This window comes from Myxine glutinosa, chromosome 6 (genome assembly GCF_964187855.1).
Source record: "Myxine glutinosa chromosome 6, kmMyxGlut1.1, whole genome shotgun sequence".
NCBI lineage: Eukaryota > Metazoa > Chordata > Myxini > Myxiniformes > Myxinidae > Myxine > Myxine glutinosa.
The window spans coordinates 130,499,651-130,643,829 of record NC_136266.1 but is presented as its reverse complement, the minus strand read 5'-3'; the positions used below and the strand labels follow the sequence as shown (position 1 = coordinate 130,643,829).

General features: G+C 45.4%; 4 protein-coding genes across 7 annotated transcripts in view; 3 read left to right on the top strand and 1 right to left on the bottom strand.

The window, feature by feature from the left end:
• Window positions 1-1,295, top strand: part of LOC137430301 (sonic hedgehog protein-like) — a 5,194-nt gene extending 3,899 nt beyond the window's left edge. For both annotated transcript variants that reach the window (XM_068121075.2, XM_068121076.2), the window contains one exon: window positions 1-1,295. This exon is cut by the window's left edge and continues 171 nt beyond it. In XM_068121075.2, coding sequence (XP_067977176.1) covers window positions 1-500 — 500 coding nt within the window. In that variant the 3' untranslated portion in view covers window positions 501-1,295.
• A 30,485-nt stretch (window positions 1,296-31,780) lies between these two features.
• SRI (sorcin) lies at window positions 31,781-61,394 on the bottom strand. The gene is made up of 8 exons (XM_068121074.2): window positions 61,134-61,394; window positions 44,715-44,822; window positions 40,915-40,984; window positions 37,039-37,082; window positions 36,039-36,186; window positions 35,708-35,821; window positions 35,323-35,381; window positions 31,781-32,052 (listed from the first exon to the last, which is right to left on the bottom strand). The coding sequence occupies exons 1-8, from the start codon at window positions 61,155-61,157 to the stop codon at window positions 32,026-32,028; spliced, it is 594 nt and encodes a 197-aa protein (XP_067977175.2). The 5' UTR covers window positions 61,158-61,394; the 3' UTR covers window positions 31,781-32,025.
• A 330-nt stretch (window positions 61,395-61,724) lies between these two features.
• Window positions 61,725-87,307, top strand: LOC137430298 (uncharacterized). 2 transcript variants are annotated; one of them, XM_068121072.2, is made up of 11 exons: window positions 61,725-61,922; window positions 75,876-75,979; window positions 76,931-77,077; window positions 77,345-77,500; window positions 78,921-79,009; window positions 82,270-82,393; window positions 82,556-82,702; window positions 83,697-83,762; window positions 85,804-85,857; window positions 85,986-86,096; window positions 86,606-87,307. In XM_068121072.2, exons 1-11 carry the CDS (start codon window positions 61,907-61,909, stop codon window positions 86,774-86,776), a joined length of 1,185 nt encoding a protein of 394 aa, XP_067977173.1. In that variant the 5' UTR covers window positions 61,725-61,906; the 3' UTR covers window positions 86,777-87,307. The 2 variants fall into 2 exon arrangements, with proteins under 2 accessions (XP_067977173.1, XP_067977174.1); XM_068121073.2 differs by having other exon boundaries at window positions 61,738-61,922; window positions 75,876-75,992.
• A 2,423-nt stretch (window positions 87,308-89,730) lies between these two features.
• Window positions 89,731-116,015, top strand: GARS1 (glycyl-tRNA synthetase 1). Of its 2 annotated transcripts, XM_078780533.1 has the most exons (17): window positions 89,731-90,006; window positions 92,813-92,914; window positions 93,004-93,106; window positions 93,390-93,531; window positions 97,289-97,377; window positions 97,455-97,531; window positions 97,778-97,923; window positions 98,010-98,159; window positions 98,302-98,464; window positions 98,640-98,804; window positions 100,168-100,275; window positions 100,641-100,786; window positions 111,272-111,357; window positions 111,613-111,722; window positions 111,874-111,967; window positions 112,151-112,341; window positions 115,614-116,015. In XM_078780533.1, the coding sequence occupies exons 1-17, from the start codon at window positions 89,779-89,781 to the stop codon at window positions 115,734-115,736; spliced, it is 2,223 nt and encodes a 740-aa protein (XP_078636659.1). In that variant the 5' UTR covers window positions 89,731-89,778; the 3' UTR covers window positions 115,737-116,015. The 2 variants fall into 2 exon arrangements, with proteins under 2 accessions (XP_078636659.1, XP_078636660.1); XM_078780534.1 differs by lacking the exons at window positions 112,151-112,341; window positions 115,614-116,015 and having other exon boundaries at window positions 89,748-90,006; window positions 100,168-100,276; window positions 100,642-100,786; window positions 111,613-111,885.
• Window positions 116,016-144,179: the final 28,164 nt, after the last annotated feature.

Below are 144,179 nucleotides of genomic sequence, written 5' to 3'. Positions count from 1 at the left end.
AAAGAAAGACGAAACTGTGGTACTACTCCATCCTTGCAGGAGAACCACGACGAGAACTCGAGGCGACGGGTGCGCACCTCGTCCACGTGTCTCTGGACCCTACGCACCGTCTCAAGCCCACCTTCGCCAGCCGTGTGCGGGAGGGACACTATGTGAGGGTGTTGAATGGCAACAACGAAACGTCGTCCCTTGCAAGGGTTCATGGTGTGCGCCAGGTGGAAGGAAGCGGAGCGTTCGCACCGCTCCTCTCCGAAGGCACCATCGTGGTGAACGACATCTTGGCGTCGTGCTATGCCGTTCTTGCGGATGAGACCATTGCGCATTGGGCTTTCGCACCTTTTCGTCTGATCCGTCACCTTTCAAGTCCCGTGCCGATCGGACAACATGGCAACGCAACCGAACAGCCTCTGGGAGTGCACTGGTACCCGCGTCTCCTCCACAGACTTGCCACGGTTGTCCTCGATGAGCAATGGATGCATCCCTTAGGGATGCGAGACTGAAGTCGGGGTTACGAAAGTGACTCCTGCGGGTTTCGATTTTTTTTCTGAAATGCTCTGCACGGAGCTTGTAGAATCCATATTTATTTTCTATATGATGCACAGTTTGACTTGAGTGGGCCTTTAACGGCTGTTTGTCCACGTTTGCTTTGTGGACACTATAATAGGGCGTATTTAATATTACAATCTGAAATGTAATTGTCTATTTTTTATCTGCCGAATGTCTCAAACTAATTCGGCCAAAGTATTTTGTTTACCAATCTGTGGGGGAAGACCAACAATAAGGATCACGTGAGTGTATTATCTTATAGATACACCTTTATTGGTTAAGGTTGCATGCAAAAGTCTTTTTTTCTCAATGCATTGCTATATCTTCTGTTTATAGATCACACTATTGAAGTTGTGCAGGAAATGTTTGTTTTTGTTTTTTTCCACTCCTTTGCCTCCTCACCCCCTCCAGTGAATGTGGTTGAAGGGGAAAAAAGTTCAAGTACAGTTTAAATAAATAAATGGGTTTGCTCATCCTTTGACTTGCTAAAAGTCCCCTCTTACTGCAACGAAGCATGGCTTTGAGCCTCTTTCTATTTCCAGGATTAAAATGTCCAAACCCAGACTTATCTTTTTTTTTTTTCTTTTTTTTTTGGTGGGAGGCTCCACTTGTAGCTGCTCTGAAGCTTGAAAGTGTTTTGTCTACTTTATGAACAAACTATACGCTTGACTTTGTCTTTTTATTTTTCCTTTTTAAACGCACTAATTCGTGCTCTTTTTGTCCTTTGAAGTAAAGTGCGTACTTTCCTATATGAATAGTATGATCTGAATGTAGCTGTCAAAGCATTCTTGCATTCCATCAAACTATTTGTGTTTTTTTTTTTTTGGTGAAAGTGGGGGTTGGAATTTTAAAGCATAAGCTGCTTCTGGTTTAAGATAGGGAAGCATTCGATTTTTCAGTACCAAGGACAGTACTTGCACTGAACAATGGAGGAGCTAGTACATAGTGCCCAAAAAAAAAAAAAGACATACATAACACCCACGACTTTAACAGACTGTGGTGTTTGCCCAAGTCTTTTATGACCGGGCTGACCTGACGTTTGAAGATGATTTTGGCAAGCATTTGTATAACTTTGAAAACACCCAATCTTCGTGAAAAACAATCTGAGGTCCATCTGCTAATGCTGCAGCAGATTGGAAACCCAGCTGGACGCCAATCTGACGAACGGTGGACTTGGTGCAGGTGCACCATTCCTCAGATGGGTGTGAAAGAACAACCTCGGAGCTCACTGGTACCCGTGAAAGCGTAGAGCATTAAAATAAATCAACACGTGCTTCCGATGTGCCAATTCCACAGTTTATATTGTTGGGTTCAAACCAAAACCAAAAGTAGACCACCATCCATCCACATATATTCAAACCAACACCAGACCACTCAACGGTAAGTGTGTTACATCTGCAGCATCCTGTCGGAGTGAATATTACACACCGACATCACACTCCATTACTGCTGTGGCTACCAGAAAGAAAGTGCCACATCAGGTATGTCCAGCAGGAAATGCCTGCCACACATTAACATGTTTGTGGTGTACAGAACAGTTGTGGGGATAGCCAGGAACAATTTAAATTTAAATAGTTTCTTCTGGTAAAAAAGTTACATGCACTCCACCTATTAGCTATGGGCCAAGCAGAGCTATAGCCCCTTGTGGGTGTTCCCTCTCTGGAGCAGACTGGTCGATAAAATTAATAATTAAATTATCGTCCCCAGTCTTGGCTGCAAGTGCAGTACAAACCTAAGGAGATGTTGGGGCCTGTAGCTTTTCTAAGCTCATGCCTAATAGGTGGAGCCAATGCAACTGATTAGCCAGAAGAGCCTTAAAAAAAAATTGTACGCCGCCGCCGACGAAGTCGCCAAAGGCATGTTTTCGGGTTGTCCGTCCAGCTGTTCGTCCTTCCGTCCATGATATGTTTCCGTTACCACTATAACTTGAGAACGACTGAAGGGATCAAACTTGATCAAAGTTAAAACTTGATACAGGTATCTATAATGATTTAAAGATGAACCGATTAGAGTTTGGGGTCATGAGGTCAGAGGTCATATTAGGTAAAATTCCTGTTACTACGATAACCTGTGAACCATTGATGATTTTGACCAAACTTGGTATAAGTATATATTATGATGCAAAGATAAACTGATTATATTATGTGGTCAAAGGTCAGAGGTTCCGTTCGGTAAAATTTTTGTTACCGAGCTAACTTGTGAACCAGTAATGGGATTTTGACCAAACTTGGTATAAGTATATATTATGATGCAAAGATGAACTGATTACATTTCTGCATGAAGATGTCAAAGGTCATGTCGGGTGAAAATGTGATACTTCAGAACGTTTGAAGGGATTTAAAACAAACTTGGTACAAGTATGTATATTGATGTAATAATGAGGGTGGAGGCATATCAGGAGACGTCAAAGAGTGGTATTCTAGGCTATCTATATAAATAAAACAGTGTGTGTGTGTGTGTGTGTGTGTGTGTGTGTTACCTATAGACTCCTAAACGGAGAGGCTCACGTGCTTGATATTTGGCATAGACATGGCCATTGAGCCTGGGAAGGACATGGCCTACCTAAAAATATTTGATGAGATCCATATTTTTTATTCATATTTACCTCAGTGCATTTCAGCGAGGAACATTATACACGGAATCTCAGCCGGTGCCAGAGCAGCTCGCTGATTCGCTCAGAGCGATCACGTGATGTTCCATCCTCGCTGCCAGACCACTGAACGGAAAATATATAGAATGACCATTGCCATTCACACCACATAGGTGGAGATGCAGCTACCGGGCGCCATCTTGGTTGGCACTCGAAGCTGGGCGATGGTGATTTCCGTCACGTGTTTGCACGTAATTCAGAGCGAAAAGCGATTGGTTTTTTCACCTTTTGTGCGATCGTGTTTTGTATCGATTTTGTGCGATATGAATTAAACGTCTTTGAAAGAGTTGTGAAACGTCTTTCCACAACCCTTCCTTAACCGATTGAAGCAGTTTATTGCCACACAAAATTGCATTTTAACAGTTGTCTCGCTTTTAAAATCTGGGACACGTTCAAAACAAACGAGATCCGCGAAGCGAGTTGGTCGAGTCGTGCTAACCAAGATGGCGACACGGTGGCTACACTTTTCACGGAGTATGAGCGTTCTATATATTTTCAATTCGCTCTTTCACAAGCCTCGATCTTGTATACAAAAAAAAAAAAAAAAAAAAAAAAAAAAAATTCAGTGTGCCAGACTCGCTCACGTACTTGACTTGTGGCATAGACATGGCCATTGGGCCTTCACGGTGCAATTTGTGCGAGGCTTTTGTCCGAGTGAGCTTGAGTCGAGGGCGAAATGTACGGGTTGGGAATGTACGGGTCTCCCTTCCCTCGCCCGGCAACGCCGGTACTAGAGGGCGTCACAGGATCGGTGAGTCTCCAAATCCGCTTCGTGCTGTTGCGAAGATGCAGGACGATGTCGCGATTGTTGTGCTGCTCTCCTCCCATGAGAACTGCAACGTCATTGTTGACTGGCCCTCCCCTTCCCCCTCCCCATACCCTTCCCCCCCTCCCCTCCCCCTCACTTTCCCCCCTCCCCCTACACATGCAGTTAGTCCTCCCGATGTCGTATGTACTCCCGATACGTGTTTCCTTCATTGTAAAAACTTCCAAATCAACAGTTAAAAGGATTTTGAGCCGATCGGTGTTACGGCCTTGGCAAGATCGATGGAGACAGCGATCTGTTAGCATATACACCGCCCAAATAGCTATGTGGAATTCCCTCATGTCGAGATTAAACTCACGTCATTTGAACTTTGTCCGAATTCATTATTTACTTTTAGTGATGTTTATATACGAATGATGTTTAATGATGTTTACATTGGTTTTGGGTCCTCCTTTCCACATATCTCGTGGGATTGTAAGTTGGAGAGACGGCCGTGAGGGCGGGGAGGGGGTTGGAATTCTCTCAAGTGGGGATTCAACCCGTGTCCTTATAAAAGGTCTTTGTCCGAGGTCACCGAGTCCGATCGGTGCAGCCGTGCAGCGATCGGTGCAGCCATTTGTGCGGCACCTGGGAAAATAACATCGTCACAATGAAAACATCGTCACAATGAACGTTATGCGAACGCAAATGTTATGCGGAAGTCCAAACCTGAGAATACTGGAGACCAAAGTTGAAATTGGGAAAACTAAATAGCCTATTTTACTCCTGGAGATCCCAGGATTACCCACCCAAAATATCGTTGCGATCGGTTCAGCAGTTTTTACGGTACCTTCGAACGGACAGACAGACAGACAGACAGACAGACAGACAGATGGACGGACATTTGGTGAATTATAGTAAGATTGTTGTGCTGCATTTGTCAATGTGATGACACGAGTTAATAACAGGGTGGACCACACGAAAAAGCATTTCCTGCACATCCATCTTGTGTTGGAGTAGTGCATCCATGATGTACCGAATCCGGATTCAAACACAAGAATTTTTATTGTTTAAGTGATTCTTCACCATTGAGACGAGGCTAAAATCTATATACTGTGCAGCACGATACTTCAAAAAGTCATGGACGAGTTATGACAAAACTTGGTGGATGAGTTGGTGAAGTGACAAGAAACAAGCTGATTCGATTTTGGTTCAGGTCAGGATCCAGATTCGATACAAAACAAACTGTTCAGCCTGGCACAGGTATGCTCTCTACCGAGTGCTGTTGTAGTCCTTTTTATGTTTGATCGCAGAGATTAATTCAAAATGAGGTGCATGGCGAACGAACAACATTGCTGCTTTGAAGTTCTACACCCACGAGTGCCGTCAAAATTGACACCTGTTCAGATGTGCGATGAAATATTGACCATTTTTCACATATCAAGGTGTGCGATGGAATAAACCCCCAAAATCAGTACAAACCCATCACATAACTTTGAATTCCTAGTGCGACACTTTTTCCATGAACGGAGTTTCTGTGAGATTGGAGCGATTTGTTTTTCTTACCAAGCCCTCAACAATGCCAGTCGTAGATTTCAATTGTTTTAAACCTCATCGTAGATAAATCATGAGAAATCAAAGGGAGGCGAAAAGCCTCCCTCTCTTTATATAAGGGATCGTTTCCCTGCATGCAGCTTTAACATGGGAACTGAAAATACGTTTCTCGGCGTCAACTGGACGAAATCGGCTGCAAATTTCGGAAGTAAATGTTTTGTACATTAGTGTAGCAGCATAGCAAACCTGTTGTGCATTTTGTGATACAAGCACCAAATTTGGTACACTAGTAGACTATCATATTATTAAAAGATCTGGATATTGGGCCATCTCAGATTCAGAGATTTGATTTTTGCAAGATTTCGATTCGATTGGGATCGAAGAGAACACCTTCTTCGTCTTCTGTACAGTGAAGTTGCCAGCCCTGAATTCTCTGGCTACATCTGGGTGCTTCATTGGGAGTGCAACCGTGTCCCTCAGGTGAACAGGGACCCACCTGGCATAGTGTGTGTGGTCTAAGGCATGGAACCATGGGACCAGTTCCGTCAGGGCATCAAGGTACGTCGTGAATGAAGCCTGCCGCAGAGAACGCACGTAGACCAGTACCAACATCTCTAGTTCCAGCACAGTTGCCCAGTACTGAAAGTTGGGAATGTCTTCTCCTCTCTGGTGACACCAGTCTTCGAACTCAGGCAGGTCTTCTGCATCATCAGCATATGTCATACAGTGGCGTTCATACGCACGGTGTTGCAGGATGTGCAGTGCCGCTGCAGTGATTTGATGAGCTCTTCTTGTGCGGGTGACGTGGGCAGCTCGTAGGAAGGAGTCGGCCGTCCCTGGCGTTACAATCTCAGCTTGCAAAATCTGCAAATCTTGCAAAAATCAAATCTCTGAATCTGAGATGGCCCAATATCCAGATCTTTTCATAATATGATAGTCTACTAGTGTGCCAAATTTGGTGCTTGTATCACAAAATGCACAATTCTTTTGAATATTTGGGCTAAGCCGCCCCACTACATGGAGGTAATATGTTCCAAATTTCAGCAACGTCTGTTTCCACATTGAGTTTTATTGAGAAAACCCTTGAAATCACATTGGTGTCTGGCCGTCCGTCGAAAATGTGTTGGCGCTCATATCTCAAGGGCTATACATTGAAACTAGCTGAAACTTGGAATATACATCGGCCAATAAGTCGAGTTAATGGCTTTCGAAACAAATTCCACCTAAGTGCTATAGTTTTTGGTTTAAAATTAAATTATATATAAATATATATACATAAATAAAGATATAAAAATAGATACATACTTTACACAACTCTTCAAAATGTTATTATGCAAATCGAATGTGCTGGTTTAATGGCCCAATGGATAAAGCATCAGACTCCCAAGCTGGGGAGTGTAGGTTTGAGTCCCATGGGTGATACATATAAATGAGGAACCAAGTACTGCCCGAGAAAAGTTCATACAGTCACGTGAAAAAGTAAGTGCACCCCATGTAAAGTTGACTTTTTCAAAATATTTCAACATAGCTTTTTTTTTTTTTTTTTGGATACATAATCGAGGCTCGTGAAAGCTAACATTTATCACACAAACAAATCAAACAGACAACCAAAGTATATAAAAAGGGGAGCGGTAGACAAGATGGGGAGAGAAGGGGAAGCACATAAACACAACATTTGTGAGGGACATCGGGTATGTGTGGGAGGGAGAGGGCTTGGGGGGACACGGCATTGGAAGGGGGGGGGGGGGGAGAAGTATAAACACAAGGAGACCAAGGACTTCCAGGAAAGAAGTTGGTATTTCAAAAAAGAGGTTTGGGGTGAAATTAGCAGGGGTAGAACAGATCAAGGTTTTGGATGGGGGAAGATAAGAGATGGTGGTGAACAGTTGTTTTAAAGACCTGGAGGGAGGAGTGGGATTGAAGGGAGTGGGGGAGTTTGTTCCAGAGGCGGGAGAAAAGAGGAATGAAAGAGTGAAGGTGAGCAGAGAGTCTTGATTTTGGCAATTTAACCATAAGAGGGTTGCAGGCAGATCTTGTGCGACCTTTAGGAATATTTGGGGGACAGAGCCCAGAGAGAGCTGGAGGAGCAAGGCCGGAGAGGAGTCGGTAGAAGACAGAAAGACCACCAACCTGCCTGCGGTGAGTAAGTGAAAGGCCCTCAGAGGTAGCTTCATCACGGGAGATTCCAATGATTCTGAACGCTTTGGTTTCAAGCGTGAAGACGAGCTAGGTGTGAGGCAGGAGCACCAGCCCCGAGGGGAGAGCAGTATTCCATTGAGCTGTGGATGAAAGCCTTGTATGTGGTGAGGAGCTCAGGTGTGCCAAGGAAGGACTTCGCACGACGGAGGATGCCCAGTCGACGACTGGCTTTGGAGGCCAGATTTGAAATGTCGTTTTCCCAGGAAAGATCATGGCAGATAGTGAGACCCAAAAGCTTGAGTGACAGAACTTCTTGGAGAGGATTATTCAGAAAGTGGATGGAAGGGTTGTCCAGTCGGTCTTTTCGGAGAGACATCGTAAGAGTGTGAGATTTGTCAGGATTGAAAGACATGTTCCACTTGTTTACCCAGTCAGTGATTTTGTCCAGGTCTGCAGAGTGAGGAGGCTGCAGACTGCCGATCTGAGGGATGAGGAATGGAGCGGCAGAGAGTGGAGTCATCAGCAAAGAGATAGAGAGGATTTTCAAGAGAGTCGGAGAGATCATTGATGAAGACCAGAAAAAGCAAAGGGCCCAGAACACTGCCTTGGGGAACTCTAGCCTGAACAGGAAGAGGGGATGAGAGAAACTCATTCAGGGCCACACGTTGACTACGACTAGAGAGGAAGTCCGCCAGCCATGCGTGGAGATTTCCATGGATACCAAAGGAGGAGAGTTTGGTGAGCAGAGCGGGGTGCCAGACCGTATCGAAGGCACGTGATATATCGAGGGAGACAGCTCTAATTTCCTGTTTGGCATTGAGGACCTCCATCCATTGTTGAGACAGCAGAAGCAGCATGTCCAGAGTAGAGTGACCTGGTCTGAAACCAAATTGATGATCAGAGATCAAGCCATTGGAGAAGAGGAAAGATTTCATATCCGAAGCAATGATGGATTCCATGACTTTGCTGATAATTGGGAGAAGGCTGATTGGTCTGTAGTTGCTAGGGTCTGTTTTTGCACCTTTTTGTGTAAAGCGGTGATGTTGGCTGATTTCCAAGCAGATGGCAGTTGACCTTGAGCAAAAGAGAGGGTGAAGAGAACAGAGAGAGGGAGTGAAAGAGCGGAAGAACAGGATTTTAGGACCCGTGGGCTGATGCCGTCAGGTCCAGTTGCAGAATCAGAGTCGAGGGTTGACAGAAACTTTTCCACCTTGTCAGGAGGAGAGGACACAGAGCCCAGGAGCAGCTGGGTACGACTGGGTACGGTGGGTACAGAGGGATGGGTTTGGGACACAAGATTTAGAGGCAAACACAGAGTTGAGGCATTCAGCTTTTTCACGTGCGGAGTCAGCTGTGTAGCCGTTTGAGGTAAGGGAGGAGATGAAGGGGGAACAAACACCAGAAAGAGATTTGACCAGACGCCACCAGGATTTGGAAGAGGGAGACAGATAAGAGAGTTCGGTCTTGAGAACGGAGAGATATTGTTTCCTGGCTCTCCTGAGGGTGGACACACACTTGTTTCGGGCTTTGTGAAAGGAAATGAGATTTCCTTCCGTTGGATTTGCTTTCCAGGAGACGAAGGCAAGTTGTTTCTGGGCAACAGTCTCACCACAAGATTCCGTGTACCATGCACGGGAGGAAGGGTATGACAACTGAAGACGAGATGGGATAAATCTGTGCATGAGAGAGAGCAATTTACTTTGGAAGAATTCCCAGGATGAGTTGATGTCAGAGGTGGTAGAGATGGGAGACCAGTCCAGATGATTGATGGCTGCTTGAAGACCGAGCCAGTTGGCCTGAGTGAAATGCCAGACTCGTCGACGCTGAGCAGGCTCCCTGAGAATGGTCAGAGAGATGTCCACTTTTTCCTGCACATCCATCTAGTGTTGGTGTAGTGCATTTTGATCTTCATTTCAACAATATTGACAGATAAAGGTGATATTATATAACAAATATCATGAAACATTTACATTTTGTAGTCCATTGTATAATTTAAATAAACATAAATGCAAATTTCGCATGTGTAAAAAGTAAGTACACCCCTACATTTATCACTACTTCAAATACCTAAAATTAGAATCAGGTGCAACAGCTCAGGTGCAAATGATTAGAACATTGTTAACGAGGATCTTGGAGGAGCCTGTCTTATTTAAACCTCAGACATTTAGTTTGGTTTGCTCTTTGTTGTTGAAGTGTGCGGCGTCACCATGCCAAGATCAAAAGAGCTCTCTGAGGCCTTCAGAAAGAAGGTTATAGATGCCTACGAGTCTGGGAAGGGATTTAAAAAGATCTCCAAACAATTTGAAATCAATCATTCGACTGTCCGGAAGATCATCTACAAGTGGAGAAGATTCCAAACAACTGCCAACTTGTTCAGGCCAGGCCACCCCAGCAAGTTCAGCCTGAGAGCAGACCGCAAGATGCTGAAATAAGTCTCGAAGAACCCCAGAATGTCATCACGGGACCGACAGGTAGCTCTTGCCACTGTTGATGTCAAAGTGCACGAGTCTACCATTAGAAAGAGGCTGCACAAATTTGATCTACATGGGAGGTGTGCCAGGAGCAAAACTTTGCTGTCCAGAAAGAACATCAGGGCAAGACTAAAGTTTGCCAATGAACACCTAGGCAAAAAACCAGCACTTCTGGAACAATGCGCTCTGGACAGATGAGTCAAAGGTAGAGCTATTTGGCCACAGTACCAGAAGAACTGCTTGGCGAAAACCAAAGACAGCATTTGACCACAAGAACCTGATATCAACTGTAAAGCATGGTGGTGGAAACATTATGGTTTGGGGCAGCTTTGCTGCATCAGGGCCTGGGCAGCTCACCATCATAGAATCCACTATGAATTATTCATTGTACCAGAGGGTGCTTCAGCATAATGTGAGGCCATCTGTCGGAGTGTTGAAGCTCAACCGAAGGTGGACCTTGCAACATGACAATGACCCTAAACATACCAGTAAATCCACCAAGGAATGGCTGAAAAGAAAGAAATGGAGGGTTCTGGAATGACCAAGTCAAAGCCCGGATCTAAATCCCATCGAGATGTTGTGGGGGGATTTGAAACGAGCTGTGGATGCAAGAAACCCCTCAAACATCGCACAGCTGAAATAATTCTGCATGGAGGAGTGGGCAAAAATTTCTCCCAGTCGATGTCAGAGACTGGTAGACAGTTATAAGCAACACCTCCTTGAGGTTGTTTCTGCCAAAGGGGGCAATACCACCTCTTAGAGCCAAGGGTGTACTTACTTTTTCCACTTGCGAAATTTGCATTTATGTTTATTTAAATTATACAATTGACGACAAAATGTAAATGTTTCATGATATTTGTTATATTATATCACCTTTATCTATCGATATTGTTGAAATGAAGATCAAATAGCTGTATGTTGAAATATGTTGAAAAAGTCAAAACTTTACATGGGGTGTACTTACTTTTTCACGTGACTGTATAAAGGGGCGCCCTACATCTGGCAAATAAAATACATTTACTTCTTCATGCACGTGTTTGAATCAAATTTGCGCCCCTTTATATGAAATTTTCTGGAGCATTACTTGGTTCCTCCTAAGAACACAAGGGGGGTAGTACAGCATGCACAATAGATTTTTTGAATGACCCTTCTTTTCTATAAGCTATGGAATGTCCTTTTTTTTCTACTTTGCCACATGGCACATACCCTTATATAAAGGGGCCTTTTATATGTCCCTGGCATTTTACCCAAAAATGTCCCTTCTTTTCTATAGTTTGCCACATGGCACATACCCTTATATAAAGGGGCCTTTTCTATGCCCTGGTATTTTACCCAAGAATAAAATCTAAAGTTCAGCAATGGCTTTGAGCTCGAGGCATAGAGCCCATGACCATTTTGGGAACCTCCTTAAAATCTGCTTATTAACTGGTGGACTTGGGTATTCTAATACGAGGAAAGACCTATACAATTCCCATATATTAAAAAACTTTAAGATGGCAAGTTGAATTCAAGAAGAACGCAGGAGCTCAAACTCTATTGGTTCATAAATTATACGAGGAAGTTGGGTTGATACTTTACGGTAGTTCAGGGAAAGCAAACCAAAATATGTACCGAGCATTTGATCTACTATTCGAAAATAGTTCGTAACACCACTTGTATTGTAGATTTGACTTTCTGTGTTAAAAGTACCGTAATGCAGACAAGACAGCCGACTTACAGACCCTCCCGAATGACGAGTTATTGGCGAGGGCGGCACCTGCTGCAAACTGTTTAGGTGACATTTTATCTGCCAAACACTGTTATAGTCCAGGATTTTGTGTGAACGCTGGTTAAATCAGGATTGTTTACTTCCATTGGAAACTATCACGTGGGAGGTTTTATCGAAATGTCAAAACTTTGAGGAAAGTCGCTTTGAACACAACTGTCAATATAATGGAATGGATTTGAATCAATCAGAGGTTGATTGAGGTTTGCTAACTGCCATGAGAAGCAAGGAGAAGCGACGTTTCGGGTGTTAATCCTTCGTCGGACCAAAAGAGGGTAAATTCTTAACACTTCGACGAAGGATTTACAACTGAAACGTCAACTTCTTGCTTCACACAGTGGTTAGCATGCCTCGATAAGCATTGGTTTACCTGTCCACCTATGCAGGTAGACATTAGCATTCACCAACTAGACTAGTTCTTCATTCGCTTTCAAACACAGGTGGCGTTGATGTAGCACAGCCTTGATGGGCCAAATGAGCTCCTCCTTGTGTAATGCGGGACAGGACCACGGGGTTCAGATTGATCAAAGGTAGTGTCGGATATTAGCAAATGCCATTGCGGGAATGACAGCCGGCTTAACAAGCTTCCTGAGTGACATGCGAGTACCAGAAACCTGAATGACTGTTTGTAACTCGATGTTAATCCTTTAAGGATTATAAGCCAAAGAATTACGGCTTACTCGAGCGCACAGCTTGAAGAGTAATCTCTCTTAGCAATTAAGTTGCATATCTGAGCGATAGGTTGTAGCAGTTGAAAGTTGACAAAAGTGTGCTAATCGCTGTGGGAAGCAAAGCGAAACCGGCGTTTCGGGCATTGACCCTTCATCAGGGCAAAAAAGAAAAAACTTTAAAAAAGGTCTCCTAAACGGTTTGAAGCCTTCTTTGGTGGATCAGACACCATCCTGTGGTGGAGGAACATGCAAGCACATCCCTTTCGATTTAACACCAACCCCACACCTCCGCTCAACTTCTGCAGAAAATAAAACAGGTAAACGGGGTTAAGTCGGGGAGTGGGCAAATCACAAGAACAAATGCAAAACTCGTCCACTCTTAAATGAGCCACATGAGACATGAGAAATTAGACAATTGCTCACCCGAGCCACACCCCGACGGCAAGACCAGCCTCCTCGGAGTTCTTCCCATCCAAGTACTAACGTGCTTAATTTCTGAGATCCGATGAAATCGGGCACAGTGAAGCAAATAAAATAGCAATTGGTTAGTAAACCATGAACCAGTGTGATGTTTTAATGTTCTGTAGATGTTGAGAAGCAGGCCGTTTTAACATAGCTTCGTTAATAAGCCATTCGCTCATGACTTATCCAAAGGGTGAGTAAACTCTTGGAGTACTGGAGGAGGTTACTGGAAGAAAAGTTCCAACTTCTTAAAAAGCGCAATAACAGAAATATTCCGCAATAACGGGAGCCTCTATTGTTTTAACCTTGTTTCCTTGGGTCGATCTTCCTGCCCAGCTCATTCTGAATGCACATGTTCTTTGATGAAGCCCTTCCTGGTTAAAACTCAAAATCCAAGCTTTCCGTCTGTCTCCAAGGCATGCAAACCGCTGTGGGAAGTTCCTCGTTTCTCTCGTTTGTGGAACTGCCTTCCTGAAGCTGTACAACCCATCCTTCTTCCCTCCCAGGTTATAAGCAGGTGGTGTACCACCCTCTCATGTCACCCCCACTCGAACCCATAATCTTTGGTATCCCTCCTTGATAACCCTACATAACCCAACCCTTTTAGTTAGAGTATAGTGCGTTCCCTAACTGTACTCTCTCTTTTGTTGTTGGTTCATACCCTTACTTATTGTATCCATCTGTGGTGCAACTGTCAGTACGTTGTATTTTATATCCCCTTTTACATCGTCGATTAGGCATACAAAAAACGTTGTTTGTCGACCTCAACCTGGCACATCCCTTTTGGCTTGAAGAGCGATTGGTTCAAGTGAATGCCAGAAGATTCATAAAATATCACTCGATCTTTGCCTAAGAGGCGCCTTGGGTCTGCCTCCGAAACGTGTGGAGCACCTTCAGAAAGTACTCACACCCCTTGACTTCTTTCACATTTTGTGTTACAGCCTTAATTTAAAATGGATTTTATTGAGATTTTTTTTGTCACAGATCTTCACATAATACCTCAATGTCAGTGGAATATATATATATATATATTTTAATAGAAAGTTTTACAAAATAATTAAAAATGAAAATTTGAAATGTTGAGTCAATAAGTATTCAACCGCTTTGCTATGACGCTCCAAATTGAGCTCAGGTGCATCCAATTTCCTTTGATCATCCTTGAGACGTCTCCACAACTACTTGATTGGAGTACCCTGTGGCCAATTCAATTCATTTGACATGATTAAGAAAGACACACACCCTTCTATATAAGGAACCAGAGTTAACCATGTGAGAGCAGAAACTCCACCATGAAGTCCAAATAACTTTCTGAAGAACTCCGAGATAGAATTGTGAGGAGGCATAGATCTGGGGAAGGGTATAAAACAATTTCTAAGTGTTTAAGGTTCCCAAGAGCACAGTGAGCTCCATCATTAGGAAATGGAAAGAACATGGAACTACCCAGATTCGTCCTAGAGCTGGCCGTCCGCCCAACCCGAGCAAGAAAGACCTTGGTCGGTGAGGTGACCAAGAACCCAATGACCATTGACAGAATTACAGAGTTCCTTGGCTGAGATTGGAGAACCTGCCAGAAAGACAACAGTCTTTGGCAGCACTTCACAAATCTAGGCTTTTATGGGCGAGTGGCCAGATGGAAGCCACTCCTGATAAAAAAGGCACATGACAGCAAGCCTGTAATTTGCAAAACGGCACGTGAAAGACAGAGCATGAGGCAAAAGATGATGTGGTCTGATGAGATGAAAATTGAACTCTCTGGCCGAAATCCAAAGCACTAAGTCTGGTGAAAACTGAGCACAGCTCATCACCCATCTAACACCAGCCCGACCATGAAGCATGGCGGTGGCAGCATCATGCTATAGAGATGCTTTTCAGTGGCAGTGACTGGGAGACTTGGTAGGACAGAGGGAACAATGAATGGAGCCAAATACAGGCAAATCCTTGAGCAGTACCTGCTTCAAAGTGCAAAAGATCTTAAACTGTGGTGAAGATTTACGCTCCAACAGGACAATGATGCCAAGCAAACTGCTAAAGCAACACTGGAATGGCTTCAGAACAAGAATGTGAATGTCCATGAGTGGCCCTGCAAAAGCCCAGACTTGAATCTCATTGAAAATCTGTGGAAAGCCAAAGATTGCTGTTCACCAACACTCCCCATCCATCTTGACAGAGCTTGAGCAAATCTGAAAGGAAGAATGGAAGAAACTCCCCAAATCCAGATTTTCAAAGCTGATACAGACATACCCAAGAAGAATCAAAGCTGTAATAGCTGCCAAAGGCACTTTCACAAAGTGTTGACTCAGGGGGGGTTGAATACTGTTATGTCTGGGGGTAAAGCAATATCTAGGGCCAGATAGATCTGTGTAGGTAGGTATCCGACTGTCGTGATAAGGAATCTACCTGTAATAAGTTCTGTGTGTTTAGGTGGTTTGTCGGTTAAGAAGTATACCTGTGGACATACCGGGATGTTCGAGTGTTAGATAGAGTAGGGATTAAGAATAACGCCCCTGTGTGTCCAACCTGGTCATCAAACCTTTGTCCCTTATGGCAATGCACACCAACATAGACATTTAGTTAGGTCCCTCGCGCGACACTAAATAATTCCCATCCCTGACAAGACTTTGGAAGAGAACAGGCAAAAGGAAACCAGGCCAGGACACTGCCGATGATGGCTGCCGCCAGTTACACCTCCGACAGGCCTAGCCACATCGAGTGCCACGCGCTATGACCACACTACAGGGAACGAGTGATGGGCAGCGCGGTAGGCGCGGACCTCCAGCCAACGAGTACGAGAAGCGCGAAGCTGGAAGGTCCGGTGGAAGGCGCAGATTGAGTGGCGCGCCAAGGCTGACGTCACAACATCTCGATGGGATTTAGATCTGGGCTTTGACTTGGCCATTCCAGAACCCTCCATTTCTTTCTTTTCAGCCATTCCTTGGTGGGTTTACTGGTATGTTTAGGGTCATTGTCATCACGCGCCGAATGACATCTTAGAGAGCACATCCGGTTCTTGTTTGCGCAGCCCTTCCTCTGGGACATCCGGCGCTTCGTCTTGCGCAGCACGCTCTCTTCGTCTTGGCAGACCGATCGTGAGTGGAGATCGATCTCGTGTGGAGCTCGCTGGCCTGTGTTGGCCCCTTGTTGCTTTTGGTGCGTTGGACGCGTGGTGCTTGGTGCACGGACCTCGTGAGCGGCGATAGGCTTGGAGTGGGGCCTGGTGGCACGCGAGCGGGGCCGAACGGGGCCGTGTTACACACAAGACTACGGACGAGATAAGGCTGCACCCACACCCCACATTTCCCAATTACACGGCGAACGTGTTCTTTTATTAATTCTTCCCTTGTCTCGTTTCTGAAGTCTGGTGTGTGGGATCCCAACGTAGGAGCTTTATTTGATTACCGTCACGTTTCATCGTTTCGGGTTTCGTGAAATAAACGTGTTTATTTTTGTACATTTGAAATTGTGTTTGTCGAGTTCGGTTCATTAATTCCCCGCAGGATCGAAGCCGCGGTCGGTGCGCTCCAGGTAAGTGCTTTTACCGCAGCTCACATTTTCCTTCTTCCTCCCGCGTTTATGACAGTAAAATCCGTGTTCGGTCGTCGCCTCCAATTAAAGCCGATTTTGGTCCATCCGCGAGCCCTGGTATTAACCGAAGGGTCCGCGTGACAACTGGTGTCAAGAGTGAGGATACGGGTTCGACGGACAAATATTTTTTGTCCGCGGCTGCGATCGACACGGTCGGGCGTCCATTGCGCCCGACATTTGAACGCAAGATTTGTTAGTCTGAGGCGAAAATTTTGTATAGTCGATTGGGCTTGCACGACGCGAAAGGTGCGTCATTAAATTTAATCTGTTTTTGAGATAACACACGTGCGGGAAACGACCTTCATCATGTCGGTAGAACGGAGGAAGAAAGAATGGGAGATGGGGATAGCATTGGGAGTGAGTCAGAAGTAGTGGGGGTAGAGAGCAGTGGTGGAACTTCCCCCGCCGCAGAGACGGCCAGGCCTTAATGGAATGTATGCGGGGAATGAGTAATAAAATTGATGGGCCGAATGAAAAAATGTACTGCCAAAGGAATGAGTTGAAGGGAGACATGAAGGGATTAGAAAACAACATGAATGCTCAGGGTGAGTGGTTGGAAGGGAAAATTGAGGGATTGAATAACAAAATGGAGTCCCAGAGGAATGAACAAAAAGGAGAAATGAGATTTGGCGCGGACGGGGCTCAGGAGCAGGGAATTCTTTTTTTTTTTTTTGTATACTGAATCGAGGCTCGTGAAAGAGCTAACATTTATTTCACAAACAAATCAACCAGACAAACAAAATATACAAAAAGAGGGACCGGAAGACAAGATGGGGAGAGAAGGGGAAGCACACAACCACAACATTTGAGAGCAGGGAGAAGTGTGGGAGGGAGAGGGCTTGGGGGCAGGAGGCGTGGGAAGGGGGGGGGGGGGTGGGAGAAGTATAAAACACAAGGGGACCGAAATTAGCGGGGGTAGAAAAGATCAAGGTTTTGGATGGGAGAGGATAAGAGATGGTGGTGAACAGCTGTTTTAAAGACCTGGAGGGTGGAGTGGGATTGAAGAGAGTGAGGGAGTTTGTTCCAGAGGCGGGAGAAAAGAGGAATGAAGGAGTGAAGGTGAGCAGAAAGTCTTGATTTTGGCAGTTTAACCATAAGAGGGTTGCAGGCAGATCTTGTGCGACCTGTAGGAATATTTGGGGGACAGAGCCCAGAGAGGGCTGGGGGGGCAAGGCCAGAGAGGAGTCGGTAGAAGACGGAAAGACCACCAACCTGCCTGCGGTGAGTGAGTGAAAGGCCCTTGGAGTTAGCTTCATCGCGGGAGATTCCAATGATTCTGAACGCTTTGGTTTCAACAGCGTGAAGACGGGCTAGGTGTGAGGCAGGAGCACCAGACCAGAGGGGAGAGCAGTATTCCATAGAGCTGCGGATGAAAGCCTTGTATGTGGTGAGGAGCTCAGGTGTGCCAAGGAAGGACTTCGCACGACGGAGGATGCCCAGTCGGCGACTGGCTTTGGAGGCCAGATTTGAAATGTGGTTTTCCCAGGAAAGATCATGGCAAATAGTGAGACCCAAAAGCTTGAGTGACAGAACTTATTGGAGAGGATTATTCAGAAAGTGGATGGGAGGGTTTTCCAGTCGGTCTTTTCGGAGAGACATCGTAAGAGTGTGAGATTTATCAGGATTGAAAGACATGTTCCATTTGTTTGCCCAGTCTGTGATTTTGTCCAGGTCTGCAGAGAGTGAGGAGACTGCAGACTGCCGATCTGAGGGATGAGGAATGGAGCGACAGAGAGTAGAGTCATCAGCAAAGAGATAGAGAGGATTTTCAAGAGAGTCAGAGAGATCATTGATGAAGACCAGAAAAAGCACAGGGCCCAGAACACTACCTTGGGGAACTCCAGCCTGAACAGGTAGAGGAGATGAGAGAAACCCATTCAGGGCCACACGTTGACTACGACCAGAGAGGAAGTCCGCCAGCCATGCGTGGAGATTTCCATGGATACCAAAGGAGGAGAGTTTGGTGAGCAGAGCAGGGTGCCAGACCGTATCGAAGGCACGTGAAATGTCAAGGGAGACGGCTCTAATTTCCTGTTTGGCGTTGAGGACCTCCATCCATTGTTGAGAAAGCAAAAGCAGCATGTCCAGAGTAGAGTGACCAGGTCTGAAACCAAATTGATGATCAGAGATCAAGCCATTGGGGAAGAGGAAAGATTTCATATCTGAAGCAATGATGGATTCCATGACTTTGCTGATAATTGGGAGAAGGCTGATTGGTCTGTAGTTGCTGGGATCTGTTTTTGCACCTTTTTTGTGCAAAGCGGTGATGTTGGCTGATTTCCAAGCAGATGGCAGATGACCTTGAGCAAAAGAGAGGGTGAAGAGAACAGAAAGAGGGAGTGAAAGAGCGGAAGCACATGATTTTAGGACCCGTGGGCTGATGCCGTCAGGACCAGTTGCAGAATCAGAGTCGAGGGTTGACAGAAACTTTTCCACCTTGTCAGGAGGAAAGGACACAGAGTCCAGGAGCAGCTGGGTACGACTGGGTACAGAGAGGGATGGGTTTGGGACACAAGATTTAGAGGCAAACACAGAGTTGAGGCATTCAGCTTTTTCACGTGCAGAGTCAGCCGTTAAGCCGTTTGAGGTGAGGGAGGGGGTGGAGGGGGAACAAACACCAGAAACAGATTTGACCAGACGCCACCAGGATTTGGAAGAGGGAGACAGATAAGAGAGTTCAGTCTTGAGAACGGTGAGATATTGTTTCCTGGCTCTCCTGAGGGTGGACACACACTTGTTTTGGGCTTTGTGAAAGGAAATGAGATTTCCTTCCGTTGGATTTGCTTTCCAGGAGATGAAAGCAAGTTGTTTCAGGGCAACAGCCTCACCACAAGATTCCGTGTACCATGGACGGGAGGAAGGGTATGACAACTGAAGACGAGATGGGATAAATCTGTGCATGAGAGAGAGCAATTTACTTTGAAAGAATTCCCAGGATGAGTTGATGTCAGAGGCGGTAGAGATGGGCGACCAGTCCAGATGATTGATGGCTGCTTGAAGACCGTGCCAGTTGGCCTGAGTGAAATGCCAGACTCGTCGACGCTGAGGAGGCTCTCTGAGAATGGTCAGAGAGATGTCCACTTTGACAAGCACATGATCAGATGAGCCGATTGGAGCAGAAGAAGAGCAGCAGACATTTTCAGGGAAGTTTGTCATAACCAAATCCAGAAGAGAAGATGCTCCGTTGACTGAGATCCGGGTCGGGAAATTGACAGATTGTGTCAGTCCCAGTGAGTCGCAGAAGTCCTTTGCTGAAGAGCCATGGCTGGTGAGAGAGGTACCCACACCCAGCCAACTGGCATGGTGACAATTGAAATCACCACATATGAATTGTAATGGCAAGCGAATTGGAACGGGAGACTGGAAATTTACAGGTGGATGGGGAATGCGTAAAGGTAGATGGGGAATGCCAACAGGTGAGCGTGGAGTGCCAAAATTGTAATAGGGAATGTTTCACACCTGGTGGCCTGGAGGTTTATCGGGACCAGGTGGATGCCCCAGCACACCAACAGGGGGAGCAATTGGAATCCTTGCTGTGACAGGGCGGTGGTGCAGAGCAAGAGGGGGTAACAATAGGAGGGATCCGGGTAATGGAGCCGGACCGGGTATTTATTGGGGAAAGACTGTCGGGGCCAGAAGTAATTTGTGATGATGATGGGGATGATGAATGATTTGATGCAGCGGCTGGGGACCTCGGACAGTCCCATGGAGGTAGGGGTTGTTCAGGCCCAAAAGAGTCTGGGTGAGGAGGTGAGTCGGTCCGAGGAGGTGGTTGTGGTGACCGAGGGGACCCTCACCGTGCACAATGATTGGGTAACGGAGGCTCCAAAATTGAACAACCAGTTGGTGGAGTGTGTTGGCTCCGGGCTGGATTTGGACCTCGGGGAGTCGGGAGATAAAGCCTCCGAAGATTTGGTCCCCGTAGGGAATGTGGAACAGCTGCAGGGAGGGGCAGAACAACCTGAGGGGGTTGTTACCTGTAGCTGCGGTTTGGGATGGAAAACGCAAATTGTTAAAAGGAAATTTAAAGTTAAATGGAAATGGGAATTGGATTTGGAGCGGCCTTGGTTGGAGTTGGTCCCCAGGCTGTGGAACGTGGACCAGGGGAGGTCATTGGGATCGGCCTCGGGCAAAATTTGCCCCTTTCAAAATTTGAGTATGCCAGCCAGCTGGAGGGCTGGGCTGGCGAGATTTGGACGTGGGGTCCAGCCATGGACGTCATCGTACGACCTGGGCCCCACGGGGGATCTGGAGGGGTGTGGCGTCCCTTGTCCGTCGGGGCACCGGCCGGGCGTGTGGCTCGGGCCGGCAGGGTCACAGGGTCACCCCTGGTGGGGGTTAAGACCTCCAAGGGGTCCGAGGTTGTTTCTCAAGCCTGGGATGGCATTTATTGAGGACCACTAGGGGGAGTGTTGTGGGTCACGCTTTGGTGGTGGCACTGTGGACGGCCAGCTTGGGCCTGATGTGGTGACCACCCGGGCATGCGGCCTGACACCCTCCTCCTGAGGCTCTGGGACAGCTGGCATGTGGTGACCTGCCATGCCGTGCTGGTCTATGGACGCGGGTCGAATCGAATGGACAGGGACGGAGATAGCCCACCGGACAACCATTGGGGCATCTGTGGAACGTGATGGTGTGAGAGTGACCTTCCACAGATGTTCCGTTATGATTTATGGACTCTCGGTTTGGGAAGAGAGCCATGGGAGTGTTGAATCGGGAGATTGGTAACGTGCCGAGCATATGGGCCATGCTCGGCTGGCATGTGTATGGGAAAGCATCTTTCTTTGGTGAGGTTAGTAAAATGTGAAAAATGTTTGGCATGGGTAATCTGTGGGTTAGATGCAAATTTAAGGGTGAATTTTGTGAAGAGAAATGGTGGTCACTGCACAGTGACACCATTATTGATCCAGGTGTGTTAGACCAAAGTGTTGGAGGCGGTGATAAAATTGACAGGGTAGCAGGACACAGCCTTCAACTGGTTGTGGGGGCGACTGCGCCAATATTTGGGACGCGGGATCATGGGGATGGAGTTGGGGGTCTGGGGGTCAACGTGGTGGTATGGGTGTCCGAGGTGTGTGGACTATGTCTTCTGGGTGGGTCTCCTGGTGGAGCATGGCTGTTGACTGGACCTTGGTGTGGTCAAGTGTGGGTGGTGTTACGTGCTCCTCCCCGACCCCCTGGTCATGGTGTACCTCCGAGTCCTGAGAGGAGTCACGACAGAAAAGTGTGTTATTCTGTATGTCAAAGATCAATGGAGAAGCCATCCCAATTGTTACTCACAGACAAATATTGTATTAAGATCACACAAGAATAACAGTACAACAATAATAGTATTCAATAGTACAATCAATATGTCCTATGATGGTACCATCAGTGTTGTAATATTTAACTCACTGTGCTCAAAGTGAGTGAAACACGAACATCCCCAATGTCTCTTATTCCCGGCTTCAAGCCCAAAGTTGCTTCGCTCCAGCGATCGCCAGAATGATGTCCAATCGAGACCAGAATCCCGTGCGGATGGCAAGTACAGTCACACAGCCCAAAGCTGCACAAAGGCGCCCTCAAGGTGACTGGGAAACCCAAAGGCACCCTACATGCGACTGAGAGATCACACCCTCGGGTATGGACGAATTAACCTTCAAAAAGCCATGTCACACACACGCCCCAGATTGACGTCTGAATGCGGTGAAAATGGTCCAAAAGAGACGAAACCACGAGCGAAGCACAAGTCCTGCGCGAGTCAAAATGGCCGACGACCCGTTCGTGAGACGTAACGGCCCGACGATAATTCTCCTCGGAATCCACCGCCAAAAACCTGACACGCAGGTTGATCGGTCACAGCGATGACAACTCTGTCGCAGGGACCCCTTTCCCAGGAAACCCGAAAGTTCGCTAGTGACTCTTGCTCACCAACGTTCGCTCCAAACCGCAGGTAGCTCGGCTCCTTCTTGTCCAACTCACTCGCTCCGCCCCCTTTTCTCCCTCTTCTTCCTCTTCGTCATCCGGTTCCCGATCCGGTTTCCTGTTTCTTTTAACATTAACTTTTTTACCTTTTGAAAACAGTTCATGGACAATAAACCATTTGAAAACAATCGTAGTACATGGAATCAGAAATATTTACAGTGGATGCAAACCCCCACAACGGAAGTGACGAATCCGTAACACTTCCCCCCCTCAAGAAAGAAAGTTTGAACCGAGTGAAAACTTTCTTTGCAGGCAAAACTGTCCCAACAAACACAAGTAAACTCACACCCAAATCATCAATTCCCATGACCAACGATAATCAATATTTCCCAAAAATAAAGCAAGAAAACTTCAAACAACCTACAGAGATTTCCAAAGTTAGTTTACTCTGGACAAAGCATCAGCAACAGCATTGTCCCTGCCCTTTACATGCTCAATTTCCCAGTTGAACTCCTGCCAAGCCAAACTCCATCTCCTCAACCTCTGCTTTTTATTTTTCATTTTTTGAATGAAGGTTAAGGGGTTGTGATCAAAAATCCAAAGTCAAGCAAATCTACAGCACTTTTTTAGGGAGGCCGAGCTGAGAGCCAGGTTTCATGGTGGTTGGGTGGTGAGGCCTGGAAGTATTCACTACATGGACGCCTTTAGGAACGTGGAGTTCACGGTTAATCCGTGTCGGAATCTTGGCTCGGCTGCTCCGCAGCATTCAGTGCTTCAAACTCTTCTTAACTTTCATAATAATCACGGTTGGAGCGCTTGTCGCTGTAGTCACGGGAATAGCGGTCTCCTTCTCGGCCACTACCCTGATAATCATCCCTTTGGGAGCTGCCGCAACTCTGGGAGCCTCCATAGTAATCTCGACTGCGGCCACCACCAAAACTACGACTCCCACCCATAGCCATAGCCACCCCTGAAACTACCTCCACGTTTTCTTCCTCCGTAGCCCCTTCGATGCCCATGGCCTGTCTTCTCTACAGTTATGGTCCGACCATCCAAATCCTTGCCATTCAAATCCTTTCCTGCATCTTTGGCGTCCTTTGTGTTTTCAAACGCGACAAAGCCAAACCCTCTCGACTTTTGCGTCGCCCTGTCTTTTATCAGCCGCACTTCCAAGAGTGGTCCATATTTGCCGAAGACAGAGTCCAGAACATCTTCCTTTGTGTTGAAGTTCAGTCCACCTACAAAGAGCTTGCCAACATTGCCTCCATTCATGACTCGTGTGCGCTGACACTTAGTTTCAAGGTACTTGACACGAAGTGTCTGTGCAAAGCGTGACGTCCGTACCTTCCTCTTCTCTTCAGAGCACTTCCTACCCATAGAACGAGTCGCGGTACAGGATGGAAAGATACCCGGAATCTCCTGCTCTAACTGCGCAGCGTTATTTTCCATACTAGGCTTTTCAACAAACATTGGATTACCAGAAACTCGACCACCGGCCAAATCATTCCCGATAACAAAAGATATTCCCTCTACAAATAGAGTGGCTTGTAAACCTATGGTGACCGGTCCTGACACCAAATCAGACTTTAAATGGATGACATGGTGGAGCTTTAACACAGCCACCAACCCCCTGTAAAAGAACAATCACACCAGTTGCCGTCTTCTCTGACAATGGCAAAATGCCTTCCAGCATTAAAGATTGATGTGCTCCTGTGTCCCTCAATACCCCCAACAGGTCTCTCGTTAGTCAAGTCTCCATTCAGTGACACAAACCCCTCTGAAAGAAAAGGTTTGTAACCCTCTTGAACAAGGTCATTCTGTGATGCCGTAACTTTGGCATGGGAACCTTCACAAGGCACTGTCCTCCAAGGACGATTTCTCGCATTTGCCAATGCATTCGGAGTTGTACTAGTCTAACTCCGCTCCTGATTTTTCCTTTCCAGGGCATAACATTGGGACATCAAATGCCCAGATTTCTTGCAAAAAGCGCAAGTAGGCCTGGAGGAAAAACTCGAGGTCTGCCTCGGGCCCCCCGGAAGATAAGTCTGTCTTGGAACTGTAGTCTTCTGATCCCTAAAAGTCGCGGTATCAGATTTGTCCTCATCATCTCTAGGCCGCCCCCATGAATATTCGTTCTCCGCAACGGATGTACCATAACTCCCCTGGCGAACTCTAGGCGGGAAGTTAAGTGTGTGGAACCCCATCGTGTGTCAAGGCATAGTCATCTGCCACGGTTGCTGACTCATACAACTCTGGTACCTTCTTTTCCTCCAGATGTACTTTAATGTCCGCATGGACACTGTTTGAATTCCTCCACCAAGATCAATTGTCGCAACAAGTTGAAGTCTTTCCCAACCCCTTTCGAATCACACCACTGATCAAACATCGTTTCCTTCATTCTGGCAAACTCCACATGGGTCTCACTCTCCCTCTTCCTGGCATTCCGGAATTTTTACCGGTAAGCTTCAGGGACCAATTCATAGGCTTTGAGAATGGCTTTCTTCACTTCCTCATAATCTGTACATTTGTCAATCGGTAAAGCCGAAAATATATCTTGAGCTTTACCCACCAGAACACTTTGCACTAACATAGTCCAGGACCCCACAGGCCATTTTAGCATTTGAGCCACTTTCTCAAAGTGTGAAAAAAATTTGGCTACATCCTTTTCATTGAAGGGTGGAACAAGCCTCACATGTCTACCAACATCCCAGGTGTTCTGACTAGTTGTCGAACAAGGCGGCATGGATGCTACATCTCCCCGTTCTCCCATTAATTCCAGCTCCTTAAGTTTAACTTCCTTCTGATACTCCATGTCATGTTCCTTTAACTCCCTTTCGGCTCTCCTCTCCTCTGCTCTTTCCTTTTCTCTTCGAGTTACCTTTCAGTTCTCCTTTCCTCTGCTCTTCTCTCCAAGTTCTCTTGCAGCTCTCCTTTCCTCTGCTTTTAACCTTTCCTGGCTCTGCAGCTGCATCTCCATTTTCCGGAGCTCCACATTTTCTTTTTCCTCGGGTAACCAATCCAAGGCTACCTCTGTCCATGTTCCTTGTCCCACCAGAGATTCTACCACCAATGTCTGCATCTCTGCTTTCTTCATATTAACTCGGACCTCCAAGTTAAAATGTCTGGCCAATATCAAGAGTTCCGATTTTTTTTAACGCTTGGAACTGTGCCTCATTAGGTGACGCCGCAAACTGTTCTGCGTCAAACACCATGGTGACTATCAGTTAACACCTGTTAACCTTCACACAAATTTTTTTCCAATTTTTTTGAAAAATTTGGGAATGTTAGAAAAAAATTCCAAATTTGGGAATTTTGGGAATGTTAGGGAATTCTATCCCGGACGAATGTTATTAGGGAATTTAATCCCGGACGAGCCCCCAATTTCTGTTACGTGCTCCTCCCCGACCCCCTGGTCACGGTGTATCTCCGAGCCCCGAGAGGAGTCACGGCAGAAAAGTGTGTTATTCTGTATGTCAAAGATCAATGGAGAAGCCACCCCAATTGTTAATCACAAACAAATATTGTATTAAGATCACACAAGAATAACAGTACAACAATAATAGTATTCAATAGTACAATCAATATGTCCTATGATGGTACCATCAGTTTTGTAATATAGAACTCACTGTGCTCCAAGTGAGTGAAACACGAACATCCCCAATGTCTCTTATTCCCGGCTTCAAGCCCAAAGTTGCTTCGCTCCAGCGATCACCAGAACGATGTCCAATCGAGACCAGAATCCCATGCGGATGGCAACTACAGTCACACAGCCCAAAGCTGTACAAAGGCGCCCTCAAGGCGACTGGGAAACCCAAAGGCGCCCTACAGGCGCCTGAGAGATCACACCCTCGGGTATGGACGAATTCACCTTCAAAAAGCCACGTCACACACACGCCCCAGATCGACGTCTGAATGCGGTGAAAATGGTCAAAAAGAGACGAAACCGCGAGCGAAGGACAAGTCCTGCGCGAGTCAAAATGGCCGACGACACGTTCGTGAGACGTAACGGCCCGGCGATAATTCTCCTCGGAATCCACCGCCAAAAACCTGACACGCAGGTTGATCGGTCACAGCGATGACAACTGTCGCAGGGACCCCTTTCCCGGGAAACCCGAAAGTTCGCTAGTGACTCTTGCTGCTCACCAACGTTCGCTCCAAACCGCAGGTAGCTCGACTCCTTGTCCGACTCACTCGCTCCACCCCCTTTTCTCCCTCTTCTTCCTCTTCGTCGTCCGGTTCCCGATCCGGTTTCCTGTTTCTTTTAACATTAACTTTTTTACCTTTTGAAAACAGTTCATGGACAACAAACCTTTTGAAAACAATAATAGTACATGGAATCAGAAATATTTACAGTGGATGCAAACCCCCACAATGGAAGTGACGAATCCGTAACAGTGAGCACTGGGGGCTGCATGTGGTCGGACTGGGGGATGATGTGGAGGTGCAGGGGACGTGGCTGTAGGGATGCCACGCACAGCAACCGTGCCCCCCAGGGTTGAGGTTGTGCGTGCGGTAGTGTTTGTGGCAGCAGGTGCTCACCGCATTGGCCAGCTGGGGCTGATGCAGCTGTGTTCCTCGCAGTGGGGCCAAAGGATGGATGGTGGGTCGCACCCTTGTGGACACTCATGGGCCATGTTGGCGTTTTGTCTGCTCACCTTGTCCCGATGACCCTTGCATGGTAGAGGTGCGGAGCTATCGTAGCCACAGGTAGTTGGGTAGTGATAATCACCGTTGGATGCGGACCCACATACCTGCTAGTATAGTGAGGACAAAAGAGAGATTTGGAGAAAGTTGATTGGCTCAATGGTAAATTTGGGGATTTTGTGGGAGGACGGCACTTTGGACCTGACCAACCGGAAATTACCTGCACATCGAGGTAGGTGCAAGACTGATGGTTACTGTCCCGGGCTGCAGGACTTGCTTATGGAAATTGGGGACATGTAATTTGGAGTTGGGGCGGGTGAGAGTGATGACATGGCTGGTGAGGGGGATGGAATGTGTGCCACAGAGTCTTGTGGGTGGCGTGTGTTTATGTGTAGAGGTGAGGTGTTTTCATGTGGTTGTGAGAGTGGAGATAATGGAGAGATGAGTGATGATTATTGGGTTTTGAAATGTGTTTTGGAATTGTATTGGTTAAATGTGAACTGGGGCTTTCACAGGAAGCAGACCACGGCAACCTTTTTGTAACACCATCTATGGAAATGTGTTGAAGAATTGAATGGCAGCGGGGGAGGAAGTGTGTTTTGGGATCTTGTGCGTGGGGAAGGTGTGTGTGTCCGCAGGTACAGATCAGGCTCTGAGGAGCGATGCCTGCGGCCCCCCTCTGCGGCAATTACCCCTGGCAGCCAGTGGTGTCTGGAAATTGGAGCTCGTCGGTGGAGGGTCTGGTTGGGCGCCCTGGGGTAAAGGAGACCCCCCCGGCGACCCGTGGAGCTGCGCGGCAGCAGGAGGCAACAGAGCCTGGTGTGTGGAGACCCTCACCGGCGGGGTAACGGCAGAAAGGGCTGTTGGGCTACGACAGGGCCAAGAGGTAAAGGGGGGGGGGGGGGCAATGAACTTGTAAGTCGGTTGACTTGTTTTGGGACTTCGGGCACCACAGCCTGAAGCGCCCCCACCATCTTACTTGTGCGGTACCTCCCCGCTGCATATTTGAGACATGCACACATGTATACGACATCAATGCCATGGTCCTGCAGGGGGGTGAAGTAAGTGCTTTGTTGACTTTTGAAATGCCTCGATGAGTGTTGGAATGTGTATGAGTGGATCAGGGGTTTGTTTTGCGAGAATGTGGGCGAAATCCACCGAGCCATGTCACCTCTAACATCTGGACAGGGCCCGCGGAAATTTAGGGGTACATTGGGATGGCCCTGCAGGTAAGGTTGTGTTTTGTGGCATCCACCGGGGGACGCGGTCTGTAGACTGGGGTTGTGCAAATGTTATTAGAGTTGTGAATTTTTGTAAGGGTAAGTTTTGTGGTTAAGTATATTTTGGTTTGTTGTTCGTTTCCTCCCTCCGCAGGAACAACGATGAAATCATTCTACATATTTGCATGACTGTTAAGGGGATTAGCATGTTAATGAGTATAGGTAGGAAGTCCGACTCACTTCCCACAGCCCTCCTGATTTATTTCGTAGGTTAAGTAAGTGTGAGACAGTAAGTGTTAAGACTGGAATGGTGGCGCCTGCAGTGAACCTAGCAGGAGCTACGGTTCCGGGGGGGGGGGGGGGGGGGGTGTAGGTAGATCTGTGTAGGTAGGTATCCGAATGTCATGATAGGGAATCTACCTGTAATAAGTTCTGTGTGTTTAGGTGGTTTGTCGGTTAAGAAGTATACCTGTGGACATACCAGGATGTTTGAGTGTTAGATAGAGTAGGGATTAAGAATAACGCCCCTGTGTGTCCAACCTGGTCATCAAACCTTTGTCCCTTATGGCAATGCACACCAACATAGACATTTAGTTAGGTCCCTAGCGCAACACTAAATAATTCCCTTTCCTGACAAGACTTTGGAAGAGAACAGGCAAAAGGAAACCAGGCCAGGACACCGCCGATGACGGCCGCTGCCAGTTACACCTCCAACAGGCCTAGCCACATCGAGTGCCACGCGCTATGACCACGCTACAGAGAACGAGTGATGGGCAGCGCAGTAGGCACAGACCTCCAGCCAACGACCACGAGAGGCGCGAAGCTCGAAGGTCCGGTGGAAGGCGCTGATTGGGTAGCGCACCAAGGCTGACGTCACCGGCAAGGTTATATCAGCGTGCGCCGAACGACATTTTAGAGGGCACATCCGGTTCTTGTTTGCGCAGCCCTTCCTCTGGGACATCCGGCGCTTCGTCTTGCGCAGCACGCTCTCTTCGTCTTGGCAGACCGATCGTGAGTGGAGATCGACCTCGTGTGGAGCTCGCTGGCCTGCGTTGGACGCGTGGTGCTTTTGGTGCGTTGGATGCGTGGTGCTTGGTGCACGGACCTCGTGAGCGGCGAGAGGCTTGGAGCGGGGCCGAACGGGGCCGTGTTACACGCAAGACTACGGACGAGATAAGGCTGCACCCACACCCCACATTTCCCAATTACACGACGAACGTGTTCTTTTATCAATTCTTCCCTCGTCTCGTTTCTGAAGTCTGGTGTGTGGGATCCCAACGTAGGAGCTTTATTTGATTACCATCGCGTTTCATTGTTTCGGGTTCCGTGAAATAAACGTGTTTATTTTTGTACATTTGAAATTGTGTTTGTCGAGTTCGGTTCATTAATTCCCCGCAGGATCGAAGCCGCGGTCGGCGCGCTCCAGGTAAGTGCTTTTACCGCAGCTCCCATTTTCCTTCTTCCTCCCGCGTTTATTATAGTAAAATCCGTGTTCGGTCGTCGCCTTCAATTAAAGCCGTTTTTGGTCCATCCGCGAGCCCTGGTATTAACCGAAGGGTCCGCACGACAATACTTATGTAAATTATATTTCTGATTCATTTTTAATTATTTTGTAAAATAAAAAAATAAAAACTAGAACAATGCGACTGTGTCGCCAATATGCCTCCGCATAGTCCCACAATGGGTAGATGCCATCACTCTGCATATGTATGGGTAGGGGGTCATGTTTGTGAAGTTTCGTGTTGATCGGATAAGGTTCGTTTTTCAATCCAAGATGGCTGCCAAACCACGTGACCTATGACATTATTTTCAAACTATATGCAACAGTGCTGTTAGATGATATTTGTAAAATTTCGCAAAGATAGGGTGAGCAATTTCAGAGATATAATTATTTAATATTTTCCTTCAATCCAATATGGCTGCAAAACCATGTGACCTATGATGTCATAAATGTAATATTTCAATACAAGTGGGTCATAGATCATGTGCATGCAATTTCAGATTTTTAGGATAAGGAATGAGATTAAAACATTTTTGGCTGGTATACCACTTCACCTATTATGTCATTATCATGCTTTTGTTCCCCATTGGGAGTACTTGACAATGTGCCAAGTTTCAAATTTTTCCATTCAGCGGTTTCCGAGAAATATTTTTATTATTATTTGCTTTTAATCTAAGATGGCTGCCATACCACGTGACCTATGACGTCACACTTATCATAAAAACATTCTGCATGGGTGTCACTCCTACCCTGAAAGTTTCGTCTCAATCGGACACATGGTTGCTAAGAAAAACGAGGTTTAGCACGTATGGACGTACGGACAACTCGAAAACATAATGCCTCCGGCGACAAATAAAAATCCATTTGATGTTATGGAGTATTATGTGTAGATCAGTGACAAAAATGTCATTTTAAGCTATTTTAAATTCAGGCTGTAACAACAAAATGTGAAAAGAGTCAAGGGGTGTGAATACTTTCTGAAGGCACTGTATTTGTTGCAAAGGGTTGGCCAGCAAACTACTTCTACTGCCAAAATGTTACCCCCAAAATTGGCGTGAAGTCAGACATGATCTGTGCAGCATTGCTCCGAGTCGGTCATTCCACCATCCACCCACATAATGGATGGATGCCCTTTCTGGTCTGAGTGAATATATTTTGTTCAGTTAGCTGCTCTTTAACTATCCAAAACAATATGGGTTTTTTTAGTGGATTTTAAAATTTAATATTAAAAGGCTATTCGGCCGATCAAACCTGTGTAATGGTTGCCAACTGATGGTTGTTTGTCCGTGCTCTATCCTTTTCCAATGCTGTGCGTCATGCAAGGAAGCAGCACCTACCATTTCTAAAGTCTTTGTTTGGAGGTGTCCTCCCGGGATTCGAACCACCGACCTCGAAAGATCAGAGCAAATGCTCCAACTATTACGCCTTCCGGTTTGGTAAAACTGATGAGAATGCGTTTGAAAATTTCCTGGGTTTGCATCACTGAATGCTCGTTCTCATGGAAAATGCCACACGCTTGATATTCAACAATATAAATCACTTTTGCATTCAATCTTCCTCATAGAAAGGGTGAAAATATATTGGGGAGTCCTGCTGCTGTTATAGTGAGACTGTGGTGATTGTTGAATCGGTTGTGCACATTAAATTGAAATCAAGTATTTCCACGATCATAAACTGACGTTTGGAGACAGACAGATAAACAAAGTGAACCGATTGCTTAAAATCGCTTTTCGCTTCACACGCGTGGGGTCACAAGATCTTCTTTTTTTTTTGGCCAATTCCATTTTTCCCATTTTCTATCGACTCCAACTCCTGACACCATTTACCCCATAATCCACTCTCTTTATGTATATGTAATATGCAGGTGCAGTGCATGACTTGGAGCAACGACACCCATTAAAATAACAGCAAAAATAAAAGCACAAATTCCATCAAAGTTCATTTAATCAAACGTGTATTTACTCAATGCCGACTTTAAAAAAATGTGAGTGATACAGTACTCGTGATTATATAATATAGCAAAGCATCATATAAAAAAACGCCAAAAATCACATGATGAGAGGTGAAAAGCCATCGGTGATGCATTAAGAGAGCATGCTAGTGGCATACAAAGGGTTCATGGCATGCAGACGATATGGGGGTTTGTGGACAGGTTATTTACCAGCCGGTACTCAGACAGCCATTGTGCATTGGATAAACTGCAATGAGAATAAAATTAGTGTCAGAAAGCAACATCACACAAATTAGAATCTACTTTTTCAGATCAAATTAGAATCGACTATTTTCAAGATCATTACAGGAAAAACATTTTTCCTCTAATGATGATCATTCTCTTTGTTCGATACCAAAATGGGGAAATGTTCTTAAATCAAAATATCCAAAGACTATTCGACTAATGCTTCGAGGAAATTCCTCTGTGCACTGCTCCCCAATCACTCAGGCAATTCCACAGCATTTTCTCTACAATCAATAAATATATGCTTCTTCTTCTTCTTGCATATAGTATGTGATTTGCAACATCTTGTACATGCTCAAAAATACATAAAATAAGTTTAAGGAACTGGCCCGTTAAGTTATCACGAGTCAAGTCAACGTGCCATGCATTTACTTAATTCAACTTGTAAAGGAACAATACTGTCGTGTCCCCGGGGTTAACACTCCAAGAAGACGAATGACCGCAACGAGCTTTAACTCCGAGTAGAATTTCGAACTTGGCGGAATTATTTCTGGCACATGTGGGAAGGTTCGAAGTCTTACCTGGGACGGACGGCTGACACTGGGTTAATCCGAACCCACAAACAAAGAAACGAACCAGGACAAGAAAAGTAAAATTAAACAAATAATGAATGTATTAAAAGTAATTGTAACCCAAATAAAATGAATGCGAGGTAAAAACTATTTCCTAATTTGAGACGTCTCCATCACTCATATACAAACAAGGGGGAAACGAAAGTAAAAGAAAATAAATAATGTTTTGGTAATCGGCCGGCACTCAGCTTTGCGTGCCCAAATGGCTGGAAAGGCTTGCTGGTTGTTCGTCGCCTCCAAACCACCGATTGAAATCGCACAAAATGGCGTGGAGTCGCACTCCTCGATGTTCCAACGTGAGGTCCTTCTCGTGCTGCCGACTGCCCCGATCCTCTCTTGTTCAGTCTCTTTCCACAAGAGCCAAAGATGCGCCACCGCCTGCAACTCAGCCAGAACAAATAGGAAATGCGACCAACTCCGACAACCCCAGCACCAAGAGACATGTGACCGCCTTCGACGAATGTCAGGACAAAGAGAGCGAAATGCGACTGCCTCTAACGAACGCCAGGACCGAGAGAGCTAAAAGCGACTGCCTCCAACGAACACTAGGACTAAGAGAGACCAAGATGGCGAGACAATGTCTTTTTCCTCCAGCTCTCGAATGTTCCATGCCGACGTCGTACTCTGTCCAATCACCGAGCGCTATTCCATCATCCATCACTCCGACCAATCACAAAGCTCGGGGCATGGTCTCCCTGTCACGAGTCGTCCGGGGGCAGAGTCTAGTCTATGTTCGGGAATGTTCGGACGATGTCGTTCCCTTGCCGATCGGCAAATGCTGTTTTTCTCGGTCCTGGCGACGCTGTGAGCGCATGAGTCCCATTACTGCGTGATCGTTGTTTACTGAGCCCTCAATTTCCTGGCTGTCCGAATGTAATAAAACTGAAGGGAAGACCACAGGAGGCAAATTACACACGGGAATTAATCTTTAAGCCCTAGAATTAATTAGCACAAAGCCATCCTCCTTATGGCGACATGTAAACGCTCTTACCCGGACAGATGGCCTACTTATGTACATTGAGATGGCTTCGCGGCATACGGAGCATGCTAATCTACACATTCTGAACTTTTAAAATGTATTTCATGGCTACCCCCCACAACCGTGACAATACAAAAGGTTTACAGAGCATGATGAGGTCATTTTCTTATTCTTCTTCATTTGGATACAACACATGGTTGTGGGTAGCATCATTTTCTGGGGATATAGCTGCTGTATCGCTGATGTAGTGCCCTCTGTAGGTTAGAGCAGGAATTCGGAATTTGTTCATAGTGCCGGCGATAGCTCGCCTACTCTTTGCAAAGGACACCCTGGAATATTTAAAGTCTAGCAACTAATGCTGGCAGACGTGACGCCCAGTATAACGTCCATCCGAAGGACGGCACTCACGAGCAATAAACTAGGACAGCTAGGCCGAGATTCGAACCCAGGCTACACAACTTAGAGGCAGGCGTGCATATCTCAAGGCTGTCCTACCAGCCCGAGGTCATTTTGATTAAATAATTATCGAGCGTGATGTGGTACACAATGGGATGTTACGATGATACACCCATGTTTCAATCGTCTGTTATGACTAGCATGTCCATCTGGTAAAGCAATTGTCCTAATATATGGTGGAATATGAATGAATGTTCGTTTTTTTTTAAAGGCCATTTTCCCCGCGATAGCGGGGGTTAGCCTTGCGGGCCCCATGGTGGGTTCCATCATAAACCCCTGAACCAGCCAAGAGCATCAATTTTTGCTTTAAGTTATGAAACGTGGCTGCAACTTGGCACAAAATAATGAAATGAGTTTATGGGACCCGTTTTCAAAAGAAATAAGTCCTACAGAATGGATAATGTATTCACACACTAGTGCGTGTGTGAATTTGACCGAGACTGGCATTTTAGTTAGGAAAAATCCACATTGAGACAAATGGTGAGCCCTAACGCACAGTAAAATGCGGTGCCGGCAACCTTTTCCGATATAAATAAATCAACATGGGTCAATATTGCCAGATTGTACAAAAATAACTTCGGATTTGAGGGAAAATATCAATGCCAAGGCTCCTGCAGATGACAAGGGAGCATTTTGCCACTTGTGGTTACTGGCAATGCAAAACCATCCAATGATTTAAATATACTGCACAGCTTCCCACATTGCCCACTTTGCATCTCATGGCTTTAAAAAGCATGCACGCAAACACACACAAATTTCCCTTTCCCTCTCCCTCCCACTCCCCCTGGGGTCAAAGTCCACTCCAACATCACCACATTAACAGTAGCAGGCACCTTTTTCAACCCTGCCCTCATCCTCCAGGTCCACAATGACTTCAAATTCACAAGAATGTGCTTTGTATACCTTGGCATCCGTTAGTCAGTAAAGGCTTGCTGCACAATGCTAACCAACATATATCACCAAATTGATATCGTTCAAAACAATCAATTATTAGGCTTCCAGTGAGGTTCCCACTGGAAGCCCATTGTTCTTGTAAGGATTATTATTATTCTCACACATTTTGTGGAGACGATTCCGGGAAATTTGGTACAAAATTAAAAACAACAAAAATAAACAACAAAAAAACTGTATTGTGTTGGCAATCGAATATTCGTGTAATGATTTGGTAACCATTGCAGCGCGTTTGTAACAGATTGTGTGGATCTTGTCAGAGTGATAAACTTACATCATCATAGGCAAAATTCACACAGCCCTGCTGTGCGGTATCCCTTCGTCGGAACGAATCTGCCCGAGAAGCATGAATTGGAAATGACACATGAGCAATTGCTAAATAGTGAGATATTGAAAAAAAAATGGAAATGTGCTGAACATTCTTACTCCAAAAATCAAAAGGCAGTTCAACCCAAAATGTTGACTTCCACACAATACCAAATTAACTCTCGTGCATTCGTGGTTGGTTGGAAATATCTCCCCAAGTCTGTTAATCTGACATGCTGTTCCAACCCCTTAAGGACAGTGATGTGCATTCATTGGGATGCTTTTTTATGAAGCATATGGTGTATCTGTTTCACATCAACTTTCCAAAAGCATTTTCTGAGAGCAATGTTTACCTGTCAATGCTCGAAGCTTGACACAGCAAGTGACATAATCGTCGAAGTATATTTTCCCATCTTTGCTGTACCTCTTCAAAATTCCATTCAAAGCCTGTGGGCTCAGTCGGTAACCTGGAAATTGGGGGAGAAATCAATACTGCCGTGGAGCAACTCGTCCTCACCCTGCAGCTACTTAGGCTTTATCATAATTCACAACCTGTGGCCACTTGCATATTTTCGACCCCCACCTTCATTAAAAGATGCTACTTGCCTCCCACAAACATCCAATCACATAAGCATATACGATCACCCTGTACGTCTGTGTCCACACCGGTGATTCCTCACTTACCCATGTTGTGGAAGGCCTGTATAAGCTCGTTCGCTTCCACCGATCCACTTCTGTCAGTGTCATTGGCCATAAAGTGTTGCTTCCATCCACTAAGAGAAACCCAGAGTTCCTTGAACTCGTTGAAACCCAATTTCCCAGACATGTCTCTCTGTGAGAACAAAGAAAACCAAATACAATATAATGGATGACAAAACGTGCAGAAAAGCAAATTAATAATCTTTGCAAATCCTACAATATCGCAAACAATGATAACTGATCCACTTGCTCATTCAACTCAGGATTTTTTTCTCTTTCTCTCTCTCTTACTAGTTCCTCCACCCTCTCTATGTACCATCAACAGTCAACACAATTCATTATTTTTCAACAATTTGCAAAGTTTGTGGCAATACAAAGGGTGTTAATATGTGGTACTATGTTTTCAAAAAAACAACATACAATCATGTATGCAGCCGGTTTGAAATTGTGCACTCGTAATAACAAATGAGTGCCGCACGATGAATTCACATGCATGTTACTGTTTTCCTTTTGAAGAATGGCTGCGGTTCAATGGATAAATTTTCAATCTTCTTCTTCGTTCATATGCAGCACAAGGCTGTGGCGTAGCATCAATGGCTGAGCTGTGCTGCTGATGCAATGCCCTCTTGTAGGTTAGGGCAGGAACTTGGAATTTGGCCATGCTGCTGGCGATAACTTGCCTACTCTTCACAAAGGACACTGTGGGATCTTTAACGTTGACCAACTAATGCCGGTAGACGAGACGCCCATTTCACATCCAACCGATCGACGGCACACAGATTGATGAATTGCCTTGCCTGTGAAACACCGGGATGACAGTTTACAGCTGGGTCAGGATTAAAACCCAGGTGAGATAGCTTAGAAGCGAGTGTGTGTACCTCTAGAGTCTAGACCATCCTGACAACCCAGAAATTGAAAAGTAACATTTTGATATACAAGTTTTCAAAAAACACAATAGTATGAGTTGGTGTGGTGAGACGCCTACGTCAAGCATGGCAATCATGATTCTGCAACTCTCCAAACTGAAGGCTGTAAAAAGAAGAAAAAACAAACAACAATAATTACACATGCACGAACAATAATGGAATCATTTTGAGAACCAATTAATTATGTTTTGGGCATTTATCAGTTTAAATGCTCATCCATGTATTCAGTGTGAAGCATCATACCATTAATTTGAGAAGTGTATGTTTTGCATGTCTGTTTGACCATAAAAAAAAAAAAAAAAAAAAAACACCTTTAGAGGCCATTTTTCCCCGCAAAGCAGGGGTTGGCCTTTTTCGGGAACCGTGGTTGTTGTTGTTTTTCGGTCCCCTATTTTGAAGCAATGTTTTACGGCCGGATGCCCTTCCTGACGCCAACCCTTTTTGCCGCCTTTAACGACAAACAGGGAATTACCAGTGAACTGGTACTCAATTAGCCGACCTCGGAAGGATGACAGGCTGAGTCAATCCCCCTGGCGTTAATTCAGCGATCGACCGGGATTCGAACCCAGGATCCTTGGATCCTAAGCCGGCACCCTAGCCGCTAGCCCAACACCAGGGATTTGTCTGTTTGACCATGAGACCATATATTTCCAAACTGCAGGACAGAAAGAGTAGAAAACTAGGGGTTGTACTTGGGATGTGAATGGGATGTGAATGGGAAGGTTTTAGGCAGTTAAAAAATTTCATAGTCCCAGGTGTGTAGGGAGAACCCCAATTCTCTCCATGTAAATATGTATGGCATTCACTGGCAAAAGTAATATTCTTAGAGAAAATATTTCCTTAAAATAAGAAAACTTTTATTGAAACAAGAAAACCATGAGAATTTTTTCTCTTCTAATCTTCTCATTATTTTCATGTTTAAAGAACAAAATGTAGTTCAAGAAAATTATTTTTGGCAGTACCATTCCCGGTGGGAGGGGATAGTCATACTAAAATACCACAATTCTGGGGGAATCATCCCGTCCCCAATTCTGGGGGAATATCCCGTCCCCAATTCTGGGGGAATATCCCGTCCCCAATTCTGGGGGAATATCCCGTCCCCAATTCTGGGGGAATCATCCCGTCCCCAATTCTGGGGGAATCATCCCGTCCCCAATTCTGGGGGAATCATCCCGTCCCCAATTCTGGGGGGAATATCCCGTCCCCAATTCTGAGGGAATTATTCCCGTCCCTTCATCCATAATTCTGGGCGAATAATCCCGTCCCCAATTCTGGGGGAATTATCCCGTCCCTCCGTCCATAATTCTGGGGGAATTATCCCGTCCCTCCGTCCATAATTCTGGGGGAATTATCCCGTCCCTCCGTCCATAATTCTGGGGGAATTATCCCGTCCCTCCGTCCATAATTCTGGGGGAATTATCCCGTCCCTCCGTCCATAATTCTGGGGGAATTATCCCGTCCCTCCGTCCATAATTCTGGGGGAATTATCCCGTCCCTCCGTCCATAATTCTGGGGGAATTATCCCGTCCCTCCGTCCATAATTCTGGGGGAATTATCCCGTCCCTCCGTCCATAATTTTGGGGGAATTATCCCGTCCCTCCGTCCATAATTCTGCGGGAATTATCCCGTCCCTCCGTCCATAATTCTGCGGGAATTATCCCGTCCCTCCGTCCATAATTCTGCGGGAATTATCCCGTCCCTCCGTCCATAATTCTGGGGGAATTATCCCGTCCCTCCGTCCATAATTCTGGGGGAATTATCCCGTCCCTCCGTCCATAATTCTGGGGGAATTATCCCGTCCCTCCGTCCATAATTCTGGGGGAATTATCCCGTCCCTCCGTCCATAATTCTGGGGGAATTATCCCGTCCCTCCGTCCATAATTCTGGGGGAATTACCCCGTCCCTCCGTCCATAATTCTGGGGGAATTATCCCGGCCCTCCGTCCATAATTCTGGGGGAATTATCCCGGCCCTCCGTCCATAATTCTGGGGGAATTATCCCGTCCCTCCGTCCATAATTCTGGGGGAATTATCCCGTCCCTCCATCCATAATTCTGGGGGAATTATCCCGTCCCTCCCTCCATAATTCTGGGGGAATTATCCCGTCCCTCCGTCCATAATTCTGGGGGAATTATCCCGTCCCTCCGTCCATAATTCTGGGGGAATTATCCCGTCCCTCCGTCCATAATTCTGGGGGAATTATCCCGTCCCTCCGTCCATAATTCTGGGGGAATTATCCCGTCCCTCCGTCCATAATTCTGGGGGAATTATCCCGTCCCTCCGTCCATAATTCTGGGGGAATTATCCCGTCCCTCCGTCCATAATTCTGGGGGAATTACCCCGTCCCTCCGTCCATAATTCTGGGGGAATTATCCCGTCCCTGCGTCCATAATTCTGGGGGAATTATCCCGTCCCTCCGTCCATAATTCTGGGGGAATTATCCCGTCCCTCCGTCCATAATTCTGGGGGAATTATCCCGTCCCTCCATCCATAATTCTGGGGGAATTATCCCGTCCCTCCCTCCATAATTCTGGGGGAATTATCCCGTCCCTCCGTCCATAATTCTGGGGGAATTATCCCGTCCCTCCGTCCATAATTCTGGGGGAATTATCCCGTCCCTCCGTCCATAATTCTGGGGGAATTATCCCGTCCCTCCGTCCAAAATTCTGGGGGAATTATCCCGTCCCTCCATCCCTAATTCTGGGAGAATTATCCCGTCCCTCCATCCCTAATTCTGGGAGAATTATCCCGTCCCTCCATCCATAATTCTGAGGGAATTATCCTGTCCCTCCATCCATAATTCTGGGGGAATTATCCCGTCCCTCCATCCACAATTCTGGGGGAATTATCCCGTCCCTCCATCCACAATTCTGGGGGAATTATCCCGTCCCTCCATCCACAATTCTGGGGGAATTATCCCGTCCCTCCATACATAATATTCTGGGGGAATTATCCCGTCCCTACATCCATAATTCTGGGGGAATTATTCCGTCCCCAATTCTGGTGGGAATTATCCAGTCCCTAATTCTCGGGGTATTACCTCATCCGTAAATCTGGGAGAATTAACCTGTCCTTAAAGATGGGTTCTTTGCTAGTGATCTAACAAGTAGAGAATGAAAAATAATGTGATAGTATTCATGCTTATTTCCAACCCCTTGTTCTATGTACAAGGTGATCCATATGTCTTGTGATCCCGAATAACAGAAAACCTCTTGCCAATTGTATTGTCTGATTGCCCTTTGTGTCCCCCTTTGGGGGTATCTCTATAGATAGCTTCACATGTTTTGAGCTACAGAGACCGATTGATTTTTTTTCTGAGTGAGGTAAATATTATGCAAAAGGTGTGGCCAGAAAATTCTCAAGATTTTCTTATGGCTGTTGTAGTCCTCTGGTGATTCCTCTGGTGATTTTCTAGTGCTAGTCCTCCGGTGATTTTCCAGGATTCAAATCCAAATGGGAAAATCGACTTCACGATGCCGTCAAAGATCCTCAACTTTATTTTGGTGTTGGACTTTTTTCCAAATTTCCATGAGTCTCATGAATGTATCCCTCACTTCTTTTCTGTTTTCCTAGATGTACATTTTAGTCCCACTTGTACCTTTTCATGTACCTAAGATCATTTCCAATTTTATAAACAAAATATACAAATAAACAAAATGCCTAAAATTAAATTAAAATACTGACAATTTTTTTTCAATTTGTTATTTCTTTAATGTTTAAACAACCATGTAGCTCGGTACACAAATATACTAAAGAGTGCATGTGGGTACAAAAACATAATCAAACGGGTCAGCAAATATTCTCAAACATACCCACATGTGTTCAAAAAGATTCAATGTCAGGTTCATGTGTTCAAAAGAATACCTGTGGGTGTAGAAATATATTCAAACTACATTTGAATGGTCTGCTTATAATTATATTCAGGGACACACTCACGTTGGTAGTTTCCACACAATCCGGCCTGTGTCAGGCAACGCTGGAGCTCCTCGGCATTTATCTGCCCATCCTGAAAACACATTTAACGTCATTTGTTTGATTGGAGCAAACTATGGTATTTTTTTTTTTAACAAGTATGACCCAATATGTACATAAAGCAGTACAATCTGCTGTAGATTCGTGATCTTCCATCTTCTTTCGTGATCTTCCAATCTTCCATCATTACGTGAAAAGGGCTCATGGAAGAGCTGAACAGAGGGCAAAGGTCAATAAACAAATTGGAGAAAAGAAGCAGGTAGAAGAGAATACAATTAGGCCCCACTTTACGTTGTTTCGCTTATACATCCCTCATGAATAGGAGAACAAATCCATTATACGTCGCCATTAATTCTTTCATAAAGAACGAAGGATGGGCAGACTAGTTTGAGTTGTATAATATGTTGGTAGGCATTACTTGCGACATATCCCAACATCCTGCCTCATATCCCCGTCTACCTTTGTACCGCCATCTTTGCCAACGTTGATTGAACGTTGTGACTTGCAATAATAAAAAAATATTTTATTAATCCTTCATTGCAACTGCTTTGTAAATATTTGGTAAACACCTGGGAAGTGCTATTCGTGGTGGAAGAGAGAAAACACGCAAAGTGTTACCCTTGAGGTTAAATTAGACGTGGTAAAGAATTTCAACAACGGAGATTGGGCAGTTGATATCAGCCAAGTGTTTGGCTCAACTCTGACAAACGGTGCAAACAATTCGTGTTAATATGCAGAAAAATTTAGAGAGGGTGCTCAATGTGTTTACACCTATGAGTGATACTAAAATAACTCGTGCGAGAACTGCAGTCATGGAAAATATGGAGTGGATTGTCACCGTTTGGATTGAAGATCAAAATCACCATTACGTGGTGACTAAATCGTTGTTTTAAGATTTAAAGAAAGGACAAAGTTAGGGGTCAGACATGGAAGCTTTGGGAAAGTGGCTGAAAAGGGAACGAGAACCCGGTGGGTTTGGTCTTCTGTGGTAACGGAGGAGGTGGCACTGAGCAGCCACGAAACGAGGCGAGAGGATGGAGAGGCAGGACGATGCAGGCAAGGGGGCGACGAAACAGGCACAGGGTGAAGACAGGAACATGGGCATGCAGGCAGACGACCAAAAGCGCTCTTTTCCTCACACGAGACAAACCTTTTTCCATTTTGGCACGATGCTCTCTCTCTCTTGTACGATGCACTCTCTCTGGCAAGATGGCAATTCTCCTCAGAGAGCGCTTCATTTCCTCCCCCATCCCCGACCCACCCCCTTCCAATCTTCAGAGCGCACCAAACCCAAAAGACACTAGTTTCTCCCCTCGGAGGCGTTAATAGCCACGCCCCATCAGGAGATGATCATCACTCCACCCCCTCTCTCCTAAGCCACACCCATTTCCCTCACCCGGGGGATTACAAGAGATTTTACACACATAAACTTCACTTTAAACCCTAGCTATTTAATACAATGCACCTCCCTCTGTGCGGTGCATATTCAAGCAGACAATTCTTAAGCTAAATGTTCCTGCTTATTACCTCGAGATTGGCTAACTACTTATATACGGACCGTACTACTCTATATATTTATAACTGTACGGAGGTAATCTCTAATCTCGGTAATCTCTCTCTCTAAAGTGATGACCTGAAAAATATATTTTAATAATAAACTTCAGAGGTCCAAAATAAACTTAAATTTAATACGGGGTGGACTTGATGACGTAATTTGTAAAGAGTTAGTGTCTGCTCTGAGTAGAGGTGGGTGGCGTTTCAAACCCCGGCAAAGTCATTACCGTAGTTACAATCAAAAAGTTTAATAATGGTGTGTTGCTTTTTGTTTAATGCTCAACATTTTAAAAGGATAGAGAACTAACGTAGAGAAGGGGGAGGGGAGAGAAGTTTCCTTTTTTAATCTATCTTGTGCACCCAATTCCTCCCCACACCCATTGCTTGTCCAAGTCTTCCTCTATTTTGTCCTTCAACTCCACTGTTGATGGCTCACACATCCTCTCCCTACTGTTCCTTTTGTCCTATTGCATCCTGATACGTTCAGTGTTCTAGCTCTTCCACGAGCCTTAACTCTGTGTACAAAAATAAAACTCATAGGTTGGCAACCATTGTGCAGGCTTGATGGGCCGAATGGTCTCTTTCTGTGTTGAGGTTCCTTGGAAGGGAAGTCAAGTATTATTATATACTGTATATTGCGAACCGTGGTGTCTGTCCATGCATTCGGTTGTCTCTTATGGCAGCCGCTTCCCATACCGACTTTGAAGAGCTCATCATTCACTTTTGAAATGACGAGAGAACAGGCATGAACAAAGTTGATGCCAAATATTATTTTGCAAGCAGGATAGTTTGCCCTCTTTTTAGACAAATCCAACCTATGCCGCCAGATGTTGCACTACCATTTTGCGGTGGGTGGTATAACTATCTCTTTATAAGCTTTGGCTCTGAGTGAAACCAAGAATTAACCTTTTAAAAGTCCATGAAATAATTTAAACTAGCCGAAACCCATGGAACATCCACGGAAGGGAGGATGTGGTGTATGGATAGAGTGTACCATTATGGATGGCATAGGGGATTTGCTTGTCCGACAAAGAGTTAGGAAGAAAGATGAGAATGAAGAGTGCGTATATGAACAACGATCGCCGACACCGGCACAAATGCATGCTCTGGATTGTCCACTCAGTGGACGGCTTGCTTTCGCCTTCGCCTGTCCAATCAGCGGACGGCTTGCTTCGCCTTCGCCCAGCAGACGCCAATACGATGGCGTCATATCGGCAGTTAATCGGATGCTTTTGGGCCCCAACGTCGGCTAATTCAGATTTTTCGAGTATGGCTGTACGTGATAAACAAAGAGCGCGGTTCGTAGATCGTAAATCCATTAGTGCCGTGGGCATCGGGTCACTGGGTGCGGTGTAAAAGGGATAACAAAGTCGAGTCCTTATGCTATTATTATATAGATGGATAAATTAACTTGAACTTTTCCCATCATTGGGAATGGTTACTACACTTGCTTTTCCCATCACTGGGGATGGATACCTTTCCTTGTAATTATATAATTTGTGGTGAAAAATTTGACAAAAAAAAAAAAAAAAACTCCCCACGAACATGTCCCCGACTTGCATCATCAAGCTTATGGCAAAAATGAATTCACTTTAAGTCCGACTTTGCAGAAACGTATCTCCGACGTAAAACGAGGATTTCCCGTGCTCTAATAGCATGAGGAAGGGAATGGACGACATGGTCTCACCGAGTGTAAAAAATAAAATAAATAAAACACAGAAGTAGAAATGGGAAAGACCATGAGCAGTTGATAAATGGAAATCAGTCGGCAGAATAGTTTCCGACTTAGAGGGGAAAATCAAGTGACAAGACAAGACTCAGGGAAAAGCAAGTGATGCAGGTTACACAGGTGGGAGAAGTGGAACAAAGAAACGGAAGTGAGAAAGCAAGTCTGGATTTTGTACGGTTAACAAGAGGGGGTTACTGGAAGAATGTATGAGCCATGCAAGGGGCTGAAACAGTGGTGGAGGACTGAAAGAGCTGATGGAGGAAGAGCAGAGGAGATGGAAAACAGGTCACCAAGAAGTGTGACGATAGAGCAACAGGCCCGGCATCTCCGCTTTCCAGGAAATGCCATTGATGTTGAGCGCTTCAGATTCCACAGCATCCAAGAGTGCAGTAGCATGCTGGGATATTGGTGCAACTACCCAACATATCGCCGATCGATTATAGAATTTCAACGCCATGCAAATACTGCCAGCAGTTCTCACCCCTCCTGCCACAGATGAAAAGTATCCAGCCAGAGGGTCTTGCTGTGGGAACCCCTGCTGTGCAGAGTAACCACCGGGTCCACCAGGAGGGCCCCCATAACCAGGAAACTGTGGCATGTGGAAAACAAAAGAAAAAAAGTCATAATCCTGAAAAAGAGGCCCATTATGTAACTTAAAGTACTTTTCATCATAGAAGAAGAATAACATCTGAATAAATATTATTATGTCATCCCATAACTACTAATTAGTAAACAGAGAAGGCTATTGAACTCTTTAAACAATTTGCAGCAGATGCCTTTGAAAAAGTTTTAATGTTCTCCAAGTTTCAACAAAGACGTACAGAAGTCCCATATTTATCATGATGATCATATTTTATATTATGACGATTATGATATTCAGTGTCTCACTTGTACTTGTACACATGGAAACACAAGGGTAGCCATTGGAATGGGAGAGCTGAAAAATCAAGCATGGCACCTTAAATCCTAAAATGAAATCCTTCGCTGCCTTACACCTGTCCTCCGTGGAATCCAAAGCTCTCCACATTATTGACATCTCGAGAGATGAGGATGAAGCACAGTGTCTGCTGCTTTATTGCCACAGACAAGTTAGTGGCCTCTATTGTACACTGCTCCTTTCCTATTCCATCTCCAGGCACTGCATGACGTCATTGCTGGGCACCAAAGGGAGCTCGGCAGTGACGCGTGCTGAAAGGGAGTACTCGGTTTTCACTCCGGTTTCTTTGTTTGTTGTCCGGGCGATATCTCGGCCATTCTATGAGCTAGGAAGCTGAAATTTTGGCACAATAGTGAGCACGTGCTTTGGCAAAAACAGCATTTTTGTTTTTTTAAATTAATCACTCAATTGATTAGTTACTTAATTATTATCGATTAATTAATCACTTATTTATTTTCTTTCTCATCTGGGCAATAGCAAAGGCACCTTTTAAGTTAGGAATTTGGACATGACTGAGTGACCAAGTGATTTGGCCGTAAAGGGTATTTTGGATTTATTGATTCATCAATTAATCGATTAATTATTTAATGGTTAGCGTTTCGTGTTACCTCCCCAAACCCCGGTTACGGTACCTCTCAGAGTCTTGAGGGAACGCGGCAGAAAGATTTGTTATTGAATGTTCTAATAAACCATGGTAAAACCACACCAATGCAATTGTGTAAAACAAAATAAGTAATTGTATCAAGAACTCTCACATACACAATTATATCACTCTTAACGAAAGTACCATGAAAATATTGTTGTGGTTTTGAGAATAAAGGATGACCCCCCCTCGTAGGTAGACGCACCACAACATGTAGCCTCGCTGTAGTTCAGTTATCTCTTAGTAAATGCAAGCGTAGTCTCCTTTCCTGTGTTAGTTTTGCGTTGAGCAGGCCAGTATGTGTAGGCCTCGATTAGGCTGGAATACCATGTGCTCAGCCTGAACAAGTCTGGCAAGGCCGAAGGGAGGAGCTGCAGGGGGAGTGGCCGGTAAGCCGCGAGCAGCCAATCGGTGCTCGAGGGGAGTGGCTCACCACGGCGATGGGAGGAGGGGCATGGAACATTCGGGTAAGGCCGGGGCAGAGCCATAAAACCCTGCCCCGGGCCCCCCGCCGCAGAAGAGAGTCAGAAACCCCAAGCGCGAGTCACAGCTTGAGTCAGAACGCCAGAGAGTTTGCCCAGAACAAGCAGACAAGTCAGAGCTTGAGAACGAATCGGGGAGAGTCCGAGCTCGAGTCAGAATCCACAGAACGCGTCAGTCACCCAGCCCCTGAACGAGTCGGAGTGCTTGAATCGAGTTGCGTGTTACAGCCTCGCTGTACACGAACATTCCCCGTGCCCTGTGCCCTGCACTCTGTGGCTGTATTTTTTATTTTTTTTTGGATTCTGAATCGAGGCTCGTGAAAGAGCTAACATTTATTTCACAAACAAATCAACCAGACAAACAAAACACACAAAAAGAGGGAGCGGAAGACAAGATGGGGAGAGAAGGGGAAGCACACAACCACAACATTTGAGAGCAGGGAGAAGTGTGGGAGGGAGAGGGCTTGGGGGCAGGAGGCGTGGGAGGAGGAGGGCGGGGGGGAGAGGTATAAAACACAAGGGGACCGAAATTAGCGGGGGTAGAAAAGATCAAGGTTTTGGATGGGGGAGGATAAGAGATGGTGGTGAACAGCTGTTTTAAAGACCTGGAGGGTGCAGTGGGATTGAAGAGAGTGAGGGAGTTTGTTCCAGAGGCGGAAGAAAAGAGGAATGAAGGGGTGAAGGTGAGCAGAAAGTCTTGATTTTGGCAGTTTAACCATAAGAGGGTTGCAGGCAGATCTTGTGCGACCTGTAGGAATATTTGGGGGACAGAGCCCAGAGAGGGCTGGGGGGGCAAGGCCAGAGAGGAGTCGGTAGAAGACGGAAAGACCACCAACCTGCCTGCGGTGAGTGAGTGAAAGGCCCTTGGAGTTAGCTTCATCGCGGGAGATTCCAATGATTCTGAACGCTTTGGTTTCAACAGCGCGAAGACGGGCTAGGTGTGAGGCAGGAGCACCAGACCAGAGGGGAGAGCAGTATTCCATAGAGCTGCGGATGAAAGCCTTGTATGTGGTGAGGAGCTAAGGTGTGCCAAGGAAGGACTTCGCACGACGGAGGATGCCCAGTCGGCGACTGGCTTTGGAGGCCAGATTTGAAATGTGGTTTTCCCAGGAAAGATCATGGCAAATAGTGAGACCCAAAAGCTTGAGTGACAGAACTTCTTGGAGAGGATTATTCAGAAAGTGGATGGGAGGGTTTTCCAGTCGGTCTTTTCGGAGAGACATCGTAAGAGTGTGAGATTTATCAGGATTGAAAGACATGTTCCATTTGTTTGCCCAGTCTGTGATTTTGTCCAGGTCTGCAGAGAGTGAGGAGGCTGCAGACTGCCGATCTGAGGGATGAGGAATGGAGCGACAGAGAGTAGAGTCGTCAGCAAAGAGATACAGAGGATTTTCAAGAGAGTCAGAGAGATCATTGATGAAGACCAGAAAAAGCACAGGGCTCAGAACACTACCTTGGGGAACTCCAGCCTGAACAGGAAGAGGAGATGAGAGAAACCCATTCAGGGCCACACGTTGACTACGACCAGAGAAGAAGTCCGCCAGCCATGCGTGGAGATTTCCATGGATACCAAAGGAGGAGAGTTTGGTGAGCAGAGCAGGGTGCCAGACCGTATCGAAGGCACGTGAAATGTCAAGGGAGACAGCTCTAATTTCCTGTTTGGCGTTGAGGACCTCCATCCATTGTTGAGAAAGCAGAAGCAGCATGTCCAGAGTAGAGTGACCAGGTCTGAAACCAAATTGATGATCAGAGATCAAGCCATTGGAGAAGAGGAAAGATTTCATATCTGAAGCAATGATGGATTCCATGACTTTGCTGACAATTGGGAGAAGGCTGATTGGTCTGTAGTTGCTGGGATCTGTTTTTGCACCTTTTTTGTGCAAAGCGGTGATGTTGGCTGATTTCCAAGCAGATGGCAGATGACCTTGAGCAAAAGAGAGGGTGAAGAGAACAGAAAGAGGGAGTAAAAGAGCAGAAGAACATGATTTTAGGACCCGTGGGCTGATGCCGCCAGGACCAGTTGCAGAATCAGAGTCGAGGGTTGACAGAAACTTTTCCACCTCATCAGGAGGAAAGGACACAGAGTCCAGGAGCAGCTGGGTACGACTGGGTACGGTGGGTACAGAGAGGGATGGGTTTGGGACACAAGATTTAGAGGCAAACACAGAGTTGAGGCATTCAGCTTTTTCACGTGCGGAGTCAGCCGTTAAGCCGTTTGAGGTGAGGGAGGGGATGGAGGGGGAACAAACACTAGAAACAGATTTGACCAGACGCCACCAGGATTTGGAAGAGGGAGACAGATAAGAGAGTTCGGTCTTGAGAACGGTGAGATATTGTTTCCTGGCTCTCCTGAGGGTGGACACACACTTGTTTCGGGCTTTGTGAAAGGAAATGAGATTTCCTTCCGTTGGATTTGCTTTCCAGGAGACGAAAGCAAGTTGTTTCAGGGCAACAGCCTCACCACAAGATTCCGTGTACCATGGACGGGAGGAAGGATATGACAAGTGAAGACGAGATGGGATAAATCTGTGCATGAGAGAGAGCAATTTACTTTGAAAGAATTCCCAGGATGAGTTGATGTCAGAGGCGGTAGAGATGGGAGACCAGTCCAGATGATTGATGGCTGCTTGAAGACCGTGCCAGTTGGCCTGAGTGAAATGCCAGACTCGTCGGCGCTGAGGAGGCTCTCTGAGAATGGTCAGTGACATGTCCACTTTGACAAGCACATGATCAGATGAGCCGATTGGAGCAGAAGAAGAGCAGCAGACATTTTCAGGGAAGTTTGTCATAACCAAATCCAGAAGAGAAGATGCTCCGTTGACTGAGATCCGGGTCGGGAAATTGACAGATTGTGTCAGTCCCAGTGAGTCGCAGAAGTCCTTTGCTGAAGAGACATGGCTGGTGAGAGAGGTACCCACACCCAGCCAACTGGCATGGTGACAATTGAAATCACCACATATGAGGAAGAGAGAGTTGGGATGGGTAGATAGAAGTTGGTCCATATTATCAGACAGTGAGATGTAGATGGAGTCATCGCTGTTTGGTGGACGGTACAACACACATATGAACAAAAGGTGGGAGCGAAGGGGAAGCCGTAGCCAAAGGTATTCCTGGAGGTGAGGTGGAGAGAGGGCAGTGGAGGGTGAGTGAGGAAGAGAGTTTTTTATAAAGACAGCAAACCCACCTCCAGGACGAGGCTCAGGTCTATCATACCAGAGGAGGGAGTAACCTGGGAGAGATACCAAGGCATCAGAGACATCATGAAGGAGGAAAGTTTCTGTTAAGCAGATCACATCTGGTTTGTCAGAAGCAACCTGTATGGAGAGGTCAGTCAAGTTTGAGCGAAGGCCCCGGATGTTTGAGGTCCATACCGTTAATGAAGAGGAAGGGGGAGCATCGGGTCCAGAACAGGGGGGGGGAGGGGTAGGGTAAGATGTGGAAGAGGAGGAAGAGGTAGGGAGAGCTGTTGAAGGTGTGTCAGAGATTTCAGAGATTTCAGAATAGCTTGGAGAAAGGGAAGAATGGGGCAGACAAAAGGTTTGATGGAGATTGGGTGAGGCACAGTGAGGTGTTATTTGAGGAGGGGGAAGAGCGAGGCAGAAGGTTGGGGGAGATGAAGGTGAAAGTTGGAAGGGGGAAGAAGCAGGGAGGATGCTTTGAGGAGGAGGGGTGAGAGGGGAGTCTAGGAGGGGAGGAGCGAGGGAGAGTCTCGGAGGGGAGGGGTGTGGGGGGAGTTTAGGAGGGAGGGGAGGGAAGGGGCAAGGGGGGAGATTTGAAAGGGATGGGTGATGGGGAGGATTTGGAGGGGAGGGGTGAGATTGGATTTTGAAAAGTGTCCGATTCATGGGAAACGAACATTTTTTGCAAAATGAGTTTGAGACCTTTGAGTCAAAAATACGTTTGAGGACACTGGAGGAGGGGTGGAGTTCTGGATAGTTTAGGGAATGTAGAAAGGAGGAACTGTAAGAGATGGTATTATATATATATTTTGGAATGAATAGATTTGGTGAGCAAGACGAAAGCATCCTTTTGTAGGAAAAGAAGAAAAGGGTGTTATAATATATGAGAGAAAATAGTTGTTCAGGGGAGAGATTATACATTTCTAACCACGTGATCGCGTGATCGTGAACGAAGAACGAACGAACAAAAAGAACAACAAATAAACGAATAAGACCTGGGAAGGAAATATTTTTTGGGGTTTTTTTTTTTTTGTGAGTAGAGATATTAAACAAGGAGGTACGGGGTGAACAACTGGGACGAAACAGAGAACGAAAATAATTTCAGCGCATTCGACGAATCGCTGAGAGAAAAACAAACCCACAAGGTCGGAGACGGTACGGTAGCCGAAGCCTACGAGTACTAGGCCGCAGAATACTCGATACGCATTAACCGACGATTGTGTATACATGTACGAAAAATTAGCACCGAAAATTTTCCAAAAAGATATGCTGTAGGTACATACACCGAAAGATAGATACAGTCTCGACAAAAACACAATTGAGAAATATCACTTAGCTTCGAAAGCGTGAGCGCATGGAACAGCTTCGAAAAGACGTGACCTCGCCGTGATCTCCAATAAAAGGTAAAAGGATCTCGCGAGTATTAATCGCGCTTGTGGAAACTATCCATCCTGGAGCCACCTCCTCCGACGATCCTCCTACCTGGGCTCCCTGCATACGTGCCGTGACCACCAGAGGGCCACGCCGCGCGGGCTGTCCCGGAGCGACCGACGGCAAGGCGCGTTTGGCGCGCGAACTGTCCTTCCTTCTTTTCCCTGCGTGAGTGAGTGGGCCCTTTGTCTGGGGATAAGTTAAGGCTGTTAAGCATCTGCTCTGTGTCCCTTCCCTTTATTCGAATCACTGTACATTAGAAATAAACAGTGTTCTTCCTCTTATTTGACCGTTCATCATTTCACTATTGGCTTAGCATCGCACGAACAGAACCGCTCGATCGGGTTCAATAAAAGGTAACGGCACGAGTCACGTGATACGCACACCGCTCGGGCGTATTCGATTAGCGTGGCTTGTGCGAGGTCCAGTCCCCGTTTTCGTGGCAGCCTGGGTACCAAAGGTACATGCGGCATCGACCCGATACCCTTTTCCACGCTCGCTGCTGAAGTGGCGATTCGGCCTCGTGGACACGAAGACCCGAGGGGGAAAAGGGGGTTAACCCCCACTCTGTACGTCGACGGGCTTTGGGAGATCCGCAACAAATTGGTGTCTAGGAGTGGGATAATTGGACCTAGAGTGCGCTTCACGTGCTCAAAATTATGAGTGGACGAAATTTAGTTTTTGCAAAACCAAATTAAATTCGTACGATGGCGGGCCAAGGCGGTCAAATGCCGGTGGGAATAGTAATAGAAGAGGAATTAATGGCCCAGGACCAACAGGGACAGTTGGTAGTGGAGGCAGTAGATGAGGTTGCGGCAGCAGGGAAAGAAAATGGCGGCGCCTCGCACGTGGCAGTGGCAGCCAAGCCCGCTGTGCGAGCCAGGTTTGACATTGAATTATACCTAACCCAAATTAATGCAAAAATGGACGCATTGGGGGACAGAACCACCCGGGAAATGAAAGGGTTGGAAAACAAAATGGGTGGTCAAATGGAAAAATTGGGGGAAGAAATAAAGGAATCCAGGTGTAACATGGAAAAAATTAGGGAGGAATCCAGGTGCGATATGCAGAAGATGAGGGCAGAGTCGAAAAAGGACATGAAAAAGGCAGGGGAGGACATTGGGCGCAGGTTGAGCGGGAAGGTCGCGGTGGTACGTGACGAGGTGACCCGGTGCGGAGAACGCATGGGGAGCGAGCTTGAGCGAAGGACGGCCAAGTTGACTGGGGCATGGGGCAATGAGGGTCGCGACGCAAGAGGGAATGAAAAGGGGCCAACGATCGTCGCATTGGAAAATAAAATTTTAGGGGCGCCGACGATCGTCGAGGTAGAGGAAATAATTGGAGTTAAAAAGACGGGAGGAGAGAAAGAAGAGAAGGGGAGCAAATCACGGGAGGTAGTCATGGAACATGTACAAAGTTCGTGTTCACACCGTGATGCCGTGCTTGCTAACGAAATAAAAGGTTTGCAGGTGCTGGCTGAGAAGGAGGGCCCCGAGGTGAGTGAAAATGGCGCGAATGTGTTTGGCGCGAACGGGTGCTCGGCGCGCTTGGGACAGAGGCGAGACCCGGGCGTTCGCGATGGGCCCATTGTGCGGTGTACGAGTGAGGGTGGTACGGAGTGAGAGAGAGAGAGTGTGTACCCAAGTGTGTGGAGAGCGAGTGTGCACCAGAGTGTGCGATGGCCGAGTGTGTAACGGAGGAGTGTGCACCGGAGTGTGCGAGGGCCGAGTGTGCAACGGAGGAGTGTGCGAGAACTGAGTGTGTGAAAAAAGAATGCACACCGGAGTGTGTGTGGGTAGAGTGTGCACCGGAGTGTGAGCGAGAGTGCACACCGGAGTGTGTGGAAGAAGAGTGCACAATGGAGTGTGTGAAAGGCGCGTGTGTGCCTGGGTGTGCGAGTGTGGATTAGGTCGCGCGTGGTGAGAACGCGGCTCATGCATCGACAACGACCGGGGTAGCGTTTAGCGGGACGAGTAGCAAACGCGAGCCCCCGGTGAGTTGTGTGCTGCAGGGACCGGAGGGGATCGGTACGGCATCGGTCTCACAAGGACCGGCGTGCACGATTCGTACCGCCCCCCGCACTGTTAGGTTGGTGCCGAATGGCGGCAAGGCCGGTCGGCTGGGTTCAAGGGGAGGTAGGAGTTTTCGGAGCCACGCACCCTGTCGGGTGAGATGCTCCGACCGTGGCCGGTTGGGTCATCGTGCGTGGGCCCGCGAGGCCCTGCGCCGGTATGGAGCCCTGAACCTGGGCCCATCCATCCCTCGCCCTTTGGATCGAAAATGCCGGACGGACACCACCTACAGGCGACCAACCACCCGCATGGATCGCTCGGCCCTTCGAGCCCGAGCCGTGACAATGTACTTCCACACGGAGAGGCTCATAGTTTAGAGGACTGGGGGGGGGAGTAGTGTACCCCCCCCCCCCGTGGGGGAGTGGTAGTGTCACCATTCCTCCCACAAGGGGGGGGGGCATGAGCATTAGTTTAGGGGGATGGCAATGTTAGGCCCATGGAGGGGCCAGCAATGGTTGCCTCCATGGGGCACCCAAGCTAGCCGAGGGAGGGCTAGGATAATGTTAGGGATTTAGAAGACAGTAGGGACAAGAGTTAAGTAGTGACACCTGAACTATAGAGGGGACGTAGAGAGTTTAGGTGGATGTTAATAAAGCGTGTGCATAGTGTAAAGGGACGACGAGGGAAGCACGAGTTTTAGGGGAAATTAGGTTGATAGATGATGCTGTGTGAGTGAGGAATTGTGTGTGGAAAATAAAAGGAGTTGTGTTGTAGTGTGAATTGAATTGCATGGTGTGCAAGAACAAAAGGTGTGTGGAGATAAATGGTGTGGAAGTAGTTGGTGTGGAATGATTGGTGTGGAGTGCATGGTGCGAAGGATTGAATGGGGGAGGAGTGGAACCCATTCACGAAAGCCCGGGGGGTAGTGTAAAGCCAGGAACACCTGTGGCACCTGTGGTGTTGACACCTGTGGTGCGGATAGTAGCAAGAAGTGCTTTGTAGGGTGCATGAGACAGTGTTATGGCTGGGCGTGTGGCTTAATTGGTGCATATGGTTATTAGGGCACTCCACCACTGGTAGTTTGTCGGCCAGGTGAGGCCGTAGGTAGGCTCTGGGAGCCGGTTAGGTTAGTTGTGAGTGGGGCCCGAGGATCCCAGGAGAGGACCCGGGTTGCCCGATGCCAAGATGGGCATAGAGGGGATAAGTGCCAGGGAGGGCCTTCCCCAGTTAGTGTAGTCGCGAGGAGCAGGCAAACTCGGGGGCTGCTTCAGTGGCGGAGGTGCGCAAGTCGGTAGACCTGCTGGTAGGGCCACACGACCCAGCCCCAAAATTGTGTGAGGGCACAGACAGAAATTTGTAGGAGTGAGACCCAAATTCGGAGGGCACCACAGTGTGGGCAATGGGAATTCGGGTTCTTAGAACCACATAGTTTAAAGAGGCCGATTGGCAGGGTACGACCCCGGGTAGTTTAAATGAGTAATGTTAGTAGTGTAGCTAGGATATGAGAAATCCCTTCGCACCATCCACAGCCAGTCACCAAGGAGGACGATCTTCACACCGAGGTTCTGTTGGCCGTTTGGAAAATGAGACGCATCACTACGTAAGAGTGGCTGTGTTTGTGCCATCCTTTCCTTCTTGGGAGGGATTTGGAGATGAATTTAGAGATAGAGGGGGATATGGGAGACAAGACGTAGTGACGGATTGTAAATACAAGGGGGGCTAGGGTAGTGTAGCCAACGGTGGGGGGTAAGGACGGTTAGGGACGAGTTTGCTCTGCTCGCTCTACCGCATCCCTCGCACCGCACCAGGCATCGTGGTGCCTGGTCACCTTGTTTTTTGTGTGCCACTGTGTCCTTTCCGTTTTGCTTGTTGTGCTTCGTCTCTCCTCCCCGCCCCATGACCATTTTGGAGGCCGAACTGTGCAGCATCCACTCTGCCGTGTCGCACCTGGGCAGCCGAACTGTGCAGCACCTTGCTGCCAGTCCTTTCGTTGCACCCTTGCTGCACCTGTGCAGCCGACCTGTGCAGCATTTTTGCTGCCACAAACCACCTTGCTGCACCCTTGCCACACTTATGGACCACAAGGCTTGGGGCCTTGCACCTCTGCTGTGCAGCATCTTGCTGCAAGATCATCTTGCACCTTCGGACCACTTGTTTGAGTGGCGCTGATACCACACAGTTGGACCACGTGGGAGTGGCCCTGCCTGGCAATTAAAAATACACCATTGTTTACTATTGTGTGCTAGGATGTGTAAGTTTAGATGGCCCTGATGCTTCAAATGGCCTGTATGCCGGTCAGGGCCAGCCGGTTTTGTTAGCCGCACACGGAAGAAGCAAGATGCAAGCTGCAAGTGCCACATTTATGTGTGTTGCGTTTTCTCTCCCCTCCAATCTTCTCTTCCTAAAGTACAGGTCCTGGGTCATAGAATTGTAAATAAAGTAAGTTCTGTGCATTGTAAATACTAGGGCATGCCCGTACTATATATATGCCCGTACTATATATCTATCTAAAATTATATCCCCCCCCTCTATTTACATGAAATGGTTTGGTCCATTCGCAACGCCAAAGCGAACGGCGAACGGCTTGCGAGTACAGTGACAATCCCCCCCCTCTATTTACATGAATGGTTTGGTCCATTCGCAACGACCACAGAACCCCCCCCTCTATTTACATGAAATGGTTCGGTCCAAAGCGAACGGCTTCCGGAGTTTGGTAAAGAAATCGCCATCGCGTACACAAACGCGCAGGAAAGCGAATGAATCGCAAATTCGTTTTTATTAGTTTTAAAACATCGTTTAACGCCAACATAGCGCCAACATAGTTTGCAAACGTGAAATAAATGAATACGCTCTCAAATGTGCCATCCGAGGCAGAGTGTGTCCGCCACGTTCGGCACACGCGCTAGTTCGCTGCTCTCTGATTGGTTGAATCGTTTTTTGGACATCGCTCGGTAAGTAATTGTCCGATTAATATGAAACCTTGAAAAGGCACATCCTCGGGTCCCCAGCAATATACCTGGCAAGTTTAAAGTATATCGGACCCGTGGTTGTCGAGAAACAGCGGTCACAGACAAACAAACACACAGACAGACACACACACACACACACACACAGAGATAACTGGAATTATAGATAGATAAGAATGTGCCCACCGGCTATGTGTTTAGTTTGAAATTCCGGAAATACTCGGGTAGTTGTGGGTGTGAATCTGTTAGATAGCTGCTCAACGCAATAGGAGGGACATATCTAGTGTTAATACTGTCGCACACATGGGTCAGAGTAAATGCTAGAGGGATTACACCTATGTGTCACATTTTAAAGTAATGGTTAAATTTGCATGCCAGGCTCTACCGGTCGCTCCACTGTTGGGGTCGACTCGGGCCGAGTCTGGTGAGAGGGGTGTAGTGTTGTGGTTTTGAGAATAAAGCATGACCCCCCCTCGTAGGTAGACACACCACAACATGTAGCCTCGCTGTAGATCAGTTATCTTTTAGTAAATGTAAGCGTAGTCTCCTTTCCTGTGTTAGTTTTGCGTTGAGCAGGCCAGTAAGTGTAGGCCTCGATTAGGCTGGAATACCATGTGCTCGGCCTGAACAAGTCTGGCAAGGCCGAAGGGAGGAGCTGCAGGGGGAGTGGCCGGTAAGCCGCGAGCAGCCAATCGGTGCTCGAGGGGAGTGGCTCACCACGGCGATGGGAGGAGGGGCATGGAACATTCGGGTAAGGCCGGGGCAGAGCCATAAAACCCTGCCCGGGCCCCCCCGCCTCAGAAGAGAGTCAGAACCCCCAAGCGCGAGTCAGAGCTTGAGTCAGAACGCCAGAGAGTTTGCCCCGAACAAGCAGACAAGTCAGAGCTTGAGAACGAATCGGGGAGAGTCAGAGCTTGAGTCAGAATCCACAGAACGCGTCAGTCGCCCAGCCCCTGAACGAGTTGGAGTGCTTGAATCGAGTTGCGTGTTATAGCCTCGCTGTACACGAACATTCCCCGTGCCCTGTGCCCTGCGCTCTGTGGCTGTATTAATCGCGCTTGTGGAAACGATCCATCCTGGAGCCACCTACTCCGACGATCCTCCTATCTGGGCTCCCTGCATACGTGCCGTGACCACCAGAGGGCCACGCCGGGCGAGCTGTCCCGGAGCAACCGACGGCAAGGCGAGTTTGGCACGCGAACTGTCCTTCCTTCTTTTCCCTGCGTGAGTGAGTAGGCCCTTTGTCTGGATATAAGTAAAGGCTGTTAAGCATCTGCTCTGTGTCCCTTCCCTTTATTCGAATCACTGTACATTATAAATAAACCGTGTTCTTCCTCTTATTTGACCGTTCCCATCATTTCACTATTGGCTTAGCATCGCACGAACAGAACCGCTCGATCGGGTTCAATAAAAGGTAATGGCACGAGTCACGTGATACGCACACCGCTCGGGCGTATTCGATTAGCGTGGCTTGTGCGAGGTCCGGTCCCCGTTTTCGTGGCAGCGTGGGTACCAAAGGTACGTGCGGCGTCGACCCGATACCCTTTTCCACGCTCGCTGCGGAAGTGGCGATTCAGCCACGTGGACAGGAAGACCCGAGGGGGAAAAGGGGGTTAACCCCTCCTCTGTACGGCGACGGGCTTTGGGAGATCCGCCACAATATCATTTGGATCTCATGAACAATACATATGATGGTACCATCATTCCCCAATGCTCTCAAAGCAATAAACTCACAATACGCCAAACGTGAGTGGAATGTAACAATCTCAAAGTCCGTGCACAAATCCCCAAGCTGGGTGAAGGTCGGTCATGCAGAACGGCAAGAACAACAGGCAGGTATCGGCGCGGCTGTGTACGAGGAGTTACGAGGTGAGAGGTCGGGCAGATGGCGGCGCGGGGTAACGACCCCCCAAGACGTGAGTGCAATCCACGCCCCATGTCTACCAACGATTAAGCCGATATGGAAACCAACGGCGATCCACATGATGATGTCGATATATGGGAATTGAGCCGATATGGAAACAAACGGTGATCAACACGATGATGTTGACATGGGAATCCCTAAGACAAAACACAATGCACCAGGCGGACGGCCTCCTCGAGGAAAAATGGCTGATCGGCCTGTAATGGAGGCGCTTGCTTCCCCGCCAACAATAGTTCACACTTGGTACCAAAACCTAAGACGCAGGTTTAATCGCAATCACAATATGGGAGGATGTCGTGGGCAATCCCTTTCACGGGAAGCCTTTATTCATTCGCGACCAATATCGAGGAAGTCCGCTCGCAACTTCAATGCGACTCATGGCTGTCTCTTTCCCCTGCCGATTTTCCTCTTTTTCCTGCTCTTCCGGTTTCTTTGCCACATTCTTCTCCACAAATGTTCCTCCACAAACATTTATTTTTACCTTTTACTAAAGTAATCTCCATGTCACACAGCAATCTTAACAACAATTTTACCTGAAACTAAAAATCCTACAAGTATATACTATATAATAACAACAAGCATTACGCCTAGGTCCCCCGTCGGTGAAGTGATGCGAGTTGACAAAGTGGAAGAGGCAATGTGGCCATCTTTGATTTTGACGTGGCGACCCAATTTTCAATAGCGTTCTTCCTTATGCATAGATACACCGACACACCAGATTAGAAGTTAGTAGTTCGTTTATTTTTCAAGATATTTCGCTCACAAGGTTCAGACATATATATGGTGGCGGCCATCTTTGATTTTGACGTGGCGACCAAATTTTCAATAGCGTTCTTCCTTATGCCCAGATACACCCACACACCAGCTTAGAAGTTGGTAACTCGCTTATTTTTCAAGATATTCCACTTACAAGGTTCAGACATACATGGCGGCAGCCATCTTGGATTTTGACGTGGCAACCCAATTTTCAATAGCGTTCTTCCTTATGCATAGATACACCCAAACACCATTTTAGAAGTTAGTAGTTCGTTTATTTTTCAAGATATTTCGCTCACAAGGTTCAGACCTATATATGGTGGCGGCCATCTTGGATTTTGACGTGGCGACACAATTTTCAATAGCGTTCTTCCTTATGCCTAGATACACCCATACACCAGATTAGAAGTTGGTACTTCACTTATTTTTTTCAAGATATTCCACTCACAAGGTTCAGACATACATGTTACATGGCATCAGACATACATGGCGGCGGCCATCTTGCATTTTGACGTGGGTTACACCCACACACCAAATTAGAATTCGGTCCTTCGCTTACGCACGCACGCACGCACGGACGAACGCACGGGAAAACCATAGTCCCCCTTACGCTCCGCGGTGCGACGGGGGACAATAAAACATTCTTATTTCATATGCAGCACATGTGTGAGTTGCATCAGTCAGCACATTGTGGGGTGCTGGAGGGGTTGAGTTGGGAAGGCAGGGGTGAAAATTGAAGAATGTAAAAGTTAAGAGCACAGGAGGGAAATGAGTTTGGACAGAAGAGGAGTAAAGGGAACCATTAAAAATCAATTAATTTATTTCTCATGAGATCTGATCAAAGTTTCATGAGAATTTCAGTAGAATTCGATAATTTGTTTGTAATAAGGGATATGAGTGGTGCATTACAAGATAATTTTTGAATGGTGGGTACATAAGTAGATGGTCTCCAATGTCCTCCTTCTGTAAGAAAAAAAGCTCCTCCATTATCTTTAGAAAGTGGTGTATATTATATTTAGATGATTGATGAAGTTCTCTGACCTGGACGAACGCCGTGACGACAGGATACCCAGAAAGACCTGTTGCAGTGCAAAGATGCAACGATCAAATGCCGTCACCAGGCAGATGAAAAGCGAAGCGACCGACTAGATGTACCCTTCGTCAGGACAACACATCGCTGTTCCATCTATTTGGTGACTGACACCTTATGGCTGTACACTGGTCAATGATGGTCCCCTGTGTCTGGAGAGGATGTCAGATCGAGTCCCATTACAGCTACTAGGAGCATTTATTGGCCCACCTATGGTGCTGCGGCAATCTTGGAAATGCACTTTATAATTTGTCATTTTTGAAAGAGATTTTATTGGTCACAACATATCATACTCCATCCATACCATAAGATAGTGTTGGCTTAGCAGTTAGGGTGCCGGCTTGGGATCCTAGGATCCTGGTTTTGAATCCTGGCTGATCGCTGAATTAATGCCAGGGGGGTTGACTCAGCCTGTCATCCTTCTGAGGTCGGCAAATTGAGTACCAGTTCACTGGTAATTCCCTGTGTCCCAAGAGGCGCCTAACAGGGTTGGCGGCAGGAAGGGCATCCGGCTGTAAAACATTGCTTCAAAAAGGGGACCATGGTGCCCAAAAAAAGGCCAACACCTGCTCTGCGGAGAAAAATGGCCTCTAAAGGCGGTTCATATCATAAGATAGGCTGATAGAGGAAGATAGTCTGTAATAACAGCTACCACCAAAGGTGGCGCTATTTCTGCAACCTGTCAAATTTGGATTTTTGGTGACGTCCAGGCTTGCTCAATTATCATACGATAAAATAAAGATAAGATTGCTGCATGATCTGGGACCAGCAAGTGCCATCTGCCCCACAAATCACAACCAGGAGGCATCCCCAGTCTTTACTCTTTAGCAGTCGAGAGTTCTAAGTTGAAGATGATTAATGACAAACTCCCAACTCCTAAACTCTAAAGACGCTTCAAACTGTCAGTGATGATCATGATGGTATAAAGTGCAGCGGTACAAATTCTCTCTCAGGAGCAAAGTATTTGAAACAGCCACAAAAAATGTATCAACGGTGTGAATGGATTATTGAAACGTGAAAACTTCCTCATTTTAGTAAAGCTCAAAGCTGTAGGAAATACGAGGTCTTGAAGCGACGTAAAAAGGGTGTGGCGCACTATTGACTATTGTGTTGTCCTTTTTGGAGAATCGGTCCACCATGACATGTATGTAGCTATTAAAACGATATTTATTAAACTCGCTCCACCTCAGCAATGAATTTACAGCACGTTTTCCCTTTTGCAAAAAAAGAGGAGAAAAATTAGGTGCAGTGGCTCCACAACCACAACCTCCCTCCGTACATACTCTTCGGGAATACGAGGCACGAGCAAACTCAAACGTTCCAGTACACTTTGCGCTACATCCCAAAAAAAACTATTCGCATGGATTCCCGCTCTTTACATCACGAGCTACACTCCTGTACAAAAGATTGCGCCAGAAACACGGATGGATGGCACGGTCTACGTTTAAACCCTGCGAATGCAGGCCGGATCGATACTCACTTGTCCGTATCCTTGGTATGCCATCGTTCACAGGAATACTACAGCGCCACGAATCCTTGACACTTTTTAGGAGGAAACGCCGTTTTGTAGACGGTGTACGGGTGTATGTTCAGCAATGTTAAGGAAGAAGGAATTGAAAAAAAAATACATGTAATAATATTTTACACAAATGTGTGGTTTTATATTTTACACTGTCTGAAAAAAAAAACACAAATCGTGCGATGGTAGAAAGCCACACTGAATATCTGTCGCGGCTTATACACCGCTTCGAATTCAACATTCAGCGTCTTCAATCACCGCAGACAGTATGTCAGAAAGTCGAAAGGAAGAATTATTTTTATGTGGAAAAGGAAAGCACTTGCCTAAAGGAGGAACGCAGGAAAAAGTGCAGACATTTTACAAAAATTTATAAAAAGCGGAGAGCTGGGCGAACGCTGAAGTGTAAACCTGATTTATTTATTTATTTATTCAGTACATAGTGATAATGTTAAAAACATGAAGCAATGTAAAAAATAAATTACCTGCAAATGAAATATTACTGTCCCGAAATGTAGTTTTAAATTAATAATTTGTTCAAGATGGATCGGATGTGACGCAAGGGTTTGGCGTGGCAAACGGAAAAGGCGTAAGGGTGGAAGTTGTGGAACACCCCGGGCACCCCCTCTTCGTTTCGTTCGCTTTCGCCACGTGTAGTGGATAAGTGAAGGATTTGGTGCGGTCTGGGGCTGCATTTGTATTGCGTTCTTTACAGGACTTTCAAAAGTTCTTCACCAATGGAGAAGAGACGAGGTGAGGGGGAAGCTTTCACGGACAGATTGCTTCAACATTTTTTTTTCTAATTTAGTTTTAATAATATTATAGGCTACATGGACTTGGAGAATCCAAGTTGGAGGCCACGTGTGTGTGCGCGCCACCGTCCATGTTTTGTGTCTCCAATAATTCAAACTGTCATGATCACGATCGGATTCTCGGCTTTAAAATTGGTATTTTCCTCAAAATAAATCTTATTCTTTCTTCCTCTTGAAATATTCGGATCTCGTATCATGACGTGTTTACAGAATGACGTTTAACCCAACCCCAACCCCAACCGCTCCGACGAATTACCCAAATGCACCCAAATGAAAGTAGGGTGTAACTTTGATCAAATATTTATACTTCATTAATGTCTAGGATCAACCTATGTGGGTAAACTTACCGCCACCTTGGTCGCTTCAGCACGGATTAATTAATTAATCCTGCAGATGTATACCGAGTTATGTCCCCCTGGCCTAAAATGGCTGCCACCGATCGGGCCGGTAAAATTTGTAAAATTATATTCGCGTTCGTTTTCTTGGACGTCAAGAAGCACACCGTAACGTTTTACTGCATAAAATAACCTTCCTTTACGTAGTGCGACTTACATTTGGGTACATTGTGCTTTCATTTGGGTAAATTCACTTACATTTGGGTAATTCGTTGGACCCAACCCCAACTTCTTCCAATCGATTCCTTTTATGTTTTCATTCAACGAAATGGAGGAATACATAACCTCATTATCCCAATATCCCATCAAAATAATATATTAACGTTAACTCTCCATTTATTTACTTAACCATATACGGTACTATAACTATAGTAAAAGGGGTGTGTATATGTACCCCAATAACTCGTATTACATATGTCTGAAACTTACTTATGAGGGTTTGAAACGAACTGACAAGCTCAGCTTTCATTTGGTACCTTATATGTATTATATGTATGTGTAGCTGCTATAATGACCCCATAATTCACCAAAATATGAAAATGTGCCAATGGATCACGACGGGAAGCGAAATTGGTCACGTTTTGAGGGTACTCCCATACATTGGCCCCAAATGACAAGTTCATCCCAACTTATGCAATGTTAACATTTGATTTCATGTTCAGGACACTCTAGGTCTCGGGCATCAGAAAAATATAGGGTCGGAGGTTTGTGGGGAGGGGGGGGGGGGGGTGCACGGCTAGCTATAGTAGCCCATGGCCTAATTAATACCAAGGACTAAAAAATGTGACATGGTACATGCTCCTTGTTTGAAGCTCACCATTTAAAAGGATAGAGCGCGGACAAACAACCATAACGTGTTCATAATAAGGCTTTGATGAATCTACTGTTCACCTGTGTCAAAGTTCCGTGTAAGGGAACTCCTCTTTTTATGCCCCTGCCCCCGTTAGTGGCTGGAGGCATTATGTTTTCGGGTTGTCCGTCCGTCCGTCCGTCCGTATTGGCTAAACCTCGTGTTCCTCAGCAACCACATGTCCAATTGAATGAGAAGAAACTTTAAGGGTCAGAGCGACACCCATGCAGAATGTTTTTAAGATAATTGGGATGTAATAGGTCATGCAGTATGGCAGCCATTTTGGATTAAACGCAAATAATTAAACATATTTCTCTGAAACCGCTGATTGGAAAAATTTGAAACTTGGCAAATTGTCAAGTACTCCCAATGGGGAACAAAAGCCTGATAATGATGGCATCATAGGTGATGTGGTATACCAGCCAAAATGTTTTAATCAAATACCTTATCCTAAAAATCTTAAATTGCATGCACTTGATCTATGACCCATTTGTATTGAAATATGCAATTTATGACATCATAGGTCACATGGTTTGGCAGCCATATTGGATTTAACCTAAAACCTTAAAAAAACAACTTTGCCCAAACCACTGGATTAATCGACTCAAAATGTTCCATGTGTCATTGACTAGGCATGGCGATTAAAACTTGATCACGAAAACGTCATCAGTCACATTGTGTGGCAGCCGTATTGGATTGAAGAAAAATATTAAATAATTATATCTCTGAAACCGCTTACCCTATCGATACGGAATTTAACAAATGTCATCTAACACCATTGCTGCATATCCTTTGAAAATTATGACATCGTAGGTCATGTGGTTTGGCAGCCATCTTGGAAAGAAAAACAAACCTCATCCGATCAAAACAAAACTTCACAGACCCTACCCAAACATATGTAGTGTCCATTTTTGATGTTATATGATGTGTCACGTGGTTTGGCAGCCATATTAGCTTGAAAGCTGATATAAATACATTTTTTTAAACCTTCTCCGAAACCTCTTCACTGATTGATGTGAAACCTGTCATGTCTGATGAAAATGTGATACTTGAGAACAGCTGAAGGGATTTAAATCAAACTCGTTTATTTTTATGACAGTGAATGAGGGCATCCACCCATCGTCATGGGCAGGGACTAAGCGTAGGCATATTGGCGACGCAGTCGCATTGCTCTAATTACATTGCTCCCAGAGGACAGGGTATTGCACTTGAGTCCGTTTGTCTTGTTTGTCTGTCTGTCTGCTTGTTTGTTTGGCCGCATAGAATAAATAAATATGATTTTCTTTGCAACCGTTTGTCCGATTAAAAGGAAATTTTTACCATATAGTCTGGGATCCGAGGCCTGGAAATGTGTAAAAAAGTGATTTTGAAGTGACACCCCTGCTATAAAATGTTTGACCCCTAGATCATGTCTGTGGGGGTGTTAGCCACCAGAAAAGTGACTTTAGCAAGGTAGTTTGGATTGCGCGAATTCTGTAAGGACGTTTATTTAACTTGGGGCGTCAACTGTAAAAAAGCAAGAAATTTAGGGGTAGGGGAAATTCAATTGACCATATATCCCATAATACAGTGGTGAGTGCAACAAATTACCACTCACTCTTTTTAGCCGCGTCGCAGACGCTGGTCATACAGTGCCCTCTGCTGTTGTTGTTGTTCTTGTTCTTCTTGTTCTTGCAGAGAAGACAAAACCTCAAAGCTCCACCCATTCTGGGAACCATAGCTCCACCCATTCTGGGAGAGGCTTCATATAAACAAATATCCACCATTTTATTAACTCGCATAGCTTTGAGGCCTGTTTTGTAGGCCCGTGGTGTCTTCCTCTCTCACACAGTTTTATTTCAAATCAAATTCGATATATCATTTCATTTTTCACAGTCGCTAACATAGTTTTAGACTCGGTTGAAAAAAAACAGGAAGAAAATCCGATGAAAGTTGCCCTTTATAGAACGAAATGAATTCTCAAAGGCCTGTAACTTCAAGTCCATTGAGATATATTTTTTTTAAATCGCGGCATGGTCAGTCATACACCGCCTGAAATAACAGACGGGAAAATGCCGAGATATATAAAAAAATTCGTCGCCACACACGGGGAATTGCCGAGATATATTTTCACTTTGCACAAAAATAACATCAAGTAATCGAATCAATAGGAATGTCCTGTGCCTATAACATCGACGTTATAGGCACAGCTGCATCTAGGCATTGTGTAACGTCGACGCGGCTTTTGTTTTAATTAAAACTTTTTGTACTTGTTGTTATAAAGTTGGCTTTTATATGAAACATGATTCAACGTGATTGGACCATCCATGAGGTCAGCAGAGGTCAAAAGGTCACGGAAAGTGGGTTAAGCTGAAAATTTAGCTCCTTTTTTTTTTTTTTTTTTTTTTTTTTTTTTGTGTATACAACATCGAGGCTCGTGAAAGAGCGAACATTTATCACACAGAAAGACAAACCGACACATAACCGACAAACCGACACATAAAACAAATAACATCGGGAGCGGTAGACAAGATGGGGAGAGAGGGGGAAGGACACAAACACAACATTTGAGAGCAGGAAGCGAGAGACATGGAGACATCGAGAGATATGTGGGAGGGAGAGGGCTTTGGGGGGGAGGCATGGGAAAGGGGGTGGGAGAGGCATAAAACATATGGACACTGCCAGGACTACCAGGAAAGAAGTTGGAATTACAAACAAGGTGGATCTGGGGTGAATTAGTGGGGGTAGAAAAGATCAAGGTTTTGGATGGGGGAAGATAAGAGATGGTGGTGAACAGCTGTTTTAAAGACCTGGAGGGAGGAGTGGGATTGAAGGGAGTGTGGGAGTTTGTTCCAGAGGCGGGAGAAAAGAGGAATGAAGGAGTGAAGGTGAGCAGAGAGCCGAGATTTCGGCAGTTTAACCATCAGAGGCTTGCTGGCAGATCTTGTGCGACCTGTAGGAATATTTGGGGGACAGAGCACAGAGAGAGCTGGGGGAGCAAGGCCGGAGAGGAGTCGGTAGAAGACAGAAAGACCACCTACCTGCCTGCGGTGAGTGAGTGAAAGGCCCTCAGAGATAGCTTCATTGCGGGAGATTCCAATGATTCTGAAAGCTTTGGTTTCAACAGCGTGAAGCCGAGCTAGGTGTGAGGCAGGAGCACCAGCCCATAGGGGAGAACAGTATTCCATTGAGCTGCGGATGAAAGCCTTGTATGTGGTGAGGAGCTCAGGTGTGCCTAGGAAGGACTTCGCATGACGGAGGATGCCCAGTCGGCGACTGGCTTTGCAGGCCAGCTTGGAAATGTGGTTTTCCCAAGAAAGATAATGGCAGATAGTGAGACCCAAAAGCTTGAGCGACAGAACTTCTTGGAGAGGATTGTTGAGAAAGTAGATGGGAGGGTTGTCCAGTCGATCTTTTTGGAGAGACATAGTAAGAGTGTGAGATTTGTCAGGATTGAAAGACATGTTCCACTTGTTTGACCAGTCTGTGATTTTGTCCAGGTCTTCAGAGAGTGAGGAGGCTGCAGACTGCCGATCTGAGGGAAGAGGAATGGAGCGGCAGAGAGTGGAGTCATCAGCAAAGAGATAGAGAGGATTTTCCAGAGAGTCGGAGAGATCATTGATAAAGACCAGAAAAAGCACAGGGCCCAGCACACTGCCTTGGGGAACTCCAGCCTGAACAGGAAGGGGAGATGAGAGAAATCCATTCAGGGCCACACGTTGACTACGACCAGAGAGGAAGTCCAAGTCCGTAAGCCATGCATGGAGATTTCCATGGATACCATAGGAGTAGAGTTTGGTGAGCAGAGCTGGGTGCCAGACCGTATCGAAGGCACGTGATATGTCAAGGGAGACAGCTCTGATTTCCTGTTTGGCATTGAGGACCTCCATCCATTGTTGAGACAGGAGAAGCAGCATGTCCAGAGTAGAGTGACCTGGTCTGAATCCAAATTGATGATCAGAGATCAAGCCATTGGAGAAGAGGAAAGATTTCATATCCGAAGCAATGATGGATTCCATGACTTTGCTGATAATTGGGAGCAGGCTGATTGGTCTGTAGTTAAAAGGATCTGTTTTTGCACCTTTTTTGTGTAAAGCGGTAATGTTTGCTGATTTCCAGGATGCTGGCAGATGATCTTGAGCAAAAGATAGGGTGAAAAGAACAGAGAGAGGGTGAGATAGAGCGGCAGAGCAGGATTTTAGGACCCGTGGGCTGATGCCGTCTGGTCCAGTTGCAGAATCAGAGTCGAGGTTAGACAAAAACTCCTCCACCTTGTCAGGAGAGAAGGACACAGAGTCCAGGAGCAGTTGGGTTCGACTGGGAAAGGTGGGAACAGAGAGAGATGGGTTTGGGACTAAAGATTTTGAGGCAAACACAGAGTTGAGGCATTCGGCTTTGTCACGTGCGATGTCAACTGTGTGGCCATTTGAGGTAAGGGAGGGGATGGAGGGGGAACAAACACCAGAAACGGATTTGACCAGACGCCACCAGGATTTGGAGGAAGGAGACAGGTTTGAGAGTTCGTTCTTGAGTGAGGAGAGATAGTGCTTCCTGGCACTCCTGAGGGTAGACACACACTTGTTCCGAGCTTGGTGGAAGGAACTGAGATTGCCTTCAGTTGGATTAGCCTTCCAAGAGGCAAAGGCAAGTTGTTTCAGGGCAACTGCCTCACCACAAGATTCGGTGTACCATGGACGGGAGGAAGGGTAAGACAACTGAAGACGAGATGGGATAAATCTGTGCATGAGAGAGATCAGTTTGCTTTGGAAGAATTCCCAGGAAGAATTGATGTCAGAGGCAGTGGAGATGGGAGACCAATCCAGACGATTGATGGCTGCTTGAAGCCCGTCCCAGTCGGCCTGAGTGAAATGCCAGACTCTTCGACGCTGATGAGGCTCTCTGAGAATGGCCAGAGAGATGTCCACGTTGACAAGCACATGATCAGAAGAACCGATTGGAGCAGAAGAAGAGCAGCAGACATTAGCAGGGAAGTTTGTCATAACCAAGTCTAGAAGAGAAGAAACTCCATTGGCTGAGATCCGGGTCGGGAAATTGACAGATTGTGTCAATCCTTTATCAAATAATTCACATATGTATATGTCACAATATGTTCTTTGCATCCCTCTACTGTTTCTGGCCTATATTGATCGTAATAGTGATGGTTTACTGTGGTGGTTGATGCTTTTCATCTTTTGTGTGGTGCTAGTGATTAATATGCTACATTTGTTTCAGCAACTTGCTTCACTCTTGCTGATCTTTATGATTACCATCGATCTTCAGCCTCCCTAGCTGGAGCAAGCTTCCTTGTCAATTATTATTTACCACTCAACCAACGACATATCGAAATTCCCGTGTGGAAGCACTGAATGACATATCGAAAGTGAAACGGGTAGCCATATTCCTTTTTCTGTCAGGAGCTGAATGGAATGCTGATTCCCGTCCAAAAACCGTAAAGTAAGAGCGAAATATGAACTTAGAATAGTTAGATAAGAACATTATATAGTTAGGAATATTTTGTACATATTTTCCTGTCATTCAAGCAATTATCGGTTCACTAGCGTTCGAGAGAAAAGTATAGGTAAATTTGACTAGTTTCCTCATTGAATCTTGAAATATTATAACGTTGTGAAATCAATGATATTTACGAATCTAATATATTTCACAGTCGACCCTGATTTACGACACGTGATGGTGTTGATTGGTTTTGTGTGGCGTGGGGAATATGTTTCATTCTGGCCTGGCACCAGGTTCGCCCGAAGATTCGCCTGATGCGAATACAACATTATTAATTTTGTTCCATTTGTGGATTGTATGAAGTCTTAGAGTGTCTTTTTATTTCTTACAGGTGCTGACCCCTGGCATATAAAGATGGAACCTGTGGCTGTGATAGCTGGTAAAGGAAACAAACGCAAACTCTCTTCTAGTGTAAGGGACTATTCGAAATGTATCATCTGCCAAAGTACAACAGATGATCAGGGACCTCTGTATAACCTGACGAAGAGAGGGTTCACAACATTCAAGAATGCGGTGGAAATAAGGAAGGATGACGTTTACAGCAGAGTGTGGGACGATCTGCAGAATCAGGACCAATTTCTTTCAAAAGGACCAATGTGTCACGAAAAATGCCGCAGTAGTTACACCCTCAAACGGACTTTGGACAATCTAGTATCCGCCAAATGGTTTAAAGCCGAGCAAGGAGAAACATCAGGTGAACGGGAGGGCAGGAGGAGTTTAACGGACTTTAAGGCAGTGTGTTTCCTGTGTGAAAGGGAACGCGATTCCAAAGGCGATAGGACATTAACTTTAGTCAGCACAGTTGACAGGCAGAAGTCAATCCATGATAAGGCAAAGGTGTTGAGGGATGACGCGGTCCTTTTGAAAATTGAGGGCCATGGTGATTATTGTCTTGACCTCATAGCTAACGATTTCCGCTATCACTTGAGGTGTATGAACAATTTCATGAACAGACGATGTAAAGCTTCGGAACAGACATGTGACGGTAAAGGTGTCACTGGATATGACAAAGGCTTCCAAATGCTTGTTTCAGAAATTTCACCTGGACTTCTTATTAACAAGCATGTCTACCACCTTGGCCAGCTGACCAATAGATTTACGGAACTTCTCTCACAACAGGATGTAGTCAGTAAGAAACCCTACAGAACTGATAGGTTGAAAAAGCGATTGTTGAAGCACTTTGAGTCTGACATTCAGGTCATCACATTGAAGGGTAGAGATACGTTAATATGTGCATCTTCTTTGACCGTCAAAGAGCTATGTGATGAAGTAGTCTCTCTGCAGACTGAATTAGATGAGTGTGAGCTTCATCCAGATGACGAGGAAGAGGAGGTACTGCTCACAAACGTGTCAAACAGTTCATACCACGTGGCAAAACACTTGAGGGCTGAAGTGAAAAAATTCGGAAAGGTAGGGTGTGCAATCCCAGTCAGTGATGAAATTGAAATATCATATGAAGGTGCCTCTAGTCAAGTCCCGGTCGACTTGTACAATCACTTGGCATGGTTACTAACAGAGGGAGATGAGTGTCTCGGTGAAGATGGCAAAGTCGAGCTTACCAAAGATGATGAAGAGAAGGTACTGAATTTGGCACAGGACATTGTAGGATGTCTTAGCAGGCAGCCACTTCCCAAACACTAATCGGTGTTGCCCTACATATTCTGAAGCAAACACGTAGTAAAAACCTTGTGACAATGATTAACAAATTTGGACACTGCATCAGTTATCCCACTGCTCAGCGACACATCACAACAGCCGCCAATGATGTTTCTGAACGAGAAGAAAGGGAAGGGTTGTTCATTCCACCAAACATCACACCAGGACACTTTACCCACTACGCATTGGATAACTTAAACTTCCATTCAGAGACACAAGATGGTGGTAGTTTTGATGCTACAACAAATATAATTTATCAGTACACATTTGAGGGAGACGGAAGTGGGGAGGTAGTGGGGGCAGTGCCCCTTAAGAAAACCAGGAAACTGACTATCAGTGAACCAGACAAATTCGTTCCAGTAAGTAGTAAACTGACACTGAAGGACAGAAGACAGGCTAGGTCATTACGTAGTGGGGCGGCTTAGCCCAAATATTCAAAAGAATTGTGCATTTTGTGATACAAGCACCAAATTTGGCACACTAGTAGACTATCATATTATGAAAAGATCTGGATATTGGGCCATCTCAGATTCAGAGATTTGATTTTTGCAAGATTTGCAGATTTTGCAAGCTGAGATTGCAACGCCAGGGACGGCCGACTCCTTCCTACGAGCTGCCCACGTCACCCGCACAAGAAGAGCTCATCAAATCACTGCAGCGGCACTGCACATCCTGAAACACCGTGCGTATGAACGCCACTGTATGACATATGCTGATGATGCAGAAGACCTGCCTGAGTTCGAAGACTGGTGTCACCAGAGAGGAGAAGACATTCCCAACTTTCAGTACTGGGCAACTGTGCTGGAACTAGAGATGTTGGTACTGGTCTACGTGCGTTCTCTGCGGCAGGCTTCATTCACGACGTACCTTGATGCCCTGACGGAACTGGTCCCATGGTTCCATGCCTTAGACCACACACACTATGCCAGGTGGGTCCCTGTTCACCTGAGGGACACGGTTGCACTCCCAATGAAGCACCCAGATGTAGCCAGAGAATTCAGGGCTGGCAACTTCACTCTACAGAAGACGAAGAAGGTGTTCTCTTCGATCCCAATCGAATCGAAATCTTGCAAAAATCAAATCTCTGAATCTGAGATGGCCCAATATCCAGATCTTTTCATAATATGATAGTCTACTAGTGTACCAAATTTGGTGCTTGTATCACAAAATGCACAACAGGTTTGCTATGCTGCTACACTACGTGATATTGAACTTCCTCATGATGACAAGGGGGAAGCCTGCTTTCTAGCTGACAAGAACATCGTTTTGTTCCTTCTGAGGATGTATCCAACACAGTTGATGACTGGTGAAAACGACAAGGACACTGGTAGCCTGACATGGAGCAGCTTCTTTGAATACAGTTCTGGGCAACATACAGAGAAAACAAAGATTGGTTATGGACCATTGCTTCCACAAAACCCAACCAACGCAGATGTAGTCCAGACCTCATTGGACTACTTTGTCTCCTTGAGTCTTAAGATGGGTCAGGCTAAGACGGTGGTGACTTGTGACCAGGCGATATATGACATAGTAAAGGGGTTGTTTAGGAAGGAATCAGAAAAGTACAAAGATGTTATTGTTCGACTTAGAGGATTCCATATTGCCCAGAACTTCTTGGGATCTATTGGATTTTTCATAATGGAGAGTGGCATAGAGGACATTCTGGTTTCTAGTGATATCTGTGGTCGGGGTACAGCCAATAAAGTCATGGCAGGAAAAGATTATTATAAGATGGTCCGTTATCATTCATGGTTGAGTGAGGCATTGTTCATACTGAAGTGGGAGGCATTTGAGAAATGGCTGTTGTTCGAGAAGACTGAGGAGACACTTTCTTTGCTTTCGTCTCTGCTTGAAAGTCTTAGAAATGCCTTTGACAGGAAAGAGAAGGACGAATTTGCTGCACTCATGAAGGAAGTCATGAAATGCCTAGAGTCACTGGAGTCGCTCTGGGGAGATTTTGAGAAGGGATTAGGAGTGACAGCCCATCTTTGGAGCATGTACATAGACATGGTGCTTATCCTAAGGCGTTACATCCATGCTGAGAGAGCTGGGCTGTGGCAACAGCACTTACAAGAGGTACAGAATATGCTACCCTATACCATTGCTTCCGGCCATAGTAAGTACATGTCCTGCCTTCCGATCTATCTCAGTGAGATGCAAAAGCTTCCAGAAACAGCACCAGAAGTGCACGAGGAGTTTGCAGCTGGCAAATTCACAGTTCACCAGACTGCAGGAGACTTTAATGGTGTGTGGACAGACCTTGCCCTTGAACAGACCTACAATAGGGAAGGCAAAACAAGCCTCTTTAAGGGTATAACACAGTCTGAATCAGCACGAGAAAAGTACATCAAGGCTCTACCGTTCATGACCTCTGTCTCTGAAAGTGTAAAACAGATGGCACACATGGCCTCGCCGCAATCTGACCACCACGAGAAACTGAGGAAAGACGACATGGAAGACGTGTTGCAGATCAAACGGACCGTGGAAGAGAAGATGCAAAACCCATTCGATCCTTCACTTGCGACAGATAAACTAATGAACATATCCACAGGTCAGATTCTTGCAGCAACTACCCTGGTAGATGCCAAACGTCTAGGCTTGGAGGCAATGGATGCTGCCACGACGGCGAATGCAGACAAGATTGTCCAACCGAAGATAGAAACATTCGCCACGCATCTGAAGAAAAGTAAGAAAAAGATGGACACTGTGAAAAGTCATCAGAGAGGAGAGTGCAGTGACAAGGGCACTTTGTTTCGCACAGGACCTGAGTGATGAGGCATGGACTGAGGCATTTAGTTACGAATGGCTTGAGTACCCTCCCTCGTTTGAGCCAGAGAAGAATGGATTTTCCATGCGCAAAGGTTGCAAATCCAACTATCTATCCACTCTACAGGCAGAGGTTGCCGAGTCATGGGAACCGTTAAGAGTTGCCTCCTTCTGCATCTGATGCAGTTTATGTAGTCGATGCAATGGCATTCATCCAGCGGTTCAACACACTTGGTTCGAGTACATTTGACCAACTTCAGGAAAGGTACAGGAACAAACTCTTGAACATGAAACCCAGACATTGCACTGAAGTGCATTTCGTGGGTGATCAATATGATTTTGGGTTAAAGAGTCTAAAAGGGGATGAACGCCAGAGACGGGAGTCAAATACCAACTTGCCAGAGTTTGTTCCAGCGGACATCATGAAAATCCCTGATTGGAACACATTCCTGTCAAACCCTTGTAACAAGACCAATCTGCTGTCGTATCTTGCTTCACGTTGGTCCCAGGAGTCATCCTGGCCTGATGGCTTCTGCCTGGTCCTTGGGGTCAACGCCCAGGCAACTCGTGTGACGCAGACGGAACATACCAATGTTGATGAGCTGTACTGCCCTAACCACGAGGAGGCGGACACCAGAATCTTTGCTCACATTGCTAGCTGTGACAACAACGTAGTTGTCATTCAGGCTACAGATACAGATATCATCGTCTTGTCAATGTATCATTTCCCTCGGTTGACAAACGTTGTTGAGTTATGGGTGGAAAAGGATGATCTGTTCCTCCCCATCCATGACTTGGTGAATGAGTTGGCCAAAGCAGTTGGAAAGGACGTATTGGCACTCACAGACACACTGCTCATCTCCTACATTCTGTCAGGTTGTGATTCGGTGAGCTATCCTTTCAAACGGGGTAAGAAGAGAGCAGTGAAAGTCGCACTCCAGCATGTTGACAAACAGCCAGCGTTGTCCAATTTCATCCGACATGAATCCGGACCTTCTGCACATGATCAGGTGATAACTGAAGCACGAAGCTTCTTTTGTGATCTCTACGGCAAGCCAGGGTATTCATCCCTGGATAAGCTCCGCGCCCACTTGCTTGCATCTAGCAAACTAGATCTGCGCTCCCTTCCTCCAACAGAAGATGCTTTTCACTTCCACGTTCTCAGGAGACTTTGTCAGATCAGCTTATACAAGCAAGCTTCACTCAGCAATCCAGTGCTTCTTCCACCTGAAGAGTATGGCAGGAGTGTGGATGGTGACAGGTTAATTCCTGTCATGAAGAGCAAGCCATCAAAGCCTTCTGCTGCGAAGTTGAAGTACTGCAAATGTAAGAAGAAACCGAACTGCCTGAGGAATTGCCCTTGTGCGAAAGCTGGAGTACCATGCATCATTGCATGTGCCTGCAATGGCGACAGAGAAAAAATGTGGATGGCTTCTGACTGATGACGGTGATGATGATGAGTAAATAGAGGTAATGACACTTTTCCAGACAGTATGTGGTATGACTTGTCGTTTTAAAACATGTTGAAGAGTACCGTGCAAATAGTACCGTGCAAATAGATAGTGTGAATGCCCGATTTTGGTGATTTTTTAAAAGTTATGCAAATCTAAAGTGACATACATGCCAATGCCAGTAAGTTAAGTTCAGTCGGGGCATTTCTTTCCCAAAAACATCAGAGGGGTACAAACAACATATTTTGGGTGTAAAAGTTTGGCTATATTGAGCTTGAAGTAAAATGTGATTTTATTTACGAAAGGAGCTAAACTTTTAGCTTAACCCACTTTCCGTGACCTTTTGACCTCTGCTGACCTCATGGATGGTCCAATCACGTTGAATCATGCTTCATATAAAAGCCAACTTTATAACAAAAAGAATGAGTGGTAATTTGTTGCACTCACCCCTGTATTATGGGATATATGGTCAATTGAATTTCCCCTACCCCTAAATTTCTTGCTTTTTTACAGTTGACGCCCCAAGTTTAAAAATGTCCCTACAGAATTCGCGCAATCCAAACTACCTTGCTAAAGTCACTTTTCTGGTGGCTAACACCCCCACAGACATGATCTAGGGGTCAAACATTTTATAGCAGGGGTGTCACTTCAAAATCAAATGTTGAGGTCTCGGATCCCAGACTAATAGGTGCACCTCCTCCTGTAGAATTTTTAAATGATAATTATGACGTCAAATGTCACGTGGTTTGGCCGCCATCTTAGAAAAACCGAAAATTTTTGTACCTCTATTTCTGAAAGCGCTGCATATAAAAAAATGATACATGGCTCATTGTAAAAAACGCTCCCTGCGGAATAACATTTGTTAATGATGATGTCATTGGCGTCTCCATTATGACGTCATAATTCAACAAGTACAAAACTTTATCCGATCAAGATGGAATTGGTTGAGCATTATCTCGGGTTTTATTGGTGGAGGGGAAAAAATGATGTCGTCATCGGTCGCGTGGTTCGGCCGCCATATTTATTTGAACACAAAAGCCTTAAAACCACTAAAAACACGTCCTGGCGAGGGTCTGCAATCTCTGATTGCTCTTTCTTTTTAATTGTGCTGTTGGCAAACTGGTACGCCACACCAAAGATGCAGCTTTTGATGCGAGAACAACACTTGCAAATAATTATGCCTTGTACATTCCAATAGAAGGTCTGTACCCCACTATAAGCAGACTGTTTTCAAGTCCAAAGAAAGTAACAATTGTAATGGCTTTGTATCTGCTACATTGCAGGCCACAGGCGTAGGATTTCGACGAGAGAGCGCTTGCAGATGAAAGTAAAGGAGCACAGCAGGAAGAGAGAGGGGAAGTATAGCATTGCCCAGTTGTTGGAGAAGGTGAGATGACCAGGTAGGTCTTAATATTTTTCAGATGATTATGTAGTTTGTGTGAATGTGAATGTAAATGTTATTTGTAGTTCACTTGAGTAATCTTTAAAACAGTCTAGGCTAAAATAAGCACTTTATCTCGAGGGAAACCTCACTATTGCATAATTTTATCAAACATTTATTACCTCCACCACCAAACGTGGATGGAGATTATGTTTCACCCCTGTCTGTGAGCAGGATATCTCAAAATGTTGTGGACAGATTTCGGATTAAATTTGGGGGGACAGGTTGGGTGTGTGGGACTAGGATGAAATGATTAGATTTTAGTGAAGATTCAGATGCTATAATTTTATAGTAATTCTTCAGCATTGAGAGATGGGGCCAAAAATTATATATAGCACGATATATCAAACAATTGTGATGGAGTTATGACAAAACATGGTGGATGAGTTGAGTAGGCGACAAGAACAAGCCAATTAGATGTTGGTTCAGGTCCGGATGCAGATGCAGATCCGGCCTATCAGTGGGATACAAAACAAACTGTCCAGCCTGGTGGAGGATTGTGCTCTACTCTCTACTACTCTACTGTCATTCGAGTTGGGGCATAATATGACGTCAATTGACATTTTCGGTGTTATTGGTATTATTATTATTTTGGTTTTTGTTTGAGAGATGACATTGCATTTGAGAGGGATGTTGTAGCAAAGACCGCACAAGGGTTTCCTTATTGTGGTAAAACCAATAGGAAGTAATGTGTCCATTTTATCTGTGCTTCCATATGGAACTTGGATCTCGTTGAATCTGCCCCCACCCTCCAACAGCGTGAACATCATGCTGTTGATAACCCGGCCACGTCTTACTTTTATCATAATAAGTGCCCCATTCATAGCAAAATTTGTATGTTGATACATATCATTGTTTCCATGGTGCTGATGACGCTTCCTGTTTTTGTTGCCACAGGTGCAGGAGTGCATCGAAAGCTGTGATGTAGAAATGGCTCGAATATTCTGTGAAAGGGCACTTGAGATGGCCCCCGATGACCCACAGGTGCTGGACATTGCAGGAAGCCTGTACGCTGAGCTTGGCTTGGAAGACAAGGCCAGGAGCATATCCTTTAATTTTGAGAGCACGTTGACACATTAGAGCTTTGTAAATCAATAACAGCATGTTGTATTTTATTGAACATCCCCTCCCCTCACCCCCCACCCTAACAACAGTACGTTATTCTGCAGTTATTGAATGGTGTATTCTTTAAGTGCTTTTCATGAAAGACGTAAAGCTTAAGGAAGGAGGTCCAATAAGATTGTGCCCATGAAGACTTAAGAGATTCCTTAGACAGTGGTGTGTTTCCGTGTGCTCCTTGACCTTGTGTACTGCCTTCTGCATGCCATCGACGTGACCCCTGACAAAGGACATGCAAAGTACATGTATCTGGGCCAGCTGAGTTCTGCACAAGAGGCAGTTGTTTTATTCAGCAAGGGCGTGGAATTGATGCAAAGAAGCCTGGTCAGCCAATCGACGCGAGGCGCAGTAAGGGGTTACCACGTGCAAACCACCATGCACAGCCGGTTTAATTATTTATTTTAGTTCTCCAGAAGTTTTTGAACATTATTTTTGTAAAGGAATTTTCTGTCGCTTCTAACATTGATTAAAGACACCTGTGTTACCTTGTGATATGACGATGAAATACATTTTTTTGGAAGTACATATATAAAAGTTTCGCGAACAAACTCGATGCATGCTTGAATGTTCTGTTAATAAGCACGAGCAATATGCTGCCCGAGTGTTGAGGATTTTGGGCTTTTGGACTGGCATCCTGGAAATTGGGGGTTAAATTTCAGGTGAAGTCAGCAGTTTTTAATGATTTGAAATAAAAACGTGAAAACTAAGCTAGTTCCAGGAGAGTTGCCATGTTGCTATTGGATTGGGAATAAAAACACTTGGCTTGCAAATGGCCTTCACCGAGAAGGTAATCTGAGGTCATTTTAGTCTGTTCTACATGTGACATTAGTTCGTACACTTTTTAGTTGACTTGCCATTGGGATAGGAACCAAAATTGAGCTTATGAAAGACTTACAAAAGTACCTGTCCCCCAGAGACTGGAAAAGCGAGCGAAAATGCCCGTCCCCAGTGACGGGAAATGTTCAAGTTATTTTATCAATTTAAATTATTCAATGGATTTTTAAAAAGTTAATTCTGTGCACTGATAAACTCTTGCCTTTTCAATCAGACCAATTTGTTGTCCTGTTTGTCAAAGATTGCTGTACTGGTCACTTTGGCCTAAATTTGCAGCCTCAAAACTGTCTCTGTCTCTGTGGCTGTGGCCGCAAAGCCCATATTGATTCCAGCAAAAAAATGTATCTGTACCTCGAGTATGGAGTTTGGAGGTGTGTGTGTGTGTGTGTGTGTGTGTGTGTGTGTGTGTGTGTGTGTGTGTGTGTGTGTGTGTGTGTGTGTGTGTGTGTGTGTGTGTGTGTGTGTGTGTGTGTGTGTGTGTGTGTGTGTGTGTGTGTGTGTGTGTGTGTGTGTGCGCGCGTACATAATTGCTGCGCAAATCCTTTGCCTTTAATACACCATGGTCTGTTCTACCAAAGCAATTTTTTGGGCTCACGATACAATCCCAGACGTGTTGGTAATCTGACACAATACCCAAATGAGTGGTCGGAATTTTGAATTTTGCCAATGCTAGCAAAGGGATCGCCCAGTTTAACATCCATCCGTTGGACGGGCATACACCTCAAATCACTCTGCATGTGAAATACCATGATGGCATTTTGGACTGATATTCAAACCCAGGTTAGACAGATTTGAAGTGAGTGTGCATATCCTACCAGCCTACCCGAATCCCCTTCTCTAAGTATATTTTAATGCTCAAGTTCTGAAAAGCTGTGCTACAAGTTTGATATGTTTGTAAAGCTCATCTCATAAGCAGGCTCAATGTTTTGGACAGTGTGTTTTTCCTGACAAAGAGAACGTCACACCTCAGGAGGTGTCTTCGGCTTACTGCTCCATTGCTGAAATCTACCTTACAGACCTCTGGTAAGCTTTGCACCAAAAATGTTTGTGTGTGTGTGTGTGCGTGTGCGAGCTTACGTGTGCATTTTCTGTATATGCTGCAGATATGATATGTGCATATGTGAAGAAGAAATAAAATGTAACATGTTTTTCAATGAAAGAGACCTGTGTGCTGAAGTTGGACGTAGCACGAAGGAATTCTGCCCAGCATTCTGTGGCTGTGCAATCAGACATCGTGCGATATTATACCTTACCGCGTTTGCTCAACGTGTTTGGCCAGAAACTCGTTCTGGAGCCTGGCCAGTGAGCTTAGCGGGATATTTGTGCTTCATGTCGTCATGACTGCTGAATGAAAAATTGTGTATTTTAAGGTTCGTGTTTTTTTATTATTGTTGTATTTATTTTACAGGAGTTATCTATGTAGTGGTTTGAGAGGGTCATTAACCAGTGTGGCAGCTACATTCAAGTGTAAGGTGTGCACAGAGGGAGCTGCAGATGGAGGAAATGTTGAGTTGGATCTTGGAGACGGTGTGAAGCTGGAAGGTGTGAAAACATTTTGTTACCTAGGAGACATGCTGAATGGAGAAGGTGGATCAGACTCGGCAACGGTTGCTAGAGTGAGATGTGCATGGAAGAAGTTTCGGGAACTGAGTGGCGTGCTGATGAGGAGGGGAGTGTCGTTGAAGCTGAAGGGAAAGGTGTATGCTGCATGTGTGAGAAGTGTTATGATCTATGGGAGCGAGACATGGGTAATGAACGTAGAGCAGCAACGAAGGCTGGAAAGGGTGGAAATGCGAATGGTTCGGTGGATGTGCGGAGTATCGTTGAGAGAGAGGAAGACAAATGATGAATTGCGAAAGATGATGGGAATAGAGCGTGTGATGGATGCTGTGAAGAGAAACAGTTTGAGATGGTTTGGTCATGTGTTGAGGAAGGATGAAAGTGACTGGTTGAGAAGAGTGATGGAAATGAATGTAGAAGGAAGTAGAGGACGGGGAAGACCGAGAAAAACTTGGCTAACGATGGTGGAAGAAGAAATGCGGGCAAGGGGGTTAACAAGGGGAGATGCAGAAAATAGAGCAAAATGGAGAAGATTGTCATGGGGACCGCAAGGCTAACCCCCGCTCTAGCAGGGAAAATGGCCTTAAAATGCCTGTTGTTGTTTGTTATTTTACAGGAGCAAGGCTCATGGAAGAGCAAGGTAGAACAAGAAAAAAAGAGATTGGGGAGTGGGGAAGAGAGGAAACACCAAAACTACAAAGTAAGATGGTTGGATTCTGATGGGAATGATGAGAGATGGTGGTTCACTGCTTTCTTGAAGTTCTGAAGGGGAGGGAAAGAGAGACAGATCAGCCTCTGGAAGGTGCTTCCATGGATGGGAGAAGCAAGGAATAAAAGTGTTGATGTGCAGTCAGCCTGGATTTTGGAGGCCTATCCAGGAAGGGATTACTGTAAAAAAAATGCATGTATCCATTCCTGAAGTAGAGGTCAGAGAGCAGAAGGAGCCATATCAGAGCATATACGGTAGATAACAGAGAGACTACCAACCTGCATGCGATGTGACAGCAACATGCCCTGTGCTTCACCCTCATCATGAGATTCCAATAATTACCCCTTGCATGTGAAGCAAAGAGCAGGGTTAAGTAATTGGTTCATGTCTACCAGTCTCATTAGTTTATGATCGAGGAACAGCTTATTTAAATTCAATGTTATATTTTGAACATGAATCAGAACATGAAAAGTTTGCCGTTTTACCATACTTTCGCTCTTTGTCCCGAACGCGCATGCGCAGAAAGGAGTGATATTTCTGCCTGGCAGTCAAACTAAATTGAAAATCATTCCAAACAGGAAACTTCCTGTTTTAAGGATGTTATAAAGGACACAAACAAGAGGCATGAATAACTAATGTAACCTGTTGGAAAGGGTGATGTAATACACACTGGGTAAGATGGCAGTGAAACCGGGAATTACTTTGTTTAAGTGCCTTTAAACCTCTCTTAAAACCTTAATTAAAATTGACTTGTATGCTTGAACACTAGGACACAAATCGTCTTCATAATACTTCCATAAACCATGGTATATATCATTATGTAGCAAGAGAGGGCGTGGCAATCCCGTGGCATGTGAGAGGGACAGTTATCAGGGTGAAGACTCTGACAATATGGCTTTGTAATTACGAGGCCAATTGACGCTGCGTTCTATGGTGATTAAAAAAGCCTCAATCTTCTAAAATGTGACTCAACATCGTCTTATTACAGTGTACAAGGGTAAAGTAAAAGTTTGATTCAGTAGCGCTAAACTTCCGGATTTTAAAAATGATCTTTAAAAACATTATTTTATTAAAAGTGAAGTATATAATTGCACAGTGTTCTCTGAACTCGCTAGTTTTAAAAGCTTTGGAGTCCACAGAATCCATGAGAGATAGGTGTGATACTGGGGTGCTCACCTTTAAAGCCTTTTGGACTGTGAGTCGCTGTGATTTTCCAAGGAATGACATAGATTGCCAGAAGATGCCCCATCTCCAGTCAGCTTTGGAGGCCAGCTTTGCTATGTGGTCGGCCCAGAAAAAGTAATTTCCTTCAACATTTCCTCCATCTGCAGCTCCCTCTGTGCACACCTGACATTTGAATGTAGCTGCCACACTGGTTAATGACCCTCTCAGACCACTACATTTTTGATGAACCCACTCAGCGCACATTGTACATTGAATGGAGTTCACTCCGACATCCTTCCTGTATTGGTTTCCGATAAATAATCCAATAAATTGGTTTCCGTCAATTTCGAGCAGAACGGCCTGTCCGATTAAATTCATTTTTGCAGTGTGTGTTGGGGTTGAGTAGAGTTTGACTTTTTTTCTAAACGCTTAATGCTAATGATTTCAAACTTGGTACATGGTTTCCTTATGATAAGTTACAGAGCAAGTTCGAACTTCACGACGTTTCGATCATTTTTGACAAAGTTATGGCACTTTGAACTTTGGTAAGGGACATGTATTGCAGCGCAATACTCAGAATGCTTGTTTATTTTTGTTATTTTGAATTCATGGTTCCAGAATTAGCTATGACGGTAAGCAAGTAGCTGATGATCCACAGCAGACCTCTTAATGCAGCCAAATATATTGTATCAGCCCTGATCAACAGGTACCTGTAGTCGCTCACTTTTTAGCAATGGCTGTTATAAGTTGAGACATTTTTATATTTATTTTGGGTCAGAATTTATCCTTTGCTTATTGTCGTCCAGAGCAACTTGGGAGTGTTACATCCTCATTGATTTGTGGTGGGCAGTATCCAGGAAGAGGCTGCAGAACGATGCAAGGAGGCCTTGGACAAGGCCCTGGAGACATGTCCTAACAATGTTGAAGCCCTTCAACTAATGGCCAGCTTTCTGATCAGCTCTGAGAAACCCCAAGTAGGTTCAAATCGTGCAATTTAAATTAGCACCTTTTGCTTTTATTGTCTACATTGTAGCGTGGGTGAGCAGCATGCATTTGAGGTCATCATTTTTAGACCATTTCTGGATTGTTATCCAGCTGGGATTTTTGTACAATCACATGTGCATGGGTACTTTCAGGAAGGAAAGCGGTTCCTGATGCAGTCGCTAGAAGTCTGGCTTCCTGGTTTGATACAAAAGAACACTTCACAGGAACAAAGTGAGGTTGCAGGGGAGGACAACCAGGAATGGGAAGACATTGAAGAGGAGGATGAAGATATATTGCAGGTACCAGCTAAGATGCATGATCTCGTTTTCACCCCTCAGCCCAATGGGTGAAGGGGTATTGTCGTCACGGGCATCGTCCGGGCGGGCGGGCGTCCGTCAACTTTTGGTTTCCGTCAATTTCAAGGAGAACTGCTTGTCCGATTAAATCCATTTGTGCAGTGTGTGTTGGCGTTGAGTAGAGGAGGTTCCTTTCGAAATTGGGCGTGCTGCGATTTTCAATATGGCAGCCATCCGGGCTTCCGTCAACTTTTGGTTTCTGTCTATTTCGAGCAGAACGGCTTGTCCGATTAAATCCATTGTTGCAGTGTGTTGGGGTTGAGTCGAGGAAGGTTCATGGGCACGCTGTGATTTTCAATATGGCCGCCACAGCAGCCATCTTGAAATTTGTTTCCGTCAATTTCAAGGAGAACGGCTTGTCCGATTAAATCCATTTTTGCAGTGTGTGTTGGGGTTGAGTAGAGGAAGGTGCCTTTCGAAAATGGGCGTGCTGCGATTTTCAATATGGCCGCCACGGCAGCCATCTTGAAATTGGTTCCGTCAATTTCGAGCAGAATGGTTTGTCTGATTAAATCCATTTTTGCAGTGTTTGTTGGGGTTGAGCAGAGGAAGGTTCATGGGCGCGAAATGGGTTCATGGGTTCATGGGCGAAAATTTCATTACTTGCAGTTCCTACTCGGTATACAACTTCGCTTCAAATAAATTATCATCAATGCGTCCTTTCACCATGCATGGGCTGAGGGGTTACACCCGCTTTAAGGTGCTATTTATTCCACAAGTAGTCCATTTGTACTTTAAACCTGTTCTCGTTTTCTGTTGCCTGCCTTTTTTTTAGTGCAAACCACACCACAATCAAACCTTAAACATATATTGTGTAGATGCTTAAGGCATAGCTGAGACTGGTGATGATTCATGCACTGAAAGGTTTCATTGGTGGAACACGATAAAGGTGAAGTTCAAGACCTTTTACCAGGCATTCTTGTTATCCTGTTTCTAGAATCTTCCAGCATATGAGTTGAGGATAACGACTGCCAAGTTGCTGCTCGAGATTGAAGAGTTTACTGTAAGTTGCACATTGCTTGGGCACACATTTCTGGAAAAAAAAAGAGGTGACTGTGTATGTCACATGATTGATTTGAGCAACGTTTATAGATTGACTTGCGAGGTTAGGCCGAGAAAAATATATTTCCGGTGTCTTGTCAGACCAAAGTTCCAGAATTGATGCGGCGCTGCGGTTTTTTTTTTTTTTGAAAAGCATGGATTGCACATATAAAGGTGTTGTTTTTTGTGTCCTCATGCCTTGCGCTCCTCCTCATCTGCCGTGGCGCCGTCCAGAGAGAAATTAGACAGCCAATTTCCCGAGATAGCGCGCCGGCCCGGCAACATGCATTCATTATATGGCTCCTCATGCTCAATCGCGTTTTCGGCGAGAACGTGACGTCACGGCTCACTTAATTGCAATTATCTCGTCTCGGCGCCGCCTCAAGTATACGCGAATACTTGAGGCGGTGCGGCATTGTTTATGTTCATGTGCTCTATAATTTATGATGTGCTCTATTATATAGACGGCGCGCGCTGTTGTAGGTACCGTTGGAATTTGGAAAAAAAAAAAAAAAAATTGTTGATGCGCAGGATCAAAATCGATGCGCGCGCTGACCAGAGACTGGAAATATATTTTTCTCGGCCTTACGCATGCTACGCACGGGTGGGAGGTCGAATGCAAACAGACAATGCGGAAATGGCAAATGCTAAACCAAACCATGAACCAACTAGAACGGCACTCCGTAGAGAGCATACCTCCACCTGGTTGGCCATGTCACTCAATGGTGAAGAACCGCTTAAAAAAATTAAATAATTGTCATATCAGAATCCATATTCAGATCTTCACGAAGATCGAATCGATTCTTCCTTGTCACACACACAACCTGTCCACCAAGATTCGTCCAAATCCATCCTTAACTTTTTGAGATATCCTGCTTTGTATCGATTTTGGTCCTATCTCCCAAAGGTGAAGAATCACTTAAAACATTTCTAGTATCCGAATCCTGATCTTCACCAAAATCTAATCATTTCGTCCGTGTCACATGCACTACCTCTCTGCCAAATTTCGTCCGAATCCGTCCACAACTTTTTGAGATATTTTGTTCACAAACAAATAAGCAAACAAACAGACAGGGGTGAAAACATAACCTCCATCCACCTTTGGTGGCGGAGGTAATAAATTTCACGTTCCTGTGCCACGTTTAGTTGAACGTCCGGCATGGACAGCCGGTTCATGAAGGACTTGGACGAAACACTTCCTGCAGTTGAATGTTTCTTTACCCATTCAATGGCGAATTCGCGAATGTCACGGGTGGAAACCCTCGACGTCATTTCCTTTAAACTCCATTAAGATAATTCCAATCACAAATTAATACTCTCGTATTAATAGGACAAAATGCAATGCTACAAACACTCTTAAGGTAAATGAATGTAAACTCCTATTTGACGTGATAACCAATACAGACAAATCTGCTGGCTAGAAAGGTTCGGATACATAACACTTCGTACGAATCGAAAATCACAATTGTATTGAGGAAATTATGAAACTTCGCACCCACCTTAGGATGGATAAAAGCAGCGTCGGTCGGGTGGAAACTCAAAATCACAATTGTATTGAGATATTATCAAAAACACGAATGGCGGTTGAACATGCAGTTGAACGGTTGAACATGCAGTAAATGGCGAAACTGCAAATGTTTCTGCCGAACTTCTGATTGCCTTTACTTCCGGATCAGGATCAGTTTCGTACACATCTAAAGTCAAAATCATAATTGTATTGAGGAATTTATGAAACCTCCCACCTACCAACACCCACTGGGACCCCAAAATGTTCCACAGTAGGTTTAGCGGAAGTAGCCCCAAAACTGAGGGAGTAGTTTGGAGACTGGCAGACACTCCTGTTTTATATATATATATATATATAGATGTTGGTGGTATTGCAATATCTTAATAACTTGTTTTTGGGGTAACTGTAGTGTTGATCAGTAAATGTGTGGCCATAAGACCACGTGCTCCATGTCCGTGCTGTTTTAATTTTTTTTTGTGTGTATGTTTTTACACAGTTGGCCGTGGGAGTTCTTGAGCGTCTGCTGGAAGAACAGGATGATGTCGTACAGGTGCGAAATGCTTCGTCAGTTCTGGCCGATTGAGAAATGAAGCGACGGGGTTGGTTTTCCTTTGTCCATTACTTGGTACCGTTTTGTGAGAAAATGAACATCCATGGTGTGCGTGCGTGCATGTGTAGGTTTGGTACCTTCTGGGCTGGGTGAATTTCCTCCAATCCAAGAAGTCGAGTGTTGAGGATGAAGAAGATGACAGAGTGTCTTCCAGGACTGCACTTCTCCAAGCCAAAAAAGTACATTTATTGGATGGAAATTGACAATAACATCATCAAATTAATAAAGATAGTTACGTGCACAGTGTGCCCAAATTTCAAAAACGTGCACAGAAATCATTTTGCAAGAACCAAATCACATAATTAAAATGTTAACACAACATTCGGTGGCTGGTAAATTATTCGATAGATGCAAAACGCAATCACTTCAGGGTATGATGTCATCACTCCTCGGTCACATGGTTTAGCAGGGGATTCCCTTAGCCCACGAAAAAAGTAGAAATATTACAATACCCCCCCCACCCACGTGAGGTGCCAGTCGGATTAGCGTTGGCAAAATGGCCTCTGAAAAATTCCTCATTCTCTTCAGTGCAATGTGACTGACATGTAGTTCGGAAGTGCTACGTACACTGTCTAAACTTCCAGGTGCATTTGTGCATAGGTAATTTTGAACCTTTGTTAATGTTGAGTTGTTGGCACACAGGTCCTGCCTTGTTAACCACAATGTTGTGCTGCATGGCGTGTGACAGCTGGCAGAAAAGCAGTGCTATGGAGATGATGAGCTGATGTCTCACATGGAACAGCTACTTGGTGAGTTGGGCCCAGCACCTGATGACGATGAAGATGAGAATGAGGTTACTAAAGGAGAGCTGGAGCCAGAGTTGGACGTGAGCAGTGAGGATGACAACCAAATGGAATAATGATTGGAGTTATGATAACTTATGAGGACCTTTTGGCAAAGTTTGCTTCAAATGTTGATGTGGCCTTACCTCGAGAAGTTGCTGACTCTAACAACACGGATGTGGGATTGTGTGTCGCAGTATGCTATACACCTGGAAGCAGCCTTAGTGTAGACAGTGACTGCTTTGATTCGCTGAGGAACAGATAGTGCAATATGAACGGACGTTGATGGTTCTTCATGAAGCTATGCTTGTTGAAACTTGTGTTCAAATCAATTTTTGCTTTTGTTGTATATGATTGTAAATATATTAATTTACTTGGTGCTGTGATCATGCATTTGGGGTGGGGGGTTTATAATTAAATGTTCTTCAAAAGTTACAATGCTTTGTAATTATTTATTTTGCTGTTTGTATTTTTCTCTTGATTGGTTTCTGATCAATCGTTGATTGCCTGCCTCTGCAAAGTGGTGCAAAAACCACTTTTTCGATACGTAATGGATGCTCGTGTAAATCACAGCCACCGAGATGAATAAAAATAAAACATAGGGGCAATACCCCTGGCGCTCACCTGGTAGAATAAACAGTATATTATTATTGCACTGACTAATGGTATTTTAAACCAATTTCAATGGTTGCTCAAAGACAGGACAGCATGTAGAATCATACTAACATAATCATAAGACTTTAAAACAAACAAACAAACAAATACCTATTTTGGGGGTAACCCCTCCTCCAACCTCGTATACCTCCTCAGACCCTAATTTTTCTAATGCCTTGAACAAACATTGGTCCATCACGGGTGATGAAGGTTGTGGTCAAGTTTCATTGAAATAGTGTTTAGTTTCAGAGAAGAAAGCAAATACCTAATTTGGGGGCAACCCCCCGTAGACTCCAAAAAGGGGCAGATTTTTTAATGCCATGAACAAACATTGGTACATCATGGGTGATGAAGGTTGTGGTCAAGTTTCATTGAAATTGTGTTTAGTTTCAGAGAAGAAAGCCAATATCTATTTTAGGGGGTCAAACCTGGACCCACTTTGACCCTGGTAAACCCCCTTGGACCCCGATATCTTGAATGCCGTGAAGAAACCTTAGTCACAACACAACTATTATAATTTGTGCCAAGTTTGGTCACAATCCCTTCAGCGGTTTCGGAGAATAAGTTGCAAGTGTTTACGGACGGATGATGACGCGTTATCACATAAGCTCCCCTGAACTTCGTTCCAGGTGAGCTAACAAGGAGCTGATACTCCAGGCTCCTGCCTTTTGGGTGGCATAAGGAATACATCTATCAGCCATGATCCTGTGTCTGAATGTCAGCCATGATCTTTCTTGGGCAAACCACATTTCAAAGTTGGTTTACAAAGCCAGCAACCGACTGGTCATCCCCTGTCATTCAAAGTCATTCCTTGGCACACCTGAACTCCTATCCACCTACAAGACCTGCTTCCTCAGCTTCATTGAGTACTGCTCTTCCCTCTGGGTTGGCTACCCTGCCTCACACCTTGCTCAGGTTGACACCATGGAAACCAAGAACTTTAAGATTATGGGCATATCACGACACTATCATGGACAGATCTGCTGTGTCGGTCTTCCACCACCTTCTTTTTGGTCTTGCACCCTCTGCTCTTTCCGTGCTTTGTCCCCACCACCCAGGCTTCTGCAGGGATCACAGGGTCCACCACCAACCCCCTTCTGGTGAAATTTCATAAATCCAGCATCACTGCTCACCTCCACTCATTTATTCCTCTTTTTTTCCCCTGCCTGTGGAACAAACTTCCACATGCTCTTCAATCTCATTCTACCCTCCAGGTCTTCAAGACAGGTGTTCCCCACTCCCTTGTTTGTCGAAGTCCTCCTCTATCTTGGCCTTGTTAGTGTTTCCCCCTCTCTCTCTGCTGCATATGCGTCTCCTCTGTTCCTTTTGCATCCTGTTTTTGTCTCAAGTTCTGATTGATCCGTTTAGTGTGTTCGCTCTTCCATGAGCCTCGACTGTGCATACAAATATATATATATATATACGTCGGTGTATGTAATATGAAAGCTAAATGTTGAACGGTTTTTGAAATACCATGTACACTAACTAAAAAGGACGTGGACGGATGATCGGTCAGTCGGAGCTCATTTTAATATCGATCTGCTGCTCGTCGGCTGATTGTCTACGTCTCTTACAGGGAGGGAGACCAAAGACCCTTTCTTTACCACCGTCCGAACTCCTTTACTACTGGACTGATCGCTTGGCCGAGCTGCCATTGTCAATTCTCCACTTATTTTGCCCCAACCCTTCGTTTTAATTATCTTCATTGTCTCTACCTGATCCTCTCGCCATTCTCTGCTTTCTCATGTAAAACGTGCTGTCTTTTTCGGCCGCTCATACTTTAGTCGAGCTAGGCCCGGGATCAGTCTAGTAGGCCTATATCTAACTTACCTACAAACTTTGTGTCATCTGCAAATTTGGAGTCTTCCAGCTTCGCCAAAAATAATTTAACGTCTCAATGTCATGTTGTTTGTGAGTTTGTTTGACGTTTACAAGTAATTATTACCGGTACATGAACGTTTCATTTCGCGTTTTGGTTTTTCCTTCTATAAAAGGTAGAAAGTTCTGACTCCTTAGGATTCGGTGTGTAAAGTTATTCATCCTTTCTGTGCTGTCTGTGGTGTATTTTGTAGTATATCTGCATTCATGTTTTCCAACCCTGGTTTCAATTGTAATCAATTGTTACCATTACAGTATTTAGCTGAACTGAGCTTTATACTAACTTCGTGTTTTATTTTACAAATCACTCGATGACTTTCAAAGAAATCAATAACTTTCATTTATATGATCATCTGAAATATGAAATCGATCAATTCGATCTCAAGCAATAAAATAGTCAATGTGCTATTCATCGAGTGTATAATTTCGGACCATCGACCGTAAACCACGTGGTGTCCGTGCGGTCCTATCATTGGTTAAAACCGATCGGCCATGATAACGATTGCATCAGCCGGACACGTGGCGTGCCCTAAGCCCCGCCCCACACATGCTGCGCTCTGTCGGCTCGGTTTGCGCCAAGATCCCAAGCGTCTTCGTTCCGGTTTTCTTCCCTCCATTGGCTCACTCCACCGGGAAGCTACTTCGGTGGTGTTCGCTGACCCGTCCGCTGAGCGGATCCATTTCGCGGCTCCACGCGGTGCGAGGCAAGCTCGAAGCAGCGGTCATGGATGTGGAGGAGAGTCTGGCGCCGCTACGCCTCGCCGTGCGGGAGCAGGTGCTGTTCGGGTTTGGCTGCAGTTGCGTCGGGAATTGTAGTCGTGAAATGACGGCTGTCAAAAATGTATAAAACTATGAACAAATAGAGATACAGTGTCTAATACTGTACCAACATGTCATTGTACAGTATGGCGAGGTACAGAATAATAGCCGGCGAAGCCGGTGTTGTGAATGCACGCGTACGTATTATGTTGAAAAGCCAGATTATGCTGGATCCCTTGGCTTGAGAATTTCGAAGCTTTGACGCACCAAATCGCTCAATGGAGGCCGCCATCTTGCGGATGCGGAAGTATGCATAACAAAATTGCGAAAAAGTTCAATAGGAGTTTGTTTCACCCGTCTTTGTTTGATTCACCATCTGATGCACCTCTAATTTGTAATTAAAATACTTTAAGACCAAACTCGTTATCTTCAACGAAAATCGTCACCAAACACCAGAACCAATGATATTCGAGCATTTGAAAAAATACTTCAAAAAAGCTTATTATGCGTTTCGTAGGCTGAAAACGGCGTCAAATGTTCTAAAATTGACGAAGAATTATTTTTTAGAAATCTCGCGGCCGTCGGGGATAGTTTTTCACGGCCAGAAATATCCGAAGTTGAGACGGAATTCACCGAATTAATCAAGAAGTAAATTTTATCAATTTTAATCTCATCCAGAATGCAAATGGTGTCATTTTAGGTCTGAATTTGCGAAATTTTGTGAGCTGACCAATCAGCGATCAGCTTAGGTCAGCCAATCAGCGCCATCGACACGGTTTGATTAACGACAGTCTCACATTGCCGTTGAAACGGCGCTATCGTCTGATCTGTCGGCACTGATCTTACTGCAAGCTAACTTCTGGTGGAGGAAGCCGCAGTGCTCGGAGAGAACCAGTCCTGACAGCGACTAAAGTTAGAAGACTACACACATACTGTGAAAACGTATATTAAGCCCAGTTAAAATTTCTTAAAATAGGCTTTAAGCTAGCACATCGTATAGTTACTTCCTTAAGCTTCTTGTGACATTTATTGTATGTAGGTATTGGGGAGGACTGTCTGCTCTTCTCTTTTACCAAGTCTTACCAGGTACGGTACCTACTACACCTACCTACTACCAACTATCTAACCCACCGATGCCATCGTGATGGGTAAAATAGTGGCAAGAGGCTTTGGCTTCGCCGGCTCATTGCGGCTTTGCAGTCGGCTACTAGTAGCCGGCGAAGCCGGTGTTGTGAATAAACGCGTGCGTATTGTGTTGAAAAGCCAGATTTTGCTGGATCCCTTGAGAATTTCGAAGCTTTGACGCACCGAATCGCTCAATGGAGGCCGCCATCTTGCGGATGCGGAAGTATGCATAACAAATTGAAAAAAGTTCAATAGGAGTTTGTTTCACCTGTCTTTTTTTGATTCACAATCGTATGCACCTCTAATTTGTAATTAAAATACTTTAAGACCAACCTCGGCCCGCACGGGCCTGGTTATCTTCAACGAAAATCATCACCAAACACCGGAACCAATGAGATTCGAGCATTTGAAAAAATATTTCAAAAACCAAATCACTCAATGGAGGCCGCCATCTTCCGGATGCGGAAGTATGCATAACAAATTGAAAAAAGTTCAATAGGAGTTTGTTTCACCCGTCTTTGTTTGATTCACAATCTTATGCACCTCTAATTTGTAATTAAAATACTTTAAGACCAACCTCGTTCCCCGGGCCCACACGGGCCCTGGTTATTTTCAACGAAAATCATCACCAATTACCGGAACCAATGAGATTCGAGCATTTGAAAAAATATTTCAAAAAAGCTTTTTACCACATTTCGGACGCTGAAAACGAAGTCAAATATTCTAAAATTGACGAAGAATTATTTTTTAGAAATCTCGCGGCCGTAGGGGATAGTTTTTCACGGCCGGAAATATCCCGAAGTTGAGACGGAATTCACCGAATTAATCAAGAAGGAAATTTTATAAATTTTAATCTCATCCAGAATGCAAATGGTGTCATTTTGAACTCGGTACGGTACCTACTACACCTACCAACTACCTACCTACTACCAACTACCTACCTACCTACTACCAACTCCCTACCTACCTACTACCAACTACCTAACCTACTGATGCCATAGTGATGGGTAAAATAGTGGCAAGAGGCTTTGGCTTCGCCGGCTCATTGCGGCTTTGCAGTCGGGTACTAGTACAGTTTTAGCAGAATCCTCTTGTCTTTGTTTGTGACTGTACAGTGTATGTGTACAGTATAGTGAGGTACAGTTTTAGCAGAATCCTCTTCTCTTTGTGACTGTACCTGTACAGTTTTAACAGAATCCTCTTCTCTTTGTGACTGTGCGTGTACAGTTTTAGCGGAATCCTCTGGCTCTTCTCTTTGCCACTGTACGTGTACAGTATAGTGAGGTACAGTTTTATCAGAATCCTCTTCGCTTTGTGACTACCTGTACAGTTTTAGCGGAATCTTCTTCTCTTTGTGACTGTACGTGCACAGTATAATGAGGTACAGTTTTAGCGGAATCATCTTCTCTTTGTGACTGTACATGTACAGTTTTAGCGGAATCCTCTTCTCTTTGTGACTGTACATGTGCAGTTTTAGCGGAATCCTCTTCTCTTTGTGACTGTACGTATATAGTTTTAGTGGAATCATGTTCTCTTTCTTACTGTACATGTACAGCTTTAGCGGAATCCTCTGCTCTTTGTGACTGTATGTGTTGACCTAATTATACAGTAGTGCTATTATGTATATTGCACCTGACTGCTGCTTTTGTATACCTGAGGTTCAGTTTTAATATACCACCACCCACCTGTCCTGCCAGGGAGAACTGGTGAAGAAGCTCAAAGCAGACGATGCACCGAAAATGGACGTGGACAAGGCGGTGGCAGAGCTGAAAGCACGCAAAAAGACGCTCGAGGCTAAGGTGGTTGGGCACCTGAGATTCGACACCCACGTGTGCATGCATGCTCCGGAGTTGGTGTGGCTCTCTTTTGACATCCCGATGTCCCGCAGGAACTGGCATTACAGCCCCAGGATGATGCTATCGACAGAAACAAGATGGAAGATGCGTTGAAGAGGCGATTCTTTTATGATCAGGCCTTTGCAATCTACGGGGGTGAGTGGTTGCAAAAGGAACCGGCCACGTCCATGCGTCGCCATATGTCACGGTGCACGACATAACGCAAATGACCTCTATCTCTTCTTGTATTCATATTGTGTATATTCTTGGAATCATGAATATGTAATGCATAGGTTGCATTCCGTTATATAGCATAACATAATTCGTAGGGATAACATCATATATATTCAGCATGGTGGGAGGGTTGGTGTCAACAACTCAGACGACCAGATGACTTAACCTCTCCACTACCAAAACCACCCTTTCCCCTCGTGTGCAGGTGTAAGTGGTCTTTATGATTTTGGGCCAATGGGCTGTGCCTTGAAGACAAACATGCTGCAGATTTGGAGGCAGCATTTCATCCACGAAGAACAGTTTCTTGAAGTTGACTGTACCATGCTCACGCCGGAACCAGTTCTCAAGTAAATTGTTGCGCAGCAACATTTCATTTGTTTCCCCTTCATGTGTCCACTGTTGGTTAAGGATTCCATCCTGGAAATTTGTCATCGGGTGCTCCTTCGCCCCCTCCCACATTCTCCAATATCCCCATGGTGCTGACAGTGAATTGTTCAGCAAAAATTCCATCGTTTGTTCACATCTAACGCTGAACTTTCATTTTTCTTATCAATAACGATGAACACGTATATTGGGTACGACAATCTTCCGCCGAAAGTGAATTGCAGTATTTTCTGAATATCGGAGTGATTTCTGAAATTCATCAAATGACTGGTAATACGATATGAATATGAGATTCCTAAAATTCATTGTCTTTTAAACAAAATGTGGATATCAAGTTGCTGTTATTGATGTTCACACCTCCTAAAGCATATATTGTGCTAATAAATAGTAATAATGGCAAAAATGACATTTGCTTTTTTAAATACGATCATAAATCTAAATTTTGTTTGCAAATGGAAAGATATTCACCCCTCACACGTGAACTGAAAAGCAGTGTTAAGCAGTTGGTTCATGTCCGTCTGTTTACAACCGTCAGTTTATGATCGAGGAGCAACGTATTTGAATCCAATGTTATATTTTGAACATGAATTGGAAAGCGTACCTGAAGTTTAGCAGTACTTTGGCTCTGAATTCGTCCCAATCGCGCATGCGCAGAGCAGCATGAGATTGTATTTTTACTCTGTCTACCTGGCAGTCAAACAAAATTGAAAATCATTCCAAACAGGAAACTTACTGATTTATTTTAAGGACTGCATAAAGGACACAAACAGCAGGCACAAATAACTAACGTAACCTGTTAGATAGGGTGGTGTAATAGACATTGCGTCAATGGTGGTAAATTCCGGAATTTATTTATACGATCGTTACAATCTTTATCTTGTTTAGATGGAATTATATACTGTACCTGAACACTGTAGATGACAAATCACCTTCTTTACACTTTAAAAACCCTTCTGTTTAGCAGTACTTGGACATGTTAAATAAGGTTGTGTATAGGACTGCTTTGCTAGCGCCAAACTTCTGGATTTTTTTTGTTAATCTTTAAAATCATAATTGTATTTAAATTGAAGTATATACTTGAAAGTTTCCTGGGGTAACGTGTTCTTTGAATTCTCCAGTATAACATGGTATCATATCAGCGTTAAGAAACAAACAAACATGTTATTGTCATGGTGGTTATATACCATCCGATATTTGTATATCGTGTCCTAATTTCATTTAGCATCCGAAACTCTGCATTCGGTTGTGTTCATTGCTGTGTGAAGGTAACATTAATTACCTCCGCCATCAAAGGTGGATGGAGGTTATGTTTTCACCCGGTTGTTTGTTTGTTTGTGAGCAGGATATCTCAAGTTATGGGCGGATTCACATAAAACGTGTGCGTGTGTGTGTGTGTGTGTGTGTGTGTGTGTGTGTGTGTGTGTGTGTGTGTGTGTGTGTGTGTATGTGTGTGTGTGTGTGTGTGTGTGTGTGTGTGTGTGTGTGTGTGTGTGTGTGTGTGTGTGTGTGTGTGTGTGTGTGTGTGTGTGTGTGTGTGTGTGTGTGTGACGCGCGCGCACACACCAGGACGAATCGATTAGACTTTGGGTGGTGAAGATCCGAATATGGATCTATGCATATGGATATGTATATATGGATATGTTGGAGGCAGCAGGAAGTTGGGGTGTGAAGAGAATGACAGAGATCTGTAATCTGGTGTTTAAAGAATGCCGCATTCCAGTGGATTGGGAACTGAGTACCCTCGTCCCTCTATACAAGGGGAAAGGTGACCCTCTGGAGTGTGGCTCGTACCGAGCGATAAAGTTATTGGAGCATGGAATGAAGGTATTGGAAAGGGTGTTGGAGAGGAGGATAAGGAAGAAGGTGAAAATCGACGAAATGCAGTTTGGATTTATGCCAGGAAGAGGAACGACAGACGCGCTCTTTATTGTGAGGCAGTTGCAGGAGAAGTACATGGAGAAGAGGAAGAAGTTGTTTCTTGGGTTTGTTGATCTGGAGAAAGCATTCGATAGGGTTCCACGCGAAGTATTGACATGGGCATTGAGGAAGTTAGGAGTGGAGGAATGGTTGATCAGAGTAGTGATGGCAATGTACAAAAGAGCGCGCACAGCTGTAAGGACGTAGGACGGGAACAGTGGTGAGTTTGACGTGAAGGTGGGAGTGCATCAGGGATCGGTACCAAGTCCACTACTATTTGTAGCTGTGATGGAGGTGCTGGCTCAGAACGTAAAGGAGGGTTTACTGTGGGAGTTGTTGTATGCAGATGATCTGGTGTTGATTGCGGAAAGTATGGATGGACTGAAGGAGAAGGTGAACAAGTGGAAGGAATGTATGGAGACAAAAGGTCTGAAGGTGAATATCGGAAAGACGAAGGTGATGGCAAGTGGTAAAGCATGTGGTGAGGTGGAAAGAACTGGGAAGTGGCCATGTGCTGTGTGCAGGAAGGGTGTCGGAGTGAACTCCATTCAATGTACAATGTGCGCTGAGTGGGTTCATCAAAAATGTAGTGGTCTGAGAGGGTCATTAACCAGTGTGGCAGCTACATTCAAATGTCAGGTGTGCACAGAGGGAGCTGCGGATGGAGAAAATGTTGAGTTGGATCTTGGAGACGGCGTGAAGCTGGAAGGTGTGAAAACCTTTTGCTACCTCGGAGACATGCTGAATGGAGAAGGTGGATCAGACTCGGCAACGGTTGCTGGAGTGAGATGTGCATGGAAGAAGTTTTGGGAACTCAGTGGCGTGCTGACGAGGAGGGGAGTGTCGTTGAAGCTGAAGGGAAAGGTGTATGCTGCATGTGTGAGAAGTGTTATGATTTATGGGAGCGAGACATGGGTAATGAACGTAGAGCAGCAACAAAGGGTGGAAATGCGAATGGCTCGGTGTATGTGCTGAGTATCGTTGAGAGAGAGGACGACAAATGATGAATTGCGAAAGATGATGGGAATAGAGCCTGTGATTGATGCTGTGAAGAGGAACAGGTTGAGATGGTTTGGTCATGTGTTGAGGAAGGATAAAAGTGACTGGTTGAGAAGAGTGATGGAAATGAATGTAGAAGGAAGTAGAGGACGGGGAAGACCGAGAAAGACTTGGCTAAAGATGGTGGAAGAAGAAATGCGGGCAAGGGGGTTAACAAGGAGAGATGCAGAAAATAGGGCAAAATGGAGAAGATTGTTATGGGGACCGCAAGGCTAACCCCCGCTCTAGCAGGGAAAATGGCCTTAAAATGCATGTTGTTGTTGTATACTAATTATTTTTTTAAATTCCCTGATTCTTCACCATTGAGTGATATAGGGCCAAAACCGATATATAACACGAATTTTTGAAAGGTGTGGAGGAGTTGTGTCAAAACTAGATGGAGAAGTTGGTTAGGTGACAAGAACAAGCCGATTTGATTTTGGTTCAGGTCCGAATCCAGATATCCAGGACCGCCCTACCAGTGTATTGCAAAACTTAAACTGTCAGAGGTATATATGCACTCTAGAGTGTCATGCTCATTTGGTCTGTCTTGCAAATATTCGAAGGAAAAGAGTGTTTAAACAGTTTTTTAAATTGTTTTTTTCTGATTTGTTAAGCCTCATCTCTTCCTTCCCTCACAAATAAAATCTCTTGCTTCAAATTAATTAATAAGTGTACATGATATTTTTGAGCTCCTCGTGAAGCTGCTTAATAATGATCAGGCTTGTGAGCTTGCAGGGATTGAGCAGAGTTTGTTACTTTCAGGGCGTCAGGACATGTAGACAAGTTCTCAGACTTCATGGTGAAGGATGTGAAGAATGGGGAATGCTTTCGTGCTGACCATCTGCTTAAAGGTGCTTGTCGTATCCCAAAGGGATTTCTGTTGTGTTTTGACATTGAACGGGCATTGAAACTCTCTGCATTCTAACAGCCCATCTACAGAAACTCATGGCTGATAAGAAATGCTCACAGGAAAAGAAATCTACAATGCAGAATGTCATTACACAGGTGGGAGCACGCACTTACTTCCTTAGTACGTTGACATCTTCCAAGTTACTCAATTGCATGTGGCTGCTTAACACCCCAAGTCAAATTCCCTTTAATATGTATGAGTGAGGGTTATGTTTGTCTGCATAGAACACAAGTTTTTTTTGAGATGGCCATGGAAGTTGCTAGTTTGTCCTGAAGATGCATTTGCATCGTGTTTATTCAAATGAAACTACCTCCTCACAAAGATGATTCCCGTGTTGGCAGCTGGACAATTGTGGGCAACAGGAGCTGGCGGACCTATTCATCGAGTATAATGTCAAGTCTCCAAGCACGGGCAATGATCTCACTCCACCAATGACTTTCAACCTCATGTTCCAGACTAGTATTGGACCCAGTGGCAATATTCCTGGGTACGACTGTGGCCTTTCTTGATATTGTTGTTTAAATCTTGATAAGGTCATAAAGAAATGCTCACCCTCGGCCTTTTATTGTCTAGCTATCTACGCCCGGAAACAGCACAAGGAATCTTCCTGAATTTTAAACGGTTGCTCGAGTTCAATCAGGACAAGCTGCCTTTTGCCGGAGCGCAAATCGGAAACTCTTTCCGTAATGAGATCTCCCCGCGCTCTGGCCTAATACGGGTCAGGTAACTCGAATTTTGCACTTTCCAAATGGAATTTTATCAATTCGACATTTGTCCCATGAGTGAATTCAACTTTACTTGGCTGGCCCGAGCCAATACGGTCCCACTCCAGGTGATTTCTGCTTCCTGTTTGGGGCACGTGCAGGGAATTCACCATGGCCGAAATTGAATATTTTGTTGATCCTGCAGAGAAGACCCACCCCAAGTTTGAGAATGTGGCTGACCTGGAAATATGCCTTTATTCTTCTGTGGCACAGACCACTGGGCAGCCGGCCCAGATTATGCGACTTGGAGATGCTGTTGCCCAGGTATCTCTGATGTTATTTTCTCCCATCATTTGCGGTTGTTCACTAGAGTGATAAATCCACTCTCTGCCTCACATAGAAGATGGTTCCATAGTCTATTTTTCCATTTCAAGGAATACCTAGTTTTTATAACATTGCATGGTGTAAGGCCTTTGTTTCTTATTTTTGGCATGTGTAGGGAATCGTGGACAACTCTGTTCTTGGTTACTTTATTGGTCGCATCTTCCTGTTCCTGGTGAAAGTCGGAGTGAACAAGGAAAAGTTGCGGTTTCGGCAGCACATGGATAACGAAATGGCCCATTATGCCTGTGACTGTTGGGATGCAGAGACCAAGACGTCCTACGTGAGTCCAAATTATTTTCTCGACATTTAAAAAAGCTTTCGCTGGGGTTTCACATGGTTAACATCGTTTGGATTGTCATGTGTCTTGCACCTGATTGTCATGTGTCATTTGTTCATGTCCTGATTATGTTTTCATGGCACTCGGCACAAAAGTTAAATCACACAAAAATTTCCACTTCTACAATTTTCATACAATAGATGTCATGTTGGAATGCATGGAAAAAAAAAAATGGAACTTTTATTCACAAGCTGCAACAATATTGGAACGTGGATGGGAAGGAGTGCTTACTTACCTCCTCTCCCTCCACCTTGTGTATGTGTGTTGATGTTAATATTACCACATCTGCGTATGTACTTTGTGAGTTTCATATGGTAACGGAAATAGATTAAGATGCCACATGTCCCACGGATTGGATTTCCCCTTCCTGTTTATTCTCATTTGATTCTTCACTGAAACTTCTATACCGCATTTCGTTACCCTCAAAAATATGGTCATTGCCCTTAGAGTAACAACCCCACCCCACCCTCTTCCGCCCTTTATTTTACTGCTATCCTTGCTCTCTGTTAAAGCTTCCCCAAATATTTCCCTAATTAAAAAGCTATTTAAACTGTTTACACGTATCGCTCTTGCGGCCACACACAATCTACTGCACCACGTGTTTCACCATCATGTTACTGTTACTTTATGACGTCATTATCTTGTGGATGATAGTTGTGACGTTACCCTGGACCGTTGTCTGAAGCATTGCACTGATGAGATGCTCGGGGTGACATAGGCCACCTGCATATTGTAAACGCCAGTGGTGAAGTGGTTAAAGGGCAATATTAAAGTGGTGTTTAAACATACCCTGGTGTTGGGCTAGCGGCTAGGGTGCCGGCTTAGGATCCTAGCATCCTGGGTTCGAATCCCAGTCGATCGCTGAATTAACGCCAGGGGGGTTGACTCAGCCTGTCATCCTTCCGAGGTCGGCTAATTGAGTACCAGTTCACTGGTAATTCCCTGGTTGTCGTTAAAGGCGGCAAAAAGGGTTGGCATCAGGAAGGGCATCCGGCCGTAAAACATTGCTTCAAAAAGGGGACCAAAAAAACAACAACAACAACCACGGTTCCCGAAAAAGGCCAACCCCCGCTTTGCAGGGAAAAATGGCCTCTAAAGGTGGTTATTTTTTTTATATATTAAAGTGGGAAGGTCAGGTCAGGGGAGGAAGAAAGATTAGCTTGGAAGATAAATAAGCTTGCATTGATTCAGAGGAGACGGGAGGATATTTGCATTTGTATCATGTCTATGCCCCCTTAACCCCTTGACCTTTGGTCTATCTTCCTTACCCTCCCCTGACCTGTGATGTTTTTTTTCTGCTTCCTAGGGCTGGATTGAAGTTGTGGGCTGTGCCGACCGCTCTTGCTACGACTTGCAGTGCCACACCCGTGCCACCAAAGTGCCGCTTGTGGCTGAGAAACTACTAAAAGAGCCAATATCCTTTCCTGCCCACTCGGTGAAGCCGAGTCACCATTAAACTGCCACAGACTGACCTTTCCTGCAACATATGAGGTTATCCATTATAAAGTGTTATCTGTTTCCAAAACAAGGTCTCATATATGGAACTCACTCCCCATGCCTGGTGTATTGGCCTATCCCTCCATTCTTTCAATTGTTCTTGCCATCATCACCTCTTGCTCTCTCTCCCATACTAACCCATGCTCCCTTCTCGTCTCGCTGACTCCCTCTCTCAACCTTTTCTTTTTGCCACTCATCCACTCGTGTTGAAATGCTTGGCGAACTCATTTTGTACACTGCACATGATTGTTTAGACCATTGCCGCCCTTGACAGCCTTGCACAAAACTATCGATGTAGTGCAGTTTATACCAAACAAAAGCCTAGTCGGCAAGGCCTTCAAAAAGGATGCTCGTCTAGTAACGGACTTCCTGGATGCTTGTGATCCATGCTTTATCGAGTCATCTGAGAAGGAAATGCACGACAAAGGGTAAGGTGTGCAAAGCCAAAGTGGAATAAGAGTATTGTTTGAGATGGTTCTTGTGAGTGTGCTTTTGTTTTGGAATAATAAGAAATTGGGGAAAGAAGTGGGGGTGTTTGGACAGTTTGAGGTATAGAACCAAATATAGAGATAAAATCAACATAGCTTTGTTTTTATCCTCTTCCCACCTGTGGCTTTGTGGACCAGGAATACAATCCACGTGCCTCCAAAGTTGATTCACCATAATATATATTGGGAAGTTTTGCTGTTCTTCTTTCGTATGCAGCACAAGGCTGCAGGGTACTATCATTGGCTGAAGGTGCAGCTATGCTGCTGATGCAATGCCCCTCTGTAGGTTCGAGCAGAATTTGGAATTTGCCATTTGGGGGAACACAAAGCGCAACATGTTTGCATTGCCCGAGCCTTTTAGAAGCCAGGCGCAAGGAGAGCGTCTCTCATTTGGAGTTGGGGGAGGGTGGGTCATCTCGACCAATCAAATGTGTCTGTAGCGTTCTCAACGTTGGGGAATATTGAGTTTCAAACAAAATGGCGGCTTGAAGGAAATATAGGTTGTGCTCAGAACAACCTTTCCCGGTGTGTACCCCGGTTTAGAATAGGTACACTGTATCCCTGCGCATCGTAAGAGGCGACTAAGGGTTGGCGTCAGGAAGGGCATCCGGCCATAAAAACATTGCCTCAAAAAGGGAACCATGATTGTCATGGGGCCCGCAAGGCTAACCCCCACTCTAGTGGGGAAAATGGCCTTAAAACGATCATTCATATATAATATTCAGAAATGCAAAGCTAGAGTTTAAAAGGCCTTTTTTTATTAAGACTGCATGGGGTAATGTGTTCTTAAAACCTTCTAGTTACCTCGCGAAGTGAAAAGTGTGGTTAAGCAATTGGTTATATCACTCTGTCTGTCTTGTTAGTTTATGATTGAAGAACAACTTGTTTTAATTTAATGTTGTATTTTGAACATGAATAAGAAGACAAGTTTGCCATTTTACCATATTTTGGCTCAGAATTCATGCACATGCGCAGGAGGAGTGAGATTATATTTTTACATTGTCTGCCTGCCTGGCAGTCAAACAAAATTGAAAATTATATATTATATATCAAAAATTCGGTATATATCAGGATGCCATGTAAAGGACAATCGTCACAAAGGTTTGAAGAACAAATCAAACATACGGAATCGAGCACGTACCTAGCTGTGCAACCTCGAGTAATCGTCACCTCTCGCCATCTGCTCACGTCAGTCAACAAGGATGTGCTGCGCACCTCACAAATTAGCAAAGTTGTATATGAGTTTAATTGCCGACTTGAAGCTCGGTACGTGGGCCGTACAACCCAAAGGTTAGCTGATCGTATCAAACAGCATGTCCCCCTGGCGATTCAAGGAAATAACTTGGCAGTGAGAAAACAACAGGTGCGAGCATGCAAGAACGTTCAAGGACCGTCGACCATTTCTTGTTCTGCCATTGCACAACACTTGGCTGCCATCCCCGGTTGTGCAGACCAGTACAATTCAGATGTGTTCAAGATGTTGAGCCACGGTCGGATGTCCCAGTTCAGATGTCCCAGACAAGTACGTTACATCTACGTATGTTAGAAGCAACCTTCATCCATTCCACGGACCCTATATTGTTGTCAAAAGGAATGTGTACATTCTCTCATTCTCTTTCAACATGGAAAGATTAAAGGTGTTTCCTCGACCACTGTCAATGGTATGTCTGCAAATGTGGAGTCCCTGGCTTTGGGGGAACCTCATCCCCACTCCCTCCAAGGTATTTATGCTGGTGAGTCATCGCTATCAACTCTGCTCCAGCCAATCAGAATCTGGGATAGTGGTGACTGAGTCAACCAATGGGTGTTCAGAGTACCAATTACGTCATGACTGATGAACTAGTGGGTGTTGCTCTTACATAGACGTGCTTATAAATGCACGAGCTCTCACCTTTTCCGTTCTCTTGCTGTGAATTACCTCAAGGAGTACAGCAAGAAAAGCTTCAGTTATTCTTATTATGTCATGTTTGTTTTCTTGTATTTTAAATTTCTGTACCAAACATCTGTTAAAAATCGAAAATCATTCCAAACAGGACCTTACTGTTTTTATGAATGTCATTAAGGACACATGAATAACTAATGTAATGTGATAGATAGGGTGATGTAATCGACACTGCATAAAATGGTGGTGAAACCCAGAATTAATTTATTTATACACCTTTAAACCTGTATTTAAATTGAATTAGTCGTGGCCAAAAATATTGACACCCTTGCACTTTTTTCAAATAATGTGCCATTTCTTCCAGAAAATTGTTGAAATAAAAAAATATTTTGGTATCCACATATGTATTTCTTTGGTTTGCAGTGGAACAAAACAAAAAAAGCTGAAAACTTTGCTAAATCTTAGCTTATTCCACACAGCCTAAAATTTCCCAGACAATATTATTGGCACCTTTTAGAAGTTGTTAGAAATAATTAGGTTTCAAGCAGGTGATTCTCCTTTACTTTGGAATTGAACTCACCTATGGTGAGTTGCAGGTGCCTGAAATATAAAAATCACTCATTCAGCCAGTTTGAATGGAGAAAAGGAGTCATTCTGCTGTTTTGTGTCGCTGTGTGTACCGCAATGAGCATGGAGAAAAGAAAGAAAACCAGAGAATTCTAAGGAGGTCAGACACAAGATTGTAGCCAAGCATGGACAATCTCAAGGCTACAAGTCCATCTTCAGAGACCTTTATGTTCCTGTGTCCACCATACGCAATATTATCAGGGAGTTTATCACAACTATCACTGTAGCCAACCTCCCTGGACGTGGCTGCAAGAGAAAACTTGATCGAAGATTGCAGCGAAGGATTGTTCAAATGGTGGAGAAAGCACCTCGATCAACTGCCAAACAGATTCAAGCTGACCTTCAGACACAAGGTACGAGAGTTTCAACTCGCACCAGCCGTCGCCAACTCTATGAAAGGGGGTTCTATGGCAGGAGACCCAGGAGGACCCCACTGCTGAGAGAGACATTAGAAAGCCTGACTGGAGTTTTCCAAAACACACCTGAACAAGCCAAAATCCTTCTGGGAGAATGTCATGTGTACATATGAGACCAAATTAGAACTTTTATTAAAGCACATCATCTCTATGTTTACAGAAAACAAAATGAAGCCTTCAAAGAAAAGAACACCTTCGCTACAGTCAAACATGGAGGAGGTTCAATGATGTTTTGGGGTTGCTGTGCTGCCTCTGGCACTGGGTACCTTGAATGTGTGCATGGCATCATGAAATCAGGAGATTACCAAGGTATTTTGGAGTGCAATGTTCAACCGAGTGTCAGAAAGCTTGGTCTCCGTCGAAGGTCATGGATCTTGCAGCAGGACAATGACCCCAAACACACTTCAAAAAGCACCCAGGAATGGTTCAAGACAAAATGCTGGACTGTTCTGAAGTGGCGAGCAATGAGACCAGATCTAAATCCCAATGAACACCTGTGGGGAGATCTGAAAACAGCAGTTGGGAGAAGGCACCCTTCAAATCTGGGAGAACTGGAGCAGTTTGCACAAGAAGAGTGGGACAAACTGCCTGTAGAGAGGTGTAGGAAGCTCATTCATGGCTATTGGAAGTGCTTGACTGCAGTTTTGTCCAAAGGCTGTGGTACCAAATATTAAGTCTATGGTGTCAATAATTTTGTCAATGCCATTTATTTTTATTTTCTGATTTTAAAGGATATATTACGTTCTGAATCAAAAACAAAGGTTCTGTTATATTAACAGTGAAATAAATAATTGTGGAGACCAAATACTTTTGTCAATTTCAACTTATTTATAGAGAAAATTGTGAGTTATTTGAAAAAAGTGCAAGGTTGCCGATATTTTTGGCCACGACCGTATAATAGTTGTCTGGTGGGTAGTGATATGTAGAGCAGATAGAGCTGAGTAGATAACATGCTTCGAGTTGTCGCGGTAAGGAATCTGACCATGTAATAAGTTCTTCATGTGTAGGCGTTTTGTCGGGTAAGGAGTATACTTGTGAATCTATCAGGAGGTTCGTGTGTTAAGTAGAGTTAGGGATTAAAGAGTAGTGCCCCTGTGTCCTCACCTGGTTAGCCAAACCTTTGTCCCTTTTGGCACTGCACACCACATAGACATTCCGACAAGTCCTTAGTGCAACACTAAATAATGCCCTCCCCCTGACATGACTTAGGAGGGAAACCAGGCCAGGACACCGCCGCATGGCCGCCGCCATTTACACCTCCGACAGGCCTATCCACCTTGAGTACCACACGCTATGACCAAGGAACAGAGAACGAGTGTTGGGGTGGCGCGGTAGGAAGGGGCCTGAGCGAACCAACGTGTCGGTGGAGGAGACTGATTGGTTGGCAGCGCGCCAAGGGACGTCACCGCCGCGGAGTGATACGAGGCGCGGCAGGACTTTAGTGGAGTGAGTGACTTGGCGAGCAGTTGGGTTCACACAGGAAAGAGTTGTGCGCGAGTTGGCCAGGAGAGATCAGCGAGTGAGTTGCGCAGCAAGAGTTGGTTCAGAGCAGTTGCTTCTGGCAGTGAGTCTTGAGTTCGCTGGAGTGCACGCAGTTGGTCCAGAGCAGTTGCTTCTGGCAGTGGTTCGAGAGACGCGGAAAAGTGACTCGCTATTGCAGCTCTTCTTCGTCTTGCGCAGCCCGAGTTGAGCTGAGGTGTAGCCCGAGTGGAGTTCGTTTGCTTTTGACCTCGCTTGGAGCTGCTAGCCTGCGTTGGACGCGCGGTGCTTTTCCTGCTTTGGGGCCTCGTGTGCAAACGGAGTGGGCGCTGGCTCGGGCCTTCGCGTTGCTGTGGTGCTTGGAGCGAGGACTGGTGGTGCTCGGAGGCGGTCGGAGAGGGCCGCGTGGGACGCCGAACGGGGCCGTGTTGGACGGCAAACAACGCAAGACAGACAAGATAAGGCCGCATCCGTGATTACATTTCTGTCGTGTCCCTCCGTCTGTCCATCCGTCACGCAAAGAACAGTTTTCCGGACTTTTTTTCTAAACTCTTAATGCTAATCATTTCAAACTTTGTACATGGTTTCCACATGATAAGTTACAGATAAAGTTCGAACTTCACGATGTTTCGATCATTTCTGACAAAGTTATGGCACTTTGAACTTTGGTAATTTCCCCAACAGGTTTCGGGAGGGGACTATAGGTTTGCACGCCGTCCCTCCGTCTGTCAGTCTGTCAGTCCGTCAGTCCGTCAGTCTGTCAGTCCGTCATGCAAAGAACAGTTTTCCGGACTTTTTTTTCTAAACGCTTAATGCTAATGATTTCAAACTCGGCACATGGTTTCCTCATGATAAGTTACAGATCAAGTTCGAACTTCACGACGTTTCGATCATTTTTGACAAAGTTATGGCACTTTGTTAAAGCTTGTTAAAGTGGACATCTCTCTGACCATTCTCAGGGAGCCTCCTCAGCGTCGACGAGTCTGGCATTTCACTCAGGCCAACTGGCACAGTCTTCAAGCAGCAATCAATCATCTGGACTGGTCTCCCATCTCTACCGCCTCTGACATCAACTCATCCTGGGAATTCTTTCAAAGTAAATTGCTCTCTCTCATGCACAGATTTATCCCATCTCGTCTTCAGTTGTCATACCCTTCCACCCGTCCATGGTACACGGAATCTTGTGGTGAGGCTGTTGCCCTGAAACAACTTGCTTTCGTCTCCTGGAAAGCAAATCCAACGGAAGGAAATCTCATTTCCTTTCACAAAGCCCGAAACAAGTGTGTGTCCACCCTCAGGAGAGCCAGGAAACAATAGCTCACCGTTCTCAAGACCGAACTCTCTTATCTGTCTCCCTCTTCCAAATCCTGGTGGCGTCTGGTCAAATCTGTTTCTGGTGTTTGTTCCCCCTCCATCCCCTCCCTCACCTCAAACGGCTTAACGGCTGACTCCGCACGGGAAAAAGCTGAATGCCTCAACTCTGTGTTTGCCTCTAAATCTTGTGTCCCAAACCCATCCCTCTCTGTACCCACCGTACCCACCGTACGCAGTCGTACCCAGCTGCTCCTGGACTCTGTGTCCTTTCCTCCTGACAAGGTGGAAAAGTTTCTGTCAACCCTCGACTCTGATTCTGCAACTGGTCCTGACGGCATCAGCCCACGGGTCCTAAAATCATGTTCTTCCGCTCTTTCACTCCCTCTTTCTGTTCTCTTCACCCTCTCTTTTGCTCAAGGTCATCTGCCATCTGCTTGGAAATCAGCCAACATCACCGCTTTGCACAAAAAAGGTGCAAAAACAGATCCTAGCAACTACAGACCAATCAGCCTTCTCCCAATTATCAGCAAAGTCATGGAATCCATCATTGCTTCAGATATGAAATCTTTCCTCTTCTCCAATGGCTTGATCTCTGATCATCAATTTGGTTTCAGACCTGGTCACTCTACTCTGGACATGCTGCTTCTGCTTTCTCAACAATGGATGGAGGTCCTTAATGCCAAACAGGAAATTAGAGCTGTCTCCCTTGACATTTCACGTGCCTTCGATACGGTCTGGCACCCTGCTCTGCTCACCAAACTCTCCTCCTTTGGTATCCATGGAAATCTCCACGCATGGCTGGCGGACTTCCTCTCTGGTCGTAGTCAACGTGTGGCCCTGAATGGGTTTCTCTCATCTCCACTTCCTGTTCAGGCTGGAGTTCCCCAAGGTAGTGTTCTGGGCCCTGTGCTTTTTCTGGTCTTCATCAATGATCTCTCTGACTCTCTTGAAAATCCTCTCTATCTCTTTGCTGACGACTTTACTCTCTGTCGCTCCATTCCTCATCCCTCAGATCGGCAGTCTGCAGCCTCCTCACTCTCTGCAGACCTGGACAAAATCACAGACTGGGCAAACAAATGGAACATATCTTTCAATCCTGATAAATCTCACACTCTTACGATGTCTCTCCGAAAAGACCGACTGGACAACCCTCCCATCCACTTTCTGAATAATCCTCTCCAAGAAGTTCTGTCACTCAAGCTTTTGGGTCTCACTATTTGTCATGATATTTCCTGGGAAAACCACATTTCAAATCTGGCCTCCAAAGCCAGTCGCTGACTGGGCATCCTCCGTCGTGCGAAGTCCTTCCTTGGCACACCTGAGCTCCTCACCACATACAAGGCTTTCAGCCGCAGCTCTATGGAATACTGCTCTCCCCTCTGGTCTGGTGCTCCTGCCTCACACCTAGCTCGTCTTCACGCTGTTGAAACCAAAGCGTTCAGAATCATTGGAATCTCCCGCGATGAAGCTAACTCCAAGGGCCTTTCACTCACTCACCGCAGGCAGGTTGGTGGTCTTTCCGTCTTCTACCGACTCCTCTCTGGCCTTGCCCCCCCAGCTCTCTCTGGGCTCTGTCCCCCAAATATTCCTACAGGTCGCACAAGATCTGCCTGCAACCCTCTTATGGTTAAACTGCCAAAATCAAGACTTTCTGCTCACCTTCACTCCTTCATTCCTCTTTTCTCCTGCCTCTGGAACAAACTCCCTCACTCTCTTCAATCCCACTCCACCCTCCAGGTCTTTAAAACAGCTGTTCACCACCATCTCTTATCCTCCCCCATCCAAAACCTTGATCTTTTCTATCCCCGCTAATTTCGGTCCCCTTGTGTTTTATACCTCCCCCCCCCCCCCCTTCCCACGCCTCCTCCCCCCAAGCCCTCTCCCTCCCACACTTCTCCCTGCTCTCAAATGTTGTGGTTGTGTGCTTCCCCTTCTCTCCCCATCTTGTCTTCCGCTCCCTCTTTTTGTATATTTTGTTTGTCTGGTTGATTTGTTTGTGAAATAAATGTTCGCTCTTTCACGAGCCTCGATTCAGTATACAAAAAAAAAAAAAAAAAAAACTTTGAACTTTGCGAATTCTGATAATTCTGATGACCCTTAACTCAGTGCCATTTTAAGTTTTAATTTTCTTTAAAAAAGATTTTCTCTGCAATAATAAGACCGATCGAGATCAAATTTTCACCGTAGGGGGGACTCGGTCTGTAGAATATTTTAATGGTAATTATGACGTCACAGGTCACGTGGTTCGGCCGCCATATTGTTTTTCGTGAAAACACGAAAACCCCTTTTTCTCTGCAACGGCTGAACAGATCGAGGCCTAACTTTGCAGGCAAAATCGCCTACCCATGACGAACAAAAAAGTCAGCGAGCATGACGTCATGCGTCACATGGTTTCAGAGTTATGCCGTTTTTAAGCATGAACCTTTAAAACCGGGCTCCTCCCTCATTTTTGATCCAATCGAGGGGAAACTTCACAAATATGTTCAGCACATCAGTCTACTAAAACGTCCTTTTGGAATTTGCAATAGGTCACGTGGTTTGGCAGATATCGTTAATTAAACGAAAATATATATTTTTTTAAATGGATATCTCTTGAATCGCAAGTACCTCAGACCGTGAGTTGGTAATTATATAATTCACACAGTGCAATACGTGCAGGCTGCTCCACGGAGCGACCTTGTGGGCTTATCAACGAGGTGAGGCGTGACATACATGTGTCTCAGCATACCTCAGATCAAGTTTGAAAACCAGCATCAACCGTGTAAAAATTTGCATATTCGATCATTTTTGACAAGGTTATGGCACTTTGAACTTTGGTAGGGGACATGTATTGCAGTGCAATACTCAGAATGCTTGTTTTTTTGTATATATTCCTGAACGCAGTTTTCCGTGTGATTTATTTAATTTGCAGCAGCCTTGGAGACGCCTCGAAAACGGGTACGGCTGCAGGGCTCTCGCCGCTCCCCTCCATCCCGCGTGCTTTGGTGTAGCTTTTTGGTTCTGGAATCCGCCATTGAGTTTTCGCCTCGGGGGCTAAGGCCTTCGCGATCGGCCTCCGTGACCACCTGATATTAATCAAAGGCGGTCTCGCGACAATACTTAAAAACACTGCAGAACACAAATCGCGTTCATAATGCTTCCAAGAACCTACAGGTTTGCAGTACTTTGATATGGTGTATGTAATAGCAGCTGTCAAGCGCAGCCCCTGGGAAGTGAGCATGTCATGCGAGAGGGACAGTATCAGGGTGAAGAAGAGGCCACCAATATGGCTTTGTACGATGCTGATTGACTCTGCATTCTGTGGTGATCAATAAAGCTTCCATCTTCTAAACTGGGTCAACGTAGTCATATTACAGTGTATAAGGGTGTTATATTATTTGCTAAACTTCCAGATTTTTAAAACTATCTTTAAAATGATTATTTTTTTAAAAATGAAGTATAAACTTGAACACAGCATGGGGTATCGTGCTCTATGAACTCTCTAGTTTGTTACGGGATATGTGTTCCATGTGGTCATTTACTGGGTTCTGTCCCAAATCGTGCCTATATACATATAAAAACGAAAAACATGGTCCGTGAAGCTGTGTGACTAGATGTATAATAATTACGTACTGGCTGAACGTCTGTTGCATTTTGACAACACGTATGTTTATTAATTATGTACTATTGGAATGTACATTTCGACCCTTAACACTGCTAAAATCCCTTTGACCATTAAGACACAAAAAAACCATCAAGACCATTTAGACCCCAAGATCATTTCCTCACTTTTGTCACCTTTTGATCCCTTCACCCTTTGGGCCATTGATACCCTTTAAACCCCTATAACACCTTGACCTTTAAACCCCTTAGACCTAAACACCCTTCAGACAGATTGGACCCTTGACCATTTAGTGCTTTAGACCACATGAACCTTTTTACATGCTTGGGAGATTAGACCAGTTAAACCCCTTAGACACTAACTCCTGTTGGAGTGTAATCTTTTGACCTTTAAACCATCTAGATTCCAGAACCTTTTTTAAGTACACACCATGCAAATATCTATAATGTTCTTGTAAAACCCAGACTTTACTTTTTTTCAGCAAGTGATGCACAAACTCGACCCACCCAGGGGGTGGGTACTCCACTAGTCTTGGTATCTATTGATCTATGCCTATGTAACTTTCATTTGCAGTAATAGTTTCCATCATTATTACATTGTTAATTGTGAATGTGGAGCTACCTTCTTGCTCCGTCGTCTTGGTGGGAAAAGAGCTGCTGGCATAGCAAAACAATTTCTTTTGACACGAATCAGGGTCGTGTGATTGTCCTTGTCCCTTGGTTTGAATTTGGCTGAAAGAATCGCTCGTAATCATGGGGCTTAGCCCAACCAGACCGAGGTCCACAAATACATGGGGATTGTCACTACTGACTGAGGCTATAGACAACAAGCAAAGGAAAGAACGAACAGGAATAGAGGAGGCGTGGGCACACAGTAACCTGCATGTAAGAGATTTGGCTTAGATAGGTAGAATAGATCGCAGGGAGGGGTGTGGGGGTGTGCTCACTTGAAGAACTGGAGGGAAGAGTGCGATCGAACAGGCTCATGAAGGCAGTTACACAAACATAAATCTAAATTTGCATCCTCATTTTTTCACGAAGTTTTGAGCATCAAACATGAAGTTTTTTAGCTTTCAAGAAGTTTTGACCCCATTGTGTTCTATTTAGGTCCTTCTCATTTGATGTGCGGGGGAAGACATTCTCACTAACTCAAGACATGGTGGGAGTCAAACGATTTCAGAAAACGCTGTATGGTGAGCTTATTCAAGAATGTAGTTGAAATGCTTCTGTTGGAGTAAAAGTCAAGAACTGCTGTAAATATTGGTGTCTGAAACTGTTTGAGGTCTTTGGTGTAAAAGCCTTTTGTAATGCATAAAGACCTTTGATGGAATTTGATTAGTGACTTATGATTGACTTGTAATTCAGGATGAATTTTAAAAAAAAAATTATACTGTTATTCACTTCATTTTTACTGAATGGCTGCCACCAATACTGTTGTTGTGATACAGTTGAGGAAGTGGTGCCCAACGTAGTGGAACCATCATTTGGTATCGGACGTATCATGTACACAGTCTTTGAGCACAGCTTCAGCATTCGGCCTGGCAGCGAGCAGCGCACGGTACAATACTAATGTCACTGAGGGGACCTCGGTCTTAAAAGCTGATCAACATGATGCTCGTCAATATTGTCATGCATAATCGTGCAACTGTTTCTCAGATTACCTATGTCTTTGTTTTTCTTTTCTATTGACCGTTGCTCGATATGCAAAGTTATTCTCCTTCCCGCCAGTGGTGGCTCCCTATAAATGTTCGGTGCTGCCATTGAGTCAGAACCCTGAGTTCACACCCTTCGTCAAGTCACTCTGTGAGTTTTGAGCATTTCTTGTGGCTGAGGCACGAATTTCATTATATATATTTTTCCCCCTCAAGGGGGGTGTGGGGGAAGGGTGGGGTAGAGGGGTAACGGTTTTGAATCTACAATCCGCAATCTCATCTTTTCCCATTTTGACTTCAGTGTGATGTATCGTACTCGTTTACCTTCCCGCAGCTGAGGCTCTCACGAGGCACTGTGTTTCACACAAAGTAGACGATTCGTCCGGCTCTATTGGCCGGCGTTATGCACGAACCGACGAGATTGGCATTGCCTTTGGCATCACCGTCGACTTTGATTCTGTGAACAAGACCCCTCACACGGCCACACTTCGTGAACGGGACTCCATGAGGCAGATCCGCATGGAGGTCAGTCACATACACCAAAGAAATGCATGAAGTTTGAAGGGTTTTTTTGAAGTGATAAAAGCATTGTGAGGTTTGAATTTTTGAGTATAAGGGAAAACACCGCTCTTCTTTAAATACTATGTTTCATGGGGCCTTTGGCTAACCCCCTCTCCAGCAGGGAAAATGGCCTTAAAATGCCTGTTGTTGTTGTTTCATGGGGCCTTTGTGGAATTATGGCTATATTGTCAAGGTAAAACAAAGGCAAGCGCAAAAAAAACCAAATAACAATCAGAGATTGCAGACCCTCGCCCGGACGTGTTTTTAGTGGTTATTAAGGCTTTTGTGTTAAAACAAATATGGCATCCGAACCACGTGACTGATGACTTCATCAGTTTTTTTCTCCGCCAATTTTTCCATCGATGACGCTTAATAAATTTCATCTTGATCGGTTTCATCTTGCTCATCATTAACATATGTTATTCCGCATGCAGCGCTTTCTGATGTATAGAGTTGCAAAGGTTTTTGTTTTTTTCCAAGAGGGTGCCCATACCACGTGACCTATGACGTCATAATTATCATTAAAAAATTATACAGGAGGAGGCACACCACACCTATGGTGAAAATTTCCTGTCGATCGGACCAACGGTTGCAGACAAAATCAGATTTGTTCTGTGCGGACAAACAAACAAACAGACTGAAATGCAATACCCTCTCCTCTGGCGAGGGTAACAAACATGACAATATCTGACCATTACTGAATGTTTTTTCGCTTTTACGTAAACAGAACTGGAACGGCACTTGGTACAGCGCATACCTCCGCTAGGCTGAACAGCTTACGTTTCGTATCCACTCATAGGCCGGCTTTGGATTCGGACCCGAACCAAAATTTAATCGGCTTGTTCTCGTCACCTAAGCTACTCATCCACCAATTTTCGTCCGAATCCGTCCACAACATTTTGTGTTATCCTATTCACAGACAAACGTGCAAAACATAACCTCCGTCCACTTTTGGTGGCAGAGGTAAAATGCACAAAATATCAGCATTTGCAGTTTAGGTGGATTTTCCAATAACTTATACGGAGAAAGCCGTGTCTAGCTTATGAACATTTTGAGCATTCATTATTGGCTGAGAAATGAACACGTGAACTAGTATGTCTTCAAGCTGATTGTAGGCAAGAAATTCATGCGTCGATAGACATTATTGGGAAATTACAATCTGTGAACTTCTCAACCCACACCTCCACTCAAGGTACGCCCCCCTTCCAGAACCTGATGACAACTAACTATTGAGAGCTTTCAACAGAATCCTCTCATCTCTTCTAGTAAATGATGTAGTGCCCAAAGGCAGCATGTTGGGGCCCAGCCCTATTCCTAGTACAGTGTACCTTAATGTCCTCTTTGATGTTCTGGAAAACCATCTTTTTCTTCTTTACAGAGGTCTGCACATTATGCTGTATGATTCCACGTCCCACTGGCAGGCTAGCAGTGGTGGATTCCCTTCCTGCTAACACGGAGAGGATCAGATCGTGGTCTTAACACTTGGAACATGTCTTTCAATCCCGGAAAATCATGCAATCTAACCCTGTCTCTCTGGAAGCATCGTCAAAACAAATCATCGTCTATTTCTACAATCAACCCCTGGAAGACAGTGTCTCTAAAGTCTCAGCACCACAAACGGCTATGACCTTCCTGGACAGACCACCTATCTAAGCTGACCTCCAAAGCCAGCTGCAGATTGCGCCTCCTTCATTATGCCAAGTCATTACTTGATAAATGTGACTTTTTTTCTTTTTTTTTTGGATACAAGATCGAGGCTCGTGTAAGAGCTAACCTAACATTAATGACAAAAACAAAACAAAAAGCAAACGGACACATAAGACGAAATAAAGGGAGCGGGAGACAAGATGGGGAGAGAGGGGGAAGCACACAAGTACAACATTTGAGAGCAGGGACATCGGGAGATCTGTGGGTGGTGGAGGGCTTGGGGGGAGGAGGCGTGGGAGGGGGGGTGGGGAATGGGGAGAGGTAAAAAAAACAAACCACATGGACACTGCTAGGACTTCCAGGAAAGAAGTCGGTATTTCAGAAAAGTGGATCTTGGGTGAATTAACAGGGGTAGAAAAGATCAAGGTTTTGGATGGGGGAAGATAAGAGACGGTGGTGATCAGCTGTTTTAAAGACCTGGAGGGATGAGTGCGATTGAAGAGAGTGAGGGGGGTTGTTCCAGATGTGGGAGAAAAGAGGAATGAAGGAGTGAAGGTGAGCAGAGAGTCTTGATTTTGGCAGTTTCACCAGAAGAGGGTTGCAGACAGATCTTGTGCGATCTGTAGGAGTACTTGGGGGACAGAGCACAGACAGGGCTGGGGGGGGGGGGGGGGGACGCTAGGCCAGAGAGGAGTCGGTAGAAGGCAGAAAGACCACCAACCTGCCTGTGGTGAGTGAGTGAAAGGCCCTCACAATTGGCTTCATCGCGGGAGATTCCAATGATTCTGAAAGCTTTGGTTTCAACAGCGTGAAGCCGAGCGAGGTGTGAGGCAGGAGCACCAGCCCAGAGGGGAGAGCAGTATTCCATTGAGCTGCGGATGACTTGCTGGATGCACCACCTTTTCCCATTGCTCAATGGAGTATTCTCCCATATGAGTTGGGCTTCTGCTTCACACCTGTCAGTTGATCCCGGATGCTGTGGAATCCAGAGCTGTCAGCATCATTTGCATCTACTACAAAGAAGAAGCATGGGGCCTGCTGCTTGATCTCATCACAGACAGATTGGTGGCTCTTCTGTTTTCTCCCATCTCCTCTTAGGTCTTCCTCCTTTTACTCTTCACTGCTCCTCCATCTCTTCAGGTTTCACATTTCTTCCATCAGTGTACCACCAACTTAAGTCATCCTCTGTTCCTAACCGTTAGTTTTTTTTTTTATCCCCATTCATCAATCCCTAACTCCCCCTGCCCCCTCCCCCACCCCCCAACCTACCCACACCCCAATTATCTATTTGCTGTTTCCTTCCCTCTTCTGTCTCCCCTCTTGTCCATTAATATTCTAACCTACCTTTAATTACCTTCTATAACCTACCCTCTGTTACCTTGCTCTTCAATGAGCCTAAGTCTGTAAAAGAAGGAAATCTAAGTTGCCTTTTTTTCTAGTGGGATGTAAAATGAAAATATTTGATGGTGGGATCTAGTAGTTCTGTTTTGGAAATTTCAGTTTGGTTTTATATTAACATAATGATGGTTTGTGGTGTTTATGTAAAGTGCAGATTTGATGCTTGAGCACTTGCTCTATAAACATTGCAGATTTCTGAGTTGCCAGGAGTTGTGAGGGACCTGTCAAATGAGCTGCTGACATGGGCCGAAGTGGAGAAGCGTTACCCAATATTTGTTGGCCAACAAACAGCAAAGAAGGAGCTGGAGGAGTGAACTGAAAATAAACCGACTCCAATTCATCTTATGTTGGGATACGTTTTACGGTTCAGTGTACAAGAATATTTGCAGCAGCGAAATGAAGTGCTGCTACTAAAAAGAAGCACACAAAAGGCTCCATGCTTTACAACGAAGGGGAAGCCATCGTAATGTGAGTTTTCTCTTGGGTCATAAAAGCAGTCGAGGTTTTAAAAGTTGATGCACTTTTTTGGCACCAATTGGAATATTGTTTTGTCTCACTTACCAGGACCAATAAAGATGTAACTCGACAGTGAATGTGTTTATCCACTGCTTCTCTGCTGTGTTTGTGCTTTTGGTTGTTGTGATCGTAACGTTCCCCTGAATTTTTTTGGACGAAAACCCAACTCTGGATGTGTACCAGAATTATACACTGCAGTGCAAATAATTTCCCAATAGGACAGTCTGCCAGCACCGGGCAACAGTTTGTAGATTTAGCACTGTCACATTAGCAAAGCGTTTTCTGGGTGTGTCGTAAAAAGAGCAATGTGTGACGTTTTTTATACCGGATATTTTCCATGTTGTAAGATCGACATGCAGTTTGGATTTATGCCAGGAAGAGGAACGTCAGATGTGCTTTTTATTGTAAGGCAGTTGCAGGAGAAGTACATGGAGAAGAGGAAGAAGAAGAAGTTGTTTCTTGGGTTTGTTGATCTGGAGAAAGCATTCGATAGGGTTCCACGCAAAGTATTGACATGGGCATTGAGGAAGTTAAGAGTGGATGAATGGTTGATCAGAGTAGCGATGGCAATGTATGAGAGAGCGCGCGCAGCTGCAAGGACGAAGGACGGGAACAGTGGTGAGTTTGAGGTGAAGGTGGGAGTGCATCAGGGGTTGGTACTCAGTCCACTACTATTTGTAGCTGTGATGGAGGTGCTGGCTCGGAACGTAAAGGAGGGTTTACCGTGGGAGTTGTTGTATGCCGATGACCTGGTGTTGATTGGGGAGAGTATGGATGGGCTGAAGGAGAAGATGAACAAATGGAAGGAATGTATGGAGACAAAAGGTCTGAAGGTGAATATCGGAAAGACGAAGGTGATGGCAAGTGGTAAAGCATGTGGTGAGGTGGAAACAACTGGGAAGTGACCGTGTGCTGTGTGCAGGAAGGGTGTCGGAGTGAACTCCATTCAATGTACAATGTAATGTGCGCTGAGTGGGTTCATCAAAAATGTAGTGGTCTCATAGGGTCATTAACCAGTGTGGCAGCTACATTCAAGTGTAAGGTGTGCACAGAGGGAGCTGCAGATGGAGGAAATGTTGAGTTGGATCTTGGAGACGGCATGAAGCTGGAAGGTGTGAAAGCTTTTTGGTACCTAGGAGACATGCTGAATGGAGAAGGTGGATCAGACCCGGGCAACGGTTCCAAGAGTGAGATGTGCATGGAAGAAGTTTCGGGAACTGAGTGGCATGCTGATGAGGAGGGGAGTATCATTGAAGCTGAAGGGAGAGGTGTATGCTGCATGTGTGAGAAGTGTTATGATTTATGGGAGCGAGACATGGGTAATGAACGTACAGCAGCAACAAAGGGTGGAAATGCGAAGAGAGAAAGAAAGAGAGGAAGAGGAAGACAAAAGATGAATTGCGAAAGATGAGGGGAATAGAGCCTGTAATGGATGCTGTGAAGAGAAACAGGTTGAGATGGTTTGGTCATGTGTTGAGGAAGGATGAAAGTGACTGGTTGAGAAGAGTGATGGAAATGAATGTAGAAGGAAGTAGAGGACGGGGAAGACCGAGAAAGACTTGGCTAAAGGTGGTGGAAGAAGAAATGCGGGCAAGGGGGCTAACATGGGGAGATGCAGAAAATAGAGCAAAATGGAGAAGATTGTCATGGGGTCCGCAAGGCCAACCCCCGCTCTCGCAGGGAAAATGGCCTTAAAATGCCTGTTGTTGTTGTATATATTTTCCATGTTCTGCCAGAAATAGAACTGATTGTTGTTTATTACTGAAAGGAGAAGCTGTGTGAGCCAATCTGTCAAGCTTTATTCTAAATCATTCCTGTCTTAGAATAATAAAAATGGTACCGTTGGTAAGCTCGTAATCGATTTACTTGGAACAAAAATTTCAAACTTGTAAAATATCGTGCCCGTTTAACAGGACTTGGAACTTAATGTGGTGGTTGCGACCGATGCAACGGTACTATATTTATTCTATTATTTCAAGAACGTTTTGGAGTAATGCATTATGGGCACAGAAGGAGCACACAAAATTATATATAGTAATACTTCCCTATGTTATAGAAATATATATAATGAAACACGGAAGGAACACACAACCACCATGACAGTAGCAACAAGAACGGCACTCAGTAGAGAGTACACCTCTGCCAGGTGAACAGTTTACGTTTTGTATCCCAGAGTGGACCAGAAAATCACAATACAGAATCACATTTTATCAAAATCATCCGTCCACATCTTTTTGAGATATCCTGCTATATATAGTTTTTCCTATCTCCCAATGGTGAAGAATCACTTGAAAAATCACGACTGGCCGGACCCGGATCCAGATCTTCACCAAAATTGAATCCATTCTTTCTTGTCACACACACAACCTGTCCAGCAAGTTTCATCCAAATTCGTCCATAACGTTTTGAGATATATTGCCATATGCTAGTTTTAGCCCCATCACTCAATGGTGAAGAATCACTAATAAAATTAAATAGCCCTCATATCCCAATCCATATTCAGATCTTCACCAAAATCGAATCGATTAGTCCTCGTCACACACCCAACCTGTCCACCAAGTTTCGTCCAAATCCGTTCAGAACTTTTCCAGATATCTTGTTCACAAACACACGAACATACAAACGCGCACACACACACACACACACACACACACACACACACACACACACACACACACACACACACACACACACACACACACGGACGGACACGATCGAATGCATTACCCCCTGGCGGGAGTAAAGATTATTATACTGCTGTGCATCACGATTTGTATTATAAAGCAACACCCATGTTCCCTTGCTTTTCTGCAATGAGAAGAGTAATTACAGGGTAGAGCAGGAGGCAAGTGATAACTCACTTACTCAAGAAAAGAGGGACATTTCAATAAACTCAGAAGTCCATGCGGACTTCTACACAAGTCAGCAAAGCGAGGGAGGGGCCTTACATGCAAGAGAACATGCCAGAGAATATAAAATTTAACATTTACGTTGCAATTTTCACAACACTCTGGCATCCTGCTTTACTCTCAAAACTCTCTGCCTGTGCCATCCAACGGCAACTCCACACATGGCCTACCGACTTCCTCCACTCATTGCCAACAAGACTCTCAACTGGATCCTTTAATCTCCTCTCTCTGTCAAGGCTGGTGTGCCCCAAGGCAGTGTTCTGGGCCCAGTCCTATTCCTGATCTTCATCAATGACCTCTCTGACTCTGTAAAATCCTCTTTATCTGTTTGCTGATGACTCCACCCTCTGCTGCTTCATCCTTCACACAGGCAGGCTGCCACCTCTTCCCCCTCTTTCGATCTTGAAAAATCACAAGTTGGTCAAACACTTGGACTATGTCTTTCAATCCTGGCAACTCTCACTATCTCTCTCCAAAAGGATCGTTTGGAAAATCCTCCTATTTACTTTATTAACAATCCTGTGGAAGTTCAGTCATTCAAACTCCTGAGTTTCTTTCAGCCATGATCTTTACAGGGCAAAACCACATTTAAAGGTTTGCCTCCAAAGCCAGCCCCCGACTGGACATCCTCCGTCGAACAAAGTCCTTCCTTGGCACACATGAACTCCGATCCACCTACAAGGACTTCATCCGCAGCTTGATGGAGTACTGGTCTCCCTCTGGTCTGGCTCCCCTACCTCACATCTTGCTCATATTGATGCTATGGAAACCAAAGCCTTTAAGATGATTGGAATCTCCTGCGATGAAGCTGAGTCTATGGGCCTATCACTTCGCCATCACAGACAGGTTGGTGGTCCCTCTGTTTCTGTTCTTTCACCCACTGTTCTTTCCATGCTTTCCCTTGGGTTTCTGCAGGGCTCACACTGTCCACCATCAACCCCCTCTAGTGAAACTACCTAAATCCAGGATCACTGCTCACCACTGAGTTGTGCCTCTTTTTTTCCTGCTTGTGGAATCAACTTCCACATCTTCTTCAATCTCATTCTTTCCTCCCGGTGTTCAGGACAGCTGTTCACCACCATCTAAGATCGTCCCCAGTCCAAAACGATGATCTTTTCTACCATCCTTAACTCACGCAAACCCTTCCAATTTTCAAGTTTTCCCTCCTTGGACATTCTTTCTGTATCCATCTTGTCCACCTCATAATCCTTTATATCCATCTTGTCCACCCATGCATGCGTGTTTTCCGTCCTGTTTTTGTCTGTTACGTACTGATCCGTTCAGCGTACTGGCTCTTCCATGAGCCGCCCCTCGACAATGTAGAGAAAAAAGTTATGATAGGACTTCACAGTGAAATAAGATATGAGTACCAGGGTACTGGGTCCTCTCTCAAGGAGGTTGGTGGCTGGTTTTGCACTCCAGCCACCGTAAAAACACCTCATTCTGTAGCACACAGTGGTGTGTCGGGATGGTGCTGAGTCGTCCAAGGACACAGCGACATGCTGATTCAACATACGCTCCCATATGTTAAGTACGCGAAGGGATAACTACAGCAAAGTAAATGGCACAACCATCGCAAATCCCCATGCTTCCCACTTAAGGCCAACTTGAAACAGTTCCACCAGGAATGACCCAATGTCAAATTTTGAGTTAAAAAAAAACAAAAACTTCTTTTTTGACCCCTGTGTGATTTTACCTTTTGGCCCCGCCTTGTAATTTTTTTTTTTTTTTTTTTTAATACAAAATCGACGCTCGTGAAAGAGCTAACATTAATCACACAAAGTCAAACCGACACATAAAACACAAAATAAGGGGAGTGGTAGACAAGATGGGGAGAGAGGGGGAAGGACACAAACACAACATTTGAGAGCAGGGACATCGAGAGAAATGTGGGAGGGAGAGGGTATGGGCGGGGGGGGGGGGGGCAGGAGAGGTTGTGATAATGCTCTTGCACCTTCCTGCCATGTGGTGATCACAGACTACCAGGTTTGGTGAATTTCTGCATAACTATTTAGGTTTAGGAGGAGATAGCTTGATAGACTTGTCTTGATAAGACAAGTGATTACAATATCCCTCCAGGTTTTTTTTTTTTTTTTTTGTTAAGCACAGGGATAGAAATTGGGCTGGCAGGATAGCCTAGACCTAGAGGTATGCACACTCGCCACTGAGCTATCTACCCTGCGTTAGAATCTTGACCCAGCTATGAACTACCAGGTTACCTGTGGGCAAGGTGTAGTACCTGTCAGCCCCCCTTACCAGGGTAACGATCTGCAGCCATGCGGTTCAAAATGGCAGATGGCTCTGCACATCTGGTGGATGAGAGTCCAGTCGACTCCAACAGCACGGGCGGAAGAGGGTGAATTCCCCAACGTCCAGCAGAGGGACAGAGAGGAGTGGCGACCCCCAGTCTATACCACACACTTACTCGTGTTTACCAGCCATAGAAAGGTAATATAATGGCAAACACGCCAGAGGAGACTCAACATCATCATCACAAGCCTATTGTTCTTGTAAGGATTATTCTTCTCACACATTTTGTGGAGAGGATTCCGTGAAAACCGTTATAGCTAGCTCTACGAAACCTTAACTCATTATATAGATACCAATGTAACATATGGAGCGTACGCTGAATCAGCACGTCGCTGAGTCCTTGGGCGACTCCTCAGCACCATCCCGACACACACCACTGTGTGTGCTACGGAATGAGGTGTTTTTACGGCAGCCGGAGTGCAAATCCAGCCACCAACCTTGAGGGAGGACCCAGTACCCTGGTGCTCATGTCGCCGACATCGGAAGGATAATGTAACTTAGTGCATCATCAATTTTGTTTTTGCAATTTTGACTTGCATTGGCTGCCATTGCCTGTGACGTCATATACTTTAAACATCTTCTCCAGAACCGCTGAACGTATCAATGCTAATTTTTACAAATATTATCGCCGAGCCATGGGGATAAAAGTTTGCGAAAAAAAACCATCGGTTACGTGGTTAAGGCAGCCATATTGGATTTAAAAATAAAACTTAAAAAACCCACTTCTCCGAAACCGCTTATCCGTTCGAAACAAAACTTGGAACACATGTTTACATTCTGATGGAAAATATTTGCAAACTATGATTTCATCACTTATGTGGTTAGGCCGCCATCTTGAATTTAAGGGGAAATTTTTTTTTCCCAGAATACCTCTTAACGGATCAATGCAAAATGTCATACACATGATCAACTGCTCATGTGGGAAGAAATATTTGTAACCTGACAGTCACATGATATTGTGGCCATCTTGGATTTAAGGAAAACCTTTAAACATCTTTTTCGCCAGAACTACTGAATGGATCAATATGCAATTTCATGTTTGATCAAGTCCCCATGAGGAAAAAAGTATCTGAACTATGACATCAGTCACGTGGTATGGTGGCCATCTTGGATTTAAGCAAAAAGTATTTGAAAATCCATATCTCCAGAACCACTCCAACACTTCATACGTATGAATGGCGACACATGAAGAATATTTTTTTTACAAACTATTACATCATCAGTCACTGGTATGGTACCATCTTGGATTTAAGGCAAAGAAATTTAAAATCCATATCTCCAGAACCGCTTAACCAATCCAAACCAAAATTTACAGATATGATCGACTGTAAATGCAAAGAGTAACCTAACATGCAAATGAGGAAAATTCTAACCCGTTCATTCACCCCAGATCCACTTTTTTGAAATACCGACTTCTTTCCTGGAAGTCCTAGCAGTGTCCATGTGTTTTATATCTCTCCCCCCATTCCCATGCCTCCTCCCCCCCAAGCCCTCTCCCTCCCACAGATCTCCCGTTGTCCCTGTTCTCTACTGTTGTACTTGTGTGCTTTCCTCCCTCCCCCCATTTTGTCTCCCGCTCCCTTTATTATGTTTTATGTGTCCGTTTTTTTTTTTGTGTGTTTGATGTTGGCTCTTACACGAGCCTCGATCTTGTATACAAAAAATAAAAATCAGTCTCGTGGTATGGGTCTGGAAGCCTATCATCACTGCTCGTAGTTCTAGCTTTTTTTAAACCTTTAAATAAGGCCCTCTCTTAACATGTGAATTGTAACATGGCTGAGGTCCCTCCTGGAACATTTGAAATGTAACGAGGCTTATCGCCGCCTTGTAACATGTGAATTGTTTGGAAGGCTTAAGGCACTCTTGTAACATGTGAATTGTAACGAGGCTTTTCTGGTCCCTCTCGTAACATGTGAATTAATGATCCGTTGGTGCTTAAAATCTCTTCCCTCCCCTCCCCCCCAAAAAAAAATTATAGGAAAGTGTTTCTGCCATGATATTCTTGTAAGAGAGTGGTTAAGGGGTGGAAGAAAAGCATAACATCAAGGGAAGAAGTACAAGACAAATGTGTATGCAGAGTGGATTTACGAGCGAGCTGCTTTTTCAAAGATAATTTGGTGTGTTCCACTGGTGACAATATTTATGTCCGGCTTGTATAAATAGGCCATTTTGAAAAGCCATTTTGTGAATTGCCTTAATCTCCAAGCTGCACGTTTTGGCAGCAGTTCGACAGACTGATGTGATGTGGATGTTGCCATTTGAAGGGGATAATAGAAGTTGGCGTAGGGGGGATGTGGAGTGCTAGGATGACTTTTTGTCAGCATTTAAAAGTTTTTAAAAAAGCAACCCGACATGTAGTTTGTGCAGTGTGTCTCACAGAGAATGTGTGGCCTAGCTTCCCTCGAAGCCAGTACTGGTTAAGCTGATGTTTTATTGTGATGATGTACAAATATGTGATGATGTTCAAAAAGTTAATCGGATTGAAACTGATGGCTTTGTAACCTTGACAGAACACAGGTTACGCTTAAAATATTGGGTCATTGACATATTGATATTTTATGCAATCTTGACCTTTGAACTTTTGATCTAAAAAAAACAAAAAACTCTTTTTGAAATAAAAAAACAAAAAACAAAAAATGAACTTTTGATCTAAAAAAAACAAAAAACGAGCAATCTGCTTCTGGCTTTTGATTGGTGAACCCATTCAGTAAGAGTAACCTAACATGCAAATTATTTAAACCAGGTCAATTGGATGAAAATTGATTTTATGCAACCTTGACCTTTGACCTTTTGATCTAAATAAAACAATCGGCTTCTAGCGTTTGCTGAACCAATTCAGTGACACAATATGCAAATTATTTAAATTTCCGGTCAATTGTATGAAAATTGATGATTTTAGGTGATTTTGACCTTTTGACCAAATTGTTAATTTATCTTCTCTATATTATCATAATAAAGCTTTATTGAAAATTTGATGACAAAAGCTCAAATGGTTAAAGTGGACAGACACACAAAGAAGTGATTGCGAAACCCCGTCCACCACGAATATATAATTACATTGATTTTATGCATCTAAGTTTATCAGAAAACATGGACGGGACGGGAAAGCAAAAGCTGTTGGAAAACCAGTTCGGTGCACAGGCCTGAAGAGGCTTCTGAAGCTTCAACTTGAGGTAATCATGGAAACCCAGTTCCAGTTAGGCAGTTGCGCTGAAACAACTTGTCTTTGCCTCTTGGAAGGCTAATCCAACTGAAGGCAATCTCAGTTCCTTCCACCAAGCTCGGAACAAGTGTGTGTCTACCCTCAGGAGTGCCAGGAAGCACTATCTCTCCTCACTCAAGAACGAACTCTCAAGCCTGTCTCCTTCCTCCAAATCCTGGTGGCGTCTGGTCAAATCCGTTTCTGGTGTTTGTTCCCCCTCCATCCCCTCCCTTACCTCAAATGGCCACACAGTTGACATCGCACGTGACAAAGCCGAATGCCTCAACTCTGTGTTTGCCTCAAAATCCTTGGTCCCAAACCCATCTCTCTCTGTTTCCACCTTTCCCAGTCGAACCCAACTGCTCCTGGAATCTGTGTCCTTCTCTACTGACAAGGTGGAGGAGTTTTTGTCAAACCTCGACTCTGATTCTGCAACTGGACCAGACGGCATCAGCCCACGGGTCCTAAAATCCTGCTCTGCCGCTCTATCTCACCCTCTCTGTTCTTTTCACCCTATCTTTTGCTCAAGGTCATCTGCCAGCATCCTGGAAATCAGCAAACATTACCGCTTTACACAAAAAAGGTGCAAAAACAAATCCTTGCAACTACAGACCAATCAGCCTGCTCCCAATTATCAGCAAAGTCATGGAATCCATCATTGCTTTGGATATTAAATCTTTCCTCTTCTCCAATGGCTTGATCTCTGATCATCAATTTGGTTTCAGACCAGGTCACTCTACTCTGGACATGCTGCTTCTGCTGTCTCAACATTGGATGGAGGTCCTCAATGCCAAACAGGAAATCAGAGCTGTCTCCCTTGACATATCACGTGCCTTCGATACGGTCTGGCACCCAGCTCTGCTCACCAAACTCTCCTCCTATGGTATCCATGGAAATCTCCATGCATGGCTTGCGGACTTCCTCTCTGGTCGTAGTCAACGTGTGGCCCTGAATGGATTTCTCTCATCTCCCCTTCCTGTTCAGGCTGGAATTCCCCAAGGCAGTGTGCTGGGCCCTGTGCTTTTTCTGGTCTTTATCAATGATCTCTCCGACTCTCTGGAAAATCCTCTCTATCTCTTTGCTGATGACTCCACTCTCTGCCGCTCCATTCCTCTTCCCTCAGATCGGCAGTCTGCAGCCTCCTCACTCTCTGAAGACCTGGACAAAATCACAGACTGGTCAAACAAGTGGAACATGTCTTTCAATCCTGACAAATCTCACACTCTTACTATGTCTCTCCAAAAAGACCGACTGGAAAACCCTCCCATCTACTTTCTCAACAATCCTCTCCAAGAAGTTCTGTCGCTCAAGCTTTTGGGTCTCACTATCTGCCATGATCTTTCTTGGGAAAACCACATTTCCAAGCTGGCCTCCAAAGCCAGTTGCCGACTGGGCATCCTCCGTCGTGCGAAGTCCTTCCTCGGCACACCTGAGCTCCTCACCACATACAAGGCTTTCATCCGCAGCTCAATGGAATACTGTTCTCCCCTATGGGCTGGTGCTCCTGCCTCACACCTAGCTCGGCTTCACGCTGTTGAATCCAAAGCTTTCAGAATCATTGGAATCTCCCGCAATGAAGCTATCTCTGAGGGCCTTTCACTCACTCACCACAGGCAGGTAGGTGGTCTTTCTGTCTTCTACCGACTCCTCTCTGGCCTTGCTCCCCCAGCTCTCTCTGTGCTCTGTCCCCCAAATATTCCTACAGGTCGCACAAGATCTGCCAGCAACCCTCTGATGGTTAAACTGCCGAAATCTCGGCTCTCTGCTCACCTTCACTCTTTCATTCCTCTTTTCTCTCGCCTCTGGAACAAACTCCCACACTCCCTTCAATCCCACTCCTCCCTCCAGGTCTTTAAAACAGCTGTTCACCACCATCTCTTATCTTCCCCCATCCAAAACCTTGATCTTTTCTACCCCCACTAATTCACCCCAGATCCACCTTGTTTGAAATTCCAACTTCTTTCCTGGAAGTCCTGGCAGTGTCCATATGTTTTATACCTCTCCCACCCCCTCTTCCCATGCCTCCCCCCCCCAAAACCGCTCCCGATGTTATTTGTTTTATGTGTCGGTTTGTCTGTTTGTCTTTCTGTGTGATTAATGTTCGCTCTTTCACGAGCCTCGATCTTGAATACAAAAAAACAAACAAAAAAAAAAACCCCAGTGATGCTCCATGTAGTAATAATATAATGCAAAAATACCAGCGAGAGAAATGACACCGATGTATGGACACCTCGTTTGTGCGCACACATTCGCAGAGGCAACGCTTTTACGTCGACCTCAAATCTCCATTTAAACAAATATGGCAAATGGTCGCAAATCTTGTGTTATGGAGTTCAAGTTGATCAAACTTCGACAAACTTTTGTACCCGAGCTGTGTGCCCATGTTCAAATATCTCTGAGCTGTCCACCCTGGGCATGACTCGCCTCCGACCTGTCTACCCTGGGCATGACTCGTTTCAGAGCTGTCTACCCTGGGCACGACTCGTTTCTGAGCTGTCTACCCTGGGCACGACTCGTTTCTGAGCTGTCTACCCTGGGCACGACTCGTTTCTGAGCTGTCTACCCTGGGCACGACTCGTCTCCGACCTGTCTACCCTGGGCATGACTCGTTTCTGAGTTGTCGACCCTGGGCATGACTCGTTTCTGAGCTGTCGACCCTGGGCATGACTTGTTTCTGAGCTGTCGACCCTGGGCATGACTCGTTTCTGAGCTGTCTACCCTGAGCACGACTCGTTTCTGAGCTGTCTACCTTAGGCATGACTCGTCTCCGACCTGTCTACCCTGGGCATGACTCGTTTCTGAGTTGTCTATCCTGGGCATGACTCGTTTCTGAGCTGTCTATCCTGGGCACGACTCGTTTCTGAGCTGTCTACCCTGGGCACGACTCGTTTCTGAGCTGTCTTCCCTGGGCACGACTCGTCTCCGACCTGTCTACCCTGGGCATGACTCGTTTCTGAGTTGTCGACCCTGGGCATGACTCGTTTCTGAGTTGTCGACCCTGGGCATGACTCGTTTCTGAGCTGTCGACCCTGGGCATGACTCGTTTCTGAGCTGTCGACCCTGGGCATGACTCGTTTCTGAGCTGTCGACCCTGGGCATGACTCGTTTCTGAGCTGTCGACCCTGGGCATGACTCGTTTCTGAGCTGTCGACCCTGGGCATGACTCGTTTCTGAGCTGTCTACCCTGGGCACGACTCGTTTCTGAGCTGTCTACCCTGGGCATGACTCGTTTCTGAGCTGTCTACCCTGGGCATGACTCGTTTCTGAGCTGTTGACCCTGGGCATGACTCGTTTCTGAGCTGTCGACCCTGGGCATGACTCGTTTCTGAGCTGTCTACCCTGGGCACGACTCGTTTCTGAGCTGTCTACCCTGGGCATGACTCGTTTCTGAGCTGTCTAAGCTGTCTACCCTAGGCACGACTCGTTTCTGAGCTGTCTACCCTGGGCATGACTCGTTTCTGAGCTGTCAACCCTGGGCATGACTCGTTTCTGAGCTGTCTACCCTGGGCATGACTCGTTTCTGAGCTGTCGACCCTGGGCATGACTCGTTTCTGAGCTGTCTACCCTGGGCATGACTCGTTTCTGAGCTGTCTACCCTGGGCACGACTCGTTTCTGAGCTGTCTACCCTGGGCATGACTCGTTTCTGAGCTGTCTACCCTGGGCATGACTCGTTTCTGAGCTGTCTAAGCTGTCTACCCTGGGCACGACTCGTTTCTGAGCTGTCTACCCTGGGCATGACTCGTTTGTGAGCTGTCTACCCTGGGCATGACTCGTTTCTGAGCTGTCTACCCTGGGCATGACTCGTTTCTGAGCTGTCTAAGCTGTCTACCCTGGGCACGACTCGTTTCTGAGCTGTCTACCCTGGGCATGACTCGTTTCTGAGTTGTCTACCCTGGGCATGACTCGTTTCTGAGCTGTCTACCCTGGGCATGACTCGTTTCTGAGCTGTCTACCCTGGGCATGACTCGTTTCTGAGCTGTCTACCCTGGGCATGACTCGTTTCTGAGCTGTCTACCCTGGGCATGACTCGTTTCTGAGCTGTCTAAGCTGTCTACCCTGGGCACGACTCGTTTCTGAGCTGTCTACCCTGGGCATGACTCGTTTCTGAGCTGTCTACCCTGGGCATGACTCGTTTCTGAGTTGTCGACCCTGGGCATGACTCGTTTCTGAGCTGTCGACCCTGGGCATGACTCGTTTCTGAGCTGTCGACCCTGGGCATGACTCGTTTCTGAGCTGTCGACCCTGGGCATGACTCGTTTCTGAGCTGTCGACCCTGGGCATGACTCGTTTCTGAGCTGTCTACCCTGGGCACGACTCGTTTCTGAGCTGTCTACCCTGGGCATGACTCGTTTCTGAGCTGTCTACCCTGGGCATGACTCGTTTCTGAGCTGTTGACCCTGGGCATGACTCGTTTCTGAGCTGTCGACCCTGGGCATGACTCGTTTCTGAGCTGTCTACCCTGGGCACGACTCGTTTCTGAGCTGTCTACCCTGGGCATGACTCGTTTCTGAGCTGTCTACCCTGGGCATGACTCGTTTCTGAGCTGTCTACCCTGGGCATGACTCGTTTCTTAGCTGTCTACCCTGGGCATGACTCGTTTCTGAGCTGTCTACCCTGGGCATGACTCGTTTCTGAGCTGTCTACCCTGGGCATGACTAGTTTCTGAGCTGTCTAAGCTGTCTACCCTGGGCACGACTCGTTTCTGAGCTGTCTAAGCTGTCTACCCTGGGCACGACTCGTTTCTGAGCTGTCTACCCTGGGCATGACTCGTTTCTGAGCTGTCTACCCTGGGCATGACTCGTTTCTGAGCTGTCTACCCTGGGCATGACTAGTTTCTGAGCTGTCTAAGCTGTCTACCCTGGGCACGACTCGTTTCTGAGCTGTCTACCCTGGGCATGACTCGTTTCTGAGCTGTCAACCCTGGGAATGACTCGTTTCTGAGCTGTCTACCCTGGGCATGACTCGTTTCTGAGCTGTCGACCCTGGGCATGACTCGTTTCTGAGCTGTCTACCCTGGGCATGACTCGTTTCTGAGCTGTCTACCCTGGGCATGACTCGTTTCTGAGCTGTCTACCCTGGGCACGACTCGTTTCTGAGCTGTCTACCCTGGGCATGACTCGTTTCTGAGCTGTCTACCCTGGGCATGACTCGTTTCTGAGCTGTCTAAGCTGTCTACCCTGGGCACGACTCGTTTCTGGGCTGTCTACCCTGGGCATGACTCGTTTGTGAGCTGTCTACCCTGGGCATGACTCGTTTCTGAGCTGTCTACCCTGGGCATGACTCGTTTCTGAGCTGTCTACCCTGGGCACGACTCGTTTCTGAGCTGTCTACCCTGGGCATGACTCGTTTCTGAGCTGTCTAAGCTGTCTACCCTGGGCACGACTCGTTTCTGAGCTGTTTACCCTGGGCATGACTCGTTTCTGAGCTGTCTACCCTGGGCATGACTCGTTTCTGAGCTGTCTACCCTGGGCATGACTCGTTTCTGAGCTGTCTACCCTGGGCATGACTCGTCTCTGAGCTGTCTACCCTGGGCACGACTCGTTTCTGAGCTGTCTACCCTGGGCATGACTCGTTTCTGAGCTGTCTACCCTGGGCACGACTCGTTTCTGAGCTGTCTACCCTGGGCACGACTCGTTTCTGAGCTGTCTACCCTGGGCATGACTCGCTTCCGAGCTGTCTACCCTGGGCATGACTCGTTTCTGAGCTGTCTACCCTGGGCATGTCTCGTTTTTAAGCTGTCTACCCTGGGCACGACTCGTTTCTGAGCTGTCTACCCTGGGCATGACTCGTTTCCGAGCTGTCTACCCTGGGCATGACTCGTTTCTGAGCTGTCTACCCTGGGCATGACTCGTTTCTGAGCTGTCTACCCTGGGCATGACTCGTTTCTGAGCTGTCTACCCTGGGCATGACTCGTTTCTGAGCTGTCTACCCTGGGCATGACTCATTTCCGAGCTGTCTACCCTGGGCATGACTCGTTTCTGAGCTGTCTACCCTGGGCACGACTCGTTTCTGAGCTGTCTACCCTGGGCATGACTCGTTTCTGAGCTGTCTACCCTGGGCATGACTCGTTTCTGAGCTGTCTACCCTGGGCACGACTCGTTTCTGAGCTGTCTACCCTGGGCATGACTCGTTTCTGAGCTGTCTACCCTGGGCATGACTCGTTTCCGAGCTGTCTACCCTGGGCATAACTCGTTTCTGAGGTGTCTACCCTGGGCATGACTCGTTTCTGAGCTGTCTACCCTGGGCACGACTCGTTTCTGAGCTGTCTACCCTGGGCACGACTCGTTTCTGAGCTGTCTACCCTGGGCACGACTCGTTTCTGAGCTGTCTACCCTGGGCACGACTCGTTTCTGAGCTGTCTACCCTGGGCATGACTCGTTTCTGAGCTGTCTACCCTGGGCATGACTCATTTCCGAGTTGTCTACCCTGGTTCTGATGAACCTCCTGGTGGTAGCACCATATTGTTTCATAAGATTACTCAGTACTCACTCGTGCCCATTCCATCGTCTCAAGCCGACGTCATGCTGCCTTTACAAGCATCATGGGAATTAGTTGTGTTGAGACATTTCTAAAAGGTTGTGTGATCCATGTCTGTCCACACAGAATCCATCGTTGCACGTGACTGGAACACTTGTGTGTAAACAACAATTTGTTTAAATTGACCTGTAATAGCATTTCTACATCCATTGACTGTTTAATGAGCCACATGCACCGAGTGGCCATCTTACTGGGGAAAGCCCACGAGGTATAAACCGATTATGATGCATTTGCTTTGGATGAAAATGTTGAATTTGTTTTGGACTTGCATCGTCATCACAATCTTAAAAACAACCCGGGGAAGGCTTTCCTGACTCGGCCTCATCAATCAATACTGCGGATCATTACCAACAAATTCCATCTGCAATCTCATTCGTTTTTATCGATCACGTGTCTATCAGTTCTTGCAAGGATGTGGTAATGGGCTGCTGCAGTGCCCCCTGTGTAGCTCAGAGCAGGAATCTGTAATTTGTTCAGAGTGCCAGCGATAGTTCGCCTCATCCACGGGAAGTAGGATCTTTAACGTCCACTGACCTGCGAAACATTGGGATGACGATTTATAGCTGGGTCGGGATTCGAACCAAGGCGAGACAGTTCGGAGGTGATTTGAGCATGCCAACGAACACAAAAACGTTCAGGCAACATTTTAAAAAACAACGTAGGGCTCACGTCATTTTGGCCCAGCGGGCCAGCGGTGGGACATTTTTTTGTTCATATTTTTGATCATAATTTGAATAATTTTCCTCTGATTTGCATGATGTTCAGTTTGATGGATAGACTGTAGACGGGATGCATTTTATTAATTTACACACATTCATTTACAAATGTTAAAGGTCAAGGTCATATGGTGGTCCGAAAAAGAAAATATGGCCGTCATTGGATTGCAGGCCAAGGTTCAAGCTGAGGAAGGCTTATTCTTGATGACGGCTTTGTGATCGCAGCCATCTAGTTACCTCTGCCACCGAAGGTGGATGGAGGTTATGTTTTCACCCCTTTCTGTCTGTCTCTTTGTTTGTCTGTCCGTTTCTCTTTGTTTGTCTATTTGTCTCTTTGTTTGTCTGTTTGTCTTTGTTTGTCTGTTTGTGAACAAGATATCTCAAAAAGCTGTGGACGGATTCTGTCGAAATTTGACGGAGAGGTTTTGTTTGTGACAAGGACGAAATGATTAGATTTTGGTGAAGATCCGGATTCGGATCCGGCTACTAGAATTTTTAAAGTGATTCTTCACCATCCTTTGTTTTCACTGACGTCACAGTTTCCCATCTCGCATTGCGTGGCGGCCATTTTGATACCCAAGCTAATCTGTCCGTGTGCGCTGATATTGATTTGTTGCGTTGGTTTATGGTGAATGCGGATCGCAAAAAGTCTGTTTTATAAAGTAATTTTGTTTGTTTTGTCACGTTCATGTGGAGTGTGGTGCCATCTAGTTTATATTACGTATTGTTGCCCAACAAACACAGAACATTCGGTTTAAGTTTGCCATGGACCAGTGAACTGGTGAACACCTGGGCAGTGGGTCAACCTGCAACCAACTACCTGTAGAACAGACTTGGAGTGTACGTAAGGATACGGTAGATCCAGGCTTGAGTATGGCTAGCAGTGCGAGTGCCAACCTTGGCTACCAAGAGACGCTCCCCCCGGACGTTCTTGTTCGTTACAAAGAGAAGATTTCTGTCATTGGGTGTGACCCTTATGGTCTATCAAATGATCAATTTGAGAAGAATGTGAGCAAGTGGCCTCAGGTGACCCACATCGACGTGATCAACTACCTGTTGTTCAGCAAGATCTGGCCAAAAACGGTACAGAGCAGGATATCTCAAAAAGTTGTGGACGGATTTGGACGAAACTTGGTGGACCGGTTGGGTGTCTGACAAGGACGATTCGATTCAATTTTGATGAAGATCTGAATATGGCTCCGGATACGAGAATTATTTAATTTTTGAAGTGATTCTTCACCATTGAGAGATCGGGCGAAAAGCGATATATAACATATTTTTTAAAAATTGTGGACGAGTTATGAATAAACTTGGGGAAGAGTTGGATAAGCGACAAGAACAAGTCGATTCGATTTTGGTTTAGGTCCGAATCCAGATTCGGCCCATCAGTGGGATAGAAACCATAAACTGTTTAGCCTGGTGGAGGTTTGCGCTCTACCGAGTGCCCTTCTAGTTGTCTTAGTCTTAGTGCAATTGTAATTTTTCCCTCGAGAAAGAGAGGCCTCGACACTCATGATTGCCACTCTCTTTCCGTGAATGCTTCTGGGGCACTCGCTGCCAATCATAGGAGCACCAACGAAAATGCATGCTCAGTCAGGTCGCTCAGATAGCTCAGATGGCAGAGCGCTGGTACGGTTTTCCAGAGGACCTGGGTTCAATTCCTGGTCCGGGCATGTAATTTTCCCACATGTATCAATTTAATATAACTTGCAATCTGTTCTGATTAATCGACTTATTTAATTGCATTATGTTGTCAAAAGTGTTCAGACAGTAAGAAAATTATTTGTCTTAGTTCCCCCTTCTGCCCCCGTGGTTAACTTCCAGAAACCCAGGCGTACCACTCATCTGCACTCTTTTTTGGGGGGAGGGCGGGGGGGGGGGGGGTTCCTCCTTTCTCCCATTTGTCGAACCAGCCTTCTGGAGCTTGGTTTATAAATGTTCAATTGATATTTGTGTTTTGGGTGTCCCTCTCACTAAAACTTTGTACCATATATTAGTAGGTATTAGGGGTGTACTCCATTGACGAGTGATAAGCAAGCTGCTTGCTAAGTGGCTTGCTTGATTAAAAGCGCTCAAGCATTAGCCGTGTGAACAATGCTGTTGTGGCAATACCGTATGCAGAGAAAATCTGGCCATCTATTGTTCTGCTCGTACAGAGCGATCCAGCTGTGTGATTGGTCAATCTCCATCACGTGGTCTTCATTTTGCCTAACAAGATAGTTACAATATTTTATAGATTCTATAAAATAGCATTTTATACAATATTTTGAGTGATTTGGGTGGAATTATGGCATGCTGTGTAGACATGTGACATGTGACATGACATATGACATGCTGCATGGAGCTGCTTTGTTTGACCAAGGCCTGGCCAAATAATGCACAGGTTCCCTCATGACAAGGTTTTGGACATCAGTCTCTCCATTTGCCATACCATCAAAAGTAAACTGCTCGCAAAATTTTTCACTGTCAGACTATATTTTTCCTCCATGATAGGAATGTAATCGCAAGAGTGAACTTGATATGTGATCATAAAGCAACCGCAAAGGGTAAGCCACCCTCGACCGGGGGAGGCTTACTCTTGGCGATTGCCACCAACTTAGCCTTTGCCCTCAATGGAATAAAACCACCTTTTAGAGGCCATTTTTCCCCGCAAAGCAGGGGTTGGCCTTTTTCGGGGACCGTGGTTGTTGTTGTTTTTCGGTCCCCTTTTTGAAGCAATGTTTTACGGCCGGATGCCCTTCCTGCCGCCAACCCTTTTTGTCGCCTTTTATGACAAACAGGGAATTACCAGTGAACTGGTACTCAATTTGCCGACCTCGGAAGGATGACAGGCTGAGTCAACCCCCCTGGCGTTAATTCAGCGATCGACCGGGATTCGAACCCAGGATCCTCGGATCCTAAGCTGGCACCCTAGCCGCTAGCCCAACACCAAGGTTCCCTCAATATGCCCTCAATGGAATGATGGCCATATTTTGTTTGGACCACCATATGACCTTGACCTTCAATATCTAGGGATAGAATGTAAATTAAGAAAATGTGTCCCCATCTACATTCTATCCATAAAACTCGCATCATGATAATCAGAGGAAAATTATTCAAGTTATGCCCAAAAAGGTGTTTTTTTATTAATTAGGTCACAATCCGAAAAATAGGTCAAGGACATTAATCAATGAGATGTTATTCTTGGAATACTTACCCTGCGCAATCAACTTGGTGCGAGCCAACTCTTCTGTTTTTGAAAAAAAAAATCTTTGATCCAATATGGCTGCCAGACCACGTGAGCGATGACATCATAAATTTATATTCTCGAATATAATTGTTGTGCAGATCACGCTCAATAAATTTCAACCTGATCAGACTAAGCGTTGTCCCTTTCAAATTATGACGTCATAATTAAGGCACCAATGATGTCATCGTTAACGCCTATTGCCCATGTGGAGTTTTTTACAATGAGCCATGTTTCCATTTTTTCCCCATGGAGCGGTTTTGGAGATATAGAGGTGCAGCGTTTTTCGGTTTTTCCAAGATGGCACCTATACCACGTGACTTATGACGTCAAAATTATCATCAAAATATTCTACAGGAGGAGTTGATCATTTGGTGACAATTTCGTGTCAATTGGACCAAGTATTGCAGAGAAAACAAATTCATACTGATCGGATGAAGCGTTATACTTGTCGAATTATGACATAACGAAGGTACCAATGACATCATTAACATATCTGATTCCCCATGGGGAGTAGTTGACAATGAGCCAAATCTCAATTTTTTTCCTTGGGGTGGTTTCAGAGATATAGAGGTGCCAAGTTTTTCCAGGATGGCGCCTGTACCACCTGACCTATGACATCATAATCATTAAAATAAACCACAGGAGGAGTTGTTCCTTTGGTGAAAATTTTCTCAATCTGACCAAGAATTGCAGAGAAAAAAATTCATACTGATCGAATCGAGCGTTGTACTTGTCGAATTATGACATCATTAAGGTACCAATGACATCGTTATCAAATCTTATTTCCCATGGGGAGTACTTGACAACGCACCATGTTTCATTTTTTTCCATGGAGCGGTTTTGGAGATATGGAGGTGTAACGTTTTTCCAAGATGGCGTCCATACCATGCGAATGTGTACTTGTATATAACTGTCATTAATTTTAAAAAGCTTCGGCACTATCGAGCGATTTTTTTTTCTTTTTTTTTTTTGCGTACTTTTAATTTTTTTGCCTAAAACACTCCCAGGCACTCACTGATGAACCTCTGAAAGTTTGACAAAGATCCGTTCAGCCAACTCTGAGAAAAATGGCGACAGACAGACCAACATCTCTTATGTAGTAGATTGTTACGTGTGTGGGGGTAGGTAACGAAATGCGAACAGGTCACGTCGATTCTTCATCGGCTTCGGCTCGAGCACCTGTGCCAACCAGAAGATCTCAAGATGGCGTTGTGCCTGAAACGTCCTCAACATCTCGAGAGAAGATTAATTTATCTCTAGTGGTTTAACTTTATCAATACCCACCTATCATTATGAGATTGTAAATTTTGAACAATTCATTTCAAATTGACCAACAAAGTTAGAAATCGCTGCAATGAGCATGTATTAGACGATGATAAAATAGCTGTTTTGTTTACTTGTAACTCTGGAAATTACAAAATATCCAATTATTTATTTTGTACCAGAGGCAGGTGTCCAGCACCTGTGCTATGGCCATCCATCCCAGTCTGCAGCGTGACTTTTCCCTGATCGTCACACTCTATGTGCCTAAGGACGTGTTTAGCAATATTCGGTGTTGCAGCTGTTGCAACTGAAGTCATTTAAATGTCTTCATTCCAATTTTGATTACGCCATGACCGCTTGGTGTTCTTCGTACTAGTTCCCATATAAATACTCTCGGCTGAGCATTTCTGAGTTGATTACAAGAGCCCTGTCTAGACCATCTTTAGATCCCTTTGAATTTTAGAATAATAAGTAAAGATGCTGATATGAATATGAGATCCCTTATGCTTACAAAGAACGCAGGAGGCCATTAGGCCCATGAAAGCATGCCCTAGTGTTGCCAACCTATAGTTGTTTATTGTGCTCTATCCTTTCAAATGCTGACCATCATGGAAGGAAATAGCACATGCCATTTTTAAAAAGTCTTTGGTATGACCGCTGCACCTCTGTTCACATTAACACATCACATACCTGCCGGTATTGGAACATCCTCTCTCTGCGGTCCAGTGGCTTCCGTGATCCTGAGCAATACGACTTGCTCAGCTCTGTACTCCCTGTCTCACAGGATTTGTACAATTGAGACTTCATTTAGAGATTGTCCACTGTATAGTTATCAATGTGAACCGCACTGATCATATATATAATATTGTTATGTGTGTGGGGGGTAGGTAACGAAATACCTTAGTCCAGATAGAATTGTGTAGGTTTAGAATGCTCCGAAAACACGAAGAAGAAGAAGCCCACGTTTATGTAACTAAGTAGGGAACCCGTTAGGCCGAATGTCCATGTAAGCATTTGTGTGTCTCCATACAAGGGGTGGAGCTATGCTAATTAGGTAGGGCTTAAGAATAATCCCAGGTGTGTAATTGTCCTTGTGATTTTTCCCTCTGTTCTTATAACACTCACTCGGCCATCCATGCAATCGGCACATAATTACAACCACCATAATCGCCGACAGTACCCAGACATTACGACCCCGCCCAGCCGAACATTCTTGATGGGCGTCAAGAATGGCCATGAGGTCACGCCCCGAATGAGGATTGGTTGAGGAGCGATGGGGTGATTGAATCGCGCGTGGTGATTGGAGTGAGCGTGACGTCAGAGGGAACCTTTGAGAATGGAGGAAGAAAAAGCGAACTTCCTGCCATTTTTTTCTCTCTGGTGCTGGCTGCGTGGCGGACGGTCGCATATTGCTCTCCCTCTGGCGGTTGCATTTTCCTGGCTCGGGTGCGCTTGTGAAAGAAAAGGCTGGGCAAGAGCGGTTCGGGATAGAGTCGATATCGCGAGGGGAGCTTTGTGGAGCGTGGAACCACCGGAGGAGGAGGACGGGTTGCCACCTCTTCACGGCTCAGGGTGCCATGTGGCGATTCACGCCATCTTGTGCGCTCCCTCGTGGAGACTTGGGTACCATCCATGCTTGTCCTTGTTGGTGCAGGCTGAGTATCGGCCACCTCACCACACCATTCTCTTTTCTTTTATTTCTCTCTTTGTCCGTGTTGACAAACAATTTGTCTGTGTTTGCCAGCCTGGTGTTGGCTTAGCGGTTAGGGTGCCGGCTTGGGATCCTAGGATCCTGGGTTCGAATCCTGGTCGATCGCTAAATTAACACCAGGGGGGTTGACTCAGCCTGTCATCCTTCTGAGGTCAGAAAATTGAGTACCAGCTTGCTGGGATGAATGATCCCGGTGTGTACCCCAGTTTAGAATAGGTACACTGTATCCCTGCGCATTGTAAGACGCGACCAAGGGTTGGCGTCAGAAAGGGCATCCGGCCATAAAAACATTGCCTCAAACAGGGAACCATGATTGTCATGGGGCCCGCAAGGCTAACCCCCGCTCTAGTGGAGAAAATGGCCTTAAAACGATCATTCATTCATTTGTCTGTATATGAGTCCGTATGGAGAGTCCCTCATTTAGGAATTTTAGTTTACCGTGCATTCATTTTTATTGCCTGCATTATTTTCATTCAACCCATTATTTATGGCATTTCTTTGTCGTGCCTGTCTCGTACGTTTATTTGTTCGTGGGTTCGGATAAACCCCCGTCGTGTCCGTCCGTGCAGGTAAGGACCTCGGTATCCCTCCCCCGGTGTGCCAAAGAGATAACGCTGCCATATTTTGGGGTATACGCCTCAGAGTTAAAGCTCATTTTGGCCTTCCGTCACCCTGAGGTCTTCACTACATGGTAGGCGTGACAATATATAATGCAAACCATAGTGTCCATCCATGCACCAGTTTTTGAGATATCCTGTTCAGAGACAGACAAACAAACAGACAAATGGACAGGGGTGAAACCATAACCTCCACCCTCCCTCGGTGTCAGAGGTAATTATGACGCACTATTACAGCGGTAATGGCGGCAGTGTGGAGTTGTGAATTCGAAAATGCCAGACTTGAGAGTAGCAGCATGATGGTTAAACACCTGATTATTTAACTTTTACTTCCTTTTCCTCTTAAGAAGCCGTATGTACTAACAAGGTTGATTTGTATCTATCCCTCCGAAAGAGGTTGTCCTGTGCCTTTGTTGACTACAAAAAAAGCATTTCATTTGGTCAATAAATCTTTTCGGTGGCAGAAACTGATTTCATCAGGGTTGAATGGAAAGGTTATCAATGTTGTCGATAACTTATACTTGAATGCTAAATCATGTGTTAAAAAAGGTAATCCTCCATCCGACTTATTTTCATGTAATGTTGAACGATTCGAGGGTGAAAACTTGTCCCGAAGAAGGAATTGGAATTTGGATCTGGGGTGAAGTTGTTGGAATTTGAAAAATTGAAGAAAAAAAAATGATAAAAAAGTTGGAATTTCAAAAATGTGGATCTGGGGTGAATTAGCAGGGGGTAGAAAAGATCAAGGTTTTGGATGGGGGAAGATAAGAGATGGTGGTGAACAGCTGTTTTAAAGACCTGGAGGGAGGAGTGGGATTGAAGGGAGTGAGGGAGTTTGTTCCAGAGGCGGGAGAAAAGAAGAATGAAAGAGTGAAGGTGAGCAGAGAGCCTAGATTTTGGCAGTTTAACCATAAGAGGGTTGCTGGCAGATCTTGTGCGACCTATAGGAATATTTGGGGGACAGAGCACAGAGAGAGCTGGGGGAGCAAGGCCGGAGAGGATTCGGTCGAAGACAGAAAGACCACCAACCTGCCTGCGGTGAGTGAGTGAAAGGCCCTCGGAGTTAGCTTCATCGCAGGAGATTCCAATGATTCTGAAAGCTTTGGTTTCAACAGCGTGAAGCCGAGCTAGGTGTGAGGCAGGAGCACCGGCCCAGAGGGGGGAACAGTATTCCATTGAGCTGCGTATAAAAGCCTAATTGTATGTGGTGAGGAGCTCAGGTGTACCAAGGAAGGACTTCGCATGACGGAGAATGCCCAGTCGGCGACTGGCTTTGGAGGACAGCTTTTAAATGTGGTTTTCCCAAGAAAGATCATGGCAGATAGTGAGACCCAAAAGCTTGAGCGACAGAACTTCTTGGAGAGGATTGTTGAGAAAGTAGATGGGAGGGTTTACCAGTCGGTCTTTTTGGAGAGACATAGTAAGAGTGTGAGATTTGTCAGGATTGAAAGACATGTTCCACTTGTTTGACCCGTCTGTGATTTTATCCAGGTCTGCAGAGAGTGAGGAGAATGCAGACTGCCGATCTGAGAGATGAGGAATGGAGTGGCAGAGAGTGGAGTCTTCAGCAAAGAGATAGAGAGGATTTTCCAGAGAGTCGGAGAGATCATTGATAAAGACCAGAAAAAGCACAGGGCCCAGCACACTGCCTTGGGGAACTCCAGCCTGAACAGGAAGGGGAGATGAGAGAAATCCATTCGGGGCCACACGTTGACTACGACCAGAGAGGAAGTCCGCAAGCCATGCGTGGAGATTTCCATGGATACCATATGAGGAGAGTTTGGTGAGCAGAGCTGGGTGCCAGACCGTATCAAAGGCACGTGATATGTCAAGGGAGGCAGCTCTGATTTCCTGTTTGGCATTGAATACCTCCATCCATTGTTGAGACAGCAGAAGCAACATGTCCAGAGTAGAATGATCTGGTCTGAATCCAAATTGATGATCGGAGATGAAGCCATTGGAGAAGAGGAAAGATTTGATATCCGAAGCAATGATGGAATCCATGACTTTGCTGATAATTGGGAGCAGGCTGATTGGTCTATAGTTGCAAGGATCTGTTTTTGCACGTTTTTTGTGTAAAGCGGTGATGTTGGCTGATTTCCAAGCTGATGGCAGATGACCTTGAGCAAAAGAGAGGGTGAAAAGAACAAAGAGAGGGTGAGATAGAGTGGCAGAGCAGGATTTTAGGACCCGTGGGCTGATGCCGTCTGGTGCAGTTGCAGAATCAGAGTCGAGGTTTGACAAAAACTTCTTCACCTTGTCAGGAGAGAAGGACACAGAGTCCAGGAGCAGTTGGGTTCGACTGGGAAAGGTGGGAACAGAGAGAGAGATGGGTTTGGGACACAAGATTTTGAGGAAAACACAGAGTTGAGGCATTCGGCTTTGTCACGTGCAGTGTCAACTGTGTAGCCACTTGCACATATAATATCAATAATCTCCTGAGTGATAGTGATATACAAGTTCTTCTCAGGCTGTATGTGTTACTTTATGTTGATGACACAATTGTGATGGCTGAAAGTCCAGCATGTGCTAAATGCAGTAAGCGATAATTGTGAGCTTTGGCATTTGATTGTTAATACAGTATTTCCAAAACAAAAGTTGTCATTCATTCAAGAGGTGAACTCCAAAGTTGTCCAATTTTTGTCTGGTAATGAGGAAATTAAAGTTGTGAGTGATTGTGTATGCCTCAGCTGTACTTTTAACTACAATGGTTATTTTACCAAGGCCATTTCGAAACAAATATCTCAAGCAAAAAGAGCACAAGTGTCCTTGCTGAATCTTCCTGTTGATGTCCAGTTTGAGCTTTTTGAAAGAATGGCGATGCCCATTTCATTATATGGTTGTGATGTTTGGGGTTGTTTCAATACCACCCGTATTGAAATTTTCCATTATAAATTTCTCAAGCAAATATTACACCTCAATAAAAGGATTGCTAACTGTATGATACTTGGGGAAAAAAGAACTGTTATCCTATACGATAAGATATTTATTATTAATAATATTAATGATTAATGAATAATAATATTAATAATATAATAATATTAAGAGGAAGGATTTGATATATATTGTTACTGATCGCGGTTTAGATGTTACTTTGCCGAGCGAAGGCTCCGCGACCGAACAGTTATTCCCCGATTAGAACCCGATTCCACCCAAACGTTGGCCGGATCGCACCGCAGCTATTCAATAGGGAAAAGACAAAGGCGACACGGATGTGAAGAAGAAGAAGAAGAAGAAGAAGACAAAAAGGTTGGAAATACTACTAAATTTATTCCTACTATTTACATGCTCAAAGTAACCAAGGAGAAGGAAAGATAATAAAATAATATACAGAAGAATCAGAGACACAGTGCAATTATTAACTTATACAAGCTTAATTAATACCCAGGGACAAGACACACAGAACAAACTCACGTACACAAGAAGGGTGGAGGAAAGGAATGAATGCTGGAAGGAGGAATGGGAAGGTTCAGCTGGGGCAGATGGTTCGGGCTTGATCCCGCACGGGACGTCGGCTGGACCTCGACGGCCACCGATGCCACCGCTATCTGGTCCCCGCGGGGTAACGGGTTGAAGCTGCCTGGTGGAGTCAACGCTGCTTGTGGAGCCAAAGCTGCTTCTCTGGCTCACCTCAGGGCGCGTCTGCCGTCTCTGGCGCAACTGCTGGTAATTGACCTGGAACCTTCTCTCTCTTGGCCCTGGTGTCTCCTCACCATCGACAACTCAACGTCAACCAACGCAACCACTGACCACTCGACGCCACCACTTCTCACCACCGACTTCTTACCACCGCAACCAACGCAACCCCTGACCCTCCTCTGACGACCAACTCACGACTCACTCACTTGCTTCTTGCGTGCGCGCCTTTTATAGCGCCTCCAGCGATCAAGCCGCCGGCCTTCAGGACACGCCCATCGGTGTGCTCACCTCGGCCCTGGTTGGTCACGCGACCCTCTCGCTCCGCCCTTGATGACGACGGGCGGGCACGCCCCTCTTCCCCTCTATGATGAGGTGGAGACACGCCTTTCTTCTCCGACCCTGCCTCGTGGTCAATGGCGGTTATTGGAGGGGAGGTAATTGGCAATCGAGGGTTGGCAATCACGAGAGGGGATGTAATTGGAAATGGAGATTTTGGGGATGGGAATGAAAGGGGATCTATTCTCTTTCACTGGTGCAATGGAGTACTTCAATTAATGGGAGACACAGCCTTACCCTAAAACACAGAATAAGAGATAACTATCAAACAGGGGTATTCTATTATTTGGCTGACGTGTATGCTTGTGGACTAATTATGGGATGCCCTTTCACCTTTACACAGCTCCGGAGGTAGGGGGGCGCAGAATAAACAATAATAATAATAATACAGCACACAATCAAAAAAATACACAGTCCTCATATCCGCAACAATATCCATGAGCATGCACTCAGTCCATGAGCATGCACTCAGTGCATGCTGCTCAATAATATAATAATATTATTAATAAATAATATTAATTAATCTATCTATAATTCCAGTAATCTCTGTGTGTATGTTTGTATGTTTGTATGTTTGTATGTTTGTATGTCTGTATGTCTGTGACCGCTGTTTCTCGACAACCACGGGTCCGATATACTTGAAACTTGCCAGGTATATTGCTGGGGACCCGAGGATGTGCCTTTTCAAGGTTTCATATTAATCGGAGAAGTAGTTACCGAGCTATGTCCAAAAAACGATTCAACCAATCAGAGAGCAGCGAGCTATCACGTGTGCCGAACGTGGCGAACAGACTCTGCCTCGGACGGCACATTTGAGAGCGTATTCATTTATTTCACGTTGGAAAACTATGTTGCCGTTAAACTATGTTTTAAAACTAATTAAAACTAATTTGCGATTCATCGTAACTGCGATTTGCGACCTTCCGGACAGTGAAGACTGCACTTCCGGCAGCCAATCACAGAACGCGTTGTTGCGTAGGCGTGGCCGATGTGAGAGCGAGCCGAGCCGAGCGCGTGCGCCATTACGGTTCGTAATTCGATTTCTTCCGGAGAAAATAATAATTTCTCGATTTCTTATGCGCATTATTTCTCCCAATTCAGTCAGAGCGAAGGGCGGAAGCGAAGAGCGTTGTTTTTTTTGTTTACGGGCGTACGGGCGGGGTAGAGCGTACGGGTAGCGTTTTTTTTTTTTTTTGGCAAGGAACGGGCACTCACGTACGGGCATGCCCTAGTATTATTATTATTAACTAGGGCATGCCCGTACTATATCTATATCTAAAATTATATCCCCCCCCCCCTCTATTTACATGAAATGGTTTGGTCCAAAGCGAACGGCTTGCGAGTACGGTGACAATCCCCCCCCTCTATTTACATGAAATGGTTTGGTCCAAAGCGAACGGCTTGCGAGTACGGTGACAATCCCCCCCCCTCTATTTACATGAAATGGTTTGGTCCAAAGTGAACGGCTTGCGAGTACGGTGACAATCCCCCCCCTCTATTTACATGAAATGGTTTGGTCCAAAGCGAACGGCTTGCGGAGTTTGGTAAAGAAATCGCCATAGCGTGCCCAAACGCGCAGGAAAGCGAAAGAATTGCAAATTAGTTTTTATTAGTTTTAAAACATAGTTTAACGCCAACATAGCGCCAACATAGTTGTGAAATAAATGAATACGCTCTCAAATGTGCCGTCCGAGGCAGAGTCTGTTCGCCACGTTCGGCACACGTGATAGCTCGCTGCTCTCCGATTGGTTGAATTGTTTTTTGGACATAG

Bases quoted from the DNA above. Each gene is read 5' to 3' on its own strand.
- SRI (XM_068121074.2), bottom strand. From the start codon at position 61,157: ATGGCATACCAAGGATACGGACAA. The intron at 37,083-40,914 runs GTGAGTGTGTCC...TTCTTTTTACAG, and splicing joins ATTGTGTGGAAACTACCAAC to CCTTCAGTTTGGAGAGTTGC. The intron at 35,822-36,038 runs GTAAGTGAGGAA...CCCAATTTCCAG, and splicing joins ACAGGCCTTCCACAACATGG to GTTACCGACTGAGCCCACAG.
- LOC137430298 (XM_068121072.2), top strand. The intron at 85,858-85,985 runs GTGCGAAATGCT...GTGCATGTGTAG, and splicing joins AACAGGATGATGTCGTACAG to GTTTGGTACCTTCTGGGCTG. The intron at 86,097-86,605 runs GTACATTTATTG...GGCGTGTGACAG, and splicing joins CACTTCTCCAAGCCAAAAAA to CTGGCAGAAAAGCAGTGCTA.
- GARS1 (XM_078780533.1), top strand. From the start codon at position 89,779: ATGCTGCGCTCTGTCGGCTCGGTTTGCGCCAAGATCCCAAGCGTCTTC. The intron at 90,007-92,812 runs GTGCTGTTCGGG...CTGTCCTGCCAG, and splicing joins GCCTCGCCGTGCGGGAGCAG to GGAGAACTGGTGAAGAAGCT. The intron at 93,107-93,389 runs GTGAGTGGTTGC...CCTCGTGTGCAG, and splicing joins GGCCTTTGCAATCTACGGGG to GTGTAAGTGGTCTTTATGAT.